The sequence below is a fragment of the Panthera tigris genome, chromosome E1, assembly GCF_018350195.1.
Source record: "Panthera tigris isolate Pti1 chromosome E1, P.tigris_Pti1_mat1.1, whole genome shotgun sequence".
Classification (NCBI taxonomy): Eukaryota; Metazoa; Chordata; class Mammalia; order Carnivora; family Felidae; genus Panthera; species Panthera tigris.
Window position 1 is genome coordinate 48,903,278 of NC_056673.1, and position 137,886 is coordinate 49,041,163.

General features: G+C 50.4%; 1 protein-coding gene and 2 long non-coding RNA genes across 4 annotated transcripts; 1 reads left to right on the forward strand and 2 right to left on the reverse strand.

Annotated features, from left to right (window-relative positions):
- Window positions 1-21,908: 21,908 nt before the first annotated feature.
- Window positions 21,909-91,173, reverse strand: RGS9 (regulator of G protein signaling 9). Its single transcript, XM_042966735.1, has 19 exons — window positions 91,114-91,173; window positions 80,223-80,319; window positions 75,019-75,069; window positions 73,480-73,586; window positions 73,211-73,262; window positions 72,891-72,949; window positions 71,206-71,282; window positions 64,959-65,040; window positions 57,696-57,758; window positions 49,005-49,034; window positions 48,210-48,271; window positions 46,138-46,251; window positions 43,703-43,818; window positions 39,851-39,938; window positions 37,435-37,573; window positions 34,835-34,920; window positions 32,187-32,304; window positions 23,501-23,958; window positions 21,909-22,167 (listed from the first exon to the last, which is right to left on the reverse strand). The coding sequence occupies exons 1-19, from the start codon at window positions 91,168-91,170 to the stop codon at window positions 22,017-22,019; spliced, it is 2,007 nt and encodes a 668-aa protein (XP_042822669.1). The 5' UTR covers window positions 91,171-91,173; the 3' UTR covers window positions 21,909-22,016.
- Window positions 91,174-108,470: 17,297 nt separating this feature from the next.
- Window positions 108,471-112,267, forward strand: LOC122233727. Its single transcript, XR_006211402.1, has 3 exons — window positions 108,471-108,556; window positions 110,726-110,838; window positions 111,750-112,267. It is a non-coding gene; the product is annotated as an uncharacterized LOC122233727 (long non-coding RNA).
- Window positions 112,268-116,986: 4,719 nt separating this feature from the next.
- On the reverse strand, window positions 116,987-118,657 carry LOC122233634. Of its 2 annotated transcripts, none has more exons than XR_006211284.1 (3): window positions 118,570-118,657; window positions 118,104-118,405; window positions 116,987-117,796 (listed from the first exon to the last, which is right to left on the reverse strand). It is a non-coding gene; the product is annotated as an uncharacterized LOC122233634 (long non-coding RNA). The 2 variants fall into 2 exon arrangements; XR_006211285.1 differs by having other exon boundaries at window positions 118,104-118,278; window positions 118,570-118,647.
- Between the last annotated feature and the right edge of the window lie 19,229 nt (window positions 118,658-137,886).

The following is a 137,886-nucleotide window of genomic DNA, read 5'->3' on the forward strand; positions in this document are numbered from 1 at the left end:
ACAGCTCGGAGCCTGGAGCCTGCTTTGGATTCTGTGTCTCCCTCTCTTTCTACCCCTCCCCCGCTCATACTCTCTCTGTCTCTGAAAAATGAATAAACTTAAAAAAAAATTTTTTTTTAAATAAATAAATAAAACTACCTACAACAGCCGCTCCTGGGTGGCTCAGTCGGTTAAGCGTCCAACTCTTGATCTCAGCTCAGGTCATGATCTCACAGTGCATGGGTTTGAGCTCCGCACCGGGCTCTGTGCTCCAACGGTGCAGAACCTGCTTGGGATTCTCTCTCTCCTTCTCTCTCTCTGCCCCTGCCCCCACTCACACTCGCATTCTCTCTCTCTCAAAATAAAAACTTTAAAAAATAGTAATAAAAAAAAAACCACCTACCACAGAGCTAGGAAGGATGGGGGGGGGGGCTGGTATGTTGGTGGAATGGGGTTCTCAGTCCCAGAAAACCCCAACTCCAAATGGTTGCATCTCCCCCCAATACCCGTGCACGGGATGCCCTCACCCAGCCGGCCAGTGGAGCCTCGGAAGCAAAGGAGGGCCGGCAAGCCATACGATGACCTACAGGCCAGTGCCAAGAGAAGGAGACGGGGTGGGGTGGGGGGGGGGTGGTTTGCTGCGCTTCACGCAAAGAGACTTGAGGAAGCTAGAAAACCACGGGGGAGGACTGAGAAGTAGCAAGAGGAGTAGGCGGGCTGCAGGTGAACACAAAGGTAGCCGAGACAAAGTTCAGAATGGAGCCAAGGTAGAAACTGAACAGTCGGCCCCAGTTCACGTACATCTGTTTAACAAGGACGCTCGTTGATAAGCCGACCACCTGATGCTTGCCTAGTAGAAGAAATAATAATAAAGCACCTGCTACTGCCTTTGGGTTGATAAGCCAATACCTTTCATCTTTCTCTTTCTCTCTCTCTCTCTCTCACTCCCGCTCTCACTCTTTTCTTGATGACTGAAGCACCCACTCTGTGAGGCCTTCTGCTCAATCCACACTGGTAATAGTGACAAGACTTTGATGTCCTCCTCATTCAACAGAATGTTGTTTAGTTCAAAGCAAAGAACAGAAGCAATTCTTTGCTTTTAAATTATTAGCTCCCTAAGTCTTCTGTAATGATATAGTTTGACTGAAGTGTGCAGTTTATTAACCACATAAAGACGACATTATCAGAGCAGAGAAAGGCCGCTGTGAGTTTTGCCTTTCAGCCCAACAGCAGGGGTTCTAGATACTTTGATCTCAATCAATGCTAAATGTCTTTGTGAGATAGAGAGAGGGCTGAAATTATCTTTGGCATGGCGGCAACATCAATTATTCAAGCCCTTTTTCTTATGAATTAAAGTGTTCTTCAACTTCCACCCCACTTGTGGGTTTGGGTTTTTGTTGTTTTTTTTTTTTTCTCTTATTGTTTTTCCAGCCAGGAAAGGCACTTGGAATAAATCTCCAAGCGTCCACTAACCATAGTCGAGCTGACCTTTGAAAAGCTACATCCACTCCTCCTCCTCCTCCTCCTCCTCCTCCTCCTCCTCCTTCCTGATTGCTGTCCCCACCCTCACTCCCAGCCCTGGTCTTCTCTGAGGTGACCCATAGGACGACTCCAAGAAAAGGGGACATTGTTTCTGTCTGGATTCGTGCCAGGATGGTCAGCAGAGGCCAATGAAGCAACCCCTTGACAGAAGCCCTGGTTTGAAATCTGCTGAAAAGGGGACGCCCACAGGCGGTGAGAAGTCCCCCCAAGCTGACGTCAGCTGCTTACCGTGTCCCCCAAGGCAGAGTTCGACTAGCAAAATCGCCCTTGTCGTCAAGACCCAGTTCTCCTCCATCCGCTCACCCTCCGGGGCTGGTGATTTTCAAACTGCAGCCTGAGACCCGCGAGAGGGTCATCAAATCCCTTCAGTGGATCACGTCCTGCAGAATAGAATGGAAAAGAAAATGTCAGAGTCATTCAACGTACAGAGTCAGTATTGTTTCCTGAAACTTGTGTTTCAGATATGAGTGTACTGGGTCACCATATATCATCACCACGTTTTTGCCTCCAAAGAGAACCTGAGACAAGGGTTTGGGACAAGTAGCTTACTTGGGGGTGGGGGAGGGTGATTCCAGAAAGTACTGTGAGTAGTGAGGTAAATGAGACAAGAACGGAGGAAAGCCAATGAAGCCTGAATTAATGAGACCACTGGAAACCTCCCGGGACCCTTTAAGAGACCCTATGGAAAGGCCTCGGAGTTATCCCCCTGGAGGTGTGGAAGCTGGAGGGTCCACAGACACCCATCCCTCATCAGTTAGGGTCTCGCCTGGGCATTAGCTCCCTAGCACTTCCAGAATGCCCCACACGGAGACCAAGTATGCCCTTGTGCCAGAGGACATCTTCTGGCAGAGCAACGGGGTGTGTGTCAGAACGTAGAGGACTTTTCTGCGACGACCTCAGAATAGACCGCGGGAATCTAGATGGAGCTTCAACAGCGTCTGCTCTGTCATGTAAAATGTGTTTCTTATCACGGAGGGCAGTCGCCGTGCTTGGTGCTGTGGGGAATCCTGCCCTTCCGGTGCTGCTGATCCAAATGGAAGACAAACCAAAGCAGAATCCCCAGCTAGAGAGCAACATGCAGCCAGCCACCGAGTCAGAAACTAGGACTTGTCCTTGTCCTTGTGTGGTGTTTAGCTTTGCGGGTCAACCCGAGTCGGCCACGGTCAGTTCGCCCCAGTGTTTCTGTGCAGATGTTTTTTAGATGAAATAACACTTAAACTGGTGGACCTTGACCGAACGTACAGACAGGTGGAGATGACTGGGCGGATGAGATGGAAAGGAGCGTGAAACCCTATGAGGCGTGGTTACATTTCAGAAGTCCCCCTGGGAGGAGATGCTGAAGTTACTCTCCCTTGTTCTGAAATCACATCCTTACTTGGCTTCTTCCCCTTCCCTGTCCGGCTCTTCCCGCTGCCTGACGGGTTTCTTCTAGAAGCAGGTCCATAATAAAATCACTTGTACATGAATCCGTCCGTATCTCAGGGTCCGCTTTTTAGGAAACCCACCTGCAACGTTGCTCTTGGTGCTTTAAGGCATTTCCTTCCATTCCTTTTCTATACATACAGTGCGTGTCATATGGCTCTGATACACTGCGCTTTCGTTTTTTAACCTTTTGAGAATTTTAATTTTTTTTTTGTCTTGGAGACAATTTTAGTTTATTTTATTTATTTTTTAATTTAAATCCAAGTTAGTTAATGTATAGTGTAATAATGGTTTCAGGAGTAGAATTTAGTGATTTGTCACTTACATATAACACCCAGTGTTCATCCCAACACATGTCCTCCTTAGTGCCCGTCACCCATTTCACCCATCCCCCCACCCAACACCCCGCCAGCAACCCTCAGTTTGTTCTCTGTATTTAAGAGCCTCTTACGGTTTGCCTCCCTCTCTCTTCTTATCTTATTTTTCCTTCCCTTCCCCTGTGTTCATCTGTTTTCTTTCTGAAGTTCCACATACGAGTGAAATCATATTTATCTTCCCCTGACTGACTTATTTCACTTAGCATCATACATTCTAGTTCCATCCATATTATCGCAAATGGCAAGATTTCATTCTTTTTGATCGCCAAGTAATACTCCATTGTATACATATACCACATCTTCTTTATCCATTCATCCGTTGATGGACATTTGGGCTCTTTCATTAATTTGGCTGTTGTTGCTAGGGCTGCTCTAACCATTGGGGTGCATGTGCCCCTTTGAATCAGCATTTTGTAGCCTTTAGATAAATACCTACTAGTGGGATTTCTGGGTCATAAGGTAGCTCTATTTTTCATTTTTTGAGAAAATTCCGTACTGTTTGTTTTTTCAAATGGCCACACCAGTTTGCATTCCCACCAGTAGCGCAAAAGGATACACTGTACTTTATGAAAGATTTGGCCCTGATCTTCCCAGAAGCCAGTGCTGAGAGAGCCATGATTGATCATATGACTCATGGCATCTATGAGATTTAAAAAAAAAAAAAAAAAATCATGACCAGGGAGAAGAAGAATTTTCTGGCATTAAGTATAGAGAACATTTTTTCCTGGGGATTGTAGGGAACCACATCCTCAACGGCTTCCTGCAATGACGATAGTAACAAGTTCCATAAGCTGATGGCAAAGAGCCCAAGTGGTGTGGTTGAGGGAGAGAGCTTTTGATGCTCTGACAAAATCCAAGGATTAAATTCAATGTGTAATGAGGGATTGCACAAGCAAAGGCCTACAGGGGCAAAGTGGGTAATATAAATAAGGCACCATGTGAGAAAAAAAAAATCACAGGGGGGCACATCTCCTATCTGAGGGAGCCGCTAGTCAGCTTGAATTAGGAGTGACCATGGGAGAACATTCTTCCAGATCATCAAGAGGACCTCGAATTTTCAAGAGGGCACGGAAATCAGAATTTCTATGTAAAATATTCCAATTTAAAAATATCGAAGGGGGCGCCTGGGTGGCTCAGTCGGTTAAGCATCTGACTTCGGCCCAGATCATGATCTCGTCCGTAAGTTCAAGCCCCGCATCAGGCTCTGTGCTGACAGCTTGGAGCCTGGAGCCTGATTCGGATTCTGTGATTCCCTTTCTCTCTGCCTCTGCCTTGCTCTCTCTCTCTCTCTCTCTCTCTCTCAAAAATTAACATAAAAAAAATAAAAATCTTGAAGATGAATTCTTATTTTTAAAACACTGTGCCAGATATGACTGTGGACCAAATTCAACCCATGACTAACAACTTGCAACCACTGTCTAAATGGGAAAATAATGCATGCTCTTCAAGTAAGCCACCAAAAATAGTCCCTGACACAATTTAGCTTTTAACTGCATTTTTCTATTGCTAAAAGTGTATTATACAGTCGGTTTTATATTCTGCTATTTCCCCTATCATAGTATAAGCATTTTCTTACATCATTAAATACCACTCATAAAAATAATTGTAATGGCTACATCACTGAAGTGTCATGACTCACTTCACCCTTCTCCCTGTTTGCTAACTTAGCATGCATGGGGTTCGGGGGAGTGCTTTAGTAAATACTGTATTTTAGATACTTGCCCCTGCAAACATGTATTTCACACTCTGGAGGTCAGCTGCCGTGTGTCTGATCTTGTCCAGAATTAGGTAAGCTAGACTGGACTCCAGACGTCGTTTGAGTTCTGGTCTTCTTTCCTGAACACAATCCAAAAGAGCCCGGGTCACCTGGGACACTCTCTTCTCAGACTGGGGGACAGAAGGTCTGAGAGAACTTGCTTCTTAAGACCTCATCTAGGAGCTGGCTCGTTGTCACTTTTTCCCACACTCCCCTGGGTCAAAGCAAGTCACATGGCTCACAGGGTGGGAAGCAGGTCCTGACTTCAGGGAAGTCACTGCCAGAACGGGGAAGGAAAGAAAAAGTCCACACAAATAATAAATCTGCCACGCCAGTAGACCAGAAAGTCACTGAATTTAGAATTATTGTCTTGTATCTAATCCTCTTACTAACTTCGTAACTGACTTAAATCGTTTTAGGCGATTCTTTTGAGTTTTCCGTATTTACAATCATATGACCTACAAATAGCATTTTTCTCCTCCTCTTCCAACTCCGGCCTCAACTCTCATTATTTCTAATATTATTATTACTTATTACTGCATTAGTAAGAAAGAGAATAAAATGATCAAGGTGGTATAAAATTACTGTCATGAGGAAAATAGCACCATATGGACGTAGGGACGGTGGAAAGGTCTAGTAAAACTTTTTGAGGAAATGTTATATAAGCAACACACATAACTTGAGGGAAATATACCAAAATGAACTTTGTATCTCTTGTTATTATGGTAGATTGTAACGGCATTTATTTACTTACTTATTTATTTATTTATTTATTTGCTTCCTTCCTTATTTACTTATTTACTTACTTATATGTCTATCTTCCTAAGGAGTCATTCCGTTTCTCAACGGAAGAGACAGTTTCCTGTGTATCTAATGTTCAATCAATGTTTCTGGCCTTGATATTGGAATGAATGAATTTATACCCTGGCTAATAAATTTCCCTGAAGACGTACATTCCTTCTGTCCTACTGTGCGCTGCTTCTGTGTAGACTGCTTCTTTGGGATCCCTTAGGGCCTTGCTTTGCCACACTCCTGACCTGAATCCAATTCCACCAAACACTGTTTTCTTACCCTTGACCCTCACTCTCTTGTATCCCAGTGCGCCCCTCCCCCCAAGTCCTGTTGACCTCCACCGCCGACGCGTCTCTCAGATCTTTCTGTGTCTCTCCGTCCTCATCGCCACGTCCCTAGTTCACCTCATCGTGTTCCCCTCCACACTGCTGCTGGAGAGAAATTTCAAACTTGTGAATGGTACCCTATCCTTCCTGATTTGAAATCTTTTGACGGCTCTCCACTGTGTCCACAGAAGAGTCTCATATTTAGAATGGTGCTCATCGCCTGGCTTACCCCTCTAGCTTTTTCCCTAGTCCTTCCACCTCTCACACCCATTCCCTGCGGTGTGAGAATCCTTGTAGCATCCTGAAAATACCAGAAGAACTAAGGATCAGAAGGCCTGATTGGGAGCTACCTAATTTGGTGGGAAAACAGATGAACATTACAGAAACTCCCTTTCTTAATTCCTTTCAAATCTGGTCCATGTGGGTAGAATGGAATAATAAAGTCTTCAGTGGTGCAACGATTTTGGAACCACTGAGATACGGATGGGACATAAATGATCACAAATACGTCCAAGGGAAGGAAAAATAATATTATTACTTGTATGCCCCTTATTGCCTGTGATGGGTGGAGGAGGAGGGGAATAATGAGCAAGAAAAAGTTGTTCAAGGATAAAGCATGTTTTCCTACATACAACACAGGAGTGATATTACAAGGGAATTTCTACTATGTCTTGGAAAAAAAGGAGAAGGGGTTGAAGGTCACCAAAAATGTGATTTACGAGGTCGAATAGGTGAAGTCAGGCGACAGGGAGAACGGACTGAAGGACACGTGTTTGGACGCACAAGCTAGTGGTGGGGCTGAGACACCTGCTTAGGGGAAATCTTGGGACATGGAGTAGACACGCCCCTCACAACAGTCCTGGGCGCCCTCGGCCAACACTCCGGTTCTCCAACCACACTGGGTCCTCAGCGCTGCGGGGCAACCCTGCCCGTTCCTCTTGCCGTCCTCACCTCCGCTCTCCTCCAGGTTCTGCTTTTCTGTCTTTTCTCTTCCTCGACTCCGTCCCTCAACACCAGGCCTTCGGTATGTTCGTTACGTCCACGGAGTCCGCAAAAGCCACCACTCCCTTCCCAACTCCTCTCCCCGGGAACCCATTCAGCATTTGCAAACATCATGAGTTTATCTCCCCTCCTGACTTCCCGGTCCCTTCCCTGCTCCACTCTCCAGCGCCCTGGGTTCCACATCTCAGCCTCTCTGACTTCACCCTGCCCTTTCCCCGACGTCATGCTCCAGTTCTGTTCACCTCCTGGGACTGTCCTTTCCTTTCCGACCCCATCGCTGTCCCCCAAGCGCAGTGCCTTTCCTGCTGCGGTCCCGGGGAGACCTCAAAAACTCCCTGCGGCCTCACTTCCCAGCCCATGCGATCCCTGCCCCCAGATTGACTGTTCCAAAGCGCAACTCCAGTCAGCCGCGGCCAGGCTCAAAAGCTTCCCATGGCTCCCCATTACCGATCAACTGAAGTCTCTCCTCCTGAGCTCAGCCCTGGGACCAACCTATGTTTACAACACTCTCTCCTATACCCCTTTAATAAACTGGACTCCTCCCTGTTCTCGAACACATCCCCTCACGCCCCTCTTGCCCCCGCTGCCCTCATTGGTCCCCTCCAGCTGGAATGCTTTTCTCTTCCTCTCCGTGTCGCGTAAGGTTCAACCTAAACTCATCTATGAAAACCCCGATGGTGCCAGTGGGGTAATTCGCCCCACTCCGAAACCCTGTGTTCTCTAAGCAATTGATCACATTCTACTGTGTACTATTTTGATGTACTATTTAGTGCCCTGACGACTTGGAGAGTTGAGGGTGGAGGCCACGTGAGCTGTCCTTGTATCGCCAAGCAACAACCACACAGTAAGTCCTCATAACCAGCGTTGAGTGAATCCTTAAAATACTCACGTCACCGAGACTCCCTGAGCCGGGCCACATCTGTTGATACGTCATTCTCTTCCTCAGCTCTGCTACGAAAACCACACGCAAACCATCGCATTTATGCTTTCCTCTCAAGTGAGGCAGGCGTGCGCCTCTCCTCAGTACAGACGCGTCCAACCGCCCTGTCTTCAGACGAGCGATTTCTTGCCCTGAGGGTTTCGAGCCAAACCCCCTCCCCCGCCCCCCCGCCCCCACACTGGGATCTCAGTCTCAGTCTCAGAGCTGAGTTGACTTCTGAGAGCCTCGGTCTCTGTCTTCCTGTCCCCAGCTTTCTGCTTCTGGGACAATCCCCAGGCCCAGGAGCGAAGCCAAAGCTTGACCTCAAGGCAGTGTCCCCTCAGAACCAGCATAAGAGCAAAAAAAAAAAAACACAAAAAAAAAACCCTCTGCCTTCCCTGAGATCAAAGCTCTGTGCCGGATCACCCGTGGCCTAATGCCACGCTGCTATGGCAACGTGAATTTTAAGCAGTCATCTGCGGAACCTGCCTCTTCTATTTCAACAACCCTGGAGCCAGGCTGTCCAGGATGGGACTCCCCACAATGAGGGTCCAGGGTGCGCCTGAGGGACCTGAGTCATTTGGGGGGATCAGGACAGTTCCGCCCGTGGCTGACATCCTGAGACCTGATACAGGGAGGGGAGGGAGAGGCCACACGTACGTCTCCAGAGATGGAGTGCGTTGCTGGTGAAGACATAGGGGGACCAGCATCCTCTAGGACCCAACCCCAACAAGGAAGCTGGAGACAGCTCCTCACTTCTGTCCCCTCCAGGAACCCAGGCTCCTCTCTGTCTCTTGCTTCCACACACAAAGATGACCGAAGTAGAAGGCAATCCTGAGGACGTCACCGTCTCTCGGGGAGATAAATCACGTATTGAAACAACACAAAGTGTATTGCAACTGAGTCATGATAAAGATTCTCTCACTTCCGTTAAGCTGCACACCAGACGCCGATGAGGGGGACACCAAACAAACACCCAAAGCCCCAGCAAGGCTGGGGAGCCCCAGAGGACAGGCAGGGAGGCACACGCCCCAGGTCTCTGTGGTTGTCCCCACTGTCCCGTCCTTCCAGGGTTAGGAGGGTGCAAAGGGACTGTGGCCCCATGTACTCAGCCTCCAGCCCCGCCTCTAGAAGAATGTGCTCGACTCCCGGTGGCCTCACTGCTGAGCAAACACCAGCACAGACAGTGTGACAAGTCAACATCAGTTCTGGCGGGGACGTAAGGAAATGATTGCCCTTGTACATTCATGTTGGTAGAAATCTAAATTAGTATAGTCTGCTAAAATGGCAATCTGGTTGGGGCGCCGGGGTGGCTCAGGCGGTTGAGCGTCCGACTGCAGCTCAGGTCATGATCTCGCGGTTGGTGAGTTCGAGCCCCCCATGGGGCTTTGGATCTTCTGTCCCCCCTCCCTCTCTACCCCTCCTCCACTCTCTCAAAAATAAAAATTAAAAAAAGAAACTAAAACTAAATAAAATGACAATCTGGCGTGGCGTATTGGCCTATGAAATAGGCACACTTTTTAGCCCAACGAGCTCCTCCTTTTCTTTTCTGTCCCGGGGAGGTACCTATAGACACGCACAGACAGGAATCCACCAGGCGTTCAACGCTGTTGTCATGAAAACTGGGAAACAACTTGATATTCGTTTACAGAACAATCAAGCCAGGTTCCAAGCATAATGTATTCATCTCCTAGAGCTCGTATAAAAGTGCCACAAACGGGGTGGCTTAAAAGAACAGAAATTTGTGCTCTCAGAGTTCTGGGGGCCAGAAGTCCAAGGTGTCGGCAGGGCCGAGCCCCCTCTGGAGGGTCTACGGGGGGCTCCTTCCCGGCCCCTCCCAGCTTCTGGGAGCCCCAGGAACCCTCTGCAATCCTGGACTTGTAGTCACGTCGTTCCAATCTCTGCCTCCGTGTTCACATGGTGTAGTGTGTCCCTATGCGTCACCTCCTCTTATTAGAAAGATTCCAGTCATTGGACTCAGGGCCCACCCTAATCCAGTATGACTAATATTTCAATAAAATTACCAGTAGGGATTTTTTTTGGGGGGGTGGGAGGGGGGAAGACACTAAAAACCTCAGGCCGGCAACTCCTATGAAGTCATTGGCTTTTCATCCTGTTTCAACAAAAATACTACAGACGTAAAAAAAAAAAAAAGTACCAAAAGGGCCACTGATTCACAATATTAGCCTTAATTTACAAAGTGATCTTTGTGGGCATTTGCTGATTAATCGGGAGATCTTTATCCTAACAGATGATCCAACATCTCCAATACCCCAAACCTCGAACTGAGTGTGGCATTGCCTTGGGCTCTGGACAAAGATGAGCCTGCGGTCATGACTCCCGCCTTTTAACGTTCCCATTGTTGGCATTTATTGCCTCCAGGAGTCCCGAGGCTTGGCCGAAAATCCCGGGAGTGCCATGTTACTACAATGCTTCAGAGTCTCCTTGCCTTGGAGCCAAAGGAGAGAGAGAACATTGAGGATGATGGCACAGGGAAGGACCAGAGCCAGGGCTCTCCAGGAAAGCAGAGAACTCCCTAACCTAGGCCGTTCCAGTGTCTAATCCACACACACAATAGAAGCTACCGATGTGGGTCGAGCCCTCAGGCCCCACTGGCCACATAGCTGGCGATTCTCTCGGGATGTGAAGCTATGTTTCCCTGCTGACTGACCTGTGCTCTGCTCTTTCCTCGCCCCTCGGGACTCCAGGAACTGGCCCCCAAAAGACATTTGACGTCAGCTTCAATGCCTCTTTCATTCTGGGCCTTCTCGCTTCATATGGGTAATATCTCACCACCTTCTGTTGCAAGTTATTGAAGGTGAGTGCGCAGAGATTATTTTTGTACGTTCCTGGCCTTCCCTACCACATGTCCCTCATGGGAACTAAAACTTTCCATACACTAGCCCAACACATACAACAGAGCCACATTCTGAGGCCAAGAAGACTTTCTAGAGGCTCTTTTTTGCTTCAGTACCACCTTGTGTGTAAAAATAGCAAACGGTCATCCAGCGCTGATCGGAGCGTTTTACACACATTAGCTCATAATCTTCGCACCCTTGTACGAGGCAAGGACTCTCCTGATTTCAGTTTTATGGAGGAGAGAACTGAGGTTTGGAGAGCTTTAATAAAATGCTTAAGGTTACTCAGCTAGGAAAGGGTGGAACCTGGGTGCGACTGAGACAGATGAGAGACGGCACCTTGTCTCTCACAGCAGCATCCTTCTAGCTGTCATGCCCTGCACCCCTGCCAATACAGTGTATTCGAATCCTTAGTTTAAAAGTATTCCTTCCGGGGCGCCTGGGTGGCTCACTCGGTTAAGCATCCAACTCTCGGTCTTGGCTCAGGTCATGATCTCGTGGTTTCGTGAGTTCAAGCCCCGCATGGGGCTCCGCACTGGCAGCATGGAGCCTGCCTGGGATTCTCTTTCTCTCTCTGCCCCTCCCCCACTCGCCCTGTCTCTGTCTCTCTCAAATAAATAAACTTTTTAAAAAATTTAATAAAGAAAAGTATGCTCTCCAACGAAACTATGAATTCTTGAGAGCAGGACCTATTTTTATTCATGACAGCATAGCAAGTATCTAGCAGGCACTCTGTGAAACTTGGATGAATGGAGGGATGGATGGATGGATGAGTCGATGGATGGATGAAAATGTTAGGAGAAGAAAAAAATTTTCTCTCTACCAACTTATGTTCAGTGACAGGGGGGTGCGAATTAACTGACAAAAGACAAACTCACAGATAATTAGCAGAGATTAATCCTCAGATTAACAGAGAAAAGACAAGGTATTCGCATTCATGAGCGCACACAAAGAAATGGCTCCTCGAACAGCAAGAGTTGAGGGTTCATATATCATCTTAGGAAGAGGGGTTAGGAATTCAAGGGAAAGCAAATGGTGGGAAGTAATGAGAAATGAGGAGGGAAAACAAGCAAAAGGAAAGGTTTTTTTTTTTTTTCAACGTTTTTTATTTATTTTTGGGACAGAGAGAGACAGAGCATGAACGGGGGAGGGGCAGAGAGAGAGGGAGACACAGAATCGGAAACAGGCTCCAGGCTCCGAGCCGTCAGCCCAGAGCCTGCCGCGGGGCTCGAACTCACGGACCTCGAGATCGTGACCCGGCCGAAGTCGGACGCTTAACCGACTGCACCACCCAGGCGCCCCAAAAGGAAAGTTTTCAAGAGGTTTTGTTTATGTGATTTCTCATCCAGGCACAAGAGGACCGATCTCCTCTCTAACCATAAACCTCCGAGAGGGGATTTACGGAGGGTGTATTTTTGAGAGGCTTTATTTAAGTCGGGGGGGAAAAAAAGCTTAGATAAGGCATCCCCCCCCCCACCACCGGTGGCTGCTGTTTGTTTAGATGTTTTCAGCTTAAATTAAGCTTTATATCACATCAGCAGCCTGAGTGGATCCCACCAGATGGAGGGATGGATGGATGGATGGAATGTTGAAGGCAGATGGTATAGACTCATTTGGGTGTTTGTGATGGAAAGGGATGGAACATTTCATGGCCGGGCCACAGCCAGAATCAGCCTCATAAGGCATTCACTGAGTACAAATCTCGCTGCCCCCAAATTATGTCCACAGCTTGTTTGGTGCCGACCATTCTAAGTTTGGAGATGCATTTCCTTGAACCAGACATCCCTATTAAAATGGAGCTACAATGAAGAGAGAAATAGAATAATTGGACAACTGGAAGAGTATTTATATATATATATATATATAGTATTTATATATATATATATATATATATATAGTATTTATATATATATATAGTACTTATATATATACACATATATACAGAAAACTTCATATATGAAATATATATGTATAATAGGAGAAGGAGAAAGAGAAAGAGAGACAGACATCTGTGTTGTGATAAAAATCAGGTCCTGGATGGACATCTAGTTCCAGCAACACGACAACGGAGCTAACACAGACTCCCCTCTGTTACAAGATGCGGAGATCATACTGAACGAAGGTGGAAGTTACCAAGACCCGGAAAGAGCAACAGAGACTTGGAGGGCCTGACCTGAGACCCCTCCATCAAGCTGGAAAAGCAGAAGGGCTGCGCAGGACAGAAAAAGGGGACTCAGAAAAAAAAAAAAAAAAAAAAGGAGGGACCTCTCTCCAAGGTATAACAAGCATATAATAGGAGCTGCCAAAAGCGAAACAGAGGGAATGGGAAGGAGGGAGAAACACTCGAACAGACAGTGGTTGAGGGTTTTGAGAGTGAAATCAAGACCTGAGTCCTCAGGACTGAGGAAGCACCACCAGACCAAGATATGCACAAGCACATCCGTGCCCAGACTTGCTGCCAGAAAGCTGCAAAACACTCAAGACAAAGACCAATCTTGGAAGCCAAGCAGAAAAGCACATCTATTAAATGACATCTCATCGGCAGCAAGAAAGGACCGCAGATGATGAAATGATATCTGAAGGGCAGAGGGAAGTTACTTTCAATCTGTCATTCTTTTTTTTTTTTTTTTTTTTTTTTTAAAGCAAGCTCTCCACCCAGCGTGGGGCTCAAACCCACAGCCTGGAGACAAGAAGTTGGGTGCTTTACCAACTGAGCCACCCAGGCACCCCAACCTATCCTTCTTTATTCAGGTAAACAATCATTTAACAGTAATGAGGAAGATAGCAATGGGGCACAACAGTAATGGGGGTAAAATAAAGACATTGTCAAGCAAAAAAACTATTTACTTCTCAAAGCCATCAGTGAAAGAATTACTAAAGGATGCGCTTCAGTACAAAGAAAACTGGACCTGGAAAGAAGTAGGATACTAGGGAGAGAGGTGAGCAGAGAACCGGGTAAAACATGGAGCTAAAGTTAAATAAGCATTGACTATAACACACAATACTGACAATAATGATGAAACTCATAATGAAGAACAAAGGTTGGCAAACTTTGACCCTTTTTTTTTTTAATGTTTTTATTCATTTTTGAGACAGAGACAGAGCATGAGCAGGGGAGGGGCAGAGAGAGAGGGAGACACAGAATCCGAAGCAGGCTCCAGGCTCACAGCTGTCAGCACAGAGCCCGACGCCGGGCTCGAACTCACGCACCGTGAGATCGTGACCTGAGCTGAAGTCGGACGCCCAACCGACTGAGCCACCCAGGCTCCCCGGCAAACTTTGACCCTTGAGCTAAATCCAATCAGGAGCCTGTTTTTACATGGCCCTCGTGGTAAGAACACTGTTGACATTTTTTTTTTTTATTGTGGTAAAATACATGTGATGTAAACATTACCCCTTCATTCTTAAATGTGCGGTTCAGTGGCAGGAAATACATGCACATTGTTAGGTACCTGTTACCACCATCCATCTCCACAACTTTCTCAGCATCCCGAACTGAAACTCTATTAAACAATGATTGTTTAATGATGGGGGGGAAGGGGGTGATTAAACAATAACTTCCCATCATCTCTTCCTCCAGCCTGACTACTCTACGGACCTCATAGAAGTGGAATCACATGATATTTTTTTCTTCTGTGTCTGGCTTATTTCACTCAGCATAATGTCTTCAAGGTCCATTCGGGTTGTAGCAGGTGTTGGAATGCCTTCTTTTGTGAGACGGAATAATATTTCATTGTGTGGATACGGCACAGTTTGTTTATCCATTTGTCTATTGAGGGACACTTGCTTCCACCTTTTGGTGACTGTGAATAATGCCGCTATGAACGTGAGCGGGCAAATATCTGTTGGAGTCCCTGCTTTCAGTTCTTTGGGGTGTGTACCCAGAAGTGGGATTCCGGATTATATGGTAAGGGAATTCTGGTTGTAACTTTTTGAGGAACCGCCATACTGTTTTCCATAGTGGCTGTACCATTTTACGTTCCCACCAGCGATGCCGTTTCTCCACAGCCTCGCCAACACCTGCTGTGTTTTGAGTTCTTTGAAAGGAGCCAACCTAACTGATGTGAAGTCTGAACATGCGTTTCCCTAAATATGAGTGACACTGAGCATCTTCTCGTCTATCTATTATCTGTGTATGTATCTTCTTTAGAGAAATGTCTATTTAAATCTTTCACCTATTTTTTTAATTGGGTTGTTGGTATTTTTGTGGTTGAGCTGTAGGAGTTCTTTATATATTATGGATACTAACCCCTCGTCGGGTATATGAAGATTTTACATTTTTATGTGTTTTTTTTTTTTTAAAGAAGACTATGTGCCAGAAATCAAGTGTAACCTGCAAAATCTAAAATATTGTTTTAGTGTTTATTTATTTTTGAGAGAGGGAGAAACAGAGTGTGTCAATGGGGGAGGGGGGTTATCCAGATCCCCAGGTCCCTTAGATGGAGAACTCCAGGACAGGACAGGCTGGGGCTTCCTGCGGGCTGAGGACAAGGAACACGGGATGCCAAGGCTGACTCAGAGATGGATGATGAAAAAGGATTTCCTCCAAAAGGCTCTGAGAAGGGACCCGCCGTAAACGTGCCGGGACCCGTCCGGAACATGGCCTTGGTTTCGTCGACCCAACCTCGCTGCACCCCAGCACCCTCCTCTAACACACTGTGCCCACCTCTCCCTGAATGTGTGGCTCAGGGATGTGGAGGCCTTCCTTATAAACATCCAGCTTCTCAAGGACATTCCTGGAGTACCTCCCGCACGTACCAAGGTCTCCAAGCTCACCGCAGAGACTGTTGCGCTGGGGTGGGCGGAGGGCGGTGACTGCAGGCTGTGCCAGCCCCACGTCCACAGCCTCCCGTGCACACACAGCCCAGGGTGTCACAGGCGGCCCCCCGTGCTTGTGTTGGCACAGGTGTGAACACACACACCTCTCTGTGCATGGCAGGATTCCTCGATTCCTCGGACATGGTTGGTGCCGAGGGACCCGCACCTGTACCCAAAGCCGGCTACCCCAAATACCCCCTCCTATTCACAGGGGCCTTTGAATACCCTTGTTCTACTGCCTGGGAAACAAATGACCTTGCCCACCTTCAGTCTCCTGTCATATGGCCACACACAGGTCCCTCCCATCAGCGGAGTAGAAAAGCCTGTTTTCTGATGCCATGTATTTGCCCTAAACATCACTGTCCTCCGGCCCCTCTGGCTGCCCCAGGCCTCCAGTCTCACCTGCTTAACAGAGCAGCTGACAGAGCCCTGGGGCTAGGAAGTGGACACTGAATGAGGCTCCGTTTTCGGCAGCCAGTCCTAGGGGGCAGAGCTCCACAGAGAGAAGGCCCTCGAAAGGAGAATTCTACCACCGGTCTGCAGGCAGGCGGGGGAGGCAGTTTCTTCCCCTGGGGCTTTTTCTGCAGAGTCTCAGCCTCACCCAAAGCCAGCAGGAACAGAGCACCAGCCCCTTCCCACCCCCACCCGGGCACAGCAGCCAGGAGAACCCTGTGGGGGAGGGGGGCCCACGGCCAAGAGCAGGGAGCAAGAGGCTTCTCTCGCACGGTCCCCACCCCCGCCGGTTCCAGGGGCTCTGGGACTGGGCACAGGAAGACAAAGGACGCGCAGCCCCTCCCGCCACCCCCAGCCCTACCCCGATCTGGACTTCTCTCCAAGTCCCTCTGACTTCTTCTCCAGTGCTGGTCTCTGAATTCCTAAGGGGAAAGCGCAGCCGCCTCTCTTTGGGGATCTGTGAGCCGTGGACTCCCTCTTCTGGCGAAGTTTGAGAACATGGTGCCCGGAGCAGAGGGCTGGGCCTCCCGGGGCTGAGGTGAGTGGAGATCCCATGCCCCCTCACCCTCCCCTGCTCACCTCTGCACCCAGCAACCCTGCAGTAGTCGGCCGGTACAGACTCCTTAAAGATATTTCTTCTTCTCTTTCCTAGCAAGAAAGCAAGGGGCAGCACATTGAAGCTCATCCTCTCAGGTTCAACGAATTTCAGCCCCGAGTGGGCCACCAAGCGTCCCCTCCCCAGAAGACAAAGGGACGGCCACCCTAGGAGTCCCAAAGACAAGGCTCTGCTCGTAGATTTTCAAGAGAAAGAAAATAAGCACACTCCTGACGTTTTGACAAATATGATGAAATGTTGAAGTATGATGGAATGTTCTCTCTGTCTCCCTTTCTGCGGTAGCCCCAAAGGCCAAAAATAAAACAGTAGGTGCCAACCGCTGACCAGCCAGTCCAAATGAAAGCTGGACACGTGGGCACGACTAGCAAAGGCGATGGTCCAGAAGTCATTCTTGCAAACCCACTTGCTGGGGAAGGGGGTGCTTTGCTCTCTCTTAAGCTGAGAAAGGGGTTTGATGAGTCACTCGGAGGGCTTGATTTGTGCAGCCAGTGAGAGGGGAAGAACCAGAGGAAAGCTGAGATCAGGTAAAGCCATGCCAACAGAGAGGCGAGAAAAAGGACAGGGCCGCCCCGTTGGGGCAAGGATGCCAGGATCTGAAGAGTCTACACCGAAGCGAGATGGGTGCACAGTCATTTGAATCTCGCCCCAGGCAACTGAGGACGTGACCACAGCTGAGATGTGGGCCGTGGGATGAGTTCCTCGTGCAGCCGGCTGGAGGACACTCAGGGTTCCTTCTGACCAAGGAGGCTGAGGCCAGAAGGGCCCAAGAATCTAGGAAAACCCCACCTGAGTGAGAGCCAATGGGGGAATCCCAGCATGCACCATGACCGGTGGTTTTTGTGTGAGTCAACTAAGAACTTCCTGGCTCTCCGGCCCACGCCTCCGGGAGCCACAGGCTACACGTTGGGTGGAGAAGAAGAAAAGCAAAGCAAGGAAGGCAAGAGAGAAGGAGTTGACCCCTTTCCCCAACCCGGCTCAGCTCAAACTGGAGGAGAGAAGTTTTGCCTTTGGATGAACTTCTGAGTTTTGCTCAGCACACAAGAGTCTGAATGGCGTGCGGACAGAGCTAAATTGAGATGGCCCTTGTCTCTGATCGTGCTGGGAGAATTTATTATCTGAAAGGGACCAGAGAAGTTATGGGACTCGCCAGAGCTTTCATCCAGGGCTGGAAAACAAAAATAACTCACAGTGGGGGTTTACAGGGAGAAGTGGATGGGGAGGGGGTGATGGATAAAGATGTTTCCTTCTTGCACCCTACAAAGTTCTGCACAGGCAGACATTTGTATGTGCATTTTACATACATATCTTCAAATAACCCTATGGCAGAGGTCCAATTATCAGCTGCCAGCTCACAGGTGAAGGAATCAAGGAGCCGTCCCATGCTGGACAGGGCTGGGGCAGGACTCACGTATCCCATAGTCCCGTGTCCACCAGTGACCCAGAGATCTGACTTCCCCCCACTTGCTTCTGAACAATAACAGAGGTCCCTGAGAGACTCAGCTTCACTCTTAATTCAATAAAACCTTGGATTGCAAGTAACTTGTTCTGTGAGTGTCCTGCAAGATGAGCAAACATTTCTAATAAGTTTTAACTCGATCAACGAGTGAGGTCTTGCAATACAAGTAGCCGAACGTCACGTGATCACAACTGAGCCAGTGGTTCTCTCTCTCTCTCTCTCTCTCACTCACTGAGGGATTGTGGGTGATCGTCTCCCATGCTTGGATGCTCGGTCTCAGGCCGTGGTGTTTGGCAGAAATCAGTCGTTTTTCAGGACGTTGGAAGGTGCCCACGACTGGCACTGGTGTATTTTTTGTCACTTCACAGCACCTATGGACAGTCCTCTGCTTTTCCGGACAAGAGTAAGCTGAGGAATTCTTTGGTTCATCCTAGGTCAGGCTGCCTGCAGATAAAGACCCTTTCCTCTGCTGCCTGATTGCCAGTTACCTTAAATACAGTATAGGACAGGGGCGCCTGGGTGGCTCAGTTGGTTGAGTGGCCGACTTCGGCTCAGGTCATGATCTCGCAGTCCGTGAGTTCGAGCCCCGCGTCGGGCTGTGTGCTGACAGCTCAGAGCCTGGAGCCTGTTTCAGATTCTGTGTCTCCCTCTTTCTCACCCTCCCCCGTTCATGCTCTGTCTCTCTCTGTCTCAAAAATAAATAAACGTTAAAAAAATTTTTTAAAAATACAGTATAGGACAAGAGTTTCTTAATACTGTAGTCTGGTCAACATCCGTGCCAGTGTATGCAATGGTCCCCGTTCAGAAGAAGATTCCATGGAGCCAATAGAGAGCAGTGATTCCATTAGTGACAGTGAAAGTCGTCCTGCACAATAACCCTCCTCTCTCTTGTCTCCCTCACACCAGCCACGAAGGTTTTCAAAGGCAAGTGCAAGTTAATTTGTTTATTTATATTTTGTATTTTCTTTATTATTTTGCATTATATGACAGTGCTGTAGTCATTTGCATATGAATATTTTGGGGCTGTGGAACGAATCATCTGAGTGTCCATTATTTCTCACGGGGAAATTCGCTTTGATATCCAAGTACTTTGGATGACAAGCATGTTTCCAGAACGAATTATCTCGCACACCGTGGTTTTACTCTACTGCACCTGGTGTTGGGCGCCTAGGAGGTTTGCATTCTCAATGAAGGAAAAGCCACCCAACCATAGAATAGAGCAGAGATGCATTTTACAGATATTGACCAAACGTTTGGCCAAATACAAACTGATCAGCCACTCCCAGCTCCTCTTGCCCCACCTCCCACATTCTCCCCTTTTCTACTATACTTTCCACTCCCTCCACCAAGACTGGGTAATAGTTTCGGTCCAGACAAGGTGGAGAATAATCATGCCAATCACTAGGGGATGGGTGAGGCAACAAGGTTAAAAATATTTACATTGGCCCCTGGATTTCCTCTCTTCCCCGGAATCCAGTCACCATGAAATGCCTCCTGCCTTTGGGCAATTACATGGCAGAGTCAAACTCCTTCATGTTTGAACCACTTCCTTCCTCCTGGGGTCTCTTTGTTACAGCACTTTAGCCGGGACCTCACCTAATCCCATCAGGGAATCCCGCAGCCTTGGATAGTTGATGCTGAAGGTCCATACGGTCTTGGTCGAGGACCCTGGGGGCTTCGGAGTGGAGCCCCATAACCCCAGTTTACAGTCTAGGCACAATGGTTGCTGGTACATTAAAGGTATGGGTTGTGCCTGTAATCTCGTTTTAGACCAGCTTCGCAAATAAAGACATCAAGTTCATTGACCCACTCGCCTTCCAAGACAGAGCCAGCCCGCGTTGTGTGCTCTCTAGGAGAAAAGTTTCCTCATCCCCACATGAGTAACTCTTGTGAGCCCAAAGGAGTGGATCCCACAGAATGTAAAATGACACGCTCTTTCAGAATTAAATCATCTGCGCTTCCTTGCGTGGTCAGCAAGTCCAGGTTTTGGCCGTGCCCCTAGCCACCGTTCATTTCTAGAAGCGTCAAGACAGATGACTCAGTAGCCCCCGGGGGGCTTATTTATGGACTGAATAAGGTAAATTGTCCCACGTTAAAAGAAAGTGAGGGGCTCTTCTCTACTAATCAGAATGTGATGAAGCTGAGAATTCGGGGGAGGGGGATAATGAATGGTCTGGCAACCCACTCGAAAAATCTTTTTCCCGTGAGAACTTGCCATGCAACTTCGAAGAAGCGTTTTTGACGATGTAGTCCTTAATATCGACCCACCCCCGAATCCAATTATAATCCCAGCAGAACACTCTCAGGCAACAGCTCAGGGCTTGGGGGCAGAAACCAATGACAAGAGGCCCGTGTCCAGCAGCCCAGGGAATCACCTGCACCCTCTCTTCGGAGATTTCCCAACAGTGGCACTTGTTGATTTGGACAAGAGAATCTTTCGTTGTGGAGGGGTAGAGGACTATCCCGTTTGCAGAATGTTTGGTGTCACTGCCTGCCCTCCACCCGCTTAGAGGCCAGCAGCATTCCCCGCACTAGTCCTGACACCCCAAAAATGTTTTGAGACGCTGCTCAGTGTCCCCCAGGGGCAAAGTTGTCCCGGGTTGAGAGCCACGGCTCTAGATGAATTCAAGGAGGCAAGGAGGCTCACCCACCACTGCATCCCCGGGGCCTAGCACAGTGCCTGGCACAAAGCAAGGGCTCAACACATACCAGTTGAGTAAATGACTATGAGAAGAGGTGGGGGTGCACCGAGGCCTAAGCCTCCAGAAGCGCCTACCGGGTTGCATGCCGCAGACATGAACGTGCGTGCTCAGAGCCCCTGCTGCAGGGAGTGGATGGACCGATGGCCAGCAGCGTGTCCGTGCTGGGGCCGGGCTTCCCCCTCAGGCGCTCCCAGCCAATGACCTTGCATGGTGGAGGTGAGAAGGCAGAACCGTTCTTGCCAGACCTAGTCACTCCGCGTCAAGGACACCCCAATGGCAAGGCCAAAACTCACTTGGAACTACACTGCCATATGAGACTCTCCAAACCTGCCCTTCCTTCCCCAGAGGCCAGCCAGGCACTTGGTCTGAAGGCCCCTACCTCCTTCTCCAGATCGCTCTCTTTATCCTTCCCAGGTGTTTCCCCCAATAAACCCCCTGCCCAGCTAATCCCATCTTGTTTCTACTTCTTGGTGGATGCGAACAACACACCTGCTCATTCTAGAAAGATGCCTTTCCCCGACACCCCCTTCGTGCACGATGCCGCGCTCTGGGGAGCTCCGTTGATAGAAGTAACATGCACAAACCAATGTAGCCAGGGAGGGAGTTCTTAAAAGCGACTCAGTGTCCCTTTGTCTCTAAAACCAAAGGAGAGATGAATTGAACCCATAAACTGATAAACAGTAGCTCATAGCTAATAAAACCAGACGCACACTAACATCCCAGGCCAAGAGACTCTCACAAGTTAACCTCTTATCGGTTTTAAGGCAGCAAGTAAAGTCCTCTGGTCCACATGCCTTTCTTCTGCCCAAGGAAGGGAAGGTCAGGAGGGAGGGTGGGAATCGGCCATTGGGACCCCAGCCAGTGCACGCTTCCCCACAATCCATCCCGTCTTCTCTCTCCAGGCCCCAAATGTGATCGAAATGCACTTGGGTTCGAGAGCCCGTGGCCCCATCTGGCAGGGTCTGCTGGGAGCGTCTTCTTGGTCCAGCGCCCCCGGCTCAGCTAGCTTTCCCCTCGGCCACGCTCTCCCAGGGACAGATGACCTCCTTCTCCTCGGCCCGGTCACCCGACTCTCCTGTCCCGGTGTCCTCCGAGTCCATCAGGCAGGTCCCACTCTGCGTAGGCACGTCCATTTTGATCTGGAAAAAGCTTCAGGCACAAAAGACAGGCAAGTGCATAGGGACAGAAGGGACACCAAATCCTCAGCTCACCCTGACGTCCCCGGAGGAGAGTGACACCCAGGTGTGCCTGCCAAAAGCTTCGTGTGCCTCAACCGGCTCTGCGGATCTCTTTCACTGGGGGTAGAAGGGGACTCCTGTTTCTCTGCTGGACTCAGGCTCATTCAAAAGATGCTTTATTTTCATGTTGGAGGGGCTCGAATTGTTATGGATGGAGCAACCAACAGGAGCGTGTTGGTTGGTGCAGGGATACCCCTGACTGTCTCCCCAAAACCCAATAGAGGCGGGGGGCTGATTCTCAGTTTTGCACCGTCTACAACTTTTCTTTCTGCCGTTGGTCCAGCAGTTGGCGTGCACCCCCTCGGAGCCTTTGTGCTGCCCCCGGTGACCTGCCTCCGGGCGCTTGGGGTTCTCAGAACTCAGGCTTACACCCAAAATGGAGCTGAGAGGGGCCACCTCTCGGGGGAGACTGGGCACGGTCATTTTCACAGAAACACCTGTAGAAGCAGGAATCCCCGCAGGCCCCTCTGAGAGCCTGCAGGTGTATGCGGGAGGGGGGAGGCGAGGCGAGGGCACTGAAGGCGGGAGGCTCCGGCCCCCACCACCTCTGGTTCCCACCGCTGCCACTGACCCTTCCTGCCCTTTAAAAGTGCAATGGATCTGGGGCGCCTGGGTGGCTCGGTCGGTTAAGCATCTGACTCGGTTTCGGCTCAAGTCACCGTCTCACGGTTCGTGGGTTCGAGCCCCGCGTGGGCTCCCAGCTGGCAGCGTGGAGCCTGCCTGGGACTCTCTCTGCCCCTCCCCTGCTTACTCCCTCTCCTCTCTCTCTGTTTCTCTCAAAGTATATAACTTTAAAAAAAAAAGTGCAACGGATTCATTAGACTGACGTTCTGGGGATGGGGCAGGCTGGGTGGAGCACAGAAGGGGGAAAAGGTGGAAAAGAAAGACTCCCGTTCCTTTTCTTTCTCAGGAGGCAGGCGAGGGCAACGCTGAGTTTCTGGAAACTATCCAGCGGCCAAACAGCCCTCTTGTCGTGTCTGCTAACCCAGAATCCTCATTACTCACCCCCCCACCCCCAGTTCTAGACCGTGCTCAAGCCCATGGCCTCGGTACCCAGCACAGACATACACGCACACATAGACACGTTTGCACACACACACACAGACATGCGTGCACGCGCACTCATGCAGAGACATATGCACACGCGCATGCTCACATGCAGGCAAATGTGCAAACACGTATGCTCGCACAGGGACAAATGTGCCCCTGCACTCACACACAGCACAATCCCTTCCGGTTCTTACTTTGCTACTCTCCTGGATTTCAGCCGTGACACCTGCTGGCCCACGTCCCCCAGGGGCTGCACCTTCCCGTGGGACACGGGCGGGCATTTGGGCGAGAGCCTGGCAAAGACCGGGGAAGCCGAACAGCCCCGTCTCAGAAACCTGCTGAAGGACAGAGCCACGCGGGCCTTGGGCCGGACCCAGGGGTGTTCAGCCGAGGCCTCACCCCCCGCAGTGTCGGAGGGCCCCGGGCAGGCCCCGGAGGCACCAGCTGCCCCCGTCTGCTCGGAGCTCTCCGAGGCCACCCTCATAGGCGTGGGGCAGATGGTGCTGCTGGGCCTCCGGATGAAGCGGCCCGGCGAGGGGAAAGGCATCCTGGGGGAGCGGCAGGAGGGGGAGAAGGGACCCGAAGGAGACGGGGGCACGCAGGTCCCTGTGTACACGGCCAGGTGGGGGCTGGGAGCGGTGTGCTGGCCCGGCTGCAGACAAGGAAAGAGAGAGTTCAGGGTGAGTCATGGGGGCTCAGGGACACAGCCCTCTGCTGACTTAGCCCCCTCCAGCGCCCGGAGCACGGCCTGGTGTGGCAGACCCACAGGGGAGCTGGGAAAGGGGCCCGGAGCCCCCTGTGATGACGGCCCAGCCACACACGGGCCTCCCGTCAAGGGGCCCGCCGGTCCCCGAGCCCTGGCCACGGTGCCTGGAGCTGGACATTTGCATCCAGGCTGACCTTTGCCGGGCCTGGGATGCTGGGGTGAGGCCAGGCTGGCTTTCCAACTGCCCCCCAGCAAACAATGCTTAGGACCCGCCAGATGCCATGCATCCTTTCTCTGTCCTTAGTTCCCAGCCCGAGGACACTTTTAACAGAGCAGTGGAGGTGACACAAGAAGCCCCAGCCCGGACCCTGCTCACTCCTCCAGGCTTGAGACCACCCCACCTCGTCCTGAGCCCCGACCCCGTGTCCAACTGGCCACGCCTTGGGGGTCGCCAAGCCCCCGCACTGGCCATGCCTCCCGCGGCAGAACAGGGTGGCCGGGAGGGGAGGCAGAGTGGGCGTCGTGGGCTCATCGCTGGAGAAGGGGAGCATCCCGACCTCCCTGGGCTCCCGTGGCCCCAGAGTCAAGGAGCGGGAGCGGGGAGGGGCAGGAGTGCTGGACCAGCAGGTTTTCAGCAAAGAAGCCCAGGAGAGCTTGGTCTGAGCTGACAAAGTTAAAGTTGGAATTTTCAGGGAGGCTCTCTGCTGTCACCCCTCTGTTGTCACCGCTCTTCCCTCCACAGATGGGCGTCCGAGGGCCCATCGGCCCCGTTCGTCATGCCCCGTCCTAAAGGCCTGCTGTGGCCTCTCACCGTGTCAAAGCCCAGTCCTGGCGGGGAAGGGGGACCCTCTGGGACAGCTGGGCCATCACTGTCTCCGAGAGAGAACTGGAAAGGACTTCAGTGAAGAACAAACCCTCTTTGAAACCGGCACAGCCACACGACGCCCAGCTTAGAGAAACCTGCCTGCCCCGGGGGCCTGGGCACTGCCCCGGGGCCGAGGGAGGGCAGCTCCGGGCGCTGAGCTGGAGGCTGCTGGCTTCTATGGGGTATGGCCTGGTTTCCAGGTCCCCTGAGTGTGCTGGTCCCAGCCAGAAGAGAAAGGGGCAGGCACATCCAAGGACAGCTTTTAGAGGAAAAGAAAGGCCAGGAGGCCACAGAAGTCTTTGCCGTGGGGGACAGCCTCCATTCTCCCCCACCAGCTCCCTGAAGTTCAAGTTCGATTCCATTCTGAAACAGCAGCTGAGAGCCACTGGTACTGTGCCTCTGCTCAGGCCTCCACAGGCCCACAAACCAGAGCCAAGGCCCGGACCTGGGGCCCCAGGGTTAACATACGAAATCAAAACTCCTGGCGTTAACACACAGCGAGAACTCAGGAAACGTGAGGGTCGAGGCTGAGCACGTTTTGTGGATCATCGCACTCACTTCCCAAAGCCGCTCAGTAAGGCCACCAGCTCTTACTATGCCCATTTTACAGACGAGGAAACTAATGCTTCGAAAACCGAGCCCCAAGGACAGGCCACCGGGGACAGGGCGGGCTTTGAAGCCGGGCCCGTGGACGGCCGAGTCTGCACGTGTAGCAGCTAGCTGGCCGTCTCAGGATGGCCTGCCCATCAGCGCACCCCGGGATCACCCAGGGTGATGTTGCAAGTGCGGATCCCAACCCCACCCAGACCCACTGAAGGAGAATCTCGGGGGGACGCAACCCAGGGAAAGCATCTTCTAACAAACACCCGAGGTCACGGTTTTGTTATGTCCAGTTTGAGGAGCCCCACGCCATGCTTCTAACACCGTCCTTCTATAGGGCAAGGGGTCTCCACTTAGGACACAGTCTGCTGACCAGAAGAGCAATAAAGGAGAAAGCTGGGCCCTCATTAAGGGTTTGGGAGACAACGGTTAGGTGAAAGGGTCTGGCCCTGTAACTTCTTAAGCATCTGCTATATGGTAGGTAATCTAGCATATTATCTAGTATCCAGAAAATTGAGGTCTAGACGGGCTCATTGCCATCCCAAGGCTCTCACAGCCAATAGGGACAGTGATATGTACAACACGAAGGTGGCCACTAACATTCCTGCCCCCGTCTTCCAGTGTGGGTATGAACCACAAATGGCACACGACAGCCACTCCGTACTCAGGTGACGTGATATGGCATAGGTGACCTCAACAAAGGATTATCTGGGTGAGCCTGACCTCATCACACGAACCCTTCAGATCTGAGTCACAGACCAGGGACAGACGTCAGACAAGGTTGGAAGCACGACAGGGATTCAACAAAGGGGAAATTCTCCAGGATTGGCTTTGAAGGTGGGACAGAGGGGACACAGGACGAGGGATAGGGCAGCTTCTAGGAGCTGGGTGCAGCCATCAGCTTAACGGCCAACAAAAACGCTGGGGCCTTGAGTCCTACAGTGACAAACTGAGTCTCCACAACAACCTCGAAGAGATTGGGAGCAGGTTCTTCGTAAGAGCCTCCAGATAGGAACACGACAGCCTGGTGTGACCTTGGGTGTGAGACCGTGAGCAGGGGGCCCGGCCCAGCCTCACCTGGCCATCGGTGCGCTAACAAACAGCTGTGTGTGCGCTGTTTCATTGCACAGCAGTAGATAACTAACACAGAATGAGAATCCCATCCGAGGAGCGTGAAACCCCAAAGCCCCCTGCTTTGTCTACTGATCCATAAGGCCATCCCGTTGCCTGTGGGGTTCAGATGGGACCTGGGGTCCTGGAGAGCGGGCTGAGACACCAAAACTAGGCAATAGGCTTTGGTGAGAGAATAAACTGACTGAGGACACCCTACCTCCGGTTCATTCTCTTGAATCCCACTTCCTCAGAATCTGATAAAGTCATTATAATCCCCACTTTACAGATTAGGAAACTGAGCCTCGTGGAGATGACAACTTGACCAAGATCGCACAGCTTATGACAGGACAGGCCACTCCCATTTACTGCCCTCCTTAATTCTGTGCCCTCCTCCCCACCCCCCTCTTCTCCCCCATCACTTTCTTTTCCAGGATGAATGACAAGACAGGTGAGGAGTGGCCACTGTCCTGCTCTACTCACCTGGCCTGAGAAGGTCCTTTCTTCTGGGAAAATAGCCATTGACCCCATCGGCCCCGGACACCCAAAGCAGGAAGGCCTTTTTTACCCCCTTCCCACCAGGACTCCGGCCCCTCCCACAGAGACCTGGCCCCTCCAGCCCACGCCACGCCCACCCCTGGTGTGACACAGCAAAGCAGCGGCATGCAAGGCACGTGGCAAAGAAATGTGACACACGGAGACACGGTGAAGCTCTGAGAGCTCTGTTTTATTAGGCAAGGGAGTGACATGGGGAAAGAGCGTGGAATGGAGTGGATACATTGACATGACGTCACAATCGTAGGCTTTTTAATGGCAGGCAAGGCAGATAAGTGCAAAGAGGTGCGATTCGTCTTCTGTCTAGAAACTGGCTGAGAATCTGAAGGAGTCCTTGTGGCCCCCTGAACTCCTGCTTCCTAAGCCACATTCAGGTTCAGCATGCAGTGTGCACAGCACCCTCTCCGGTCCCTCCTTGCTTTCCCCTCGCCCACTGCCTCCAAAAGCAAATAAGCAAAGTTGGCTCCGTGGAAACAAATCCACAAGGGTGGACACATCATTTCTCCTACCCGCCATCTCGTGTGTGGCACAGCCTTACCATCTTGAACGGACCCTTGCTTTAGCCACAAAATTTGGACTCATAGAGCGCATGACATCAATGGCCCACCCTCCTCCCTTCAAATATATCCTGATGGTCCCCAGAGAGCTGGGCGGCCCACACTGCAAGACTCTCAGAGAGCAGAGAAATAAGATGGTTTAAGTCAACAAAGCTAAAAATGCACCCGAGGGAATGCCCGGAATAGTAAAGAATAATGGATCACCGTACTGGATGAACACCGACAGGTGCAAGGAAGACCGTACGCGACTAAGGATGGTGGTGATGATGCAGATGACGACAGTGACGGTGTTGGTGATAAATGGTGGTGATGGCGACAGTGACGATGGTTGTGACCAAGGTAACAGCAGCTGGCATCTATTGAGCGTTTATTATATGCCAGGCATTACCTTACGTACTCTTCTTGTATTTTCTTGTCCCTAGCCCTCGTATTACCACAACCCTCACAAGAAGAGCAGTCCTTTCTCTAAAAGCCAAGCTTGAAGACGAAATTCTACCAAGGAAATCCTGGCGCTTTACAGCATGATTTATATTCTAGCATAAGAGATGCACCACCATAGGTGGAGAAACTCAAGCTGTTTAAAGCATGGCATTGAGGAATCAGGAGGGTGCCTAAGTACACAGAAAACAGAAACTATCACAATCATTTAAATATATCGATAATACTGTCCAAATAAATACTATTTTTGATGCTATCTGAGATCGAGACAGACCCTGCGGGGGCCACTGTTATGTTTGACACACAGAAACAAAGCCCCCAGGAACAGCTGTCACCTGCTGGGGCCCAGCGGCCGACACTCTTACAAAACCTCAAAACTGGACAGGGACCTGGGCTCCTTTACTACCAAACACGAGACTCTCCTGGTGGATTCCCCCCCAGGCCTCCAGGCCAGACAATCCTCTCCCATCTCTGTGCTCTTCTGGTGTGCCACACTCAGCCTCGATCCCGTTCCGTCTCACGTTGCAGCCATTTGCATCTAGGCATCGATGCCAGCCCCTGGAGGGCAGAGAACCTCTTGCCCGTTTCTGTACCTGTCCCAGCAGCCATCACCGGTTCTTACACAGAAAAGGTGTTTAGAAACGTGTGGAACGTGGCTGCTGCTATCCAGGAGCGAAGCCATTTATCTCCTACCCTCCTTCAGATGCATTTCTCCGGCTTCCTTATTTATGCATTTATCCGTTAAAGAGTGATAACTGGCCCTGTTTACATCCCTGTGCCTCTCATTAGATTGCGGGGTCTGACGTTGAGAAGGCTTCCATTAATACGTGTGGTGTATCTACTCTGTGCCTGATACGGAGCCCCTGGGAGCCTGCCGGAGGGTGGGAGACATCTCACTTGTGGGAGGTGGACGGCTGAGTCACAAACACGATACACTTTGTAGCCTGCGGAACTCCTGATGTGTTGGACGCCCTGCCATCCTCACCGCCATTGAGACGGGTATGTGGTCCCAGCTCACAGGGGGTAACCAGGAGGGACGGCGCATCTCTCTGGTTTTGTGCTTCTCAAACTTTCCCAGGAAAGTAGGACAAACAGCAGGAGAGCCGGGTAAACATCCTCTCCCAGGAGTCTGAGGGTAAAGCCTAAACCTGCCACAGCCAAGCATGAAACGTCTTTGATGTCTCAATTTTTATCTTAAAAAATTCATGTACGTTTTGCATTCTAATTCATACTATATTCATGATGCTTTTAATGCAAAAAAAATATCTAAAATTACCTAAGTGTCCTCCCATTCCAAATCTTCAAGCAAAACTGAGGCCCCAGGCGGGGTACCCTCCTGGAACTCACAGAGTCTGTTTCAAGAAGCGTGGCTCTGGCCCTAACCCCTCACTTCACAAATAAGGAAGCAGAGATCATAAGTGACTTGTTCAAGACCACATGGCTGGTGGCAGAACCAGAGACCAAGAGGCCTTCTCCAAATCCAGGGCTCTTTCCCTCCCTTCCTTCCTCCTTTCATTCATCCACTCAGGTAAGACACGTTTCTGCAGAACCCATCAGGTTTCAGAGTGATCCTGGGCAAACGCAGCCCCTGTCCTGTGTCATTCCATTTACCACGGCCATCACCTGAAATTCCTTCTTGGGATGCCCTCCCTGCATCGGAAAACTTCCAACATTCTCCAAAAGAGAGATGACCAAAAGCACACCTCAGCTTGTTCTTTCGGAGTTTAAACTAGTCTACGACTAGGGAAAATGGAGAGAGTAATGGAATCAATTCACTGACATGAAACCAAGAGCTGTAGACTCCTTACAATGGCCTAAAAGGTCCCCAGTGACCTGGCCTCGCCCACCTCTCTAACCTTGTGTTGCACCATATGCCCCACGCCCACCAGGCTCCATCCACCTGGCCTTACAGTTCACCCCGAGGCACTTTCCCCAATGGGCCTTCATGCATGCAGTCCCGTCGGCCTGGAAAGTTCTCCCTGCCTGCCCACATTCTTTGTGTGGCCGCTTTCGCTCCACCTCTGCTTCTCCGTGACCGCCTTGAAGAGGCCTCCTTAGTGCACACATCTCCCTTCTCCCCTCTCAGGGCACCATATCCGCATCCTTTGTAACACTCCTACAGGTTTTATCATATGTGTGGGCTGTTGGTCGCAGTGACGGCTCCAATTCGTCCCTCCCTGTCTCCACGTCTGTGGCGGTAAGACTTTAACATTTCTCTCGCTAAAGAGCTAGAATTTATTTCCTCATCCCTTGATTCTAGGCTGGCTTGGTAACTTGATTTGGCCAAGGAAATGAGGTGGAAAACCAGGTCTAAGCCTACACCTCAAGACTCTGACGTGTTTCCACTTACTCCCTTGCAACCCGCCATCACCACAGATCATGCCGCGGCCAGGCTGTTGGAGGACAAGAGGCACGAGAAGCAGAGAAGAATCGTTCCACTCGTCCCAGCTTAGGCCACCACAGGTCAAGGCCCCAGGCATGGGAGTGAGCTCCACCAAGATCAACAGAGCCACACAGACGACCCTATACCCAGGAGCAATAAACACTGATTATCGTGTGACGCTCTAATCTTGTTTGTCACGTGGCAACGGCTGCCGATACCATTGGCTTCGTTATTTTTGGTCAGTCCTAGACTATGAACTTCCTGAGACAGAGGCCAGGCCGTGGTATTCACCACTGCCTGGCACGTAGTAGGTACTCAGTAAACGTGTTGAAGGAGTCTGCGTAACGTCGGTCCCTTGCTCGCAGACTTGCTCTGTCGCCTTTGCGTTCCCACGCAGGTGTATGAGGTAAGGCTAGCTTCCAGAATTACCTTGTAGGCCTCCCAAGGTCAGAGTGGGAACTGTCCTCTCCCTGCTCCCTGACCACAGGGCTGGCCTAGCCTACGGCTACAGAGGAGAGAAGCACGAACATCGAGAAAATATCCAAAGGAGGGGCGCCTGGGTGGCTCATTCGGTTAAGCACCCAGTTCTTGATTTCGGCTCAGGTCACGATCTCACAGTCTTGAGACCAAGCCCTACATCAGGCTCTGAGCCAGATGTTGAGCCTACTTAGGATTCTCTCTCTCCCTCTCCCCTGTCCCGCCACAAAAAAATAAAAGAAAATATCCCAAAGAGTATTATCTTTGACCCTAACTCGTCTTGGAAATGTCCAGCCGTCTACCACCCCTCTTCCCACGAATGAAGTCATCATCACCTTTCCTTTATCCAAAACGATACGGCCTTCGTCATAAGGCCATTTCACCTTGACTGCCTGGGAGGCTTCCGACTGAGTCCTTCGTCTAATTAGTCTAATTAGCCCTTCATACTAATTCCCCCAGCGGGTGTCAGGCGGTGGGGAGACAACAGGGAAGGAGGGAGCTCACCAGCCCTCATCAACCGTGACTAAGAACAAGCTCAACAGGAATGTCTCAGCAGGACCCTTCCAGAAGGTGTAACAGAGAAGCCCAGGGGAAGTGCATCTAGGGGGGACCCTGCATCTAGTGCCTCAGAGGCATCTCAGACTGCTTTAGAAGCGGAGTCTGAATCGGAGAGGTAGGGTGAGGAGCTCCATTAAGCTATTTGAAACGAATGTACCTGAAAGAACTATGTCTTGGGGGACGAGGCGGTCTTCCCGTTCATTTTCCAAAGCAAACGGTGTTACACAAAACAGCCTGTTTTCTTTGGGCTTCCCACTCCAAGAACCCCCTCGGTAAGAGGGTAAGTGCCAAGTTCGTACTTACTAAGTAAGCGCTAAGTAAGTCACACAGCACCTGAGTCAAGTGACCTCCCCGCCCCCCACTGCTGCCCCTGCCCCCCCACGAACTGGAGCTCTAGTTGCGGTGACATTGTGAAGTCCACCCCGAAGGAGGTCAGGGGGCTATGGCACGCACCTGGCGACCCCGCTGCGCCCCCCCCCCCCCGCAACGGGGCATAGAATTCTCTAGACTCTGACTCTGCCTTTCTTTGCATGCCTCTCCTGCACGTACGCCCCCGCCCCCAAGGATTCTAGATCTATTTAGGAGGCAGCTCTCTTTTGAGTTGGCTCCTACGGTCCAGCTTGCTCATGACCTGGGTGATGTCCACCGTATTGGCTGCTTCTCGAGCCTTGGCTTCTTCTTCCAGCTGCCTCAGGATGACGGGGCTCGGGCTGGAACGCAGGTGGCGTCGCATAAATGGGAGACCGGAGCTGGAAGGAAGGACAAGGCCGTGGTTGGTGGAAAGCCACACAGCTCGCCCAGCTGTGCCACTGTGGCACCTGGTGGGAGACGGGGCTGCAGGACCCGAATCTGGGCTCATTCCCTCATTCTCCTCGTGAGCGCCAAGGGGGCGCCCTCAGAGGCGTGTTCGACCTGAGCTCTTTCTCCCCCTTTGGAGGATGGACCAGAGTGAGGACCAGCCGCCATCGGATTCTAGGCTAGGCGCATGGAACACTGCCTGTCGTGGTGACGACATACCTTCTACAATGTTTAGAAATCAATGTGTCAACTTCCCATGGGCTCTCTCTGAAAGAAGGGGGCAAGGAGAGTTTGATACTGGAAGACCAATGGTTCTTGCCTTGGGGGGAGGGGGGGTGGAGGGAGCATTTGTTTTCAAAAAGCCAAGGCTCTGGGAAGGAGGGAAAGAGCCCGGCTCTCCAAGGGGGCCAGGCTAGACCAGCAGAGAACGCGGGGGGAGGCCTGGAGAGGGTTGCTGGGCTGGTGGTACTTTGTGCATGCACCACGTGAGTCAGAACCTCTCCAGAAGTCAAACATGGGTTCTTGGGACCCAAGTCTGTCTCCCATGGCCTTGGGGACCAGGACAAAGCTCCAGGCGTCTGACAGATGCAGGCAGTGGCGAGCAGCTGAACCACCCCCATGCCTGGAAAACAAGCACTTCAGCAGCAATGGTAGACTTCAAACCTAGGACCTCCCCAAACCTCTGGACTACAAAAGCCCGGAGAACTCTGGCGTCCACGCGAGGGAAGAAGACGGCTCCCTTACCAGTGAGTCATGGTTGAACTTGGGTCGCCCACCAGCCCAGCCCAGGGGGAGTTTGGAGCTCGATTTAACGGATTCTAGAGAAATTAAGTTTCACACATTGGCTGACACTCACGAGCCCTGGGACGAACTCACACGCCCTGCAACCCGCACACACTGACAGGCCGGGCTTCCCTCATTACAAAAGCATCACCCGTGTGTCCTCACTCACAGGGCCATTACCAGACCACCATTCCCCACGGCAAGATAAGCACTGCACCGGGGGCCTCAGGGCCCCCTGGATGCTCCAGAAAAGATGCCAGTTGATTTCTCAGGTCTGCTGCCTACTTATAAAACATCTGGAGAGAGATACACAAGACTTCCTTTCCTTCCCCACTACTCTCTGGCAGAACTTCTGGAGCCATTACGCTCCTTTCTTGTGACTTAAAGGAGAAGCTTTCAAGCCCCCAGGGACACTGAACTCCCTTCCTTACCGGGCAAACCTAGAAGAATAGCACCACAAAGCCCTCTTTTCTCTCCTTTTTATAACAGGGCCATTATCCTCAAGAATGAAACTAAGTTGGGTTTTTTTTTTTTAAGCTCCTTTGATAAAGGCTCCCGTCCAACCACCCCTCTTTTGAATTGACTGGAGACGCTGGAAAAGAGCCCAGCATGGGCTGAGCCTGCAAACAGGGGAACATTTACTAACCATGGGGGGTGCGGGGGCGGGGGGGGGGCGGGGGGGGGAGAGGGATGAACAGACCACGTGCCGTCACTGAGAAAACCCCCACCAAAGTCCCACAACTTTGTTCATGCTGTCATTTGGTTACTCTTTTGAATCTTCAGTCCCTCCCTATAGAGTGTTCTTTTACCCCTCCAGAAAAAGGGTTCAAACTGCCCTTCAGAACACTGCATCCTTTGCCCAAGGGTTCTGCCAGTTGGGATGATCCACATCTCCAAGGAGGAAGTGAGCAGGAACCAGTTAATGGGGGACTTGCTGACAGGCAGTCCCTGGAGTCAACAAGAACACTTAGAACTCTTAGAACAACAAGAACACTTAGAATGTCACTGTCGTTTTTCCACATCAGTCCACCATTTTTCTTGAGGCATAGTCTGCTGTGCTCTCTAAGGTCTTAGGACATTCCTAGGATACAAGGATGTAGCTAATTTAATTCCCACAAATCAGTTTCAAGGTGAAGAAGTATAGCAACTTTTTAAAAAAATTTTAAATTTTAAATTTTTTAATGTTTATTTCTTTTTGAGAGGGAGACAGAACACGAGCAGGGGAGGGGCAGAGAGCAAGGGAGACACAGAATCCGAAGCAGGCTCCAGGCTCTGAGCCATCAGCACAGAGCCTGACTCGGGACTCGAACCCACAAACCGTGAGATCATGACCCAAGCCGAAATCGGACGCTTAACCGACTGAGCCACCCAGGTGCCCCAAGAAGGGTAGCAAATTAAAAAACCAATGAGATGCTTCCATTTGCCATAGGGTAATTATCGGTCTGATAATCACAACTTTTCCAAACCAGAGTAAGGGAAACAAAACTTAGGGGCAGTAATTACTAAGGAAATCTTGCCGGGGTTAATTCAGGGCATTATGAAGCCAATGAGGCAATCATACCCCTACGAAATCCTTCCCAGTTCCCAATATTTTCATCAAGCAAGCATCTCATTCATGACCATTTGGCTGAAAAAGACCCTCACTTCTCTGTAAACAAAACAGCAGGCAAACCAGCAATTACAGTCCATCCCACTTGCCTTCTCTTGGTGGTTTCCTGAGGTTCAATAGCTTTGGCCAGCATTTCCTTATAGATTGGAGATTTTAAATAGCGAGCATAAGAATCCTAGGGGGAGCAAGAGAAAAACAGTAATTACGAGAGGGGAGGTGTCAAATCAAACACATACACTTGCTGTTTTCAAGCCCTCCCTGGGCAGTCAGATGGCAAAGTTAAGAGAACCTGTACCCTTGCGGGAAAGGCATTCAGATGTGCGGCTAAAGGAACTGTGGTCAAGTACGGCCCCTGGGCCCACAGAGTCAATTTCACTTGGCAACTTGCTACGAATGCACATCTTCAGGCCCCCTCCCCAGTCCCACTAAGTCAGAAATGCCCAGGATGGGACAATTGGAGTCTTAAGAAGCGTCCCGTTGATTCTGCTACACTTTGGTTTAGAGAACTGTCTATAACCCCCCCCCCCACTAAAATCCACCTGGGGGGGCTTCAGCCAAGTAAGCATGAGAGGACACCTGTATCCCACCTCTCCCGCCCAGTATCTTCCTCCAAGGAAAATGAACAGCCATGAGCATGGAGTCCACCTTGATGCCCATGAGCATCCCTTTCTGCCCTGAACTTAGATATAAAAGCGAGAGAAAACAAAACAAAACAAAACAAGGGGGCACCTGGGAGGCTCCATCAGTTAAGCATCCGACTCGATTTCAGCTCAGGTCATGATCTCACAATTCATGAGTTTGAGACCCACATCGGGCTCTGCACTGACAATGTGGAGCCTGCTTGGGATTCTCTCTCCTCTCCCTCTCTCTCTCTCTCTTTCTCTGTCCCTCTCACACATGCTCTCTCTCAAAATAAATGAATAAACTTAAAAAAAAAAAAAAAAGAAAAACCAAGACTCAGATTCCTCTTAAGTGGGTATTTCCAGGTTCAGAGAACTCGCTTCACAAATGCTCGTTACGTGCAGGTTCAACTCAAAACTCTCGTTCTAACAAATACAGGACAAGGCCCACAGCAACGATGTAGGGACCTAGGGTTTTTTAAATTTATCAAAACAGTTCCATTCTAAAAACTAAGCAGTAGCGGTGAAAGTTACAAGAACCAGGACAGAGGTTGGGAGTGGGGACTATGGATTGGTGGGTCATGTTGACTTTATAGTCATAGGACACAGCCTCTAGTGACACACAATCTACTAAGCGTATACACTGTCCTTAAGTTACCCACGGCTCTGTTTTTTTCTGGCTACTATCTGGCTTTCCTGGGTATCTCTGTAAAAGGCTGTATAAAAAATCACATTAAAAAAATTTTTTTAAATTTTTATTTATTTTTGAGAGACAGAGACCAAGTGTGAGCAGGCGAGGGTCACAGAGAGAGGGAGACACGGAACCTGAAGCAGGCTCCAGGCTCTGAGCTGTCCGCACAGATCCCAACACGGGGCCCAAAGTCATGAACTGCGAGATCATGACCTGAGCCAAAGTCGGACACTCAACCAACGGAGCCACCCAGGCACCCCCCTTTTTTTCATTAAAAAAAGCACATTTTTAAGAATCAAAATGTGGGGTGCCTGGGTGGCTCAGTCGGTTAAGCATCTGACTCTTGATTTTGGCTCAGGTCATGATCCCAGGGTTGTGGGATCGAAACCCGACTTGGGCTCTGAGCTGACAGTGCAGAGCTTGCTTGGGATTCTCTCTCTCTCTCTCTCTCTCTCTCTCTCTCTGCCCTTCTCCCTCTCTCTCAAAATAAATAAATAAACATTTTTAAAAACATAACCCAGGGGCGCCTGGGTGGCTCAGTCAGTTGAGCAGCCGACTTCGGCTCAGGTCATGATCTCGCGGTCCGTGAGTTCGAGCCCCGCGTCGGGCTCTGGGCTGACAGCTCGGAGCCTGGAGCCTGTTTCCGATTCTGTGTCTCCCTGTCTCTGCCCCTCCCCCGTTCATGCTCTGTCTCTCCCTGTCTCAAAAATAAATAAAACGTTAAAAAAAAATTAAAAAAAAAAAAAAAAAAAAAAAAACATAACCCAGAAAGCTACCTGAATTCGCACAGGGTTTTACCAGAATCACACCACATTTGTCTCTTTTGGGTACTAACCTCCCCCTCCTCCAGTGAATGAGATATCTGCTTAGGGCCAGGGCCACCTTAACTGCCACCATTCTCGAGAAGAGACTAAGAGCTCAGCCTCCGGATGCAGGCAGACACAGTCGGACTCTCGACTCTACCTCCGGGAGACCCTGGACAAACTGCTGGACTCTGGAGAAGCAAGCCCTGTCCCCTGGGTTGTCCTTGGCACAAAGTTCCATGCTTTGCATCCTGACCGCACCTCCCAAGCCGCTCGGTAAAGAACAGCTGTTATGGCAACGCTTTCATCACCAGCGTCATGACTGCCTCTACGGCCACCACAGAGCGACAGCCCCTAAGGACGCACACAGCACCTGTAGGTGGTCCTTCCCAGCCACCAAGACTGGGGGCTCGGCAAGGTTCCAGACCAGCGGACAGGTGCAAGTTGACTACCCTGCATCTCAACACCAGCAAAGGAAGCCACCCGGCATCTCCCTTTGTTCCCGTATTTCCCTGGTGCCCGGGAAGGGAAGGGCTCCCTGGCCCCTACGTGCCATCAGCACCGGCCCCACCTACCTTCTTCATGAGCATGTAGATGTGGGTTTGCGCGGCATCCAGCACGTAGCGGTGAGGGTGCCTCAGCCCCTTGACCGTGATGTCCATGGTTTTGCCATCTATGTTTATCCACCGCCTCGCCCCGGGGGCCAAGAATAGCCTGGAGCAGGGAGGGAAATGTTAGCGAGTAGCTAACCCAAGTCCGTGAATGAAAGTTCACAGCCGCTTGGGAGGGAGGGACTGACATGACTCAGGTCACCGGGAATGAAAGCGGTCCTTTTTTTTTAGGAGACAGGAAAGAGCCCTGAACAGGTTGTCACGTGACGTTTCTTAGACGCAAGAAAACAGTCACGCCAGTCTTCAGAAGGGGAATATTTAACTTTAGCGTCCCCCGCCCCTAAGAGAGAAAACAAAATGTTGGTGGGCAACACCAGGCGTTAGAATAAAGAATCCAATTTCCAACGTAATGCCTTCTGCCTCATTCACCAGGATTTGGGGCCCACCCGGAACCTCCAAACAGGTGTCCCAGGGCCCCTGCTCTCCTTTGGCCCAGCCTAGATGTATTTAGAAAAAAAATTTTTTTTCAAGTAATCTCTATCCCCAACGTGAGGCTCAAACCCACTGCCCCCGAGATCAAGAGTCGTCTGCTCCACTGACGGAGCCAGCCAGGCGCTCTAGATGCATTTAGAAATGAATCTCAAATGCTGGGTCGGGAAGCAACCTATAGTCCCAGCACCCAGAGGGTGGATGACGAGGGCATCCTTGCTAATGGTCCCAGAGAGAACCCAAACCCAGCCACATGGCTCCCCACTGTTCCCCCTTCTGAGTTGTTTCAGGGTTAGAGATGCGTGAATGTTTTGCCACACTATGCAGCTGTACCTTAAAATTTGGAGATTTAGGGGCGCCTGGGTGGCTCAGTCGGTTAAGTGTCCAACTTCGGCTCAGGCCATGATCTCGCAGTTCATGAGTTCGAGCCCCACCTCGGGCTCTGTGCTGACAGCTTGAAGCCTGGAGCCTGCTTCAGATTCTGTGTCTCCCTCTCTCTGACCCTCCCCTACTCACACTCTGTCTCTCTCTCTCTCTCTCCAAAATAAATAAACATTAAAAAAAAATTTAATTTGGGGACTCAGACTAACATTACATACCCGGGGACCCTGGGGAGAAAGGAAGCTGCTATGAAGGTGAAGACAGCTAGTTTTCTTACAGTGGATTTTTGGAGTTAGGGTGTGTGTGTGTGTGTGTGTGTGTGTGTGTGTGTGGCAGTCAGGTGCCACTGTTCCCGGGAAGGATGTCACAGGACCTTCCTGGAACCACAATCCCTCCGTCACCCCTGTCTCTCTCGGTACACAGTCCTTGCGTGGGAGGAGATGGACACGTCGTTGAGAAAGTGTAGAAGCCTCCAAGAGTGAGGCCCGAGACCTCCAGCCCTTGCCTTCAGTGTTATTGGTGCCTTTCCCAAAGTTGCAGTGGTCCACTCTGAGTCCACTGGAGGGACACCGGAGGTTGAGATGGACGAGTGCACAGAGGGGAGGGGCCACCTGGCCTGCCGCCCCAAGCTCAGCGCCACAGTCCGCTGGCTGCCGGGGACTGGTCCCAGCCCAGCACGGCAGCAGGGCTTTGACAACCATGGCTACGCATGTGAGTACCACCCGAACGTGCTGGGCACTCAGAGCCCAAGACTGGTGTCCCCTACGTCCAGTGCTCGGGGGAGGGAGGGTGCAGATCTCAACCGCTCGGCACCCGGCAGCACCGGCTGTCTCTCTCTCTCTCTCTCTCTCTCTCTCTCTCTCTCTCTCTACCGGGCCATGAGAGGGAGGCCTGGCCCTCTGAGGCCCTCTGAACTGGAACCCCTGCTTCCTGGGTAACACAGAGGGTGGCTTAGGGGAAAGGCAGGGCTGGAGCAGAACAGACTCACTGCTAGAACGAGCAAGTGGGACCTACAGCCATTAGGTGCAAGATTAGAGATGTACGCACATTTGTACACCCAAGCGGGGTGCACGGTCCCAGAGGCTTGGGGGATCTCCCTCTCTTCGTGGTCCTGACTTCTGCAAGATGACTGGGGAGAGGAAGTTTTCCTACACCACCTGTTGTCTCTCTCCTCTCAAACACGCACGCGCACACACCCCTCTCGGGACATCTAAGGGGGGGGGGTTGGTCAAAGACAAAGCACTTTGCACTACAACTCGGGGCAGCCTGCTTTAACTCCTGAGCACATCCCCCTTGGTGCAGGGCGGTGACATCGTGCGCCTTCCCAGACTTTCTTCCGAGGGAGCCCCAAGCCTTAGCGAGGAGATAGCTATCCACAGCACGGCAGGTGCAGTGACTAAGGCCCACACCAGGAATGTGGTCCCTCCCATTCGATCTCAACCTCAAACGCAAGGGGGTGGCCAGCAGAGGCCTCCCGGGCAGCTCTCCCAACAATCTGGCTGGTCCTCACTTGTAAATCTCCTCCGCTTTCTCCTTGACCTTGGACTGATCTCCGTACTTCAGATCTTCACAGGCTTCCCAGAATCCCAGATTCTCCCCTGCACGAGGAGGAGGGGTCCACGCAGATGAAAGCCAAGCAGGAACCAAGGCGGGCGAAGAAAAGAAGAAAGAAAGGAGATGGGTCAGCTGAGGTGGATTCGGTCCCCAGCCCAGTGAACATCTTCCTTCCCTCTGCAGAACAAACCAGGGCACCCTGTGAGGCTAGACAAAGATAGGACTGTCCCAGGCTTGCCTGTCTGGAATTTAGCTGTAGCAAACATTGCTCGAGCAAGTCGGCATCTGATTAGGCTTGTGAACATCTACTGCTACACGACAGGCTTTCTCCATAAAGGTCCCCGTTTGCTTTGCTCATGTTCAGTGACTGCACGTGACTTCTGCCTCCTTGGCGTGTACAGCCCCGCCCCCCCCCCTTTGATAGCCCCTCCAGCCAAAGGTGCTTCCAGAGAGGCTACACAGGCAGCGAAGCTGACAGACTCACTCTCAGGGAAGGCCTGGCCAGCGGGGGACATAACAGAGGGTCGCCCGAGCCAGACGGACTCCAGAAGGAAAAGCCAGTCTCCTCCCGAGCCTTCCCTTCCTTTCAACTTAAAACTCTCTAATCCGTCTCCGCGGCACCCACAAGGAAGGTGAATACTCTGGCGCCATCGTCCCAGGTGGTCATTTTTGCCTGAGAAAATAAAGATGATCACACCAGGGGGACAGCAAGTGCCTGTGTGTGTGCACGCGCACGCACGTGCTTGTAAATCACAGCACACCGTGGTGTGGGGAAATAGACAAGAACTCCCCCTCGTCTCCTTTCATAGCATTTTCTGGAAAGCTCCCAGGTGCTTCGGAATGGAAAAAGCCGCACAATCCTAAGCTAGTTGACGTCTGTCCCATAACCCTATACAGGTCCCTCCTCTTCGGCATGAACTTCAGGGTGTTCTGAGGACTGAGATCACAGGCACGAATAAACAGGCCAGCGATGCTTTTAAGGGACAGCCGTCAGTTTCACATCAGGTGCAACGCAGACCACCTCACCCAGGGCACAAGATAGCTGATTGCTTTAGGTTAAATGAGCAGTTATTCACAACAGCCAAAGGTGCGAAACAAAAATGTCCACCAGCAGGTGAATGGATACCCAGAACGTGGTCTATACCTACAATGGGATATGATTCCTCCTTAAGCCTCTTTTGTTTAATGTTTATTGAGTTTTGAGAGAGAGCGTGTGAATGGGAGATGGACGGAGAGAGAGGGAAACAGAGGAGCTGAAGCGAGCTCTGTGCTGAAAGCCGCGAGCCCCACGTGGGGCTCAGACCCACCAACCTGAGATCATGACCTGAGCTGAAGTCAGATGCTCAACTGACTGAGCCACCCAGGTGCCTGATTCAGCCTTCACAAGGAATAAAATTCTAACATGGGCTACAACAGGGATGCACCTTGAAATAAGCCAGTTCAAATGGACAAAAAAACATATATGATTCTACTTATACGAGGTACCTAAAACAGTCACATTCACAGAGACAGAAAGTAAAATGGCGGTCGCTGGGAGCTGGGGGAAGGGAGACTGGGGAGTTAGTGTTTAACGGGGACAGAGTTTCCGTTGGGGAAGGTGAAAAAGTTCCGGAGTCTGATGGTGGAGACGGTTGAACGGCAGTGTTGGAGATACTGAACCAAACTGTACCTGTAAAGATGGTTAAAATGATACATTTCATGTCATGAATATGTTACTGCCATAAAACACTAAACGAGCACACGAAAATGTGTACATGAATGTGCAGAGCAGCATTACTCGCGACAGCCAAAAAGTCTTAACCACCCCAAGGGCCACCAAATGACGAGTGGATAGACAAAATGCGGTATATCCACACCGTGGAGTATTATTTGGTCATGAAAAGAACTGAACCACTGCCCAACGCCATAGCAGAGATGAACCCTGAAAACACTACGCTGCGTGAAAGACAAAAGGCCACACAGTGTATAATTCCATTTATAGGAAATGTCCAGAACAGGCAGACCGATGAAGATAGAAAATAAATGAGTGGTCACCTGGGACTGGGGGAGGGGGGGCGGGGGTGGAGGAGAAAGTAATGGGGGGCAGAGGAGGAGAGAGGAATAGGGCTCGACTTTTAATGAGTAAGGGGTTTGTTTTGGAGGTGGCGAAAACGTTCTATAATTCTATAGTGTTGATGGTTGTGCGACTTTGTGAATGTACTAAAAATCACTGCTTTGTATCCTTTGAAAGGATTATGGCATGTGAATTACACGGTCTGTGTATTTATGGTATGTGAAGTCTATCTCAATTTTTTTTTAATTTTAATTAGATAAGAAAACCGATGATTCATCTTCCCTGTTTATATCTGAAGCCTTGGGAATCTCATGAGGAATCACCGGAAGTTTGTGGTGGTGTTTTTTTTTAACATTTCTTTAGTTTGTGGGGTGGGGGGGTAGAGAGAGCCCTACGGGGGTCGAACCCACGAGCTGTGAGAGTGATGTCACGACCTGATCTGAAATCAGGAGGGATGCTTCACTGACTGAGCCACCCACGTACCCCATCAGAATTAACAGGGAAGTCTTTTCAACGGGGTCTCGCTGTCACTAAGTAATGGACGGGATCAGCCCGGGGGTGTGGTTTGTCGTTTTGCCACTAGATGGCAGCCTATCCTCTTATTCTCCGGTTGCTCCAGGGGCCCCAGCTAAAGGCACTTGCCTTTCCCATCATCTGTTCTGGGTTTTACCGTTACCACGGCAATTAGGCTTGATTAGAGAGGATTGTCAGGGATCCACATTATAATGTGATGCGCTGCATCAGGCGGTCAAAGAGGCTAATGGCCTGTCCCCTGGGATTAGTTCAGGAGCAACCCCCTGGACAAATGGGTCCTGGGAGCCAGCAGCTGAGAAGCGAGGTTCAAATGGGATGCTTTGCAGGGCTGGGGGGATTCAGTAAGCAGATGACGAATCCCATAAAAGCACACATCTCAGCCAAAGCTGGTGAAGCCAATTGAATGTTTGGCCTGATGAAACCGGTTTTAATCTGGCCTTTCGTTTTCCCAGGTGTTTCTCGGGGCAGTGTGTTTGAAAAAGTCACCAGTGCCTCCCTACTACCATGCGGGAACACCCAGAGTGTGTGTCTCTGAGACACCAGGAGTAGAAAACGGGGCCCCGCCCGTCCCACTAAAATCAGCACACTCCCAAGGCCCTGAAGGAAGGAGGGCAGGAGCTGAGACGGTTCTAGAGCTCAGCCATGTATTAGAATAATCACCTGGGGAGTTTTCAGACCTGCAGAGAACCCACCCCAAACCAAAAACAAAACAAAACAAAACAAAAGGAGCCTCTGGAGAAGGCATCCGGGCAGATGTGTTTTTAAAATCTCCCCAGTTGAACCGAAGGCACAGCCTGGGCAGAGAAGCACTGAGCTGAAGGAAAGCAGGCTTCGGGACAAAAAGAGAAAGCTTGTTTTTCCGCTTCCCTCCTGGCCAGGGCTTGGCGAGGGACTCTTGGACTCTGACGGTAGAATCAGGGTGAGGAAGTGAGAGAGCGGCCAGAGGGGACCGGGCCCTTGCACACGCGAGTAACGCTAAGGTGGACAGATTTCATTAGTAGATTCAACACCCCTCATCCCTACCCCCCACTATGGAGCCCCTTGGAAGGGATGGAAAGGACACGTCCAAGAAGAGCCTGTTGAAGAGCGCGCGGGCGCAGAGCTGTGAAAACACCTACCGAGAAAGCCCTCGAAACCTTTGCCAGACAGTCATAACAGGTGTGTTGCTGAAAGTAAAAAATTGTAAAACAAAGAATGTGTGAAAGAAATCAAAAGACCCACCACTGAATTCTTTCTTGAGAAAGTACTGGAAGCTCTGTCGGCCCTTGGGGTCTCGGATCAGTTCACTGAAGTTGAAAGCCCATCGCTCCACCCGCATCTTGGTTGGGATTTCCACCCTGCAAAGATGATGATCTGTAAACGCACCAGACACAATGCAAGACAGGGGCCGTGCCAGGGGGTGGCCCGGCTGGGGGAGAGGGGCTTTAGCCCCGCCTAAGTTCACGAGTCCCTCCACCCAGGGCTCAACCCGATCCTCCCCCCTCAATCCCTGCACGAACGTACAAGTGATCCCTCGCTAGGAAAATGCAGCCTCGGACAAGTCCCCTGGGGCTCTTATGGAGAGCGGGTGGCCCAGAGGCGAGAAGGACGCCCACATTCAACAGCCTTACAGTCCGGCAAAGGAACACGGATGCGCCCTCCAAGGCTTGTGGAGACTGGCCAGCAGAGGGCCGGTCAGGCTGCCACACCAGACCGGAGAGGAAGGATTTCCAGAGCAGCACTGGTGACGCGAGCTATGGTCACTGCCACCCCTCCCCACGCCCCTTCACCACCGGCATCTGGTGGGAGGGAGTCTGTGCTTCCTCCTTTACCTGCCCTCAGGCCCCGAGCCCCAGGTAGACCCTGTGGTCACCGATGAGCCCTCTCCCAAAGCATCCTCCAACATGCAAGTCCCACGCCCCCTCCGTGTCTGGAAGGGTCTCCCAGCTCCCAGGTGGGACATCTGAGCGCAGCTGGCTGAGGCCTAACATTCCAGAAAATCAGGAAAAGAGTCGGCTTTTCTTCCCATTCCTTATGAAATTCTCCAGAACCCAGCACAGCCCCTTGGAAACAAACGCTTCCAAGTCCACGACCCCAAGAGTTCGCATTTCTAACCAGCTCCCCGCTCGTGTTGCAGCTGCGGGTCTCGGGACCACACTGGGAGCCACACTGCTCTAGACCAGTATCACGAATCCCGGCTGTTCATGAAAACAAGTGGGAGCTTTTCAAAACCACGGGTGAGTATACGAGGGTAGCCCCGGCCAATTAAGAGGCTGCGGGGGGGGGGGGGGGGGGGGGTAAGGGCTGGACATTGGGCTTTGTTTACCTTTTGGTTGTCAAGCCTCCCAAGGTGATTTTAATACGGCTTTCTGATCTAGACCATTCAGAACAAGGCTTCCTGTTTTCAACAGGCACCATTGACCGGCGGAGGCCCCGGAAAACCACCCTACAAACTAGAGCCCCCAGAGTAGGAGGGAAGCCTTTCCGGAAGGTGGTTCTAGAGTCTTCGGGTCTGCGGTTGATATTGGTAAACAAGTCACCCCGAACTCCAGATGAGTGCCCCCCTTAACCCATCAGGCCCCCACAGCAGGGCCAGGAGGAGGAGGCGGAAGGATTTCCCAGCTATGTCTGCTTCCCTGGCTGGATCTGTGCTACCTGAATGTTCCTCATGCGTTAGGTGGCAATGGCCTCGGTGGTGACCTAAACTGTGGTACGCACCTGATGCTGTCTATCTTCCCCACCACCCCACCTGCCTCATCCACTCCTACAGCCCCTTCCTTCCTCCCCTCTTCCTCTACCTCTCCCTCTGACGTGACCGTTACACCTTCTCTTCTTCCTTCATTGGCCGATGCTCTCCTGCATTTCTGCCTTTGTCCCTCTGGCAAACAACAGGCTCACATAGGCCCAATCAGCAGCGACAACTGCTCAAAACTCACAAACAGAGCCACGGAGTGAGTGGTACGATTGCCAAGGCAGGTGCAGGGCCCCGCCCTCCAGGAACTTACTTGTTCTCTAATTAGACGTTGAAAAGGCAAAGCCATAGAGATGGTCGTTTTCTTTTCAAAAACAGTATCTTGTTAATATAGAGTTACCATTTGACCCAGCCATTCTACTCCTAGGTACATACCCAAGAGAAATGAAAACATACGTCCACACAAAACCCTGTACGTGCGTGTTCACAGCAGCATCACTCATAATAGCTGAAAGACCAAGATAACCCAATGTCCATCAACCGATGAATGGATAAAAAAGTGTGTATCTTTCCAGTGAATATCATCCCTGGATGGATGATATTCATCCATAAATAAGGATGTATTATACACTATACAATACAGATAAAACCTGAAAGCATTATGCTCAGTAGAAAATAAAGCTAATCATGCAAAAAGAGACCACATGTTATATGATTCCATTCACACGAAATGTCCAAAGCGGGCAACTGCGCAGAGACAGAAAATACTTTTGTAGTTGCCTAGGGCAGGAGGGGTAGGGGGGGAAGGGTTCTTATTTGGGTGATGAAAATGTTTTAAAATTAACTGTGGTGATGGTTGCACGACTCTAGGAATACAGTAGAAACCACCGAACTGCACGCTTTAATTGGGTGAATTGTATAGCATGTGAATTGTAACTCAAAAACCTATTAAAAAAAAAAAACCACCAATGTATCAAATACATACAATTTGGCATTCAAGTCCCAGAACTGGGTGTCATCTGTTATCCAAGGATTGCTAGGGAGGCAGCCTGACATGATGGCATCATTGGACAGAAATTGCTCGCTGTATTTGACGATCCTGAAAAGCAAACAGAAAAGGATTTCCTAGAAGTTCAACACCCAAGAGACAAAATCAATACTCAGGTTGATTGACCAGCCTGCCCTCCTTCCTCTTTATCGATTTAGTTACATACTTATTACTGTCTTCTTAGAAAAACGCTCTAATAGCCCTCGGGAACGGCAGGTATTCGACGGCATCTGGTCCCGGCTCTACTTGGGAGATGAAACACTGTCTCCCCATCCAATCCCTTTGCAGCCTCTCTCCTGTACCTATTTCATTAAAATAAAGCCTCTTTATCTTTTATCGTGCGTTTTCAAAATTCAAAGCCGACGCCGTGTGCCCGTGTTCGAACCAGCGTCTCGGCACCTGCTTGGAAGCATGAGGCAGCCATGGTCTCTCTGAGATTCTGCTGCCACGTCAGGTTCTACCCTTTGTTGGGATAATGCATTCATCCTCCAAAACCTGTGGGCTCACTGAGGTGTGAAGCCCAATTTTGCAAATGTGAGCGAGAACTAATTCCTTCTATGTGAGTTAGACCTTCTTAGCCAGCACATTTCCCGGTGTTCGGGCAGTCTGGAAAAGCCTGCTGTGCCTGTACCCCTTAGGCGGGGAATCGTATCCACGGTGTACATGAGACACCTGCCGTGAAGTCTGCCCACAGCCATGAGATTTTGATAGAACGGAATCCACGCCCTAGAGACACACCCGAGCATGAGGTGTAGAGTTCTGTGCGGAACTCGAGCCCCTTGCTTTCATTTCTCCCCAGACCCTCCTATTTCTCAGCAAGACCCCTACAGTGGAGCCACTCAAGGGAAGAAAAAAGAAAACCACGTCACAGGTCCAAACACAAATGACGTCATACAACGGTAACGAGGCACTAAAACAAATAAAAATTAGAAAGTGGGGGTAAAAGTATCCAGCAGCCTTCGAGTCTCCTTCAATGTTCTTTCTGCTTGGTTTCATTAGATCGGGTCTCCGGAACATCGGAGGAGATAGTTTTTACTTTGTCATGAAACAGGGGTGATCATTATAACCCAAGGTGAATGTCCACTGAGTATAGGGGTCCACTCCCATCTGTGACGGAGCTGCAGTCAGAAGTCATTGGAAAATATGGGTGAGGTCAGGGCACATTTTATCAGGCAGGTGGTATGTTTGCAAACTAGGGATTGGGGAAGGGGTAAAAAAGATATTTAAAGATTTTTCGAAGAGACTAACCCCTAACAGTACTGAAAGAAAGGCACTGGACAAAACACAACGCCTTCCATCTTGAATAGTACCGTTACTGAAATCTTACACGGCCAAAGTAAATGATTAGTCACACTGTGACTCCCCCCCCAGAAGTAAGCCAAGTCCATTTTCATGTGTGCAGGAAAATCTTAGAGTTAGTAAGGTGGGCCTATAATGAATTCCACATTTTAAAAGGACAAGTGCTTACATTTGGGGGGCACTAAACCCTTTTGTGTCTCCCAAATAATATCCTATGAGGGACTGGATCAAGGTGCCCTGAATGTTCAATAAATAAAATGTAAATTTCCAATTTATCATCATTGGATTTTAAATCAAAGATTAACAATGGACATTTGATAGTGCGTTGAATCAGTAAACATAACTCAAATATCTCTAATAAGTTCGAGTGAATAATGATAGGAACACAGGCCACTGAGGAGCCCCAAGGAACAGTTCACGAACTTTCAACTCTTCCCTCTTTCTCAATCCTCACTTTAGTGGATACCAAGAAAGACGAGACTTGTATAAAAACCCCCATCCCTGATCTTGCCTAACCCAAGATGAGACCTGGACACTTACACAGACTGAGGAACCAGGAACTTAATCCTCAAGGGACTGGTTTTGTCCCTCAGAGTTCCTTAGGCTCTTATGTCAACCCATGACTGCTCAAGTTTGCCTGAAAGTGGAAAGTTCTCCTCTTGCCCACCTCTTGTTCAAACCTCAGCAAGACCAACTAATTAGGGACATACCCTCCAAGGGACACCGAAGACTTCACCGTGGACCTCATTAAGGCCTGTTGGTAATACATGATCTGGAAAAGACACAGTGGTTAGAAGACGTCCAACTTCCCCATCCTTGAGCGTCACTAACACTGGCACTGCCATGTGGCCTCCAGAACCAGGAGCCATTTATCTGTCACAGCCCCCGATTCCATCCCCTCAAGCCACCCACCTTGGTACTAACAGGACACAGGCTCACAGTAGACAGGTGACCCCAAGCTCCAAACTAGGGGCCTCTGCAGCCCATCATGCATCAGTCCGAGAAAAGGCACCAATTGAAAATGCAAAAAGTTCTAAGGAACATTAAATCGAGACATGGGGACAGATGCTTGGCTTTTCCCTCAGGTGCTCCTGGCTGACAGAGCAGGTCTAACCTCAACAGCCAAAGCTTCCCAGGGCTCCGTCTTGTGCCCTGGTCATGAAATTTGCCAAAATAGGTAGTGTGCCTGTTCAGATTCTGAATGTCCCCGTAACTGTAGGAGCAGGGGCCGGGGTGGGGAGGCAGACACTGTGGCATTCACTCCCACGTCCCTCAGATCTGTGCCTTCTGAGGATGTCTCATATCCCAAGCGTCAGCACCAATCCATATAGATCTTACAAAAGAATCTTTGTCATTCTGTGTTGCCCATTAATTTGGAGACAACTGTTTGAACATTACACATGGTTTTTCATTTCATTACTGAGGGCAGAACATAAAGCCAAAGTACATACAATTTGTGAGAGGATTTAAAAACCAAACTTCCCTGGGACTGGGAAACTAATTACCTCTTTTCTGACAGCAGTGACTGTTTGTTTCTGTAAAACAAAGAGGCAAAAACCATTAAACAGCTGCCAGTAAGTCATTATAGTTCAAACGCCCATTTGAAAAATAAAAATCCTTGCCCAGGAGAAAATTGTTTCACCTCTCCTTACTTAAAAGATAGAATTTCCCCATCACTGACACCTCCACCCTATTCTATACAGCCACTGGAGAATTCATTCAACTAAGGCTTTGGTGAGGGAACAGGTATGATTTACTACCATAACTTTCTTTTTTAAGTTTATTTATTTTGAGGTGGGGGGTGGGGAGAGAGAGAGAGGGAGAGAGAGAGTCCCAAGCAGGCTCCACGCTATCGGCACAAAAGCCCAACATGGGGCTCGAACCCACAAACTCTGAGATCATGACCTGAGCTAAAGGCAAGAGCCAGACACCCACCCGACTGAGCCATGCAGGTGCCCGATATACTACTATAACTTTACACCGTTCTCCCAAAAGCCAAGATGAATTCAAGACTAAGTTCAGGGATTCGACCCAATCTACCATAGTGCCTACAGGGCCATCTTAAATAGAATGCAACGCAAAGACGGTGAAGCAAGTATGCGGCTTGAATGTTTCTTTCTTTTCTCACAGGAGACTGCTTTGAATGAACGGTGACCTCCATTCCTCAGGTATTCATAACAACTTGACTGAGACAAATTGGAAAAGAAACAAGCCACATGGCCAAACATAAAGTACGTAACAAAAAAACCTGAGACCAGCATCCAAGGAAGGTGAGTCCCAGAGCTGAGCTGTAACGTAGAAGATCATGTCGGGCCCCATCCTCTCATTGAAGCTGCCAAAGCACGCTCATGCCTGGGGTGAGCAGGGCATCCTCTCTCTGGATTTTTGAGATGGAGCAGAGAAAGCCTGGCTCCCAAAAGGGACTCCGTGTATAGAGTCTTAGAAGCTCCTGGAAACTGTTACCATTCAGATCTGTCTCCTACTGAAATGCTCTGAAATCTGACATGCTTCCTTAGTATCACTTTTCTGCTCGGTGCAACCCCTGGGAGCTGGGCACAGTTGATGATTCCAGTCTCAGTTTTTTGAGATTTGGTTGTGTCCAGGGGCTGCTTGGTACTGACACCCATACTTTAAATTGATCATCTTAATTTCTTGCTGCTGTCATCCAAGCAACTTAACACAACCAGATCTTCACTGGAAACAGAATCAGAAGTCCAAGGAGGACACTATTTCCACTAGCCAGTTAGCAAAATAAGTACTGGCCCACGAGCCCATTGACAGGGAATGAAGGAAGGTCTAATCTGGAATGTCACACCCTTGTCTCTCCTTTCTAATCCATGCTGGGTTCCATTCTGCTTCATTAGATTGCTTTTATGTAATGAGCTTTCCCAGGACATCCTTTTTCCTGGGTGGGGGAGTAGGGAGAGTTATCTCAGAAAATTAAAGGTAGGTCTCTCCGTTTTGGACTCACATGCACCCTGACTTCTTCCTTCATAGCACTTACCACAACTGTAATTAAATATTTATTTGTGTGATTCTACTTCACATATGTATCACCCGCCAGGCAGCATTAAGAGCAGGGTGACCATGTCTGCCTCTAACATAATTTCTGGTGCATGGTAGATGTTCACAAAAACATCAGACACGGATGCCTGGGTGGTTCAGTCTGTTGAACATCCAACTCTTGATCTTGGCTCAGGTCATGATCTCAGGGTTTGTGAGAATGAGCCCCGAGTTGGACTCTGCTGACGGCACAGGGCCTGCTTGGGATTCTCTCTCTCTCCCTCTCTCTCTCTGTCCCTCCCCTGAGTGAGTCTTTCTCTCTCTCCAAATAAATAAACTTTAAAAAAAACAATCAGAAAAATGATGGCTTCCATGTTCTTGGCGGCCCAGAAAAATGGAGATGTATTCTAAGCTTAAATTAGAATACAATATTTTTCCACCTAACATGTTTGAGACACTCCCCAAATGGTCCCTATTTTGGTAACCACACCTATTATCTGTTCCCATTATCTCCTAACAGGAGGCATTGTTTTAGAAGACTCTCATTTCAGGTAGAAAAGGACCCTGGGGTCAGAGTGGCTTGGCATCCAAACATGATACAGAATCTCTTGTTAGAAGTGTGCTAAAGTAGACTAAGAATAACAGCTACTGGTCTACCAACGCCCTGTGTTCAAAGCGGAAGCTGGATGTTTGCATAATAGCAACCAAGTAGCAATTCATGCAAGGCAATTTACATCTTCCTGATCCCTTACAACGTTTAAGGGAGGCAGGTTCCATCATTCTGAGTTTCAGCTGAGGAAACTGAGGCTATGAGATGCTATAGGGCAACTTTCTCAATATCTCCTGGTCGGTAATTGGTTGAGCCGGGATTCAAACCTAGATCTTCCCTTTGCAAAGCTGAGGAGTGATCTTGGAGAACCAGAAAATAGCCTACTCTCTTCACCAGTTCCTTCTTTGCCTTCAAGCGGCAGGTGCTACACAACAGAATGACTCTGGCCGGCCATTTAAGTTAAAACCAAACAAAAAGAGAGCTAAAGCCCCCATCACAAGATGAAACAGAAAGACAGGAAACACTCTTTAATCAACACTAATGACAGTAAAACCAACTCCCAGCTACAAGATAAATAAACTCTGGGGAGCTAACACACAGCATGGGGACTATAATTAACAATACTGTAGTCTATACTTCTACGATGCCAAAGAGAGTAGATCCTAAATGTTATCGCCACACACTCAAAAAAACCATACTTATGTGAAGGCACAGAGGTATTAAGTAACCTCATGGTGGTCACAGTTTTGCAATTCATACCTATTTCTAAGCATCGCATCGTACACCTTAAATTCATATACGTTATATGCCCATGAAAGCTCAAGGGGAGAAAACCACTAATGACGGTAAGGATCGCGATCATACGAGGCCTGTGTTCAACAGCCAGAGTCATAAACGCCCTCCTGCAAAGTGCCCCAGGCCCAAGGTCAAACTCCCTGCAAGCACGGGTCTCCTGAGCACACAGCAGCAAAAACTCAATGAGCCAGATTCTCAGTCCGCCTGACGTTCTCCGTTCTCCCGGCTCCCCAAGGAGCCGTCCCTGCAAGTTCATCCTTTTCACACACACTCTCAATCTGAGCCCATTTTCTCAGTCTTCGGTGTGTTAAAAATATTTCATATTTGAATTCACTTTATTTGGTTTTAATTACCCCATTAGGGCTCCTGCCTCGGTGGTTCAGTCTGCTGTTTGTTTTCTGCTTTCCAGGACTACCCTCTGGGAATAGCACAAAACCTGGGGCTTCTCCACCTCTACCTTGGGTTTCCCACATGGATTTTACTGGTTATTTCTAGCTTTAAAAATAGCTTTCCGGGGGCGCCTGGGTGGCAGTCGGTTAAGCATCTGACTTCAGCTCAGGTCACGATCTGGTGGTTCATGAGATCGAGCCCCCCGTCGGGCTTTGCACGGACCGTGCAGGGCATGCTTGGGATTCTCTCTCCCTTTCTCTCTCTGCCGCTGTCCCACACTCTCTCTCTCTTTCTCTCAAAATAAGTAACAGCTTCCTCTTGACGGATATAAGAGTACCTCTGTCCTGTTAAGGGTCTGTCTACATTGGGATGGTACAGGAGAGGGTTCTGAACTTTTCTAACAGACAGAGAGAGAGAGTTCGGGGAGAGGGGTAAGTCTTAGGAAATGGTATGGACTTTCAGATCAGGCCCAGGTCCAATTACAGGTTCTGTCACTCATTGGCCATATGACTTCGCATGAGTTATTTAGCACTTCAAAGCCTCTTTCCTCCCTTGTAAAAGGGGATTAAAAGGGGGGGGGAGGGGATTAAATGAGATAATACACACAGGTGACTGGCATATAGGAGAGGCTCAACATCCAGGGGCTCCTGACTGGGGTTCACACACTACTGCTGACAGCAGGCATGGTATGGGGTTACCCCAATCACAAGGTAAAGGACAGGGTGCCCGTCAATATCTGGGACATACTTATGCTAAAGAAGCTATCTGTTGTTTATCTGAAATTCAGATTCAGCTGAACACCCTGTATTTTTATTTGCTAAATCTCATAAACTGGTCAATATCATTATTACTTAGCCAAAGGCCATTTAAAAAAAACAAAACAAACATTAAAGGGGCACCGGGGTGGCTCAGTCGGTTAAGCGTCTGACTTCAGCTCAGGTCATGATCTCTCAGTCTGTGAGTTCGAGCCCTGCTCTGGGCTCAGTGCTGACAGCTCGGAGCCTGGAGCCTGCTTCAGATTCTGTGTGTCCCTCTCTCTCTGCCTCTCCCTCTCTCTCTCTCTCTCAAAAATAAATAAAACATTAAAAAATGTTTTTAACATTAAAATGAAGTTATTAAAAATACACACACACACACACACACACACACATTTCTAAGCCACTCAAAGAAACCCACTTCCTGTTCCTGGCAACATAAGACATAAACATTTTTTTCTCCCTGTAATTCATGCACAAACCCCCTGCTTTCTCAACAGTTGGCCCTCCTGGTGGGAAGTCACTTCTTTATTCCTCATCCGAGTGACACATTTGCCTACAGGAAGATACTCTGCCTCAGGAATCTTCAAATGTCATGCATTCTTGGAATTCTAACTTGTTATTTTTCTCCCATGGAGCTACCCAAATAGGGGCACATCTATGGCCTGTTTACACAGCTCTGTGGCTGGCTTGCTGGCCTCAAAACCCGGGTTTTGGCTGCAGACAATTATCAGGCCGTGCCCTGAAGAGACCCTGGGGCCGCTGCAGACGGGGAGGTGGAAAGGGAGGAGGAGGGGCCGGCAGGGACCCTGGGATCGGGCAGCCAGGCAGGAACACACGAAGAAACAGAGGCGAGGGTCTGGCAAGCCACAGGGTGAAACACAAGATGGGGACAACCGTGAGGAATCGGGGAACACAGGCATTAAGAGCAGGGAGAGGGTCAAAAGTCAGCAACCAGGAAGTCTGGGGACTGACGCAGTCAATGCAGAGCAGACGAGACTAGAGATGGGAGGCGGCTACCGGCCAAGGAGACAAGAATCCCAGGTTGCCACCTGCCCTGCCTCGGACTTCCTGACCAGGCGCAGATTACACGATTTGCAGGGTCGGGTGAAAAATGCACACGCGGGGCCCCTTGTCCAAAGAAAGCATGAAGAATTTTAAGGACGCCTGGCCCACCGGGAGCTGTCCGCCAACATCAGCCACCGGAGCGGTCCCCTTCCAGCCGGCGCCGGTCATGAGAAGAAAGTCGTTTGTCCCCAGTCGGTGGGAGCAAATGGGGGCTTTCTCTCACTGAGGGCTCCAGGCTGGGGGCTCTGAAGCGCAGAGTATTTAACCCTATGGAGCCACATTTCTGTCTTTCACCCCAGGGTCGAGAGGACCCATAGATTAGTCCACTCACAGCATGGCGGCAGCTACCATAATGACAGCTACTGTCTGTGCAGCGACCTCTACGTGATAGATACCATCCTAGACACTTCACGTAAGTGAGCTCACGTGATCCTCCGAGGAAGGGGCTCTTGTTACCCCCATTTTATAGGTAAGGAAACTGAGGCTTTGAGTGGCTCAAAAGCTTATCCGAGATCACATGTCCAGGGAGAGGCAGGGCTGGGATTCACCCTGATGTCAAAGCTCTCTTCAGCACGGCACACCGGTCCTCATCACGACAGGACCATCGTCACCCTGTCGGGGTCAGGGGAGGAAGGGCCAGCCCCGGGCACCCCACTGCTCACGGCCTGGCTACTGCCCGGCTGCCATGATGTCACCTCACTGAAATAAAGGGAAGATGGGGGCCGAGTGTGCCACAAGGTATGGGACCCGAGAGAAGACACGCTCTCTGGGTGCAGCCCTCGGCCCACAGCCAGTTCCCCCCAGGGCTGGGCAGCCACACCAATCAGAGGCCACCAGCCTAAGGAGGTGGGGCACCCAGAGCCCTAGACACCTGCCAACCTAACAGTTTTCTTTCTTGTGCCTGATGCTGTTCATTTCTTTTGGGTTATTTGCCTCCATTTAAGGAAAACAGGTATCTTTTCTAGAATCCACTAATTCTCAGAAATGGCCTCTCTCTCTTCAAACCAGCAACGAGAGCTCTTCTCTGAAATGAGACACCAATCTGAAAGCCCGAGGCCTCATGGAGACACTTCACGTTCTTGTGACCCTCTCCCCTCAGGGCAGATCAGCCCAGAAAAACAGGGGACGTTCAGTTAGACGGTGGGAAATGTCGCCAACAGATCCAACATGGCGCCAGCCTCCATTCCCCGCCACAGCCGGGCCTCACAACACGCCGAGGCTGGCTGAGCAGGAGAGGCCCCGCTCGCACGAGAATTACGGTTTTTTATTCTTCTGAATATTCCAGAGCAGCCAGAGTGCAGACAGGACAAAGAGAGCTGGTGGGAGAGAGAGAGAGAGAGAGAGAGAGAGAGAGAGACAAGATGAAGGGCAAACAAAGTGAAAGAGCCCCCGTGTCAGACATGCCCATGGTGAAGACAGCCCTCAGCCTCACACACCGTCTGGCTCTCTGACTCTGAGCTGAGAGTACTGCCAGCGTCTGGCTAGAAGTGGGTGGTGAATGCCGGAAGGCAGGCTCTCCTCCTGGCCCGACCGCCCGTGAGCCGAAAGATGCTTCCTCAGCGAGGAGGGGGTCTGGCCAGGCTCCTTGAAGTTACCCCCAAGGAGCACAGAGGACAGAGGACCTCGGCTCCTCTGCTGTCCTCCCAGAGCTGGAATTAAAGGCCTCCCACATCACAGACACACACACACACACACACGCATGCACAGGTGAGCCAATTCCCAACAGCCCAGGGTCAGAGAACAGTGATGCACTTTCCACCCATGCCCTCCCCTCCTCCACACCACAGAGGTTTCTAGAACTGCCACTTATCCATTTAAAAAAAAAAAAAAAAAAAGCACATCTTCCACCTCAGTTCAGTATTTTCCTTGATAATTCTGTTTCCATAGCAACCCAGCCTACTAGGCCTCAGCAATTATCTGTCGTCTGATGATGGGAATGTGGAAAAAGCTGTGAAGGCTGACAGTGCCATATATGTGTCAAAGGAAGGGTCACTTTAAGTTGTTGACCAAGGGACCTAGCAATGCTCAAGGGGACACCGCTCTCTGGGAACTCAATGCCCCCTCTCCATGTGGACCCCATCCCTAACCTCTGTCTCACGCACTGGTGGTCCCCACAGCCATCTTGAGTTCCAGGTCCCTTCTTCTACCTTTCTGGCACATTCCCCCCACCTCCCAACTCAAGACTTTAGGCACCACCAAGGTTTACAGGTGACACACGAGGCTAAAATGACCCCTTGCTGCCCAAGGACATTAGAAGGAGAGCAATGAAACTGTCTAAGACGAGCTTAAGTGGGTTTCAGGCTCCATGGATCTCAACCGGGCCCATCTTGTCCCTCAGGGCACCCTGGACAATGTCTGAAGACACATGTGATTATCAGGACTGGGAGTCTGGCAGGGAAATGCACGGAGTTACTGGCACCCAGGGATGCTACTCAACATCCTACAACACGTAGGCAATCCCTCAAGGAATTATCTGGCCCCAAAGATAGTGCCGTGCTTGATGCTCGCTCTTTCAACAGCTTATGCCCTGCATTTCTTTAAATAAAAAATGGTCAGGGTGCCTGGGTGGCTCAGTCGGTTGAGCGTCCGACTTCGGCTCAGGTCACGATCTCACAGTTTGTAGGTTCGAGCCCCGTGTTGGGCTCTGTGCTGACAGCTCAGCCTGGAGCCTGCTTCGAATTCCATTTCCCTCTCTCTCTGCCCCTCCCCTGCTCATGCTCCCTGTTTCTCTCTCTCTCTCTCTCTCTCTCTCTCTCTCTCTCATAAATAAATAAATAAATAAATAAATAAATAAATAAATAAATAAATAAATGAAATTTAAAGATAGATAGATAATTGTCATAGAAAAATGGCCATCCATCATAAATGGTGGCCTATCTGGGAAAAGGGTCCTTGCAAAACTAACAGCATTAAGAGAATCTTTGCAAAGGCCCCCACCCTACTGAGTTGCTGCAAAAGAAAGAGTGACATTCTAGGTCACATGGATTAAGGTTTAAATTCAAAGTTGATTCAAGGGTTTTGAGCCTGGGGCCTCTAGTCTCCAGGGGATCTGGGACCTGGCTGAAGTTGTGTGCAAAATGTCTGTCTGGGCATCTTTGGGCAGAATGGGTTCATAACTTTCATCAGATTTTCTTTAAATTTATTTTAATGTTTATTTTTGAGAGAGAGAGAGAGAGAGAGAGAGCCAGGGAGGGGCAGAGAGAAAGGGAGGCACAGAATCTGAAGCAGGCTCCAGGCTCTGAGCTGTCAGCACAGAGCCCGACGCAGGGCTCGAACCCACAAACTGTGAGATCATGACCTGAGCCGAAGTCAGACGCTTAACCGACTGAGCCACCCAGGCACCCCACTTTCATCAGATTTTCAAAGGAACTGCCTCGTAAAAGTCTGAAGACCAACCACCTAGATCCTATTCGCACTGACCTGCACTCTACATTCTCTCATCTCCCATCATGCAAGACCCATGGCCTCCCCCCTTCCCAACACTGGTATCACAAGATATCTCTTGGTAGCCTTAAAGGGGAGATATCATTGCCCCAACAGACAAAAATAGGCAATAGACATACGGACACCTTCCCAGCCTAAGAACCTGACCTTGGCCCTGCCCAAAGTATGCAGCAGAGACCTACCTGGTTTACCTGAACTTCATTCGGATTCGTCACTCGGTCCAGGCCATAGTCCAGCACATTGTTCATTCCCGGCTGAATGGAATAAAAACAACATAAGAACCACCACTGGAAAAGCCTCTACTTTATTATGATTCACTTTGGGTCTTCACCAAGCTGCCAGTTATGAGACTGAGCTAAGAAGGGCTTATGGCTTACCCCACAGGGTGCTACAAGCTATCGTAAGATGCTCTAGGTGAGCTGTTAAGCTTCATGGGTTTGTTCCACTACCACAGCATCTCCAGAACCCAACACAATAGGATGGATGGGTGGATAGGTGTATGTTTGGCAGGGGGGGGAGGGGGGGTGAATGGATGGATAGATTTATGGATGGATGGATGGATGGATGGTTGGATGGATGAAAGGCAATATGGATGGATGGATGGATGGATGGATGGATGGATGGATGGATGGATGAATGGATGGTTGGCTGGATGGATGAATGAAAGGCAATGTGGATGGATGGATGGATGGATGGATGGATGGATGGATGGATGGATAAACAGGCGGATGGAGAGAGGGAGGGAGGGAGGGAGGGATAAAACTCAAACTCAGTAAGAGTTCACTGGGATTTGTCCATAGGACTCTGACTCCTCTGGGAGTGCTCCTTCCCCACCCTACAGTGCAGTACTTTGAAGAGTCCAGGCTCCCGTCAGGCACATTTGGGTTCCAATCCTGGATCTGCCACTTCCTAGCTGTAAGGAAGATTTTGGAAACTATTTCTCCTCTCTACACTTGCTACCCCTCCCAAGAACTGGAGATGATCTCTCCTACCTGTCAAGTTCTTGTTGAGGATTTAGCAAGATGACATGTGAAGCTCTCACCAGACAGTAGCTATTACTGAGCAAGGGCTCGGACCCATTTTAGGATCATGTATGTAAAGGCCCGGCCCCAAACGGGCCTCAGTCTTTACCAGTTCCCTTCTCCATCAGGCAGCCAACTCTCCAGCCAATCTTGCTTGGTCTCTCCCAATTCCTTGGCCAACAAGTTGGGTCTTTCACTTCCTTCTCTGTTAGTTTGGTGCAGGCAACCATCAAATTCTCCATACGTGTGCTTAACCAGGCCTTCCACACTGATGCAGACGCCAGAGGCTGCCGAACTTTGTCCCCATCAGATTCAGCCCCAAGGGGATTCGCCACATTTTTAGCTCAGAGGCATGACTGCCCAATAAAATATATGGTGCTCAGTTAAGTGTGAATATCAGATAAACAACAAAGAATTCTGATTCGTTATTTACATAAAAACGCATTCCACGTGTTTTTAATGTAAATATACAATAAGCATAAAAATTTTGCGACATAAATCATTTGCTGTTTATCTGAAATTCCAATTGAACTGGGCATCTTCTATTTCGCTTGCTAATCTGCCAGCTTAGCTCAGCGGGCTACCACGGGGGCAGATACTGGGCACACAGACTAGGCAAGGAAGAGAAAAAAGAAAGAAGTAGAAAGTGGGTGGGGAGAGAGAGAGAGGGGAAGGGAGCAGCCATCGTTACTCTAATTGTCACACGTGGGCTTCCATCAACAAATATTTATCAGGCACTTCCCATGGCTGACATTGCGCTCAGCCCAGAGAGCCCCTGGCCAACGTGACACCTCGAGGCATCCCCAGATGGCATCTCAAGGCACTTCCAGTCTTGTGGGCGAGGCAGCCCCTTGGCAATTAGTCACACACCCCCACCCAGGGGACTGCCTTTCTCCCTCTGCTGGTTTGGAAGGCTCCCAGCCTCCACTCATTCATTCCTTTACTCGTCGGGTAGCACCAAGTGCTCATTCTCCACGGCGGTCACCACTGCTGATGCCGTTTCTGGCGCACAAGAGGGTGCTCGACGAAGATAACCCAGAGCTGACCGCCAGCTCACAGGAAACAGGGCGGAGACATCCCTGCAGTGGGCGGGCGGCCAGCAGATAAGGAGACGCGCAGATGTGCCCAGGGCCGCTGCCACACGCGGGAAGCCCGCAGAGACGGTCCCCCTGCGGTGAGTGCCAGCGGGTGACGCCCAAGAACACCTCTTGGGCGTCGGCCAAAGAGGCGATTTGCTAAATGCCTCACAATTCGGGTGAGGAAAGGACCCTTGTACCCCCAAAGACTGCTCCGCGAGGAGGCGACATCCCCAGAATCAGCGTTCCAGAGCAGAGCCAGGCTGGGAGCTGACAGACACTTCTTGGTGACACGCCACACGTCCCTCCTGTGCCTTGTCCTCCTCTCCCTCATCATCTCTCTTTCCCCTAACGTATCAGTTCAGACCCTTCCGGCGCATGGAACAGAAAACAAGTAACAAAATGCCACACGGTTCCATAAACAAAATAAAGCAGGGGGAAGACAGAGAGGAGGCTGCACCAGGGGACGAGTCCTGGCTGGAACATCACTTCTACGGAGAGGTGCTCCCGGGCCCTGATCTGCCTCGAGACCCCTGCCTCTTTCGCGCTGTGCTGGCGTGCTGTATGGTACACACCCATGGTGCAAAGCTGTCCTTCTTCGTCCCCCCGCCAGACCGCGAGCCCCGTGAGGGCGGTCCTGGCTTAGAATTCAAATACCCCCATTGCCTAGGGGGCACTTGGCCCAGAGAGGGCATTTCTGATCATCTGGATCAGAGTATGTGGAGTTTTCCATCGGTTTTTATGACATAACGCTCTACGTCAGACCATTTTCCCAGGTCAACAAATGGCCTTTGAAAATGCTATTTTAGTAATTTAATGATTTAATCGCAATGGTCCTTCATATGGATATAATCTTATATTTAAAGGTTTTTTGGTTTTGTTTTGTTTTTTTTTTTTGAGAGAGAGCAAGAGAAGGAGAGAGAGAGAGAGAGAGAGAGAGAGAGAATATCCTAAGCAGGCTCCAGGCTCAGTGGGGAGCCCAACACAGGGCTCGATCCCACAACTGTGAGCTCACGACCTGAGCCAAAATCAAAAGCTGGATGCTTAACCGACTGAACTGCTCAGGCGCCCCTTAAAGATTTAAATCTATTGAGGTGCCTGGGTGGCTCAGTCGGTCAAGCATCCGATTTGGGCTCAGGTCATGTTCTCGTAGTTCCTGAGTTCAAGCCCCACGTTGGTCTCTGTGCTGAAAGCTCGGAGCCTGGAGCCTGCTTGGGATTCTGTCTCCCTCTCTCTCTGCCCCTCCCCAACTCGTGCTCTGTCTCCATCTCTGTCTCTGTCTCTCAAAAGTAAATAAAACGTTAAAAATTTTTTAAAAGATTTAAAGCCATTTATTTACTTAAATTTATTTTGCCATCTCGCTGTTGTTGGACATTCAGCCCAACCTTGACAGGAAACGGAAGGCAGCCACTCTCTTCTCTGGTGACCGGGCAGAGTTCGCGGTTGACGTGAAGGCCATTTAGCTTGATACTCAGACAAGCGACCGCGTGGTTTAAAGCACACACCACCTGCATCCCTGGACCATATCCTTCATGTGTCCATGGTCCAGACGTCAGCGACCAGATCCTCGAGAGACCCAGAAGTCACAGCCGGTGCAGCAAAGACTCACGGAAAGCCCCCAGGTGACTTCTCTGAAGGAACCGTTCTCCCTCGTTCTCCCTCTGCTGCCTTACACAAGTAACTCTTGTTGGCATCCTGCCCGGATGCAGCAGGTTAAAAAGTGGGAGGGGAACATCACTTTTCCTTCATCATTCTCCCCTTCTAGACCCAGTCCCCAGCACATCCATGCTGAGTTACAGGTAGCGTTTGGGCTCAGGATGGGGGTTGGGCCGGATCCCTCAGCCACCACCTCCCATCCCACATCCCGAGGGTGGTCTTGGCCTCCGTCTGTGCTGATATCCCTGCTACAGCATCTGGCACCACATTCCCACCACCCCCTTAACCAATCACCCCGCGCTGTGCCCCCTCGGCACTTAAGCCTTACCTCTGGAGCAGTGCTGCTAGCCCGTTACCACGATTTGGATTTTGCACCCCCCGAGCTGGGAGAGGGGACCACGTGCGGGCGCACCTCCTAGAGCGGGAGCTCGTCAGACAGATGTGGATTCACATCCCAGTGCTGTGCAACCTACTGACCATCTCTGAGCCTTGATCGCCGGCCCCGTCGGGATAACAGCGATAGGGAGACTCCCTATTGGGCGGCATTGTCATCAGGTAAGTGGGATCATCCTCGTCAAGGGCTTAATATGGGCAGGGGCTTGAGGACTTTTTAGCAGTTGTTTTACGCCCAGAACCCACCTCAGCTGGCCCGGAGTCAGGGCTCACGAAGGTTTCACGGATCACTGAACACACAAGGGGACGGCTGGGTAACAGCAAGCCATGTCCCACGCTATGACAGTTGGTTCCAGACAGTCCACACACAGTTGGTTCTAGACTCCACGGAGCCAAAAGCTTTGTTTGCCTGGCTGGCTTTTCTCCCACTGAGGTGACAGTTTGTTTGGGTCTCCTGGAGACAGTCTGACAGTCCCTAAGCCCCTGGGCTTCGTGGGTCTGTCAGTCCAACTGCTCGATTTCTACCTAGGCTGAGACAGACTTCAAGCAGGACGCCCCTCAAACGGAACATTCCACCGGGAGGCGGGCCGTGTTTTAAGAAAGTCGGGGAGATGGGGGCGCCTGGGTGTGGCTCAGTTGGCTAAAGGTCCAACTTCGACTCAGGTCTCACGGCTTATGAGTTCGAGCCCTGCATCGGGCTCTGTGCTGATGGCTCAGAGCCTGGAGCCTGCTTCGGATTCTGCGTCTCCCTCTCTCTCTCTCTCTCTCTCTCTCTCTCTGCCCCTCGCCCCACTCACACTCTCTCTCTCTCTCTCTCAAAAATAAATAAGCGTTTTAAAAAGTTAAAAAAGGGGCGCCTGGGTGGCTCAGTCGGTTAAGGGGCCGACTTCGGCTCAGGTCGTGATCTCGCGGTCCGTGAGTTCGAGCCCCGCGTCGGGCTCTGTGCTGACAGCTCAGAGCCTAGAGCCTGTTTCAGATTCTGTGTCTCCCTCTCTCTGACCCTCCCCCGTTCATGCTCTGTCTCTCCCTGTCTCAAAAATAAATAAACGTTAAAAAAATTTTTTTTAAGTTAAAAAAAAAAAAGTTGGGGAGAGCAGGAGCCAGATGCTCCCCAGCCTCATCTTTGACTTCTGGTCCAGCTTTGGCTTGGGGGGCAGCACTGATGGAGACTGGATGCGAGAACAGTTTTGCGTCCACAGGGTTTTACGACTGCCCCGGGTACACCAGAACGTCATGGCGAACTTGGCTCCCTGGCGCTATCAAAGAGGGACTGGGTACCTTGGAACCCTGGCATCATGTTCGTTGGAGCAGCAGTGATTCATGCGATGCGTTAATGACCGGGGAGGTTACAAAAAGGCCTTCGGATGCGCTAAGACATCACGGGACACTGTCGTGGGCGGCATAAGAGCAGAGGGACCGGAGAGAGAGCTCCTCTGACACTCACTAGCTGTGCAACTTTGGCAACATCCCTGAGCCTCAGCATCCTTATCAGCAGAATGGGACTAATAATACCACCTTCTACACGGGGCTGCAAAGATGAGATGAGGGAACGGATGCAGAAGGATGCTCGCACAGTGCCCAGCACACACTTATGTGCTCAGTTGGGTCTGCTGTGATTGATGACGATGATGGCGGCGGCAACAGTCACAATGGTGCCGGTGGAGGCGGAGGAAGCGGGATCAGTGGTGGTGGGTTGGAGGCGGCACAGGTGATGGTAGAGGCAGTAATCACAGAGTCGCCTTGTCAAATTCAGCGACTTGTGCATCATACCGTGAGGAGCCACTCGGCCAGTTGCCTGGGGCGGGGGCTGAGAGCTTTCCCCAAGACATGGGGAGAACTCAGATCATCTGGTTTTCACTCTGTTCCCTACAGGCCTCGTGGTTGCGAGGACAGAGGGGAGGAGAGAGACCCGGGGCGGATCCTGTGCACAGCCCGTCGATGTCACGTCGCAAGAGATGCAGTCACCCAGCTATTTCCCCACCACGGAGTCTCTGCATGTACCACGGAAGCCATTCTCCACCGTGCAAGGAGCAGGGTCCCCTCCATCACGAGTGCCACGGGCACCAGAACATCTTGCCAGATGAGAGGCTTACCCGCCATTTGCCCTTATCCTCACCAAGGCTCCCCGGTTAGGAACAGATGACAGGAGGCAGGCTGAACAAAGATGTCACTCCTGAGCTACGAAGGGGAGGGGTGGGGAAGGCGTTTTTGGCTGTCTCTCCAGGACCCTGTCATCCCAGTCGGCACTCCTTCACCCAGGGGACCTGTGTCGGGCGTCAGCTAACTGGTTTGTCTAGGGGAAGGAAGCCTGAAACAAAGCAAAGCCCAACAAGCTTCTTGGGGATCAACCCAGGACCTTGACCTCAGCAGCGAGGCGTGCAAATCGATGCCCCCCCAGATGGCACACCGCATGCGATATCTGGTTCTGAATGTAGAAAGAAAATGGCCCAAATGGCCCAAATCTGACGAGCTCCAAGTTCAAAACCCCAGAAGCTTTGGCACCATGACCGACCCAGCTCACGTGCTGGTTCTGAGAATTCGGCCACCTGACGGGCAGGAAAAGTGGAGGAAGAAGAGGAATGACATTTGCGTTCGCTTTTCAGAATCCCTGTAGCGACCTGTGGGCAGCACCTGGGTCTGACACTGGAGTAAACTGAGGCAGCAGAGTTAACCCCAGTGGGTGACCGGGACAGCACGCTTCTCTGCCGGGAGGCGGGACTACCACTTCCCGGGTAACCAGCGGTAACAAGTGACGTCACTTATACGCAGCTTGTCTCTCTGGGCCACTTAAAGTCCCCGAGCTCTGAGCAGGGAGGCACAGCACACACTCCTTCCCTCTAGCCCCCTCCCGCCTCGGCTGCTGGGGAAGGATCTAGAAAAGCAAACGGAGAGGGAGCAAGAGACACAAGGCATGGCTTCCAGTTCCCTGCAGCATTTTACATGGAGCCTGGGTTCTAGTTTTTTCTTCCCGTGCTCCTTTTCCAAGGTATCATGGCGCACACACACACACACACACACACACACACACACACACACAATTCCACCTCTTATAAAAGGCAAGCTCATTCAGGTTCCTCCCACGGCTGCCTTCACTTAGACCCAACACCAACAGACCAACAGATGAGCCACAAGCTCATTCTTTCCAAGCCGTCTCTTTCCTCTTCCACCGAGAGGCACCTGGATGTTAACCCAACACTAAGCCACCACTCTTGCTGATTCAGTTCCAGCCCCAGAGGGAGATGAGCCAGCAAAAGGGACGGTGAGGACAGGGTGACAGATGGGTGGGACCAGGAAGGATAATACTCACAGGGCATCGGTGGACCAGCCAGTACGCCTTCTCCTGGCAATCCAACGCATACCTGTCCGCTTTATTCCTTTCCTTCCCAGTCCTGAAAAACCAAAAGCCGCATCAAGGCCAGTGAGACTTTGCTCTGTTTGCTCAGTGATGCAGCCCATCCCCAAAGCCCCAGACCACTCCCCCCGCCTCTCCAAGTCATCTGTGTTTGCCCATAATCGTAACAATGACAGCAAACACTAATATCACCCTCACGTGCTAGGTCCTCTCACGCGTGTGAACTCACGTAATCCCCCCCAGTGACCTTGTCTCACCTCGCAGCTCGACGGACTGAAGTAAAGACAGACTGAACGCCCCACAGAGGGTCACGGTGGCAGCAAGGGGCAGAGCACCGCGCTACCCGACAGCCCTGTGCTGCTACGCAGCCACGCCACCGTGACTCAGCCCCAGAATCGAATCCCCTCCACCTTCACCACCACAGCGAGTGCGGACGACATTCGGGGTTGATGACATTGGACCACCTGGCTTAACATTTCCCTGCTTCGATAAACACCGTGGTCAACACCCGGACAAGTGGCAGCAGGCAATGCCAGAGCTTGCTACCAGGGATGATGCTGGGCCTTGGGTGGGGGTGGGGGCGGGGGGGGGGGGGTCGTGTGTGTCTCCCTCCCGGTCATTCCCGCTCTGTCACTTCACAGAGTTCGTGCCAAGTCGGGGTTTTTTCCAAACCCAACTGATTATGGTGAAAGGCTATGTATCTTCCCTCTTATCTCTCTCTCCCCCTTCTCCCATTATGGATAGGAAATGATGCTGTGCTCTCCTCCTACGGAAGCCGGGCGACATTAATTACGGTGCCAGGGGCCCCATTTGCCACTATTTCCACGGCGACCTGCACCCACGTGGCTATGCTGTTTTTCCAGGCAACGTGGGATGACGTACATGCCCTCCAGAAGACAGAGACAGCAGATTTATCCACCAGTGAATGCATCGTCAATAACATCATCACATCTAGAGGGCCAGGTGGGTGGAGAGTGCCATTCCAGTAGGGTGTTTTGCCAACTTCCTCTGGAAATTAAATATAAACACCATCCCTTCTCCTTCCCCTTGCCGGCCTAACTGGATTTTCCACCAGGTTAACTACCCCGAGTCCTCAGGAGGATGGGCCACAGACGGCCCAAGGCACTGTGGAGTTTCCACAATGCTGGAGAGTCTTATGAATACAGCCGATCGCTAATTTACAGTAATGGTCCTTTCTGGCTTCTTCTCTGGCTCTTCTGTGACCAGCATCAGACTGGCTGCTGTCAGCGCAGAGCCCGCTTCGGATCCTCTGTCCCTCTCTCTGACCCTTCCCTGCTTGTGCTCTCTTGCTCTCTCTCTCAAAAATAAATATTAAAAAAAAAAAAAGAAGAAGAAGAAAGGGGCACATGAGTGACTCTGTCAGTTAAGCGTCTGACTCTTGATTTCAGCTCAGGTCATGATCTCATGGTTCACATGTTCAAAGCCTGCATCAGGCTCTGCATTGACAGCACGGAGCCTGATTGGGATTTCTCTTCCCTCTGTTGGCCCCTTCCCCGCTTGTGCTCTCTATCTCGAAGTAAATAAATAAATTTTAAGATATTAAAAGGAGAAAATAAAAAAAGAAATACAATTACATACTGCTTTATGAGCTCTAAGGAAAAGTTCAGGTGCTCTAATGCACAATCTCAGATGGCCCCTGTGGAGCTTGTTAATCTGTCTACAATTCCTTGGCATTCCTCCCATCGAGAGGAGGGTCTATGTCCTCCCCTCCTGGGGCCCAGATGGGTTTCTTGTGGCTGTTTCAACCCAATATAATATGTCAGAAATGGCAAACTGCGATGTTTGAGGTTGGGCCCTAAAAGGTGGGACAGCTGCCATCCTCCTCACTGGAATATCTGCCCTTGAAGCTTCCAACCACCTGCAAGCAATGTGACTGCCCTAATGCCACCATGTTGTGAGGGAGCCCAAGCAGTCCAGAGGCTACAAGACGAGGGCAGGAAATGCCCAGCCAGGTGCTGAGGGCCCCCAGCTCCAGCCCTCTCACCACAACCATGTGAGAGACTCAGATCCAGAACTGCCCAGCCAAGCCCTTCCCAAATTCCAGACCAACAGAAACCTTGAAAGATAATAAAGTGACTGTTGCTGTTTTGAACCACTTTTAGGATGATCTATGTGCAATAACAACGACTAATCAGAAAAGCCTCTTTGAGCATGTGACATTTGAACTGAGAGATCTCTCACTCTGAAGGGTGACAGGGCTCTATTTTTGTTTCAAAAATGGCAGCAGGGGCACCTGGGGGGCTCAGTCATCGAAGCGTCCGACTTCAGCTCAGGTCATGATCTCGCGGCTCGTGAGTTCGAGTCCCGCGTCAGGCTCTGTGTTGACAGCTCGGAGCCTGGAGCCTGCTTCGGATTCTGGGTCTCCCCCTCTCTCTGCCCCTCCCCCACTCACGCTCTGTGCATCTCTCTCTCTCTCTCTCAAAACTAAATAAATATATTTTAAAAATAGGGGCACATGGGAGCAAAGAGGCCAACTGGGGGGGATACTGCCATGGCCTGGGTGACAGCGAGGTTGGTTCAACCAACTCAGGGGAAGGGGGGGCACACAGAGGAGGAGGAGGGTGGCAGGAATTTTGCCAGAAGTGGCAACAGGACTGGACAACTACACAGGGGGCATGAGGGCTTGTGGGCAGGAGGTAAATGGGGTTCCCTGTACTGATGGGGGTAACACTAGAGGAAGAGGTTTGGGGTGCAAGGGAGCGAAACATTCAAATACGAACAAGTTATGTTTGAGATGCGACATCAACATGCAATGAGTCTGGGATTCGGAATAGAGGTTTGTGTTGAGAGGCTCAGTATAACCAAATGGCTACCTCATGAGCCACCGACACATACACACAGCCAACCTAACTTTGTGGTGAGACCCTGTGTTTGTATTAATCGGGGTTCTGCAGAGAAACAGAACCGGTAGGAGATTAGATAGATAGATAGATAGATAGATAGATAGGGGCAGAGTTTATTTGTTGAGTAACACACAACTGAGGAAGCTGGCAAGTCTAAATTCCACAAGACATGCCAGCAGGCTGGAGACCCAGGAAACGGCTGATGTTGCAACTTGAGTCCAAAGGCAATCTGAAGGCAGAACTACTTCTGCCTCGGAAAACCTCAGTCTTTGGGGCACGTGGGTGGCTCAGTCGGTTAAGCATTCAACTTCAGCTCCCGATCTCACGATCTCACGGTTTGTGGGTTCGAGCCCCGTGTCGGGCTCTACACTAACCGCTGGGAGCCTGGAGCCCGCTTCAGAGTCTATGTCTCTCTCTCTCTCTCTCTCTCTCTCTCTCTCTCTGCCCCTCCCCACCCACACTCTGTCTCTCACTCTCTCTCAAAAATAAAAATTAAAAACAAAGATTAAAGGGGCGCCTGGGTGGCTCAGTCGGTTGAGCATCTGACTTTGGCTCAGGTCATGATCTCGCCGTCTGAGTTCGAGCCCTGCGTCGGGTTCTGTGCCGACGGCTCAGAGCCTGGAGCCTAATTCAGATGCTGTGTCTCCCCCTCTCTCTGTCCCTCCTCTACTCACACTCTGTGTCTCTCTGTCTCTCAATAACAAATAAATGTTAAATTTTTTGTAAATATTGTAAAAAAAATAAAAATTAAAAATTAAAAAAAAAAGCCCTCAGCCTTTTTAGTTAAAGCCTTCAATTGATTAGATCAGGCCCACCCACACTACGGAGGTAATCTGCTTTACTCCAAGTCTACTGATGTGAATGTTAACCTCGTCTAAAAAATACCTTCACAGTGTCATCATAGACTGGTGGTGGCCCTGCTGTCTAGGTACCACGGCCTAGCCAAGTTAACACATAAAATTCGCCGCTGCACATCCTAGAGCTGAAATCGGAGGCAGCCTTTGAGTTAAGCAATGGAATTGGTAGGGAAAAGCCAGTATCTCAGAAGGACGGAGTCTTTCCGGAATCGCTCATCCCAAAGCAGCTAGAAACGATGGAGGAGGGGATGCCCTATGACACGGCAACGCAGAGCTCTGTCCAGGCTAAGGCCAAGTCTGAGTGGTAGGGCCTGGGGGAGCCACTGAGAATAGCCCTGAGTTGCACACACAGCTAGGGCGTCCTGGAAGGCATGTCAGGATCGCTGGGCTATCCTGCTCAGAGCAGAGAGGTGGAGGAGGATGAGGCGGTTCCAGCCCAGTGTGGAACCCAGCCGAAACTCAAAACTGGTGCATCGACTAGACCTAAGTAACACTAGCCCAGCCTTGACCATTACCTCAAGAGCGACTTTGCCAAGGACTTTTTAACCTCTCTAAGCCTCCATTTCCCCATTTGTGGATGTGAGGGGTGACAAGAGTTCCTGCTGTGAGCACTTGCTCTCACCATCATAAACGGAGGCAGTACACGAACTCACCAAATGAAACCTTATGAACAAACACAAGTGATGGGAGGTTAGAGCACTCCCCGCAGCTGTTCTGCCTCAGGCACACCCAGGCAGAAACATGTCAGCGGCGAAAGACCCGCTCCAGGTCTCTCAGTAATGCTCCTCTACCTGAATTTAAAGCCTCAGAGCAGACAGTCCCTCTCCGAAGCAATAAAGCCATCTGCCATTAGAACTTTTATGTCCCCCCCCTGCCGCCCCGCCCCTAACAGGCACTTCTGCATAACAGCGCTCACCCTCTTGTGATGGCTAATTTTGTGTCAACTTCATTGGGCCATGGGGTGCCCAGACAGTTGGTCAAATGTTATTCTGGATGTATCCCTGAGGATGTTTTCAGCTGAGGGTATTTTAAAGTTGAAGGCCTGAATGGAACAAAAAGACTGATCTCCCCCAAATGAGAGGGGATCCCTCCTGCCTGGTGGCCTTGAGCTGGGACATCAGTCTTTCCTTGCCTTCAGGCTCAACTGAAACGTCAGCGTCCGGGCCTCCAGCTGCTTAGCCTCCAGACGAACCTATCACACCAGGGCTTCTGGATCCCCAGCCTGCCAGCCGTAGGTCATGTCACTTCGCAGCCTCTGTAGTTGTATGGGCCAATTCCTTACCATAAACCTCTGATATACATACATACATATCCTAGTATTTCTGTTTCTGTAGAGAGCCCTAACCAATCCACCACTACTTAGATCCCAAGGCTCTTTGATGAGATTCCACTGTTCAGCCCAGCCACGCACCAGCAAGGGAAGACCTTCCAGAAACTGGACCTGCCTGGGCAAGTGAGGCTGACTGGACTCACCCATTTTGGTAATATCTGGTATTGGTCCCCAGGTATTCTTGACTCCCCCACATCACAGGCACACAGTAGGATTGTACATCCCCACCCAAAGGAGTTTAAAGCTGGGCACCACCATAGGAGCCGCTTTGTTGGGCTAATGAATTGTGAACACAAGTGACATGCATCGCTCGTGACCCATACAGGCTCTGCCTCCCTCTACTCCAGCAACAGGCGAAGCCCGGATGGTGCCGCTTCTTCAGCACGGGTCCCAGAGTGGGCACAAAGCATGTCAGGGCCCCAGCTAAGCCACAGTGGACATGAAGCGCAGGCAAGAAATCAACCCGTGGTTTTGTGCTCCTGAGGCTTGGGGGGCTGTTTGTTACGACAGCCTAACATCGTCCTGACGGATTCACTCTCTGCATCATTGACATCTGGCTCTCGTAGACAAGGCAGAGCCTTCACGGGGACTTCCGGCTCCAGTTCTGAAGTGGACGGCAGGCAAATGAGACCAGTCGTGGGTGGTTCTACTGTGCAAATCTGCTTTAGATCTTTTTATGGCTTCCCATGGCCCTTAGCGCTAAACCCTCTCCCGATCTGCTCCTGCTAACATGTCGGGTCTCACTTCTCTCGGTTCCAGGCTCTGTGCTCTCTGCTCCAGCTACACAAAACTGCATCAAGTGGGCATTCCCCCGATTCCAGACTCTGGTTCTCTCTGCTTTGAAGATCCTTCCTCTCACCTCGCCCTTCTCCATCCGCCAGCACCACCCTTCCCCCCGGCAACCTCCTAGGCAGCCTCAGGTTCAATGCTGTTTCTCCAGCTCTCCTGCAGACACCTGTGTGAGACCTCATCTCAGTGTAGCATCACAGCCTGTTTGCTCGTCCACCTGAACCCAGACTGTGCCTTCATATTCCCCATGCCGAGCCCAGCGTTTGACAGTAAAAGCCCAATAAAGGTTTGTTACGATCAAAGGAAACAAAGAAGGAAAGGAGGGAGGAAGGACCAACAGACAAACGTGATCTTTCACTCACTTGTACTGTTCTTTGGCCTGCATAATGACAAAGTCCCACTTGTAGTTAATTTTTTTGTTCAAGAAGTTGTAATTTTCCTAGAAATGGAGAACAAAAAGAACGCTAAGCCCCACAACATAGGCTGTGTGCAGAAGGAAGCAAGCTCTAAGTCAATGAGGGCATGCCCCTGGCTCTAGACGCAGCCAGAGGATCTCCCATCCCAGCTTTGCGAAGGCATTCACTCAGAAGGTAGCACTGAATTCTCAAAAAGCCTTCACAACAAAAGCCCTCACAAAAAGATCTAAAGCTTCTCAAAAAGCCACACCCTGGCTTGGATTTTTTTTTAATAAATGTATCCCAAATCTGATTAGGAAGAGGGGAATCGTGTGAGGGGAAATGTAGAAACTCAGTATTCAACAACAGAGCATCACAAATGCACAAAGACAAATCCTAACATTGGTATGATGTGGGCCCTTCGAAATACATATTTGTAAAGAATAAAAACACAGCAAGATTGTTGCTGTCTGCACAGGAATCTAGCCTTTTGAGGGATGCGTGTGTTCTTTGAGAAATCTGACTCATGCGGCCTAAAAGCAAAGCTACACTATTGTTTTCCCATCACAAACTCAAGTTCACATCTGTTTATCACATAATGTCCATTATCATGCATATTAATTGTCTCATTAATAGGACAGCGAACGGAAGGGAGTAGCTACTGTGTGTCCAGTAGCCACGGAGGCAAGGGCTTAAATTACAGCAGGAGAAACTGAAGCTTGACATGGGGAAGAATTTATTTCAGTAAGCTGCTTCCAAATAGATGGATGGATGAATAGTATATGGATGGATGGTGGGTGGATGGATGGATGGTGGATGATGGATGGATGGGTGATGGATGGATGGATGGATGGTGGATGGATGGATGATGGATGGATGGATGGATGGATAGATGAATGGATGGATGGATGGATGGAAGGATGGATGGATGGATGGTGGATGGATGGATGGTGGATGGATGATGGATGGATGGATGGATGGATGGATGGATGGATGGGTGGATGGATGGATGGTGGATGGATGGATGATGGATGGATGATGGATGGATGGATGGATGGATGGTGGATGGGTGGATGGGTGGGTGGATGGATGGATGGTGGATGGATGGATGATGGATGGATGATGGATGGATGGATGGTGGATGATGGATGGATGGGTGATGGATGGATGGATGGATGGATGGTGGATGGATGGATGATGGATGGATGGATGGATGGTGGATGGGTGGATGGGTGGGTGGATGGATGGATGGTGGATGGGTGGGTGGGTGGATGGGTGGATGGATGGATGGTGGATGAGTGGGTAGGTGGGTGGATGGATGGATGGATGGTGGATGGGTGGGTAGGTGGGTGGATGGGTAATGGATGGATAGACGGTGGGTGGGTGGATGGATAGGTGATAGATGATAGATGTATGGTGCATGGATGGACGGTGAATGGATGAATGGATAGATGGTGGATGGACGGATGGGTAGATTGTGGATGGATGAATGGATGATGGATGAATAAATAATGGGTGGGTGGATGGATGGATGGATGATGGATGGATGGATGATGAGGGTACACATGATGTAACCAAGGGGGAAGAGGAAAAAAAACAGCTCAAGACTTTATTCCAATTATAATAACTTATATTTGAAAGCATGTCTGTACCTTTTCATATTCTTCTAAAATCCCTTTCTTCTTTATATTTCGCTTGGCTAGATAGATGGCTGCAAAAGAAAGCAATGACATTTTCCATCATCACCATATTTTAAAACTGCATCTGCGCCATTATTGCACAAGGCTGCTGTGCTTGGCTTGGTAGGGAGAAGTTTCAGCAGATCCTTGCTCCCTTCCCTGGGAACACACCCAATACAGATGTGAACGGACATAAAGGTCATGATGACAGTAAGACAAACGTCACCAAGGTGCAGCAAGTAAATAAGCAGCATGTTGAGCACTACCAAAGGCATAGGGGGATGGAGTTTTACCATAGTCTGTATCTTCAGCCGGCCACTGCTGGGTGGGCCAGAAATACGGCGTCTATAAAAGAAACCAGGAAAGCACGTAAGCGTGGGCTTACAACCCACGCTGTTGACTGTCCCCCTGGGCCCCCAGCCCTGCGGCTTGAGATGAAACGACCTCAGCCCCCTCCCCCACCATTTCTAAAGTTCTGATCTGTGAGGATATGAAGCCATGCAATTACCTTCTCAGATAAGATTAATCCTATATTAACACCAAGGTCAAGGCCAAGACCCACCTGAAACCGGTAGAGGCTGTTGTCAGGCTTGAGTACGAGATTCCTGGGATCCTGCAGAGGGTAAATGTAGCCATATTTGACAATAAAGTTGCCCAAGTTCTGTGCCTCTGGGAAGAAACAGTTAAGACATGGAAGTTAACAGCGGACGCTGAAGGCAGAAGCTCATTGCCCATCCCCCACAGAGCACCCCAAACTCCAGGAGAGGCGCCTCATCCAAACAGCACTTCATCTGAGGAGAGAGGACAGTGGTTCCTGAACTTGGCTATGGGCAAATTTCAGCTGGGGAGCATGGTAAGAAGAAGACTTCCCCAGCTCGACCCCCAAGAATGACAACTCATAAGTCTGGGGGGAACCAGAGAACCCAAATGTTCATGGGTATCACAGGTGGTCCACTGAAGATGTTTGGAGAAGCTTCTTTGGGCCCTTTGGGTCTGGAGAAGTCCCCAGGAGCAGGGAGAGAATGTCTCTGACCACCAGAGAGTTCCTCCCTCAAAAAGGAAAGGAAAGAGGAGGACATGTTTACTGTCAACTTCTATCCCCAAGCTCCATTCTACCAGCAACCTAGGTACGGATCCCCCCTGTTCCTCCCCACCTCACTTTATTACCTAGCCCACCTCCAATGTGCTTGGAAACATAGCCTTGTTTCTGGATTTGCATCAATTAAAGGAAAACCTTCCTGGCTCTTTCTCAGAGTCACCAATGAAGCAGGTGTCTTGCCATCATCGAGAGAATTTTCTATCCCTGCCGTCCTCGGGCCCAAGGACCCAACCCACAACCTCTCCTGTATCTCAGCCGCCAACGCTTTGAGAGACTTTCTCCCCATCCCTCCTTCTTCATGTCTCACTCCCCGCCCCCCCCCCCATCGTAGACAAGTCTCATTTTCTATGCCGTGTGATACCAAGAGCCTTTTTTCCTAGTGGGAAGTCTGTGCCTCAGATTCCTTCTGTTCCAACCCATCCCTCAAAGTGCTGCAAACATCCTAGTTTACATATGATTATCACACATATGGCTCAAAACTCCCCCATGACCTCCTATTGGCTGCCTCCCAGACGAAACTTGGAATCTGCAAATAAGCCAGCTACACGCCTGTCCCTCCCCTGCCCTCCATACCCAGCTGAAGTCATTGCTCCCAATTTCCCCCTCGTCCCCCTCTCTGTCTCATTCAGTCCATTTCTACACCACTGCTCTTGCTGGTTTCCCCTCTGGGAAGACAGACCCTCGGAACTCCCCTCCACAGTCCGCTAGCGGCCCTTCTTTCGAGACCAGCTGTATGTGTGCATCACCCCTCCAAGACTTCTGTCTTGACTGATTCTTCCCCGGTTGCCTGTGATTTACGTGCTCCCAATATTTTGAATGAAACAACCATTTTTCTTCCCCAATTATCTGTCATGCCTTCACTTCTGATTCTGGTTGTTTTTCACACGAATGCCTTGTCTCTCCAATGTCAATTTCTCAGAGACGGAGGCTAAGCCTCCATTTAGTCTCTGGCCTCCAGAGATTCTTTGGTCCTTGTCGACGGAGTGCCTGAGGAGCTCTCACCCAGATTGGAGATCCAAAGCCGCTGGGCGATCCACTGGAGAATATCACTGCCTGCAAACCAGAGGTATTTGGCCATCATCAGAGTTTCCCAGCCCAGCCCCCGACCTCCACACCCTCCTCCACGCTGTTACCCCACGGGGTCTCCTCCAGGCTCAGCTGTGATCTCATCCCTCATTGGCTCAAAACTTTCAGGGCCTCCCCTCCACCACACCCCCGTCACTATGTTCAACCCAAAACCCCACAACCCATAATTCAGGGTCGTCCACGATCTGACTCCGGCCAGATTTCCAGCTTAACATCCCCCCACACCCTCAATCTTCACCTCTCTTGTGGTGCTTATTTCCTTACCTTACAATAATTTGTGCATGGACTAGTATTTATCAAGTAGGAAGTAAAGAGCCTAAGTCTGAGCCCTGAAAAAAACCAGACCCAAGGCATGCTGCCTGTGGGGCTCCAGATGGAGCCTGGTCACATGAAGGGACATCAGAGCCAGGGATGGGAGGAAAAGTGGGAATGAGCCAAGGGTAGGGGATGGTTCTCCCCGGCTCCCAAGTTCCCAGGCAGAACTCTGAAGAGTCCAAAAATTCAAAATTCAGACCTGGCCTCTCAGGTCATTGTGAAAGTACTCTGGTCGAAGCAGGAGGGTGGGACATATTCTAGTAATACTCTGTGAATTGATTTATAACTTCAGACAATGGAACGGGAACACCATTTGCAGTCAGGCCCTGGGCTCGGCAGGTCTTAGGGGCCAGCCTGGGAACAATAATGCAGAGTGAAGACTGGTGAGGGAAAAAAAAAGCAGGTGAGGCAGACAGGGATGAGATCAGGCAAGATCAGGAGAGAAGAAGCACCCCCTCCCGCCCATCTCCCAAGGATTCAGATTTATCTAAGGGCCAAAGCGAGCCAAGTTCCAAAAGCAATCCAGAACTGTTGCAGGACCCCAAGGAGCTGTGTGGTTCCTCCTCAACCTGGGCCCTGCACCCCCTTAGTGGAACAGACTCCTTGTACGAGGAAGGCAATAGTTCCCCTGAAGAAAGATGAGATGTCCTGGAAGGAACCACCCTTCACCAGACACCATCTGGCAAACAGCAATAACCACATTTTCCAGCAACTTCACAGGCCAACCTTGGACCCCTGCCTGCATGAGAACTGGCCCACAGCACACATCAAGAAGGAGGATCCGGGTCTGAGACCCCAATGCCCGTGTCCTTGTGGCTGGACTGTTGCCCGTGATAGATACTTCCCTCTTCAGAGCCAGTGAAGGGGCATTTCTTCTGGGGCCTTCCAGGGAAGGCCCTTATCACCCACTCACACACTCTCTGGGCTTAATTACCTGCCCGCAGCATGACTTAGGATGGACAACCTGTAATTCTTACCTTCCTATCCATGCCCTGGGGCACAAACATTCAGACATTATCTCTGTCCTTGCCCATATGCCCACCGTTCTCGCTTCCAGTGGGTTCTCGTCTATTGTTCTTAGTTTTATTCACCCCTGGTTGGCTGTTCTCAAGCAAAAGCCTTCATCTAAAATCCTCCTTAAAATCCTAGGACTGGATGTTTTAGACTTTCCACCCCAGGTTTCCTTGAATGCTACTCGGGAGGCATGTAGACCGAGAGAGAGAGAGAGAGAGAGAGACCCAAGCAGACAGCAGTTTGATTAGCGCTCTCCACCAAGGAGCCGAGGGTTTTCTCATCCACTTGACTGCTTCCCGAAATAGACCAAATGGGATTACAGAGCCACCGGCATCGGCACCACGTGGTCTATGCTAATAGCGTGGCAGCCTCCGCGTCAGCCACGGTCATCCCCAGAAGTCCTGGGTCACCTGCCATCTGAGGAGTTAGAGACTGATTACCCGGTTTGCTTTTATTAGTGCTGATGCAGGACCCAAGGCTTCTCCCTGAGACCCGTTCCAGCGGCAGCTGAAATTCACCCACACAGGAGGAACAAGAGAACACATGGCAGGGTCGGCCGCCTCGGCCAAATCCAGGAACCACGGGCGCCCCGTGTGCAAGGAAAAAGAGCAGCTTATGCGCACTGACAGTGGGTAAGGGTATGGACACTGGAGTCACACAGCTGGGATCAGATCCAAGCTCGGCCACGTGTGAGTGTAGTGACACGGGGACACGTTGCTGAGCCTCTCTGCTTCTCCATGGCCCCACCTGCAAAATGCGGATGGTCGTGTCTATCCCTAACTTTGTTGTGGGTGTTAAGTGACACAGTGTGGGGAATCGCCTGCTGTCACCACACATCAAGCATCCATGCTTGCTGACCACGTGCACAGTACTATCTCACCTAACACCCGCCATCATTCTCGTAGACAGGGATTGCAAATCCTGCTTTTTTTTTTTTAATGTTCATTTATTGATTTTTAAGAGAGAGAAAGAGAGAGAGTGCACAAGCGGGTGAGGGGCAGAGAGAGAGGGAGAGAGATGATCCAAAGCAGACTCTGCACCGTCAACGGAGAGCCCGACGCAGGGCTCAAACTCACGAGCTTTGAGATCATGACCTGAGCCGAAGTCAGATGCTTAAACCGACTGAGCCATCCAGGCGCCCCCCACTATTCCTGCTTTTAAAATAAGAACACTGAGGCAAGGGCTACACGGCTTGAAAAAGGCACCTGAAAGATTCAATCCCAGGTGCCCCTCGACGTCCAGTGTTCTCTGCACAGCGCTAGGCCAGCACCGGCTCACGCATTCAGCAAACTTCTGTTAAACCTCCCCCCCCTGCCTGACCAGCAGCTCTGCTAAGCACTGGGGTTACCCAGGTGAGAAAGATGCGATGTGAAGGCTTCCCAATCCAGTGGAGAATCCAGGCCACAATTAATGACAACCAGGAGCGGAGGGGGGCGGGGCAGGGATGCCTTCGGAAGAATGGTCCCGGTTCCCCCCCACCACCCCCACCCCCCCCACCCCCCCCCCCCCCCCCACCACCCCCACCCCCCCGTACATCTTAAAGGCTGGGAGGAAGCAGGACCACCCTGAGCAGGGAGTCTGCCCATTTATTCCTGCTCTTTGGGCGCCTGTGCTACACTGGTTCCTAGCCTCTCCCGGGGGTGGCTCGTCAGTTTCCTTTTCTTCTGTGAGCTACTCTGTTCCTTTCGGGTCAACTGCTCTTTTGCTCCAACCAGCCAGGTTGGTCTTCTGTGGCTTGCACTCACGGAAGCCTGCATGATACACTGATGGTGGGGGCACTCTTTCTTCCAAGCAGATAGAAAGGGAAACAGGACAGTGTCAGCCAGCTTATCTCTGCCAGGACCAGGGCACCTCGAGTGAAAAAGAGTGAGGTCGTGGCGGGGGGAGAGAGTGAGGGTTCACAAGGAGCAGAACAGAGTGGTGAGTCCCAGGCTTGTGCTTTGAGAAGCTGTCTGTTTCTGCAGACACTATGTCTCGGTAGGAAACACGCTCTTGACCGAAAAACCAAAATCGTACGACATATGCGACCCATTAATCAAAATTCATTCTTCTTTTGTGGTTCGGTCCCTTCTGCCAATGTCCTCAAATGATGCCCCTTTATCCCACATCCAGAGAAAGGAGACACTGGCGCCATCCCGTGGGGTGGTTAAGGAGGATGCCAGTATATTCAGATGACTAACGGATGCATGAAAAGATGCTGAACGTCACTCATCATCAGGGAAATACAAATCAAAACCACAATGAGATACCACCTCACACCAGAATGGCGAACATTAACAACTCAGGGGGCGCCTGGGTGGCTCAGTCGGTTAAGCATCCGACTTCAGCCCAGGTCATGATCTCACGGTTCGTGAGTTCGAGCCCCGCGTCGGGCTCTGTGCCGACAGCTCGGAGCCTGGAGCCTGCTTCGGATTCTGGGTCTCCCTCTCTCTCTCTGCCCCTCCCTAGCTCACGCTCACTCACTCTCTGTCTCTCTCTCTCTCTGTCAGAAATAAATAAACTTGAAAAAAAACTCAGGCAACAACAGATGTTGGCAAGGTTGCGGAGAGAAAGGATCTCTTTTGCACTGCTGGTGGGAATGCAAACTGGTGCAGCCACTCTGGAAAACAGTATGGAGGTTCCCCAAAAAATTAAAAATAGAACTACCCTACCCAGCAATAGCACTATTATATCCTTTATCTAAAGGGTACAAAGATGTTGATTCGAAGGGGCAAGTGCACCCCCAATGTTTATAGCAGTGATATCAACAATAGCCAGATTATGGAAGGAGCTCAAATGTCCATCGACCGATGAATGGATAAAGAAGATGTGGTATGTATACACACACACACACATACACACACACACACACACACACACACACACACACACACACACAATGGAATATTACTTGGCAATCAAGAAGAATGAATTCTTGCCATTTGCAACAATGTGGATGGAACTAGAGTGTATTATGCTAAGCGAAATAAGTCAGAGAAAGATAAATATCACATGATTTCACTCATGTGTGGAATTTAAGAAACAAAACAGACGAACATAGGGAAAGGGAAGGAAAAATAGGATAAAAAGAGAGAGGGAGGCCAACCATAAGAGACTCTTAACTACAGAGAACAAACTGAGGGGTGCGGGAGGGGAGGGGCTGGGAGGACGGGCTAAATGGCTGATGGGCATTAAGGAGGACACTTCTTGGGCTGAGCACTGGGTGTTATATGAGTCACTGAATTCCACTGCTGAAACCATTATTACACTGTATGCTAACTCACTTGGAGCCCAATTTTTAAAAATTAATTAATTAATAAAAAGAGAAAGATGTCAGCGTGAATCAGACCAGGGTGGAACAAAGACCAATTTATTTCTGCCAGATAGTATTTTTCTTCCTCATGCTACCTGATTTCATCAAAACAAGGCAAACAGAAAGCGGCAGTAAAAGCTTTTTAAATGACCTCCCGGGAGGGATGGCTTCACTAAGTGCCCCACTGGTTCTTTTTCTCCTTTCCTTTCCGACCCCTTCCTCAGAAGGAACCTGTGGTCCAGGAATCAGCAAACTTCCTCTAAAGGGCTGTACATATCTTCACTTCGGGGAGCCATAATTCAGTCTCTGCACAACTGTGTAACTGTCACTGTGGCGTAAAAACAGCCAAAGATAAAACACAAGTAGGGACGTGGTTGCGTCCCAATAAAACTTTATGTGTAAACACAGGCCACGGGCCGAACTGGGACCTTGAGCTCTGGGCCACCATTCCCTGCGTGTGGATGGTTCGAGGCCAAGACTGAGTCACAGGATACATTACCTGTCATGGCGTGAGGGACACTGGTGACCAGGACCTTCTGGTTCTGCATCCTGACCCCCGTCTCTGGGTTCTGCATGTCCTTCACCAACGCTTCAATCTGCAAAACAGAACCCAAAAGGCTGGCTGACCGGAACCGTTTTTCTCACAGACACAAGCACCCTCGCCGGGTTGGGGAGCCCAGAGAAATGCGTTCTGACTCGGAGACGCTGCGCAGGCCTAAGAGAGAAGGTGGCACTTAGCAGAAGGGGATTTTCATGGACAGAAAGTGAGAGGACAAGAGGAGCCGAGGCACAGGAGGACGACAGTGCCCGGGGTGAGAGAGGGACAGAAAACAAGGGCAGACGAAGCCAGAACGACAGGTGGGAGCCAGATCACAATGGGCCTCGAATGCCATTCCCGGAGCGTGCATTTTGCTCCAGCAGTGACTGCTGGAGAGGAGCGTCATCCAGCCCACGTTTGCGAAGTGTGGTCCACGGCGGACAGAAGAACACTGAAGCATGAAGAAGTTTGCCAGGGTGGACGCAAGTGGGGACATCCATTTGAAGCTACTGCAACGGTCCAGGCAAGAAATGGTGGGGCTCCCATGCTTGCCACTTCTGCCCCGTGGTCTCCTCTCAGGAGAGCAGCCAGGGTAAGTCTATCAGTTATTCTGGAAGATGTCCCTCCTCCGCTCAAAACCCTGCAAAGGCTATTCCACTCAGAGGCAATGGCAAAGTTCCCCTACTGCTCTAGTGGCCGGGACCCCTTCCCCCCTGACTTTTCTCCTACCGCTGCCCACCTGGCTGCCTCCCATCCAGCCACAATGGCCACCTTGCTGCTCTCTGGCCATGCCAAGAGTATACCAGCCTCCTGCCCCGGGGCCTTTGCTCTGGCTAGTCCCTGTGCTTACACCACTCTTCCCAAGAACCTACGTAGCTCACTCACTCACCACCTTCTTCAGCTAACATTCTCGGGAGGCCTGAGACCATCCTACTTAATGCTACGACTTTGAACTCCACCCCTGGCATTCCTGACCTCCTACTCGCTTTTTCTATAGCGCTCAGCTTCTAACCGAGGAAACTATCTACCTAGTGATTACACTGTTTATTGCATGATTCCCTTGATCCTAGAAAGTAAGTTCTTCAAGGGCAGGTCTTCTGTCTGTTATTGTCTGAGGCTGTATTATGACTGCGTGGCCTAGAGCCTGACACACAGGTGATACTCCATAAGCGACTGATGCATGAGTTAATAAATAAATGAAGACAGCAGCAGGAAAGATAATAGGAAGGCGTGGCTTTTAGAGCCCTAGTTAACTCGAATGAACCGTACTTGCAAGTGATTGACTTGTTCAGTGAGGGGGGCAAAGTCTGTAACTCCTGTGATCAGAGTTGCCAGTTACCCAAATAGAAAATGGAGAAAATGGAAAGGAAGGAGCACCTTCTGGAAGCAAACGCTTCTGCTTTCGAACGTTGACCGAGCTAGCCAGAGGGTCAGGCAGGGGATGGGAAATGAAGGCCTCAAGTTCGAAAGAGATAAAGGTCAGAGATAAGAATCAGTCGTGACTATCGAAGAGAGATTGAAACAAACAGAAACAGTGAACCGTCCGAGGAAGAATGAACCGCAGGAAGACAGACACAAGGACACCCGTGGTGGTCTTTAGAGTACTTTTTAAACTGTTATTAAAAAAAAAAAAAATAGTCTTCCACTTGGAAAAATTAAACAGAAGTAAAGTCAACTGAAGGATATTTTAAAACAAACCGGATGGGTTGGCACAGTTTAGAAAAGGCAACCCGGAGGGACGGGCTAACTGGGCAAGGGGCATTAAAGAGGACACCTGCTGGGATGAGCACTGGGTGTTATATGTAGATGAATCACTAAATTCTACTCCTGAAATCATTATTGCACTATGTGCTAACTTGGATGTAAATTTTAAAAAATTTTTAAATTAAAAAAGAATAAAGTGGAGCTATAGGAAAAAAAAAAAGACAACCCAGGTGTTTCTCTTGTCAATGTTTACGATGGGAATTGACGAAGCCCATGCAGAGGTTTCGAGCTCCATGTTCCCCCAGGAAACCGCTTACTCATGAAGAAACCATGTATCCCCAAGCCTGCCAGGTGCCTGCAAGGGTCCGTCAGTCGCTCAACAACCAGCCATGGTGGACTCAGGAAAACCAAAGATAAGGCGACGTGGCCCCTGAGCCCACGGAGCGCACCGTCTGGCACAAGGATATCATAGGACAACACGGGAAGTGTGATGGCAAAGGTGAGTTCCTGGGATCACGAGGACACAGTAGTGCCAGGAGGGATCAGCAGCGGGGACTTTCGGAGTGAGTCTTCAAAAGACGATAGGAACCAGGGATCAGAGAGGGTGGGGGAAATGGTGGGCCATGGCATTCCAGGCTCCGGGGGCAGCAGGAGCAGGAGCATGAAATACGAAGGAAGGAACAAAGGTAGGAACACAGACCTTTCCTGTCCTTCTGTGGCCAGAAGCCTTCCCCCCGCCCACAGCCCGCTGTATCCTCATGAAGGGCTGCATCTCAAACCCAACCTGTCTGCATCCCAACCGCCACCCAAACCGAAACAGGTCACTGGTCCACCCGCTTCCCCTCCATTTCACTAACTTGGTTATATCATCGTCCTCCCGCTTTTTAATAAAATAACACTCCCCCACTCTGTGCAGCCCTTCACAATTACCTTTTAGACTCTGCTCAGTGCTTGCAGTGAGTGCAAAGGGAAGCCCGCGATTCTGGCAGCTTCGTGGGGTTTCATTTCTCTACCAACTGCAGGATTTCACTTAACCTCTCTGAACGTCCCTCCTGGACCATAAATGGGGACACTGATAGTATGTGCCCGAGTAATTGACACAGTTTTGTAATCTCTTAGCATCTCATTAAGTAATCAGGCAAAAAATGCTTTACGAGGCCAGACAAATGTTATAGACTCGTAAAGATGTACAATAAGCATGAAGATATATACTTTGTCAGGAGACATGTGTGTTAGTGGTTATGGTTTGAATCAGTAACAGCAGCAGCTTTCATACTCGGCACGCAGGGCTGTGTTCAGATGCCCGGGAATAAAAACCCTGCTCTACTTACCGTGCAAATGCAGGTATTTATCAAGCATTACTAAGCGCCCAGCACTGTGGGGGGTACAACGAGGTAGAAAACATACTCCAAGTCCGCGGAGGATTGGGAAGACACGTGTATAAAAATAAAAGGGTAACTAAGATAAATGCTAGAGATCTGGGTGCAAATCCCTGCTCAATATACAAGCCAGGTCAATTGCTAAATTTCACTAAGACTCATTTTTCTATAACCTAGAGATGACAGTAATACAGAGACGACAAAAGTACCTATATCATCAGAGGGATGTTGCAAAGATTACATGAGATGAAGCGCTTAAAGCACTTGGTATCATGCTATGCACAGAGTGTTCAGTAGACAGCAGTTGCAGGCTGAATTAGGCACCAAAAAAATAGGCAAGGTGCTGACTGGAATAGGAAAAGAAATAGCCAGGAAAAGAAAAGGATAACTGAGAAGATCCCCCCATACACACACAAAAAAAAAAAAACATAGAGGGTGTATAGGAAGGGAGGGATGGCCTGAGAAGGCCCCAGGGTTCTCTACACAGGGAAGCGAAGAGATTGAACTTGGCCCCCTCTTGCACAGTTGGCGGGAATGCAAAATGGTACCGTTGCAGTGGAAAACAGTATGAAGGTTCCTCCAAAAATTAAAACTAGAATTCCCAGCAACCCCGCTTCCCGGTACACATTGAAAAGACTCGAAGCCAGGATCTCGAAGAGATATTAGCACTGCCGGGTTCGCTGCAGCATCGTTCCCAACGGCCAAGATGGGCCAACGGCCTAAACGTCCATCAGCAAGTGAACAAGGCAAAGGGTGCCACAGACATACAATGGGACATTAGTCAGCCTTTACAAAGAAGGACATCCCGCGGTATCCCACGATAAGGATGCGCCCGGAGAACACGTCGCTAGGCGGAGTAAGAGCCAGTCACAGAAAGACGGCATGATCCCACTTACGTGGGGTACCCAACAGGCAAGTTCATAGAATCAAAGAGTGGAATGGTGGTGCCAGGGGCTGGGGGAAGGGAAATGGGAGCTGGGTTGCCAACCAACAACTATCAACTGGGTTGCCAACCAACAACATGCAGCTCCTCTGCATGGAGCTGGGTTGCCAACCAACAACTTTCAGTCAAGCAAGGTGCATAAGCTCTGGAGATCTGCTCTGCCATATTGTGTCTATTAACAATAGACGGTTGTTAACTATGCTGCTTGTGCACTCAAATTTTAAGAGGGGAGTACTCCCGGTAAGTGTTCTTACCATAATAAAGTAAAACTTTTATTTTTTTAAGCTTATTTCTTTATCTAGTGGGGGGAGGGAAGGGGTAGAAAAAGATGGAGAGAGAGAGAGAATCCCAAGCAGGCTCCACGCTGTCAGCACAGAGCCCAACGCAGGGCTCGAACTCACCGCCCGTGAGATCATGACCTGAGCCGAGATCAAGGGTCGGATGCTTAGGCGACTGAGCCCCCCCAGGCGCTCCCACAATAAAATAAAAATTTTAAAGAGAGAGTGATAGACAGAGATTGCACCCAGCTGCATCGGAGGTGAAGGGTCACACAAGAGAGCAGGACTGAGTACGAGCTCCATCTGCCCAGACACTTTCTCGGCTCACGGAGTGTTCCAGAACAGAAACTATCCGTTTCCGCTCCAGTCAGAGCTGCCATTCTTGGCCTTCTGCAGCATCAGGCTCTTGGCCACTGCCTAGAGCCTGCAGTGAGGGAGCAAAGGGGTGAACCCAGCAGGGTGTTGGAGGGGCCGAGAGGAGGCCGCTTCTTCTGGACTTGGGGGACCCAGGAGCCGTGCGCTGCGGGGGTCACTCCTGCAGTTCTCAACCCACTGTGAGCCTCAGATTTATATGCTACTCCAAGAAATGCCTGATTTTCTGGTGTGAGGGCTCAGGCCTCCCCTCTCTCACATTAGCTGCCAGATGAAATCCCATATTTATTCACAAAAAGTCTTAGACGGGGCACCTGGGTGGCACAGTTGGTTAAGCGTCCCAACTCTTGATCTCAGCTCAGGTCATGATCTCACGGTTCCTGGGCTGGAGCCCATGTCTGCACCATCACGACACAGTCTCGTCGGGATTCTCTCTTTCTCTGCTCGTCTCTCACTCCTGCGTGTGCGCACTCTCTCTCTCGCAAAATAAATAAGCTTTTTTTTTAAGTTTATTTATTTGCCCTGAGGGGTGGTAAGGGCAGAGAGAGAGAGGAAGAGAGAGAATCCCCAGCAGGCTCCGTGCAGATCAACACGGGGCCCGATCCCACGAACCGTGAGCTCACGACCTCAGCCAAAACCAACTCTTAAGACCTCTTAAGACCTCACTCTTAACCAACTGAGCCATCCAGGTGCCCCTGAAAATAAGTAAACTTTAAAAAAAAAAAAAAAAAAAACTCTTGCACGAGACAACAATGTTTCATAAGAACAGGGAGTCGAGACATTGGAGAAGAAATAGAAATTGCCTTATGAGTTAGAAATCGGATAGAAAGTCAGCAGATTGGATTCCTTCTCTTCGCATTTAAAAAAAAAAAAGGCTAGTTATAAAGAGTTTGAAAATAATCTTCAGAGGAGGAATAATGAGAGTTATTTTAAAAACACAGTGAGGGGAGGCACATTTCTTTCAGGCAGGTATGTCACCCGTCACAGAAAAGAAGGGCTGGTGGGAGGAGGGCACAGCACGTGAACCTTGAGAACATTCTGAGGGAGTTCAGGCCGCTGAAACTCCACTCGATTTGCCTCAGACTTTTCCTCGTATAAATTCCTCCGAGGGGGCTCCCCAGTTCTCGAAGGAAACTCTTGAGAGACTCTGCTGTGGGCTGATTTGTGAACCCCGAAATTTGTATGTTGAAGCCTTAACTCCGAGTACCTCAGAAGGGGAGTGTATGTGGGGGACAGGGTCTTGAAGTGGTAAGTGAGGTAAAATGAGGTCGTTAGGGGGGCCCTAATCCAAGAGGGTTGTGTCCTTATGAGAAGAGGAAATTAGGGGCGCCTGGGTGGCTCAGTCGGTAAAGTGTCTGACTTCGGCTCAGGTCATGATCTCACAGTTCATGAGTTCAAGCCCCGCGTCGGGCTCTGTGCTGACAGCTCGGAGCCTGGAGCCTGCTTCAGATTCTGTGTCTCCCTCTCTCTCTGACCCTCCCCTGCTCATGCTCTGTCTCTGTCTCAAAAATAAATAAAACATTAAAAAAAATTTTTTTTTAAATATGTTTTAAAATTTAAACTTTAGGGGCGCCTGGGTGGCTCAGTCAGTAAAGTGTCTGACTTCGGCTCAGGTCACGATCTCGCGGTTCGTGAGTTCCAGCCCCGTATCAGGCTGTCTTAATGTTAGGGTAGGACCTGCTTCAGATGCTCTGTCTTCCTCTCTCTGCCCCCCTCCCCCTCCTCTCTCTCTCTCTCAAAAAAAAAAAAAAATTTTTTTTAAAAACCAAGAAGAGGAGGAGATTAGGACACAGACACGTCCGGAGGGAAGACCACGGGAGGACACGGGGAGAAGGCGGCCGTCTGCAAGCCAAGGAGAGAGGCCTCAGAGGAAAACCAACCGTGTCCGCTCCTGGTCTGGGATTTCTAGCCCCCAGAGCTGTGAGGAAATAAATCTCCGTTGCCACAGAGCCCATGGCACTTTGTCACGGCAGCCCGAGCAAACTAGCAGACGCTGGGCTCTAGCATCCACCCCGAGAGAAAAACCCCTTTGCGCATCGCGGAGGAGAGAGAATCCCAGTCGTTTCCAGGTTCTCCAGAGAGCGGGCGAGAAGCCCTTGCCTTTCAGCTCCAAACGGCTGCCAACTCTCACACCTCCCCCTGGTGTCCCGTGGGCGTCCCCCGGGGCTGAGGCACAGGCCAGCCCTCCCCACCTGCAAATGTCAAGGCCAACGCCCAGCCAGACTCCGCCAGATCCCGTTCCCGGGCACAGACAAAGGCAGCACAGCCAGGCCGCGCTGGCACCCCTCGCCCTGTGACCCCGTGTCGGGGGACAGTGTCGGGGGCGGGAGGTGAGGGCGTGGGCCCCACGTTTCTTCTCTCAGGAGCCGTCGTGCTGCACTGTGACTACCAGCGTGCCAGGGAACCCCGACATCACAGAGGAGCAGACACGACGGCTTTGACGCCCCGACATCCCACCCTCCACGCCCACGCCACTCCTCACATTAAGGAGCTGTCACTCACTGTGCAAGATCTCCGGGGCTGGAATTTTCCTTGAAGCCGGAGAAGGCTCCCAGGGGGATGATAATAATCAGTCCTTGTCTCTACAAAGACGGGCAAAATGAGCCAGAACCATGGGGTTGTTGTGCTAACAGACAAGAAGGGGCTCCTGCTAACATGCCTGGCCACACAGAGGCCTGCTGACCCCCGCCTTCTCACGCGGGGTCCCGCACACCCTCACGAGCGCCACACCCTCATCGGTACTCAAATCCTGCTCTGCCCACGCTGGTCAACAGCCCAGGAAGCGGGGCGCCTGGGTGGCTCAGTCGGTTGAGCGCCGACTTCGGCTCAGGTCACGATCTCGCGGTCCGTGAGTTCGAGCCCCAAGTCGGGCTCTGTGCTGACCGCTCAGAGCCTGGAGCCTGTTTCAGATTCTGTGTCTCCCTCTCTCTCTGCCCCTCCCCCCTTCATGCTCTGTCTCTCTCTGTCTCAAAAATAAATAAACATTAAAAAAAAAAAGAGTCAACACTTAACCAACTGAGCCACCTTAGCGCCCCAATATCAATATATTTTAAGTGCAACCGGGGTAGAGAAGCACTCAGACCCTCAAATCAGAATCGTCTTTCTAGACATAAACCGAGTGGCTTTAAAACAGCAAACAGCTTCTCGCTGAATGCAGAAGGCATCAAACTCCTCACGCCAAGTACAAAGCCCCCAGTTCTGGGCCCTCCTTACCTGCCAGCCTTCCCGTCCGTCGACCTCCCGCTGTCCCGACCCCTGATGACCCCCCCATACCAATGTGACACTTCACACATCCGTGTGTTGTACCTGCCTAAAAACTCACTCATCTTCCCATCCTCCTGGCAAAGAAAACTAACTTCTGGTACCTCAGCTCGGTTGCAACCCCCTTTATGAAACCTGTCCTGATTCCCCTCACCCCGGGCAGAACTGACCATTCCTCACATTGTGTGAGGTGCGTGTGTGTGTGTGTGTGTGTGTGTGTGTGCGCCTCTCTTTGTGTAGACAGATATAGAGATACATGTCCTCTAACAAAGTCTACCACGACCTTGAGAGCACTTCTCTTCTTATTTACGCATCCGGCTTTCTCTGGGAGACTCTAAGCTCCGGGAGGAAGGGGCCAAGTCTTAATCCCCCCAAGAGTCCCCAGCACCTGGCACAGTGTAGCACATAAGTGCAGGATTATGTGTGCGTGTGTGGAGTGAAAGAGTGATACGAGCAAAACATACCATGCTCCACCCACACCTCCTAATATTTCTGTGTCTTCACTCCCTTCACAAGCAAAAGCAAATGCCAGAAGCCACACCAGAAAGCATAGCGTCTAACAGGAGGCTTCCCCCGTGGCACCAGGAGAGTCAATCCCATGGTGTATCCCAAGGACAGCAGCACGGGTACTCGCTTGGGATGGCGATCTGGCGATCACAGAGGGGACGAGCCAACATTACAACAGGAGCCCATGGGTGTTGCAAACATGGGGAGCAGTGCACTGTGTGTCACACACACACACACACTTAGCATATGCCATTCCCTCTGCCTGGAACACCCTTCCTTCCCTTTCTCTCTTTCTAGAACTCCCATTTATCCTCTGGTTCTCAGCTCCACGTCCCCCATGCACTTAGGTCAGGCCTTCCCACAGCCTCCACTCCGCCCAAAGTTCATAGCATCATATCACATTTGGGAACAGATGATGGTCAGTCCCGTATTTTTCCTGGTTCCTCCACCCAGTGGCTGTATGACTGGGGCAAGACACCTCTCTGACCTTCAGTTTCCTTCTCTGCAAATGGTGATAACATCTGTCTTGTGGACCAGATGGGATAATGGGACACAGCATCCTTCATGAATATTCATTAACTATCTCACTGAATATTCACTGAGTGGTGAATGACACCACGCCCACGTCCACATTCTTTTGGTCTGGGTCTTTCTCCAGAAGGCTGGGCATCTAGCTCAGCTGGCTCGTTAGGGACCCCTGGCAGGGCTCTTGAAATTGGCTCTAAGGAGCTCTGTGACCTGACTGAGGACCTCAGGATACACAGACAGACAGGGTCCCTTCCACGAGGCAAAGGGAAAGATCGGTACTGGAGGTGTGGGCAGAGTCTGGGGGACAGAGAAGGAAGTCCCTCTGCTCAAGGGGGGGTGGGGAGAACCGGCCTTCACCGAGGAGGGCTGGGAAGTTGGCAGGTGAGAAGGGGAGAAAGGGCTTTCCCAGGAGAGGAGCCTGGTGTCTGAAAGGGCACAGCGTTCCCAGAAAGGTAGGGGGGGGTCATTGAGGCCGGAGCCCCACTGAGTACCGTGGCCGCTCTGTTTTGTTTCCCTGGAGGGCAGGTGCGGAAGGCGGCTGGGAGGTAAAGAGAGGTGGGTCAGAGCAGGATCCCGAGGGGCTGGGGCTGAGCAGATTGTACTTTACCCTGTGTGCATGGGAAGCCAACAGAGGGTTTTGGGCTGAGGGGATCAGTGTCGATTTAGGAAAGAAAATCAGTGTGCTTATGAAGCACAGGGTGGAGGTAGACAGACTGAGGGGGAGCAGGGGAGCTGGAAACCAAGACACCAGACGGAAGGCCAGGTAGAGAGAGGAAAATCTACCAGATAACAGTCATGATGGAAAAGAGTGTCCGAGATTCAGAAAACAGAACGTCTCCAGATCATTACTTTCTGGAAGAAGAAGACAGTCTCGGGAAAATCCTGGAAGATGATTTCTGGCTCTCAGAGATCAGACTTAGGAATTTACGCTTTGAGAAACTGGCGTCTGTCTGTTTCATGGATGGTCCTCGCACCTCTAATTCCTGGAATATACACACACGCTTCTTGAAGTAGGTGGACCACGTGTGACCGACTGCCCCCGGTGTGCCCGGGACCATCCAGGTTTTAGCGTTGAAAGTCCTGGTCCAATCAGGACAGTTGGTCCCTGCCTACACCAATCTGCTGAGCTCCAAGGGCTCAAGGCAGAGTTCTTATTGTCACAAAGCATTGAGCTAATTCTACTCAACAAGATAAGCCTAAGAGGGCGTACACGCACTGTGAAAAATGGCTGTACATGGGGATGAAGGGTGGGCAAGGGACCTGGGACCCAATCCTTTGCGGATCTCTTCTGACACTGGCTATCTCAAAAGCCCAGAGCAAAAGGAGCCAGTTCCACCCCAACACATCCCCCCACGAGGTACATGCCACATCCCAAGTGTCCTCAGGCGGGTCCCCTGTGCCTGGCCACTTGGTCTGAGAAAGCCTTTGCAGAGGAAGGGGGAAAGGTTCTGACTTCTACCGCCAGCACAGACAGACCCAAGATCCACAAATGCACGCACTCGGGTGAGGAACCTTAGGACAGTATCGGGATTCTGTCTCAAATCTGACACAGCCTCCGCTGGACTGCCTTCTGGCACCCTTCTCTCCAGAGTAACAGGTTGTTGTCTAGCCTCCAACCGACCGTCGCCCCTGGCTTCAGAGTCTCCGCTACAAACAGGTTACACGTAAACCTAATCATTATAGTCTTAAAACACACGCGTGCACACACACCCACACAGAGCAAATAAGTCATTTAATATCATCAAGCGGCACTAACGGACCGCAGGCGTGCCCTCCGCTCCCGGCCACACGCTCCGAGCCTCGCCAGCATCCCCGCGCTCACTTCCCAGAGTTGGGAGCCTGCGCACCTCCCGGGGCCCAGGGCACCGGACCGCGCTCACCTTCTGGAGAAATGCCATCCTCGGCCTGTACTGTTGGCCTTGGTGTCGGATCGTCATCCTGGCCCCCGGGTGGATTCGGAACCGGAACGCCGGCGGCCCGCAGGGGGTGGGTGGGGGAGCCCCCGGCGCAGGCGCCCGCGCGCCCCGCACCCGCCGCGGCGTCCGGGGGGAGGAGGGCGGCCCGGAGCGCGGGCCGGGGGCGGCTGCTGCCGGCGGCGCCCCTCTCCTCGGCCTCGGCTCCCGCCCCGGGAAAGCGGCTGGAATGCGCGCCGGCCAATCAGCGCGCCGCGCCGCGGGCTCATTAGCATGCGCTGCGCCGGCGCCCACCTGCCGCCAGGGGGCGGCGTCCGGCCCCCGCGGGACCCCGCGGAGCCTCAGGTGAGACCCGCGCGTCCGGGACCCGCCGCCGGGAGGATCTGTCGCAGAGAGTGCGCCTTTCCACCCGGGGCAGAAGTGAGGTATGTGCAGAAGTGAGAGCAAGCAGCCTCACTAATGAGCGCGGTGGAATAAACGGTCTTTCGCATCCCCGTTTTGCCGCTAGCCGGAGCAACGTTGGGCAAGTTTCTTAAACTCTAAGCCTCAATTTCCTTACCTGAAAAGGAAAAATGAGTGATGGGATAGTCATATCCAACAGACGGTTGTTGGATCCTTTAATGGGGAAATGTGTAACACGGTGCTTGGCCCTCAGCACTGTTTTAGCGGTATGTTTAGCAGTGTTTAGGAAAACAAATCATAAGTAGATTGGTAAGGTGGGGGGGGGGTAATAAAAGGAAGGGAGGGAGGGAGGGAGGAAGAAAGGAGAACAGAGAAAAACAGGAAAGCTGTGGTTGCTGCTGGGCCAGCTGCCTGATCCAAGCAAGTTATAATTTCCTTCTCTGGTCCTCAGTGTTTTCGTATCTAGAAAATTAAAAATGAGCCTCCTATGTAGTCAGCAAGAGTCTTCAAGTCTATAAAGCATCATTATTTTCATATTAGCTGGATGGCGACAGATTGTGGCAGATAAAGTGTTTGAGTTGTAAGGGGCACCTGGGTGGTGGCTCAGTCGGTTAAGCGTCTGACTTCGGCTCAGGTCATGATCTCACGGCTCGTGAGTCCGAGCCCCGCGTCCGGCTCTGTGCTGACAGCTCAGAGCCGGGAGCCTGCTTCAGATTCTGTGTCTCCCTGTCTCTCTTCTCCTCCCCTGCTCATGCTCTGTTTCTCTCTGTGTGTCTCAAAAATAAATACACATTAAAAAAAAATGTTTGAGTTGGAAGAGAACCATAAGGGGCTTGGTTCAGGCAGGCACATCAATGACTATCCCTTTAAAGCTCTGGTTCTTATCCATATCTTTGGTCATACCTATAAGATAAAAGCTATGGGCATTCTCTCAGGAAACATGTTCATGTGCACACACATGCACACACCTTCACAAAACACTGACTCCACTTTGCAAACAATTTCAAGGGGTTCATGGCTGGTCCACCGCTCCCTTTTGCTTTAGAGGATCCAGGAACCAACCGGTGTCCATCGACACAAAAAGACCAGAGATCCTACTAAGTAAACTAGGCCACTGGGAAGTATGTTCCTGGTGTGAACAAGGACCCAAGAAAAGTGCTGGAATATTCATATCCAAATATGACCTTTTTTAAAAGTTTGTGTATTTTGAGAGAGAGCGAGCAGGGGAGGGGCAGAGAGAGAGAGAGAACCCCAAGTCAGACGCTTCACCGACTACACCACCCAGGTGTCCCAAATACGACTTTTTTTTTAGTGGAGCATCTTTTGGGCCTGCACTTATATGGAACACACACTGGGATATACTGGAGCAGATGAGCTGTGAGGTTCCTTCCAGCTTGAACGTTCCTTAATTCTATAAACCCTAAGCAGAAAGGAGAAAAGTGGTTTTCCTACAATCGAGGATGAGAAAACATAAATTATTCAGGAGCAAAAACAGGAAAAATACAAGGGATTTTGCTCAGTGATAGGGCAGGAGAGACTACGGAATGCCTGCCACTCTCTTCTGCACCCTTTCTATCACACACTGCTCGCTGAGCAACCTTGCTCTCTGTGGGACGCGCCCTCAGCTCATCAGCCCAGGGATGCTGAGGATGTGACCTGCCAGTCAGCCCCTGCTCAGGCTGTGGCTGTGATACGGATCTGAAAAGCTCAGATGAGCTTATTAGATTATCACCTTCGCAAACGTCAACTTGAGGCCAACAGGGGTAAAGTCAGGGCCAGAGGAATCTGAGGCCAAGGGCAAGGTGAAGTTACAGGGAAACAGAAATGAAAGGTGCGCAGAGGCAGCTCGTGGGAAAAGAGAAGCAAAGAAACTGAATGCAGCAAATGCACAGGAGGGGCGTGAGGCCGACAGAGAAACCCCTGGGTTTCTTTCCAAGGGCACATGTATCTTCACAAATCCTCTCACATATGTTAAGTCTTTGTTTCTTTCTTTTTTTTTTTTCTTTTAAAGATTTTATTTTAGGGGCACCTGAGTGGCTCAGTCAGTGGAGTGTCCAAATCTTGATTTCAGCTCAGGTCACGATCCCAGAGTCATGGGATCAAGCAGATCCTGTCTCTCTCTCTCTCTCTCTCTCTCTCTCTCTCTCTCTCCCTCTGCCCCTTCCTCCTGTGCACACTCTCTCTCAAAAAATAAATAAATAAATAAAATAAGTTTAAAAAAAAAAAAGATTGTATTTTAAGTAATCTCTACACCCAAGGGAGGGCTCAAACTCACAACCCCAAGATTGAGAGTCACATACTCTACTAACTGAGCCAGCCGGGCACCTCAAATCTCTGTTTCTTTTGCAAACAAAGGGGCTCAACACATAATGTGGTGTCCAAAGTTTAATGACAGTGTCCTGAAAAATATAATTGATTTAATTCACCTATTCATTTAAACAACAAACTATTGCATGCCAGGCATTATGTTAGAGTCAGGAGTTCAAAGCGGAATGTAACCCAGTCCCTGTCTCAAGGGGATCAAAGGTTAATGGGGGAGAAGAATACTTGAACAAAAATGTGTTATAAACAGAATGTATATATAATGAAGATCCAGTCAGTGCAACACAGACTTTGTAGAACAACACCCTATCCAGCCAGAGTGGAAGAGAAATTCAGGGAGACTTTCTGGAGGAGGTGTCTTAAAGGAAAATGGGGAGTTAACCAGGTTTTTTTTTTAATTTTTTTTTACTTTTTTAAGTTTATTTCTTTATTTTGAGAGACAAAGAGAAAAAGCAGGGGAGGAGCAGAGAGAGAGAGGGAGAGAGAGAATCCCAAGCTGGCTCTGCATTGCCAGTGCAGAGCCCAACGTGGGGCCCAAACCCACAAACCGCGAGATCATGACCTGAGCCGAAATCAAGAGTCGGATGCTTAACGGACTGAGCCACCCAGGCGCCCCGAGTTAACCGGGTTGAAAAAGGGATCACTCTCAGGTACATCAGACAACAGGGGAAGATAGGTGCCGAGGCAAGGCTCAGCACAGTCTGAGGGCAGTGGCAAAGAATTTACCGGAAGCGAGATCACAGGAGACTGGGAAGAGGATGGTGGGCTGGAATGGGACAGTGATTGGCTTTGGTGGTAGTGGGGGCAGCTAGAGAGTTTGGCTCAGGGATTAAATGCAGAGGGGTATGAGGGAACTTGCTAGAGTGATAGAAATGTCTATATCTCGATAGGAAGGATGGTTACGCAGGTAAATGAACTTGTCAAAACTCATCCAACTGCACTCTTAAAATTGCAGCCTGACGTTGTCTGTAAACTATACCTCAAAATAAAAGGACTGACCCCCCAGAAGAAAATATTATCCTGCAACATGGCAGAGGGACATGTGACAAAAATGACACCCTCCATGATTCAGGCAGGTAAGCAGTTGTCATCACGGTCACTGCGGTCATTCAGTGTCCTCCTCTTCATTAACAAAAGGGTGTCCTTCAGACGCTAAATTGGGGTCATGTTGCCCTGGATACTATCCACCTGGGCCTGACCCTCGTCCCCTGTAGGATAAACCTCATCCAGGCGCAAGGATGTGGTCATCCATAGGGCAGTGCCCTTTAACACCCAGGTCTAGGGTCAAATGTCCCTGGTCGACTCCACAGTTTAGTTGAGTCCACTGTGCTAAGTGCTGAGGAGATAAAACTTTAGAAGGACACACTGGAAGGGAGACAGCATCTTAAACAGCTCATTCCCACATGATGGATGCCTTAAACCACTTCCAGGCAGAGAGACTTCCCGAAGGGACTTCTTAGAGGTGGGGCTGGGTTAAGGGAACCTCTAAGGGATGTCGAAGCGCCCAGAGAATGGCAACCATGGAAACCACTGCTATTATCCAGACATAAAGGGCTGGGGGACCAGGGCCCTGGTGGAGAGGTACCTGGCAGAGCTGTCCTCTTGGAGGGACAGAGCCATTGCTAGATAGGACACCAGGGGAACAAATAGTCTGACTCACTCTCCTCCTGGGCTCTCCCACTGCTCAGTTCTGACCAGAAGCCAGAGGGCAGTGGAGCCTGAATGATGCAGCCTGTTAGGGCCGGCCCCCTGGAGCACAGAGCCACACAGAGGAAGGTGAAGGAATCGGAGATGGGAAGGAACGCAGGGTAGGTAAGCCATGAAGAAGCTGCACGGTGGCTTAAATGTCTTCGACGGCGCAGAAGCCCAGAGGGCCCTTCTCAGAGTTGATCTGTGTCACCAGGCATTTTGAACAGCTCAGTAACAGCGCCTCCCATACCTGCACAGACATCTCCCTGACTCGGACAGAAATCACACTGAGCTTATCTGACTTCCTGGACTGCTGCCGTATTCCATGCCTTGTCTGCATTTCACAGAATTCTGTCTTGTTTGAATGTGTTACGAGTGCGTATTGCCTTTGCAATTCTACCAAGATCATATAGAGAGGGAACACCTTCGATGCGTGAATGTTTCTTCTTCCTAGCACCTGCTAGAGAGAGAGGCAATAGCTCATGAAAATCGTTTCTGGTAGGGAAACCAGAGGGCCTTGTTCCCCCCACCCCCCCACCCCCTGCTCCACAGTAAGCACAGCAGGGCGGCCGGGACAGAATCTCTCCATGCACCATTGGTCCGCTCTGGCTCAGTCAGTAATAAAGGGAAGTGTGGGTGAGGCACCCACTCCCTTTTCACTTACTGTCTCCTTCTCCACAAAGAAGCTATTCTAGACCTCAGGGAGCTGGCCACAACTGGTGGCCCTGGCTGTTTGATCAGGAAGAGCGGAAGAAAAAGAGGACTCGGAGTTTTTCCAGAAGGTTCCCCACCTCTTCCTCAACCAGGGATTGCTCAGAAATTACCTTGGCCCACTAGAGGCCATCAACTACATCACAAAGGACAGTCCTAGGACAACCCCATCCTTATCTTTTCTCCCCCCTAAATTAGACTCTTGGCATGCGTCCCAGAGGTCATACCCTCCACAAGCACCACCAGAGATAATCATAGGTAAACAGAACAAAATGAGGTCTTGCTCTGTCCCCACCCTCCTCCCACCCTCTGTGGGGTACAGTGCTGTCTGTTTACGGACTAGGTCACACCGGACCTGTTGAACGACATCGGCTGCTTTGTGGCGAAGGGTGTTATTATTTCACATCACAGACGATTTGGAACTCTGGAGTCTTTAAAAATGACATTATGAGAAAAGGCATTTTTCACAACTCGAAGTAGGCTTTGGTTTTAAGACAGCACTGGGGCTGGGGGGAGGGGTGTGAAGGCCTCAAGATGTGTGTCCGGGGCCTCGCTCACCTTCTCACAGGATGTGTGACTTTTTTAAAACAGCTTTATTGAGGTGTAATTGACATCCACCAAAAAACACCGCATTTAAGGTGTACAACTTGATAAGTTTTGCTGTATGTATACATAGGTCAAATGTGAGACTACACCCATGAACAAGATAGGGAACATATCCGTAACCCCCAGAAGTTTCCTTTGTGATCCCTCCCCCTGCCGTTCCTAGGCAACCACTGGTCCCTTGACTGTCACTATGGATTAGTTGGATCAAGTCACCTGATCTGAGTCACTAGTTTCTTATTCGTAATAAGAGTATCAGACTTGATGAACTCAAAAGTCCTCTCCTATTTTCACATCATATGACTTCAGTGTTCTAAGTGGAATAAAAAGCTAAAAAGCTCCACCTGCCTACAAGCAGGAGCGTGCAATCTAGTGTTTCCTGAAAAGCGAGGCCCCTCTGAACTTAAAACAGCCGCCCCCAAAATGGGGTTCCACGTGACAGACATCGAAAAGTGCTGGGTACTAACCATCTCCCTACATACCCCGAGCCTTCCTGCCGCAAGTGATCAAGATAGGTGGGGGGGGGGGGGGGGGGGGGGGGGGGGGGGGGGGACAGGTAAGAAAGACCCACCTTAGGAGAAGAGACCCCAGGAAAATGTACCACTCGGTGCACCCCAGTTGTACTAGTCTGTATGAGCCTCATTGAAGTCCCCTTCTTTTTTTTTTAAGTTTATTTCTTTATTTTGAGAGAGAGCGTGTGGGGGAGGGGCAGAGAGAGAGGGAGAGAGAGTCCCAAGCAGCCTCTGCCCAGCCCCATGTCACGAAATCAAGAGTCAGACGCTTAACCGACTGAGCCACCCAGGCGCCCCTGACGTCCCCTTTTTTTGTCAGACATGCCTATCCTGTGAGGATGCTAAAAACAAATGCACGCCAGCTTGGGGCCCTCTACTGACACGCCGACTCTGCCCCCCTGCTTGTGTGGGTGGCTCAGGCACCACAGCGGAGTCCCAGGCCCACCTTCCTGCTTCCAGAAGCCATTGCTGCCTTTTGTGAAGAGCCCAGAGGGCAGCAGAGAGCCAAGGTTTTTCTTCCTTTTTTTTTTTTTTTTTTTTTTTAAGGTTTATTTACTTTTGAGAGAGACAGAGTGGGGGTGTGGGGAGAGCAGAGAGAGAGGGAGACAAAATCCAAAGCAGGGTCCAGGTTCCAAGCTGTCAGGACAGAGCCCCACACGGGGCTCAAACTCACGAACCGTGAGATCATGACCTGAGCCGAAGTCCTATGCTCAACAGACTGAGCCACCCAGGCCCCCTGAGCAAAGGTCTTTCTTAATGCTTTACAAAACAAGGGATTTTCTGGAAGTCCCTGCCCCTTCTTCTTTTCCCTTGGTTTCCCCAGAAATGACCATGTCTGAAAGGGCATAAAAAGATGACCCATAAAGGAGATGCAAAGAAAATAAAAAACATTAACCGCTGCAAGAATATTTTTTAACATCTATAGCTTACACTTTTTTCAGAAGTTGCATTTGAAGACCTACTTCACCCCTGCTCATGTCTCTTTACTTCCATGTGTGGATCCAATAATGCTTTCTCTCTTTTTTCTTTCTTTCTTTCTTCCTTTCTTTCTTTTCCTTTCTTTCTTTTCCTTTCTTTCTTTCCCTTTCTTTCTTTCTTTCTTTCTTTCCTTCTTTCTTCCTCTCTTTCTTTCTTTCTTTCCCCCTAGTTAGAAAGCAAGAGAGAAGAGACAGAGAGATGTGTGGATACATCACCTGAACCTTGGAAAAGCCAATTCTGCTTCCCTTCTTCTGTTTATCTTTGGTAGCCAGTCCTTCTGGGTTCAGACCTCAGGCCACTTTACAGACACAAGATCTGGTGTTTTGTTTTTTTCATTTGTTTTAATGTTTATTTATTTTTTAGAGTCAGAGAGACAGAGCTTGAGCAGGAGAGGGGCGGAGAGATGGAGACAGAATCCGAAACAGGTTCCAGGCTCAGAGCTGTCAGCACAGAGCCCGACGCGGGGCTCAAACCCACGAACCGTGAGATCATGACCTGAGCTGAAGTCAATCGATGAACCAACTGAGCCACCCAGGCGCCCCGAGATTTGGTGTTTTGTAAAAAGTACAAATCTTCAGGAGACGAGGGAGTGGGGAGTGGCTGCTAGTAAGTATAGAGTTTCTTCTCGGGTAATGAAAATGTTCTGGAACTGGACAATGGTGATGGTTGTATGACCCTGTGAATATACTACCACCACTAAAACCACTGAGCACTGCACACGACAAGGGAGACCTGTAGGGTATGTGAATTACCCCTCAGTTTTCAAAAGTGCAAACTCAGAGAATTAATTTCCCCCAAAGGATTGCTTTCAGACAGACATTTAGAATGTCCCTCGCTTTATCAAACAGTTTCAGTGGCTCCCATTTTCCTCCCTCATAAAGTTCATTCTTTCGGGGTGGAGCCCAATCTGATTTTTCAGCCACGGTTTCATTGCTCGTCAACACGAGGCTCCTTTTCCAGCCAGGCCCGAGATTTGCTCTTTCTCCAGCCCATGGTGGATTTCTTCACCTTTATGTCTTTTCTTGCCGGTTGTTTTGCTGATAATCCCCTCGTGCATATATTTGGCAAATGAAATGCTCTCTGTTGGCCCCGGCTGCGGAACCCAGATCGAGTTGCACTATCTGAGGGCGCTATGGACTACCTTCCTCCCTCCCCCACTCCTTCCACTGAGTCTGTGTCCACGCTTTCCACTCACAACTTTGAGTTGTAGATAATTGGTATTCACATTGGAAATTCACAATGAATTTCACCAAGGATAAGGGCAGCCAGGGGCTTGTAAGTAGCAGTTTCTGGGTTGGGTTTACTTTGCTTTGGGCGAGAGGTAGATCTGATATGTGCCATTGCCAGTGTCAGTGGTATAAATTCTCCTACTAAGGTGACATCAGTGACCCCAGAGATACTAGCTGGGAGTTGGAAGTCCTTCTCTGTTAGATCCGTGGTGTAGCCGCAGAGATTGCTAAGGATTAGCAAAACCTGAACTGGGACATAGTTACCTAAAGAGCGATTAGTGAAACTGCTATAGAAGCTTAGAGGTGGATGGAAATTCAGATGGACACGCTAATGTTTCAGCAAGCCTTGACTTGAAACTGAACAAATTTTTCTCTTCCTCGTCCTTAAAGGATCCTGCACCCCTTCATTTGTTTTTTCCGTAGAATCCGTTCCTCCAAGAACTCGGTGTCAATACGGATGTTCCGCCGACCTCAGTGTATATACTTGGTAATGAAACTCGAATGGTGGTACCAAGGTTCCTTTGTCTGGCAAAGTAGTAACACTCTTGTTGCTCTTTATCCCCCAACTCAGTCTTCATGTTATATTTCAGCTCAGGTACCCAGAGGTCACTTTTCAACAACATTAGGACGGAGTGGGGAAACTTTCTAGCAACTAGAACGTTCCATAAACCAAAGAGGTTGTCTCCTGGACCAGAGAACCGGGGGTTCATAGTTTAAGTGGCCATGGTCTAAATGTTGAAGGTGAGATCTACGCTACACTCTGTGGTAAACTATATAAACCTGTCCATCTCTTCCAACTCTAAGAAATTTGGAGTCTCAATTGGGTATGGCTCCAAGGGCATAGGGCAGAGAAATGGATGCTGCTGTCAATCACCCAGTGTCCCCATGAGAGGTTAGGCAATCGCCCACTAGCAAGGTCTCCTGGCTGGCCTGATCCAACCCCTCCCTGCACCTAATATAGCCTTCCCCACTTAAGCTCCCTCTCTACTTTGCATTGTATGTGTGAATTTGCACGTGAATATGGGTTTTGCCAGGCCGCATCTGATATCCTGAGGGTGGATTTGATCTCTCAGAAGGCAACGGTCATTTTTCCTGCCGGATCCCAAGGGAAGAGCTGAGTTCTAAATCAGGAAAAGGAAGCAATAATTCACAAAGGCTGCCTTAGGTACCAGTCTATTGCTGGAACTCATCAGCCCACTATATGAGAAGAAGTCCCTGGCCAAGAAAAAAATGGAATCTGTAATCCTCAAGAATCAGGCCAATTGTTTCAAATGTTTATTTATTCATTTTTGAGAGAGAGCCAGAGAGCACAAGCGGCTCTCCACACTCAGCACGAGCCCGACGTGGCTTGATTCCATGACCCTGGGATCTGTGACCTGAGCCGAAATCAAGAGACTGAGCCACCCAGGTGCCCTCAGGTCATTTTTTGTAAGAAAACTTTTCTAGCTTCATGTGGTTTTCTCCACTTCTCTTTTGTTCATCATCTAGGATTAATTACATTTTCATTACCTGTTCCTACTTTCTCTGCTCTGTGGTAGAGGATATTCAGTTTTGTCCAACTAAGCCTTTATTGAGCACCATTTCTAGGGTGGGAACTGCTTTAAGAAGCGCCTGTGATATAAAGGTGAATAAGATACAGCCCTGCCCTTTGAGTATTTCCAGTGAGAAAGAAAGACCTAACATATAATTCTGGGATTATGCAGTAGATGATATTGCAGTATGCGGAAGGCAAAAAGAAAATTAAAAAAGGAACTGTGGTAAGAGCTTGCTCAGAGGCATAGAGGTAGAAAATGATCACGGTAGTACATAAGAAGCATGAGAATGTTTGCTCCATTCATTAGTCCCCACCACAACCCTGTAATGCAGACGTCTATTAACAACCCTATTCAACGAATGAGTAAACTGAGACTCAGCGAAGATAAGTCAGGGGCTGAAGTCCACGCACCTACTAAGTTGCAGAACCAGGGCTGGGAACCTGGCAGCCACATTCTCACTGGGGCAAGCAAAATCAACAGTTGTCCGCTGCAGAATCGCTTCCGGACTGCAGCTGTTCTCTTCCCTTGAGTTATGTGCTTGGGATAAATTTTCCGCGGATGGTATCTCATTGGTCAGAACCTAAAACGCGTTAAATGACTCTTGATAGAGAACGCCGAGCAGTTTTTCAACAGGATTGCGTATTTACATTGTTTGCCCAGAATGAACTAGTTTTGCCACACTCTTCTCTGTGTGAGATGCTGTTAGGTTTAAACCTAGACAATTCTGATTTTACTAGATTCTGTATTTTTAGTTGCATAGTTTTCCCTTTCTCTTTTTAGAGTGGAAAGTCCAAAGAAGAGAGTATATAAAAGTTGGTTAGCCTCTGAAGCAACGGATGAGCCAGTTGGGGCCCTGGGGGGAGGGGAAGGACAGGTGTGCCCATTCATCCCTGCAGCGTTGGGGACCAAAGGTCTGGGTCTGAAGAGACGAGCAACAGGTCCAGCCGCAGCCTGGGGTTCAAGTTCAAAAGGTGCTTCCAATGCACACCTTTAAAAATTCTTTTCTTTATGGTCACTTCAGTTGTGTTGTTGTAGTAAAGTTAGACTTCATGCCAATAAAAAAAAAAAAAAAAAAATGCGTGCAGACACTAATAAAAAACAGCTAGAGGGGGCGCCTGGCTGGCTCAGTCAGTAGAACGAGCGATTCTTGGTCTCGGGGTTGTGAGTTCAAGCCCCATATTGGACGGAGAGCTTACATACATACATCCTGCAAATAAAAATAAAGTGCTCTCTTTCAAAAAAAAAAAAAAAAAAGCATCTAGAAAACTTGAGACATTGCGGGGCGGCTCTTTGTGAGCCTATATCTCCATTTTTCTAAATCATGAGGAGGGCAACCCCCAGCTCTCTGCCAGCAGTGCTGCCAGAGGCACGCGTGTGGCGTGTCCCGAAGACACAGATCCCCTCTCCACCCCAGGGTCCCCGCGCGCCCTCTCCTCCCAACCACCCCGCCGCCAGGGTCCAGACCATAGAGGCGAGGATACTCCCAAACTCCTAGAGGGGAAACGCGACTCTCGGGAGGCGGACTTCCGCTCGGGGCCACTTCCGGTTCTGCCCTACCCGGCCGAGGGCGACTGGTTGGAGGGCGTGGGCTGGGGGCTGGGGGCTGGGGCCTGGGTCCGGGCCGGAGCCCTCGAGGGGCCTCCGGGGTGGGCGCCGGTCCCAGCCGGCGGGCCGGGGGCCGCGGGGCGCCCGCTCGGAGGGGCCCGCACGCTGCGGAGTCGGGGGGCGGGCAGGGAGGTTGCCTGGAGGGGCCACCCTGGAGCCGGGGCCCCTGTCCCCCGAAGTGATACCTCCGGCTTCACTCCTTGAATCCCCAGCGCTTTGGACTCGTTTCCTTTTTATAAATTCCGGAGGCCACTGGCGTGTAGAAAATAATGGCCGTACCCCCACTTAAGAATGCGTAGTTTAGGGTCCGTTCCCGTAGATCTGAGAGGATGGTCTACGTACCCATCTTAAAAACAGCCCAGGGGCATCTGGGTGGCCCAGTGGGTTACAGCCTCCGACTTGATTTCGGCTCAGGTCAAGATCTCACTGCGGGTTGGAGCTTCTCCTCAGGCTCTGCACTGGCAGCTTGGGGCCTGCTTGGGATTCATTCCCTCTCTCTCAAAATAAATATAAATACATATGTATTTTTTTAATGACATAAAAAACAGTCCAGTAACTAAAACAAAAATATATGCCATAGTATCTATTGTGGCCGGATATAGAAGAGAGGTGTCAGGTGAAACTATGAGGAACTGTGGCCGGGGAGGAATGGAGTAAAGGGGGGAGTGCGCAGAGGTAATTTAGAAGGAGGTCGGGAGGTACCAGGTGTAAGGAGTCCCAATGCCTTGCCTGTTGGAGAGGAGGGTGAAGGCTTAGAATAAAGAAAGTCCTCTTACCAAGGGTAAATGGGATGCTCGCCATTGCACACCAACTGCAGAATACTGGCCTGGCTTCTTTACTGTTCTTGCCACAGGCTCTGACTGCCTACACATTTCGACTGGATTGTTCAGTTGTTCGGGATTTTCAAGTGAGGACAACGTCTGCTGTCCCCTCTCCTACGGTGTGTGATTGTACAGGAGTAAGGGTTCTTTGGTGAACCGGGTTTACCTTCTCTGACACTGTTTTACAAGACTGTGTTAGGGAGTATTTCATACGAAGCTTTTACCATAATGTGTTTACCATAATGAACAAAAATAAGTTTTGGGTTTGAACTATGGTCTCTTAGCACAGCTAATAATAGAACACCAAAGTGTTCTGAGAAGCCCTGCAGTAATGGAACTTGTCTCACTCTGTTTAGCCTGGTGTTTCTCAAGCATTTTGACCACAGAAACGTTTGAGTAACACCCTATTAATATCTCTCCAGTGCGGTTTTTCCCAGAACACATTTTGGGAAATGCTGACAGAGAAGTCATTCACCTGGGCGCAGACACTGTCACATCTCAAAAGACATGTCAGAAGTACTTTTTGAAAAGCAACTGACTGGATTTCAGTAAGGATAGTTGTGTTCAGGAAAATGGTCCAAAGTTAACAAAGTACGACAAGCCATGTAACGTTTGGAAAAGGAAGTGAACCCTCCTTGCCTTTCCTACGTACGTCATGGACAGTAGATAATGTCTCAATATTATTGAGCAAATGCCCTCAATGTATAATTATAAAACAATGGAAAAAATTACTGGGGTGGGGGGGGAACATGAATTGTTCCAAGTGGAAATACTACAGTTAAGGGTTTCTTTTATTTTTGTTACTTTTTTTAATGTTTATTTATTTTTGAGAGACAGAGAGAGAGCGTGAGCAGGGATGGGGCAGAGAAAGGGAGACACAGAATCTGAAGCAGGTTCCAGGCTCTGAGCTGTCAGCACAGAGCCCGACACGGGGCTCAAACTCACAAACTGAGAGATCAGGACCTGAGCCAAAGCCACCGAGCCACCCAGGCACCCCTACAGTTAAGGGTTTCTTAATGACAAACCTAGGAAATTTGTTCACAGACTCCTAGAAAGATCTACTATGTTATTTTTTTAATGTTTATTTATTTTTGAGAGAGCGGGGAAGGGCAGAGAGGAAGGGAGACAGAGGATCCAAAGCAGCCTCTGCACTGACAACAGAGAGATGGATGCAGGCTTGAACTCACGAACCATGAGATCATGACCTGAGCCAAAGTCAGATGCTTAACCAATTGAACCCCCCCAGGTACCCCAACCAGCAGCTCTTAATGAGGTAGTTTCACATGTCTGACACAAAACTCTGTCCTGGAGAGCTTTGAAGTGACTTCCTAGTATGTTGCTAAATTTGCAGCTTCAAGCAAAACCTGCCTAAAGATGAGGTAAGAATACGTCGGAGTGCCCTTGTTCCGTTGCATAGAGCCAGAGACCTGGTTTCATTAGTTTGCCCAGAGGTGAGTAGGCTCCAGAGGACACACTAATGCTAACCAAACTCAAAAGGGATTGATGTATAAACTTAGAATGTGCATTAACTACTTCCTAGTGAAAAACTTAATTTTCAGCCATCTGGATAATTTTATTTGCCAACCAGGTGTTCCTTCATGAAGGAAGATCTGCGTGGGAGACCAGATTCTTACGCTACGGTAGGTCGTATTGAACACAGATAGCATGGAATTAACCAAGAGAATGATACCCAAGTTTAATGGCACCGGGTGTTTTCAATTCTACAGATAATACCTGTTGGATTGACTAAATGTTTTCATGAATAAAAGGCACTGTGTCCCACGGTGCTAGAGGCAAGACAAATCATTTTGCCGTTTTGAACATCACTTTCAGAGATGCTCTCCCCACCACATTCTTTCTCAAGCTACAATACAACACGGTGAACTTGGTTTAAGTTTTTCTGTTTCCAGCGTGTAACCAGCTGTGCCTCCCTGCAAGTGCACCCAGGTCACCAAATTTGGATTTGGGGGCTTTCTAGATGGTCTCTTTGTGCTTTCTGTTGATGACCGATTTCATTCTCTGTATTTGCTCTCTTTCTGAAATTTAAGTATCTATTGGCCCCGTTGTTGGTTTGAAACCTTGGGAGCTTCGCGGGTGAAATCTGAAATTGTTCTCCATACACAGAGGGTGAGTAGAGACCGAGGAAAAGGGTGAACACCCCCAGATTGGTAGGTAGGAGGTTTAATAAGCAAGGCTTGTCACGGGTAGCCGTAAGTCGTAAATCGCACGCACCCACCAGAATCTTAAGAGTTTACGTAGAAGCCTTGACAGGGTCAGTCATGGGTACTGTCCAGATGACCTCAACACACGTTGCTCTCTCCAGGCTAGTTCTTGAAAATGGATCCTAGCACGGGAACAGCAGGCAGAGTGTACACGCCAAGGATGGAAGAGGATGAGAAGCCTCCGATTCTCCAGTCCAGCCTGAGGGTCAACTGGTAATCAGTGTCCTCTTGATGACTTCCTCTACCACCCACTTAACCCATCCAGGAACCGAAACATGTATTAAATTGTTTTTCTTTTAAGTCTATTTATTTATTTTGAGGGGGAGGAGGGGTAGAGAGAGGGAGAGAGAGAATCCCAAGCAGGCTCCACGCTGACAGTGCAGAGCCCGATGCGGGGCTCAAACTCACAAACCATGAGATCACGATCTGAGCCAAAGTCAGATGCTTAACTGACTGAGCCACCCAGGCGTCCCTGAAACCTGTATGAATCTATTTAATGATCTCCTTTCCTCTTTGACACTGTACTTGATGTTAAGACTAACGACACGTAATTTTCTAATCGAAGAGGACCCGTCCGTCTGTTCCATAGGACACATAGTCAAAATTGCATTTGCCCACTGTTGAGATAGTATAGTTATCATTATTTAGATAGCTCTTAGATATTTTCTCCATGTCTAATTATAAATTCTGGTAGTGACTGACTTCACAAATATATATATATTTTTTACATTTATTTATTTTTGATAGAGACACACCACAAGTGGGGGAGGGGCAGAGAGAGAAGGAGACACAGAATCCGACACAGGATCCGGGCTCTGAACTGTCAGCACAGAGCCTGACATGGGGCTCGAACTCACAGACTGCGAGATCATGACCTGAGCCGAAGTCGGATGCCCAACCGACTGAGCACCCAGGCGCCCCACTTTACATATATTTTATACGTGCTCCCAACAACAGCTGTCATTTATCTACATTGGTACTAATTTATTGTACTTGAAGAGGGGCCCTGAAGAGGAATCTCCAAGAATTTGGAGAGCTAGCTCTTGGAGTCTGAGCTCAGCAGCACCCATCTGGGACGAAATAATAATGAAAGAACCCGAAACACAGCCAGGAAAATATCACCAGGAAAGAGATCTCGTGTCAGTGCTCTAGAAAATACTCATACCAGGGGATGCCAACCACCTGTGAGACTTTGAGCAGACTCCAAGAGCTGTGTCACGAAAGGCGGAGCCCAGACATTTATGCAAAAGGACAGATACCCGGGGTGCTCATACCACCACAGCTCCTGGTGATTCTGCCAGAGGATGCCAGACCCCTGTGGGGACGTCACCCACCAAGTGCAGGGAGCTGGAATTGTCGTGGAAGCTCTGGGGGAGATTCGGGATAGCGGGGAAGAGGCAGGAGGTGTGAGCACGCGGAGAGTTGGGGAAAGGGGACGCAGAGGGCTGGGACCACCAAGCTAGAGCAAGGTGAACAGTCCCAACAGGGGGAGGAAGAGAGGCTGAAAGGGTCTCTGCCAGGCTGGACTGAGAATGCTGGTCTCTCCGATCTGACTCCCTCAGAACTTGCCCTACAACTTACCGCCTTCAGAAATTAGTCAAGATCTGGCTTTGTCCAGGCTCCTGCCACACAGTTCCTAAACCCTTGGAGTTTTAGGAGTGATGAGAGTGTCTTTTGGATGCTGCGGAGATGGCTGGTGGCCGGAGGCCCTTAGGGCTGATACCCAGAAAGACCAAGGCTTGACCGTAGGGCTGGATGTTTCAGCCCTTTCCCCTGACCTCTAAGGAGGCGAGAGGGCCTGGAGTTAATGACTAACGTCCAGTGATCTCATCAGTCATGCCTACATAGCGAAACATCCACAGAACCCCTACACGATGGGTTCAGAAGGCTTCAAGGTTGGTGAGCACAGCCAGGTTCCGGGAAGGTGCCTTGCCCTGAGAAAGCCTGGAAGTTCCAAGTGTACCCACCCTCCTGTCCCGGGCCCCGGTGCATCTCTGCCATTTGGCTGTTCCTAAATCGGATCCATTAAAGTCAACCGGTAACAGTAAGCAACGTGCTTGTGTGAGTCCTGTGAGTTGGTCTTGTGAATTATCAGAGCCGGGGCCAGGGGGTGCTACGGATTTATAGCCAGTCACCGGGAGTACTGGGGATCTGGGATTTTGTCTGGCATCTAAAGTGGGGACGGTCTTGTGGGGAGCTTTAAACGGGTGGAGTCCGACGCTAACTCCAGGTAGTGTCGGAACTGATTGGAATTGTTGGACACCCACTTGGTGTCAGAAACCTGGGGAAATGATTGGTGTCAGGAAACAAAACAAAACAAAACCCTCATTCATGAATGTAGATGCAGAATCTTAAATAAAATATCAGCCAGTAAAATCGGGCATCCACCTAGGGTTTATCCAGGAATGCGAGGGTGACTCAATATTTCAATATTCTAAAAAGTCCATCAAGGTAATTCATCACAGTAGAAAAAAATTCATAACGTTGCAGACGTACCTCGTTTTATTGTGCTTCAGTTTACTGCAGGGCACAGATACTATGTTTTTTACAAACTGAAGGTTTTTGGCAATCCTGGGTCGAGCAAGCCTATCGGCACCATTTTTCCAACAGCATTTGCTCACTTCATGTCTTTGCGGCACATTGTGTAACAATTCTCACAGTATTTCAGGCTTTATTTTTCTATTTGTTGCAGTGATCCGCGATCATGATTACCACTCGTCACAAGCTCAGATGACAGCATGTTGTGGCAAGAAAATCTTTTTTAAAGTATTTTTAATTAAGGTATGTACATTGTATTTTCAGACATAATGTTATTGCACATTTAATAGACCACAGTAGAGAGTAAACATAACTTTTACACGCACTAGGAAACCAAAAATTCATTTGACCTGCTTTATTGCAATGTGTGCTTTATCTCAGTGGTCGGGAACCAAGCCTACAATATCTCCCAGATATGCGTGCCTTTGTTTTTAATGTTTATTTGTTGGGGCACCTGGGTAGCTCAGTCAGTTAAGCATCTGACTCTTGGTTTCATGTCAGGTTATGATCTTCCAGTTCGTGAGTTCGAACCCTGCGTCGGACTCTGCACTGACAGCTCGGAGCCTGCTTGGGGTTCTCTCTCTCCCTTTCTCTCTCTGCCCCTCCTCCACACTCTCTCTCCCTCTAAATAAATACACTTAAAAAGAGAGAGAGAAATTTTATTTATTTATTTATTTCGAGAGAGAGAGAGAGAGAGAGAGCGCACAAGCCGAGGAGAAGCAGAGGTAGGGAGAGAATCCCAAGCAGGATCTTCACTGTCAGCACAGAGCCCAACGTGGGGCTCGATCTCACAAAGTGTGAGGTCATGACGTGAGTCAAAACCAAGAGTCGGACGCTCAATTGACTGAACCACCCAGGAGCCCCAGCATGTCTCATGATAGATACATAAAATGATGACATCAGAGAAGGTGATTTGAAAAAGTGACACTGAGGGTCGCCTGGGTTTTTCAGCCAGTTAAGCATCTGACTCTTGATTTCGGCTCAGGTCATCATCTCACAGTTCGTGAGATATAGCAGAGCCTGCTTAGGATTCTCTCTCTCTCTCTCTCTCTCTCTCTCTCTCTCTCTCTCTCCCTCCCTCCTCTGCTCTCTCTGTCATGCTCTTTCAAAATAAATAAACATTTTAAAAAGTTTTTTAAGGGGCGCCTGGGTGGCTCAGTCGGTTAAGCATCCGACTTCAGCTCAGGTCACGATCTTGCGGTCCATGAGTTCGAGCCCTGCATCGGGCTCTGGGCTGATGGCTCAGAGCCTGGAGCCTGCTTCCGATTCTGTGTCTCCCTCTCTCTCTGACCCTCCCCGTTCATGCTCTGTCTCTCTCTGTCTCAAAAATAAATAAACGTTAAAAAAAAAATTTTTTTTTTTAAGTTTTTTAAGTGAGCTCTTTCCTTCCTCCCTTCCTCTGAGGTCTGTCCCTTCAGTTTGAATGAATTAGTTGAAAACCGTAGTCTCTTGTAGTCCTGGCCTGAGCCATAGGCTATACTACCTGTTGTGTCGCTAGGGCCCCTGATCCTGTGATCACAGGATCCTCTGGCTTTACATTCTGGTCCCCATCTCTGGTTCAGTGTGTCTTTTGCTGATTCCTCAATCTGCAAGACAGAACAGAAGGAAGCTGGCAAGCAGATACTATTGGATGATTAATTATTGTAGCAGGTACTCCAGTAGGTACCAGAGGGACAACCAAGGTCCTGGAGGAGTAAGTCACTCATCAAAGGTCCCTCTGCTGATAAATGGCCGGGCAGGGCTGAGATGTGAACCCAGTTAGTCTGGTTCCACAATTCACACTCTTTTCTTTTTTTTTTAATGTTCATTTTTGAGAGACAGAGAGAGACAGAATGCAAGCAGGGGAGGGGCAGAGAGAGAGGGGAGTCACAGAATCCGAAGCAGCCTCCAGGCTCTGAGCTGACAGTGCAGAGCCCGACGCGGGGCTTGAACTCATGAACCGTGAGACCACGACCTGAGCCAAAGTCAGACGCTCACTGACCGAGCCACCCAGGTGCCCCCAGAATTCACATTCTTAATCCTTCTGTGTCCCTAACTCTACATGTACATAAACCAACCAGAACACTAAGCACTGTCAGATAGACATCAAAGTACAAAGGAAAGTGATTAATTCTGACTGGGCATGAGTTGGTTCTGGAAGGCTTTTAAGGAAAGAGGTAACATTTAAGCTAGGACTTAAAAGATGCAGGTTTTGGCAGAAAATGAGAGTGTATTAGTCAAGACAGACTGGACTATGCCTTGGAATCGAAAGTTTAACCCAACCAAGATTTCTTTCTCTTAACCAAATGTTAATTCAAGTGAACCAAATATCTAGGGCATTCCCTCAGGGTCGCGGCTCAGAGATCCAGGCTGCTCCCACCCCCAACTCATGGTCGTGCATTCCAAACACCTGCTTTCCTGATCCCGATGCAGGGAAAGAGACAAAAATGTGGAGAACACACACTTGCCTATCAACGCTTTCAGCCCGGAAGCCACGCACATCATCACTTCATTGGTTCTAACTAAGAAAGCACACGGACTGTCTGGTAAGAATCTATTGCCTCGCCAAGGAGACGAGAACAGGGGCATTCCAGACTGAGGAGGGAACATGTACAAATGCACGAGAGGATAAAAGTGCACGGTATGCGTAGGGAAGAGTAAATGAATTCAGGACCCAAAAGACCACGAATGTCATTTCATAAGTGGAAGTCTGCTGGGGCCGCCATTACAAAATGCCAGAGATTGGGTGGCTTAAACAACAGATACTTATTTTCTCACAGTTCTAGAGGCTGGAAAGTCCAAGATCAGGGTGCCAGCAGGTGGGTTTCTTCTCAAGCCTCTGTCCTTGGCTTGCAGACGGTGGTCCTTCTGCATAGTGTCCCCTGATGTCTCTCTCTCTCTCTCTCTCTCTCTCTCTCTGTGTCTTGATCTCTTCTTGCCGGAACAGCAGTCAAATTGGATTACACCCTACCCTAATAGCCTCATTTCAACTTCATCATCTCTTTAAAGGTTTAAGTCTCTGAACTAAATGTTTATGATGCCCCCCTGACCATTCATATGTTGAAACTATAATCCCCAGTATGACTGTATTCAGAGAGGGGACCTTTCAGGAAGTAATTAAGGGTAAATGAGATCATAAGGATGGGGCCTTGATCAAATAGGATTAGTGCTTAAGAGATCTGGAGTGGGTGCCTAGGTGGCTCAGTGCATCCGACTCTTGATCTTGGCTCAGGTTATGATCTCACAGTTTGTGAGTTCGAGTCCCGGGTCGGGATCTGTGCTGCCAGCTCAGCCTGGGGCCTGCTTTGGATTCTGTGTTTCCCTCTCTCTCTGCCCCTCCCCTGCCTTCACTCTGCCTCTCTCTCAAAAGTAATAAACATTTAAAAATATTTTTTTAATTAAAAAAAAAAAGAGACCTGGGAGTCAGCTCTCCCGCTCTCTCTCTGGGCCTGCACAGAGGGGTCTCCTGAGGACACAGCCAGGAGGTGGCTGCGAAAGAGCCAAGGAGAGATGTGTCAGAATGAAACCCACTTTGCCAGCACCTTGGTCTCCAGCCTCAAGAACTGTGAGACAATAAATCTCTGCTGTTTAAACCACCCAGTCTGTGGGATTTTATTTCAGTAGCCTGAGCAGACAAAGATAACCTGTGAATACGGTCACATTCTGACATTGTGGTTAGGACTTCCACATGTGAATCTGGGCCAGGGGGACTCAATTCAGCCCACAACAGACAAGTGGAAGCTCTCACAGAGGAACATCAACGTTTGCCTTGTTTTACATACAGTAACGAAACAGGGGCGGGTGCGGGGCGTGCAGAGGTGGGGGCCCGGCGAGCAGGTGCAGGCCGAGGTCAGGACGGAAGCAGTGAGGACACGACAGAATGGAGACTGGAAGATCTCCAGGTGTGGACCTTGCCCTTGGAGACTGGGTCCGACTCGGTGAGGGAAAGAGAACAGGATTCCAGGGTTTCCAGCCTCCCTGCCAAGCAGATGGGGGTATCAGCGTCCCAAATGGGATCCCCCAAAGCAGCAGTCCGTTTGGGCAAAGACAGACCTCGTTTTGTGCAGTGTTGCTGGAACATACACACAGAAGCGTCCAGGAGACAACTGGAAATGCAGCCTCAAGCCTGGGAGGGGGGGAGGGCGGGGTGGGGGGGACGTGAGGACGTTTCCCAGGGGGAGGGCGAGGCAAGGCAGAGGGACCGAGGGAGCAAATAACAGGGTTTGTGCGGATACCTGCAGTGAGACCAAAGGTCTCTCCTTGCCGTTAACACAGCCCTCCTCACCCTCCCCATACACCCTGGGCCCCGCCAGCTGGCTCTCCACTGCCATCCACTGCTCCCTCTTTATTCGATCGCTTCAATCCCGCAGTAGCTGCTTTCCTGCGATTCATCCCAACTCTGCGCCACACTGCATGAGCCCTCAGTTCGCAAAGTCCTGTACGGGCCTGTCCCTGGTCTTCCCTGCCTGGTCTCAATGTCAGCTGCGTGACCCTGGGCCAGGCATTTAACCTCTCTGAACCGCAGTATTTTCCACCAAGGAAAAAAATGTAATACCTGTCCCCACCTATTTAAAAAGGGTAGTCATGAAAAGACTGAATATGAAACAGATACTCTCTAAGGCAATAAAGAAACCGTAGCAGCTGGGGTGGGGGTGACAGTGATGGAAGATATGGTCACAATATGCCCTTTAGGGACCAGTCAATGAAACTTAGCTAGACGACCTAATCCAGAGAGACATTTAATTGATTGCTTCTTTATGGATCTGACTCTACGATTGCTACAAATAAACAACATAACTTTGTCCTCCGGGAGCTGGATGGCAGCATGCAGACAGAGATCAACACAAAGCACAGGATAAAGCGCGCCTGTCCCCACGTGGGTCAGACCCAAGCTGCACAGGATGTCAAGGGGAGCAGACATAGTCAGGATGATCCGGGAATGCTTCCTGGAGGAAGTGGACTTTGAAGGGAACCTGTGATGTGGCCAGGTAGAGAGGGAAGAGGTGCACACCGACCTGACTGCATTGGAGGAAAAGAATCGTGCAGGGGAGCCCTGAATTGGAAGCCAGCCTGCTCCTGACGCTGGGAGGCCCCACCTTCCTGGAGACGAAAAGAGTGTGGGACCGTGTCCTAAGTCAATGCGGTGGGGCTGGGATTCCTAGTTCATTCTGTCGCTAAACCAGTACTTGAAGTCAAATCACCATCCCGCGCAACGTCAGGGATCAGGTGCACGGCCAGTCGAAACCGTTCCAGACACAGTGCCCGCCACTCAGCCAGCCTGCGAGGACGGCTGGGGCCCAGGCGGCACGCAGGGCTCCTTGTGCAAGACTGACTGCACGCTTCATCTGCACGGACACTTCCTTGGCTCACAGATTGCTCTGGAACAGTGGCAGCACTCGGTCACTGGATCAGCCAGGCACCCGCAGCAGCAGGGGAGCGAAGGGGCGAGCCCAGCAGGGTGTTGGAAGGGCTGGAGGGGGCCGCTTCTCCTGGACACCGGGACCGAGGGGCCATGGGCTGCGGGGGTCGCTCCTTGAAGACGCAGCCAGAGGTCCCTTCCGCCCCAACACACACACACACACACACACACACACACACACACACCCTGTTAAACTAGCATTCGTTGCTAATGACACAGCTGAAGACTTCCTCTTTTCACTCATAACTTTTCAGACTATAACTTACTGAAAACACTGTATTTCACTGGATGAACAACCCTCATCTTAGTGGTGCTAAGCACTGGATGGAGGGGTTTCATCCACTTGACCGATTACAAATTTAAACTTCTCTGATAAAGGGGCACCTGGGCGGCTTAGTCCCTTAAGCATCCAACTCTTGATTTCAGTTCAGGTCATGATCTCACGGTTGAAGAGTTGGAGCCCTTAATTGGGCTCTGTGCTGACAGTGTGGAGCCTGCTTGGGATTCTCTCTCTCTCTCTCTCTCTCTCTCTCTCTCTCTCTCTCCCCCCTCCCCCCTCTCTCAAAATAAATAAGCAAACATTAAAATAAGTTATAAACCTCTCTGATAAAAATATAAGCAGGCTCCTTTATTTCCCTTTGTGTTTAAAAAAAAAATCTATCTATGAAGAATTTGAAACTCACCTTCAAAAGGGATCAAGAAGAACGATTTTTAAAAACCCAAGAAAAAGAGGCAGATTTCTTGCCAGCAGGGAGGTCCCACTTCGTACAATGGGAGGTTCTGCTGGGGAGAGGGGAACATGTGTGTGCCATGTATATTTTTAGGGAGTTGCTGTGGTCTGAATATCTGTGTCTCCCCAAAATTTATAAGTTGAAACTGTTAAAAACATTTTTTAGTGATTATTTTTGAGAGAGAGAGAGAGCATGAAGGGGAGAGGGGCAGAGAAAGAGGGAGGCACGGAATCCGAAGCAGGCTCCAGGCTCCGAGCTGTCAGCACAGAGCCCTATGCGGGGCTCAAACCCACACACCATGAGATCATGGCCCAAGCCTTAGTCGGACGCTTTACTGCCTGAGCCCCTCAGGTGCCCCTGTAAGTTGAAACTGTTAAAATAAAAACCACATCAAGACCAGCCTTGAAAATTCCCCAAGCGGGAAAAAAAACCAAAAAACAAAAAAAAAAAAACCCCAGTTTAGTCATACAATAAAGCCTGATTTAGCTTATTTTGCAAGGCTAGCTTGACCTGGGTCATTTCTTGCTTCTGCCTCTGGAAATTATAAGCAACATGTGACCTGTTTCCCCAGGATAATGTGAGGTAGGCACTGCCCATTTCCTTGTCACTTAAGAAACTTCTAGTATTATAACCCATCACTGTAAAGAATAAGCAGTCACTGCCTCCACGCTGTCTAAGCTGCTTTATAACAATGCACGCCTGAGCCTCCCTCTCATGCTTCGGTTTGAGGGCTCCCAGTTTGCAAACTGTCTTTTTGGTGCAGGCGCAATAAACTTGTACTAAGTACTACCTCGGTGATTCATTAGTTTTACTCCTGAAAGTCTCCGTCAATGAGATTCCCACCCTGACAACAGAGACCCCAGAGAGCTTCCCCGCCCCTTCCGCCCTGCGAGGACACGGCATGAAGTCTGTGGCTGGGAAGAGGGCTCTCACCAGCCCCGGCCATGCTGGCATCTCAGACTCCCAGCCTCCAGAACCATCAGCAATCAATTTCTGTTGTTTGTAAGCCAGCCACTCTGCGGTATTTTGTGATACCAGCCTGGACGGGCTAAGACTTCCCATTAGGGTACAGAATAATTTTCCTCTGACCTTTTCCCATGTAAGTTCGCTGAAGGGGTTCCCTGAAAAAGAATGAAGTGCAAAACGTAGGACTGACTCCTAAGGTCTCAGAGAGGGGAGCCTGGCCGTCTCCCTGTCTTAAATGAACACTGCACACCAACAAGAGACAGTCCATCTTGATTCTTAAAACCCTCTAGAAGGGGTGTTGCTGGGGCATCTCTGGGCCCCCCTCATCTTCGTGTTCTGTGTGCAGCCCTCCGGAGGTATCTTCTTTCATTAGACACATTGAAGACCCCCTATCCCTTCCCCACACTGTCACCCCCAACACACACACACACACACACACACACACACACACACACACACAGTTGATCAGACCACAGTTTCCTGGCTCTCTAGAATCCTGACTTCTCTCCACAACTAATTCCAAGGCCACAAACAACAAAGAGATCATCCTGGGCCTATCTGACCCCACAACAGGCCTAGCATTTTACCCCTCTCAGAGTCCAGCTGACTGAAGTATGACATCAAGCATTTCAAAGAATCCAGACCATCCCTACAAGGCATCAAAAAGCAATAGGCTCATCCTTCCATCCACCCATGCTTCTGGCTTCTTCTCACATGAAGTGGCTGTCACTGTCCTTAAGATTTGTGGGAGCAGAGTGTTCCTGTCCGCCAGAGAGGGCTCCCTGGGGAACACACGCATCATATCCTTTGTTGTGCAAAGGTGGAATAGGATCCCAAGCCACTGCACTCTCTTCCCTAGTAGGGAGACTCTTGTCCCAGCTACACGGCTGCCAGTCACAGTCCAAATGCCCACGTCCCACATGCCTTGTTAGCTGTGTCCGGCCTCAGAAAGTCCTCGTTTTTGTTACATTCTTAATAACTACCGAGAACTTCTCTCAAGTATTCCAGAACCTCCCTTCAGAAATAGGACTGACTATTGGCCCTCACCACCTGGCTCTGGTCAGCAAGGGACACGCAATAGATCTACAGCTAAATGCAAGTTCTCCTACTCCGCCAACACCCCAGCTGCCTCAACAACACCTTCCCATCCTTCAAGATCCAGCCCACCCACCACGCAGTCTTCCAAAGTCCTTTCCTGATATTCCACCCGTGTGACCTTGAGCAAGGATAAAGCAAATGCTGGGACTTACGCACTTCCTCTACCCTGCAGGTGTCTGTCGTGGCACCTGATTGGCGTATGTGGCTTCTAGACTAAAAGCTGCTTGCAGATAGGGACCATGCCTTGACTGTCTGCTATCCCAGCATCTGACGATGTCTGAAACACAACAGATGCTCAGCACGTGTTTGTGACATGGATGAATGCATAAATGACACACGCAATTCTATTTGTTTAGGTTTATTTACTTATTTTGAGAGAGAGAGTGTGCGCGCGCGAGCACGCACACACGCGCGTGAGCGAGCTGAGAAGGGGCAGAGAGAGAATCCCAAGCAGGCTCCGCACGGTCAGCACAGAGCCCGACACGGGGTTCCATGTCACGAACCGTGCGATCATGACCTGAGCCGGCATCAAGAGTCAAGACTCGGACACTTCGCGGACTGAGCCACCCAGGCGCCCCTGACATAAGCAATTCCGAATCCGCCCGAGCCTTCTGAAGATTCCTACTCCTTGCAGTGCTCAACCAGGCCCAACGATCTCCCTAAGTCTTAAAGAAAAACATTTGAGAGGCCCGAAGGAACGTTTTGTCCGCCTCACCCCCTAGCTGGTCAGAGTTGCCCGGACACAGAGATAGGCCGGAACGGGAGCAGCGCCCTGTGTGTGGGCCACGGAAGGCGGCCCAGCCACGCTCTCAAGTCCGCTGTGTGTCATCAGCCAACTCCCCCCGGGGCAAACCTCTTGGATAGTAGACTTTCCACCGCTTCTTGCCACATCTTAAGCAAGCCCGGACCCCTCCCTGGTGGGGTGCCAGCCACCAGGCCTGGCAACAGAAATCAGAGGTGGCAGCGGTGTGGCCGGTGGGCCTGTCTACCCAAGAGTGGCACTGGGCCTGAGCTGGAGGCCAAGCCGCCCCAGGAGAAAGAAGGGACCTTCTGACCCGTCCCTTTCTCCCAGTCCTTGATAAGCCTGTCACTTCCTAGGTGACAGCGGCAGTGAACACAGGAGGACTCGAGTGTGAAGTCTCTCAGCTCAGGGAGAAGACGACATCCCAAACTTCCTCTCGTTCGCATCGGAATGGTCTTTTGAACTTGATTTTGAGCTTGAATCTGACCGCATCACTCACCTGCTCCAAATTCCTCAGTGGCTTCTTTTGGGGGGAAATCAGACCACCTCTGAAAGGCACAGGAGATCTTTATGACCCGTCCTTGCCTGCCTGTCCCCCCGTACTCACCAGACTGGCGCACGCCTCTGCCCCGGCACACGCCGCCCCCACCACAGCAGAAGCCCCTTCAATCTCAGCCTCAAGGCTCTGCCCTCGGGGTTCCTGCCCCTACTCCTCACACAGATTTGGGAGCTAGGACCCACTGCGGGCTGTGCTTTATGCTTCTACTGTTGTAGCGAGACCAGCTTCACTGTGTCACTGTGTCGCTGAATCACCCCAGTTCTTCAGTCTTGGTCCTTACCCGCCCCTGTCCTTACCTGCAAAATGGGGACAATAATGGAACCTGTCTCCCAGCGTCGGTAAGAGGGCTGAGCCCGGCTGGGGAAGCTGTCCTAGGTGGCTGGGGAAGTGAGCCAGGGAAAGGAAGGACATCAAGACAGGGGGTATTCGCCGGCAGGTTACCCCGTGGATCACCAGAGCTGCTGGGAACCGCTGGGAGAAAAGGTGTAGAAAGAACACTCTGAGCACAGTTTTTCCTGGGCGGGTAGGAAGCTCCTCACCCTCCAACATTCTGCCCAAGCAGGGCTGATGCTTCAGGCTCAGGGGGCGGCTGGGACACCTAAACAGATAATGTCATTACAATACATCCCAGTCATTTAAGACCGCAGGCGTGCCCTCCGCTCCCGGCCACACGCTCCGAGCCTCGCCAGCATCCCCGCGCTCACTTCCCAGAGTTGGGAGCCTGCGCACCTCCCGGGGCCCAGGGCACCGGACCGCGCTCACCTTCTGGAGAAATGCCATCCTCGGCCTGTACTGTTGGCCTTGGTGTCGGATCGTCATCCTGGCCCCCGGGTGGATTCGGAACCGGAACGCCGGCGGCCCGCAGGGGGTGGGTGGGGGAGCCCCCGGCGCAGGCGCCCGCGCGCCCCGCACCCGCCGCGGCGTCCGGGGGGAGGAGGGCGGCCCGGAGCGCGGGCCGGGGGCGGCTGCTGCCGGCGGCGCCCCTCTCCTCGGCCTCGGCTCCCGCCCCGGGAAAGCGGCTGGAATGCGCGCCGGCCAATCAGCGCGCCGCGCCGCGGGCTCATTAGCATGCGCTGCGCCGGCGCCCACCTGCCGCCAGGGGGCGGCGTCCGGCCCCCGCGGGACCCCGAGGAGCCTCAGGTGAGACCCGCGCGTCCGGGACCCGCCGCCGGGAGGATCTGTCGCAGAGGGTGCGCCTTGGACCGCATCACTGAAACCTGGGGGGGAAGTGATGACAGTATACCCGTGGGTCTTGGATCCCTGGCTAGCCTGCCACTGACCCGCTGTATGGCCCTTAGCGAGGTGCTTCAACTGCCTGAGCGTCAGTTTCCTCATCTAACGGGAGAAAAGCGACTGGGTGGTGAGAACTGACACCTGTCTGTCAAGTGCTGTGGGGACGGAATGAATAGCGAAGTTCACTGGCAGCGGAATATGGTTGGCGGTGAAGTGTGATGCCCACCTGCCAGGTGGGCTGGCTGTGAACGCTGGATTTCCCCGAGCTTTAGAATCTCAAGCAAGTTATGGAAACTTTCTGGACTTCATTTTCCCCTTCTGATCAGCAAGGACAGTGCACCCTCCTCCTCGTTTTTTTTTGGGGGTGGGATGGGTGGGGGGGTGGCGAGCAGTTTGGTTTTAAGTTTACCGAACTAATGCATGTAAAGGCGCTTAGAACAGTGACTGACACATGGTGAATATCAGGTAAAACCATAGTTTGTCTCGTGTCTCTTGAAACACTTTCTTAAAAATTATCATGCCTAGTGTCTCCCTTATATATATAGTCAGGGATATATATATATCATCTCAGAATAATGGGAGAACTCTTGTAGTAGTAAATGGAAGTAAAAAGTATATATAGACTCTGGAACCAGATTACTTGGGGTCAAATCTCAACTCTGATATTTACTAACTAGCTGTGTGTCTTTGGGCAAGTTACTTGACCCCTCTGTGTTTCGGTTTCTGTAAAATGGGGATGGTGCGATGACTGCCTCCCTCACAGGATTGTTAAGGGGAGATAACAAAGTAAACAAATGAATCGATGTCAGGTGTTACTACTATTAACGTTATGTCATTAGAGATAGTGTAATAGAAAACACAAAACTTGAAATGAAAATAGGCTCGAGTTTGACAGTTACTCCCTTCCTCTTGCTCTCAATTTCTTCATCTATGAAGGGAGGGGTCTAGAACTAACCAAACTCTGACAGGATGACACCTTCCAGGTCTAAGACTCAGGATTCTTAGGACCAAGGACATGCCCCTGTTTCATTTCTAGAGCTAGGCAGCCGGAGCGTGGCAGATGAATCTGGTGTCGGAAGCCGGGAGGTGGGCACTAGCCAGAAGGCGCTCGGCAAACACCTCTTCAGATAATCTGCTTCTCATCCTGGTGGAAAAACCAAGTTCCTCCCAAGCTACTCACATATCTGAGCTCTGACTTAGAGCGCTGGAAAACAAATGCTTTCAGAGACCAAATTCTGAAGTCTGGTTGACTCACAGGGACATGACTTGGCAAAAAGCCATGAGCTACGGCTCCCAGGCCCAGCGAGGCCACTGCACTGGTGGGACTGCACCGGCGAACGGCAGGGAAAGCACTCATTTCATCCAGGTTTTCGAGTTTATTGGAATGGGTTAAGCGAAGTGATTTCAGAATCATTTTAAATATGTGTATGTCTGTGATGGTTTCTCCTGTCGATTTGGGCTCCTTTTTTTCTTGATCGGTTTATATCATGATTTGTCTATTATAGTGAGACTGTGTGTGTGTGTGTGTGTGTGTGTGTGTGTGTGTGTGTGTTTACTTGACAACCGGGTTTTATTGAAAAGTTAGAACTTTAAGGTCATCTAGTTTATGGATATGTATGTTGTTTAGGTTAGTTAACAGACATGAGCAGGCTCAGTAAACTAGAAAAAACCATTACGTATATAGAATGACCACCTGTGTCACTTGGCATCTCTTGTCCTGAAATAGTTCCTCTTGAGGCCTCAAAGTGACCACGTTTGGATGATAAAATACATGGTCACCCTAACCACATGGTAATGTACTCCTCTAACAATAATCTCATCAAGCCACCTCATTTCCTAGCTGTGGGAGACATCATGGGGCATCAGAAAGAGAATATGACCAGAGCTCAGGACCTGTATTCTGATCACAAATCTATTCCTGACTCGTTGGGGGACTTCCGGCAAGGCACAGCATCTCTCCAAGCCTCAATTCCTACTCAGAGTCCGTTCAGCGCCTCCCAAAGTTTGCTCTACAAGGTGCTTCTTAGATGTCAACGCACACGCCAGTCCTCTGGGGATCTTGTTTAAGTGTAGATTCTTATTCAGTAGGTTCCTGTGAAGTTGAAGTTCTGCATTTCTAACAGGCTTCCAGTTCATGCCCCCCATCTGGTAGCAAGGGTCTAAAAAGACGTGTTCCACAGACTGGAAATCAACATGACTTTTTTGAAAATAGCAAGGAAGGGATTATAGTGACACACATTCAGAAATCCATCTGCCCGATATATTTTTTTTTAATTTTTTTTTTTAACGTTTATTTATTTTTGAGACAGAGAGAGATAGAGCATGAACAGAGGAGGGGCAGAGAGAGAGGGAGACACAGAATCGGAAGCAGGCTCCAGGCTCTGAGCCATCAGCCCAGAGCCCGACGCGGGGCTCGAACTCACGGACTCACAGACCATGAGATCGTGACCTGGGCCGAAGTCGGACGCTTAACCGACTGAGCCACCCAGGCGCCCCTGCCCGATATATTTTTAAAGGATTGTTTACTGCAGTGCCTTTAACGTACTTCCAAAGAGAATGAACTTAGCAACTCGGAGGAAAAGATTTTTCTTTTTTTTGTAAAGACAAAAGTCTTTATTTCATAAACTGATGCAACAGAGCTAAGAGGGCGACCCGTGTTTCCATGCTTGTGCTCAATCCCTCTCCCAGATGAGTAGATGAAATCTTGGATTGCTTGTCGTACTTAATCCTCACTGCAGGGAAAATGGTTTCACCCACAGCTCCTTCCACACACACCCCCCCCCATCCCTGGCTGGTATTTTGGACCTTGTTATCTGACCCATGGGTCACTGACCAGCGACCCTGGAGTACCTGACCTAGGCCACGAGTCCATAGACTGCCCAACCACCTGTAACATGGCCAGATATAAGATGATTACCTGGGAAACCAGATTTTCATTCTTGGAAATGGCCATGGGAGCCAGCTAGTAGACATGGCCAAATCTGAAGAGAAGCCCCAAGGTAGAATCAGGCCCATGGCAAACAGAAAGCTACAGGTGAGCTGAAGTTATGAAGGAGACAAACTTGGGGCGGGTAGTGGGAGCCTGGGATAGAGATGAGAACAGAGAAGCAGCACAGAGCAGGTGCAGAGATGCCCCAAGAGCTCTTAGAACCAGAAGCAGAGGTCACTGGTGGCTACTCTTGCGTCACAGAGAGCAAATTATATCAGCCCTTAGTTTTCAGCGGAGGTAACGGCTACAGATCAGGAGAGCGGTAGACATGGTGTCGTTGTGTTTCAGCCCGACATTTGTGGACCAGAGGGGAAAAAGCGGACTTTGCTTCCTGTCTTCCAGGAAGCCCAAAGCAAATGTGCAGCCAATTGGTGGCAATGGTAGGACTTTATTGCCATCATATCTTCATTCTGGCCAACCTCACCCTATACGCACCCTGGGCTCGGCCCCGTATTCAATCTGTTTTCTTTGTCCTGATTTTTAATTTATAATTTACCCATTTTATAATATGCATCTTCTACATGCTGCATCGACCAAATTGTGGAAAGAGGCAGGGTATAAATAAACAAACAGATTGAAGAGGGCGAACTCAAGTGGATTCATGTCTGAATGACCATGTCCCCAAATCCCCCTTAATCCTTAGTGTAGGCATAGAGGTTATGTTGTCTAGTGGCATGGCATAGGAGTCACACAGCAGTGCATCCCCTTAAAACTCAGAATGATTGGGGGCATCTGGGTGGCCCAGTCGGCAGAGTGTGCGATTCTTGATCTCCGGGTCCTGAGTTCGAGCCCCATATTGGGTGTAGAGATTACTTAAAAATAAAAGCTTTAGGGGCCCCTGGGTGGCTCAGTGGGTTAAGCATCCATCTTCAGCTCAGGTCATGATCTCACGGTTCGTGAGTCCGAGCCCCGTGTCGGACTCTGTGCAGACAACGCGGAGCCTGGAGCCTGCTTCAGATTCTGTGTCTCCCTCTCTCTCTCTCTCTCTCCCCTTCCCCTGCTTGTGCTCTGCCCCCACCCCACCCCCGACTCAAAAATAAATAAACACTAAAAATTTTTTTAAAAGTCAGAATGATTGGATCGATGACAGCGTTGATGACACAGTGTTTACATTTTCACACAAAGATACAAAAGAATGACTAATACATTAGAAAATAGCGTCTGCATCCAAAAGTTCTCACCAGTCTGAGCTTAATCCAGGATGCTTTCGAGAAGTGATCAAATGCCCGTGCTGAATCAGCATCTCTGGGCTAAACATCAGTGTCAGGACATCTAACTCCTGTCCTCAGTCATAAGAACTAGCCACGTGAATTTCTTTTTGAAAAAATTACAATTTGATCCCCAAATTGGTATCGAGACATTGTCCTTTCTATGCCCTCTACCATGCACCAGAGGAGAAATTTCTTTTAAAGTTTAGTACCCAAAAAATGTAGTCTTCCCCCCCACCCCAAGCTCCCCCAAACAAAAAATCCACAACGTTTCCTTTTCCCTGATCAAAAGAGAGGTCCTGGCCAGCAGAAGCCTCTCAATCTGGCATTACCCTCCCTTGGGACAACAGGAATTAACATTTAATTTTTAATTCCCCCCACCCCCACCCCTCTGTTTTCTTGTTTGAGTTCATATGCTTATTGGTTTTATTGTCTGGACTTTTTTCTTTTGGTAAGCCACAACAACTCCGTTTTGGAAATGACTTGGGATATAAATAAAATATATGAATGGTGAGTAGGAGGTGGCTTGATGAACTGCACAAAGGAGGGGAGAAAGGAAAAAATGAGCAATCTGAACAGTGTTCAAGATAATGAAGTGATAGTTTGAAATGTATTTTTTAACGTTTATTCATGTTTTGAGAGACACAGAGAGACAGTGTGAGCAGGGGAGGGGCAGAGAGAGGAAGACACAGAATCCGAAGCAGGCTCCAGGTTCCGAGCTGTCAGCACAGAGCCTGATGCGGGGCTCGAACCCACGAACTGCGAGATCGTGACCTGAACTAAAGTTGGACGGTCAACCGACTGAGCCCCCCGGGCACCCCTGAAGGGATATTTTGAACCGATGTTTTATTTTAGTCCACAATCCCTGCTAGAGGGAGAACAGCATGGTGAAATATCTTTGATCATACTCTCCTTACAAGACAATTGATCGGAGTACTTCTGGGCATCTGAATTGATCAGCTCAGCTTGAATGTAGAAGGATGTCTCATTCTGCAAGCCTGGATCTCCTCTCTCCTCCCTGCACCTCCATCATTTCCAGGTGATGTGGGTGAGGAGGTGAGGTGGGGAGGGGCGGAGGGGGGGAGGGGCGTGGGTGGGTGCCAGGACTTAAGGGATCTCAGAATAACCTGACCTAAGTAAGCCCTCCTAGTCATCCCCAGTACGCCTTCCTATAATCAGAACTCTCTGGCCCATCCTTTCCATATTTTTTTAAATGTTTTATTTATTTTTGAGAGAGAGAGACAGAGTGCGAGCGGGGGAAGGGCAGAGAGAGAGACACACACACAGAATACAAAGCAGGCTCCAGGCTCCGATCTGACAGCACAGAGCCCGACGCGGAGCTCGAACTCATGAACCGTGAGGTCATGACCTGAGCCAAAGTCGATGCTCAACCGACTGAGCCACCCAGGCGCCCCCATCCTTTCCACCTTAAAGAGCAGAGTTCTTGCAATGGGTCCAGGGAGAAAATGTCCCAGAAACACTTGCTAGAAAATGTCAAAGGCAGGGGCGCCTGGGTGGCTCAGTGGGCAAAGTGTCCGACTTCAGCTCAGGTCACGATGTTGTGGTTTGCGAGTTCGAGCCCCACATGGGGCTCCATGCTGACAGCTCAGAGACTAGAGCCTGCTCGGGGATTCTCTCTCTCTCTGCCCCTCCCCCACTTGAGCGCATGTGCATGTGTGCTCTCTCTCTCTCTCCATAAATAAATAGACGTGAAACAATAAAAACTTTTAAAAAATGTACTTCTATTATTTCACCTGCTACCGGCTAAATCCAAGCTACCAGCATCTTCTGCTTGGGCAACTACAATAGTGCCTGATTGGCCCCATTCATTCCTGCCCCACACCTGCTTCCAGCTTCCAATTCTCTCCTCTCAGGGTGACCAGAGTGATTTTTTTCCCCCAAACTCTATATTTGGTCATTTCCCCCTTCTGCTTTGAGGGGATCCGTTGTGCACCGAAGTTCTTAGGAAGAAGCCTAAGTCATGAGTCCTATGTGACCCCAGGACCCATCCCATGTGCCTCTCTGTCTCTTCACCTCTGTGCCCCTGCCACACCGGCCCCCTTTCCATTTCTGGAAAACCCAAGCCTCTCTCTGCTCCAGGGCGGTCACATGTGGTCAAGACTCTTCTTTAGTTACCTTTTACCTGACTAGCTCCTCATTCTCTAGGTTCCAGCCAATAAATCACTTCCTCAGGCAAAAACCATCCCGACTCCTCCCTCCCCCAGCTGGTGTAGGTCTTTCCCTTATGCCTTTTCTGGGTCCAAGTTCCTTAACTATATATATATATATTTTTTTTACCTGTTAAAAGAAAAGTTTGGATTTATACCCCCACGTTCATAGCGGCTTTGTTCACAATAATCCAAAGGTAGAAACAACCCAAGTGTCCATCGATGGATGAATAGATAGATAAAAATCGGTAAATGCATACAACGGAGTATTATTCAGCCTTCAAAGGGAAGAAAATTCTGACACATGCTACGAGATGGTTGATAATTATGTGATCCTCTCTGCGTTGTCTGTCTGGCTTCCTAACTGGACTGTCAGCCCCATGAGGGCAGGGGCTTTTGCTTCCTTTTTTTTTTTTTTCTTTTTTCTTTTTTTAATGTTTATTTATTTTGAGAGAGAGAGAGCGAGTGGGGGAGGAGGAGGGGGGAGAGGCTCTGAAGCGGGCTCTGTGCTGACAGCACAGAGCCCAATGCAGGGCTCGAACCCACTAACCACGCGATCAGGACCTGAGCCGAAGTGGGACACTTAACCGACTGAGCCACCCAGGCGCCCCAAGCCAGGCAGTTATTTTAAGTGTTTTAAAGACAGCTCATTTCACCTTCCTGACAACGCCCTGAGGGAGGTACTGGGATATAGTCCCCGGGGTCGAGGTGAGAATCTGGGGCTGGGGGGAGAGGCATTAGAACTAGGAAGTCAGCGGTGGGATTCGAACCCAACAGTCCAGCCCCAAAGTCCCAAAGTCAATACATAACCGTCACACTGCATTGCAAATCCCCCTGTGGGCGCGATATGAATGTCTGTGGGTGAAGACACGAGAGACAGGGAGTAGCTAGATGGTAGGAAAGCTTGTTCTCCCAACCCTGAGGTTTTCTTCCTCCATCGTGGTCCCCTGGCTGTGGCCCTCCCAACCTGGCTCCGCCCCTTTGCACACAGGGGCGGAGGACGCGGAATCACTTCTGCATTACCCACACTAAGTAGCATCCCCCCCCCCGCACCCCAGTCCCCGTGACCTGGTGGGAGACCTTGCCCGTTCTTGGCCAGCAGGTCCCTTTGACCCTCCGACATACTCAGGTCTCTCTCGGAACCTGGACTCTATCGGAAACCAGAGTGCTCTTTCCCAGTTCAATCTACCCCTGAGAGGTCGAAGGTGCCCTCATTCCACACGTTGGGGCCCAGGCCTGCTGCACGACCTCCATCTTGTTCCCGGGCCTCTGGGCTTTGCCAGGCCTCCCTGGGGTGCCACAGACATGGCCAAGGGGAGTACCCCACCTCTACTGGGTGCCTCCGAGGCGCTGGGCCCCTGTACCCTTCTTTCACTGAATACCCACGACACCCCTATGGGAGAGCTACGATCGGGATCCCCATTTTACAGATGGGGAAACGGAGTCAAAGAAGCTTTGCATCGCTAGCTGAGATCACGTAGCCTTGAAGGGTAATTAGCAGAGCTGGGATTTCCCCCCACCCCCCCCACCCCCCCCAGGCAGGCTGGTTCTGGAGTGCCCTGGGCTGCTTCGGCCCAAATGCACACCAGCTGATGGCCCTAAGAGACCCTGGCCACCAACATCTCCCTTCCCCCCACCCCCCCCCCAAGGGATGGGTGTCCTTAAGTGTTCCTGTGACAGGCAGACTCAGTCTTCCGGACCCTCAGCCCCTCCTTCTGCTTCTAGCAGACAGCATCTTTCCTGAGGAACAGACAGGGGGGGAAGCCCGAGCCAGTGTGTCCTCTCGCGAGGGGCTTTCCGAAGTTCCGCCCAGCTGCTTTCTGCCTCTGACTTTCCCAGGGCAGCCTCCCTCTGGAAGGGTGTCTGGAAGGGCACAGGAAGATGACTGATGCTGAATTCGCAGAGGAAATGAAGACACGAGCACCTGTGAGGATTTTGACATGCACAGGTTTTCCCTTCTGTATGTGGACAGGGAGTTTCAAACTCATTTCTGCGTCGTACTTCTCTCCGCGCCCACACCCAGTGGGTCCAACGGAAGCGGCTCTGCCTCCCTTCCCCTCCCTCGCCGCCCTCCCCCTCTCTCCCTCCTTGGCCTCTTTCTCCATCCCCAGTAACACCAGCCGGCCCCGCCCACCGTGGAAACACTACCTCTGCCCTTTCGTCTCCCCTCTGTCTCTCTTTGGCGGGCAGGCAGCCCTTCTGGATTCAAAGCCAAGGCTGCTCTGCAGATATCAAACATTTAAAAAAAAACTTTTTTTTTTTTTACATTTATTTATTTTGACAGACAGAGAGAGCATGAGCAGGAGAGGGGCAGAGAGAGAAGGAGACACAGAATCCGAAGCAGGCTCCAGGCTCTGAGCTGTCGGCACAGAGCCCGACGTGGGGCTCGAACTCACGGACCGCGGGATCATGACCTGAGCCGACGTCGGACGCTCAACCGACTGAGCCACCCAGGCGCCCCCTGCCAAACATTTTTTTTTCCTCAAAAACCTTCTGTGACTCCCAGTTGGCTCCCAGAGAAGGGCGGCAGCCCTCGCTGGCATTCCGAGGCTGCAGGGGACCCAATTTTCCAGCCGCTGCTGCTACCTACTCCCTGACATGCCCTAAGACCCTGTTCTGGGGTCAGTTCGGGTGACCTGCTTCTTCCCAGGTGCAAGCTGAACCTGCTTTGGGCCCTGGCCTCTCCCTCTGCCCGAACCTCCCCCTCCCACATCCTTTGCTGCAGCCCCAACCCCCCCCCCCCATTGCCCTTCTCCCTGCACCCCTGTCAGAGCCCCGTTTCCTTCCTCTTCTTCGGCCCTCGTTCCGTGCCTGCTTGTGACACTCACTGCTCCCGGGGACTCCACGTCCCCTCTGGACTCCAAGCATTCCCGGCAGGGTGGGGGGAGGAGGGAATGTAGCCAGGGGCTCCAACAATCCCCTCACACCCCTCACTCTGCCCCTGCATTGCACCCCCTCCATGACCCACCTCCCTCTCCATCTCTGCTGCACCCCAGAAGCTCCCTCTTTCTTTTTTTTTTTAATTTTTTTTTTTAACATTTATTTATTTTTGAGACCGAGAGAGACAGAGCATGAACAGGGGAGGGTCAGAGAGAGAGGGAGACACAGAATCCGAAACAGACCCCAGGCTCTGAGCTGTCAGCACAGAGCCCTACTCGGGGCTCGAACTCACAGACCATGAGATCATGATCTGAGCCGAAGTCAGACGCTTAACCGACCAAGCCACCCAGGCGCCCCCAGAAGCCCCCTCTTAAACAGACTCCCCTCTGTTCCTCTCCCTGCAGAAATCTGCCTGCCAGAGGAATCAGCAGCCCCGGGGGAACCACCTCCCTAGCTTCCCCCCACCCCACCCCTCCCACCTCCCTAGCTTCCCCCCACCCCACCCCTCCCACGATGTTCCTATGTGAAAGCAGGAGCCCAGCAGCTGCCCGCCTCCTCCCCTCCTCCCCTTTAGAGTGTTCTGATCACACATCCCGCTTGTATCAGCCTTCTTCACTACATGTTAGGACCTCAGAAGCAGGGAAACTGTCATGGTAATCTTTTTTTTTTTTTAATGTTTTTATTTATTTTTGAGAGAGACAGAGCATGAGTAGGGGAGGGGCAGAGAGAGAGGGAGACACAGAATCCGAAGCAAGCTCTGGGCTCCGAGCTGTCAGCACAGAGCCCGACGTGGGGCTTGAACCCACGGACTGTGAGATCATGACCTGAGCCCAAGTCGGACGCCCAGCCGACTGAGCCACCCAGGCGCCCCAAAATGAATTTTTCAAAAGCAACTATGGAGTTGTCCTGTCAATGTGGGAGCAAAGAGACCCCGAGGAAGCGACCCGGTGGGGGTTTGCCGGCCGCCCACGCTCTCAGGCTCCCTCTTGCACTGGTCATGGTGACCGTCGGGAACAAGGGCACCGCCGTTGGGCCGATTTCACAGCCTCTCTTCTCCCAGGCCCTCCCAGCCCGGACACCCCAGACCGAGAGGCAGGAACTGGGGTGGCTGATGTTCGTGTGGAAACTGTGTCTTCCAGTGCAGTAGACTGATGAAGGCACTTTTAATGTCCCCAAGGCCCACGGCAGGAGCCAAGCGCCCTGGGATGGGCGGGAGACAAGCCCGGGGGAGCGAGGAACGTGGGTGGCCACAGGTCAAGTGCCCGCGTGAGTCCGTGTGCAAAAACGCGCTTCTCCGTGTAGTGACATCGTCTCGTGCGCTCGGGGTGCTGCTCTGGAAAAGCTTTGCCGTATTTACATGTGATAAGCGCCTCGATCCGCTGGCTGAAGGACGAGGGCTGAGCTAAGGGGGACCCGCACACTTTGCGGGCATTTATCGAGCACGTGTTATACGCACAGTGTGGCGGGGGAGTCAAAGGCAAAAGACACAGTCGCTAGGGTCTGTTCGTGTGGCGCAGCCGAGGCCCATGCCGAGCGGTGGAAAAGGCATAGGAACGAATGATGAGGGACACGGGCTCCAGAGTCAGGATGGCCCACGGGCTCAGCCTCGGCACTGCCACATCCACACTTCTGTCTGTCTCAGTTTCCTTAAATGGGGAACAGGAATGACACCAATCAAAGTGCCTACCCACCCCCCCCCACCCCCAGAGCCAATGCGGGGGCCCGGACGGAAGGTGTGTGAAGCCCTTGGCACGGTTCCTGGCGCTTTATCAGTGTTCACTGATATTACTATTATTGGCTGTACAATTAAATGAGCTATCCTATATAAAGTGCTCAGTAAGCAGTGCCTAGTACTTCTCAAGCTTTACTCAGTGACGTTAAGCGTTACTGTCAGTATCATTTTTGCTTTGGGCTTCCGCGTTAGTTATCTATTGCCACGTAACAAATGACCCCCAGATCTCACAGCCCGATGCGACTCCGCACGCTTATTTTGCATCGTTTCTACGGATCCGGAATTGGGCAGCCACTTAGGGCCACGTGGTTCTCGCTCGGAGCCTCTCGGGAGCCTGGAGACAAGGTGGCTCGCTCCTTGGTGCTGGCTCTTGGCAGGAGGCCTCCGTTCTTCCCCACGCGGACCCCCGCGCTGGGCTGCCTAAGTGTCTTCACGACGCGGTGGCTGGCTTCTCCTCTGGTGAGTGACCCAGGAGAGCGAGGCAAGAGCAGGGCCCAAGAGACAACGGTGTGTTCCATCGTGAAACTCTGCGCCACAATAACGTATGGGCCACGCAGGCCTGTTCGTTTGGGAAAGGGGCTACCCAGGCGTGTGAATACCAGCAGAGACCCAGCGGGGGCCATGCTGGAGGCTGGGGACCACAAGTCCCGAGTCGTGTGGCAGAGACATGAGTTCCGTAGGGGTTCAGATGAGAGGGAGGAAAACGAAGTGGTTGGGAATGTTTGGAGTTTTTTTTTTTCCAGCTGGATCTCGACCGTTTCTTTTTTCTCCTATTCCTTATTTCTGTTAGCACTTGGGAAGACAGGAGAGTAGGACTTTTACAGCTGGAAGGGCAAGAGGGAGGCAGGAAGTAGGGACAAAAGTTTAGAAGGGGTGAGCAGGACCTCTCTGAGGGATATGGTATGGGAAAGACTGACAATCGGGGGTGGAAAAAAAAAAAAAAAAGTCTAGAAACAGAGTGGCAGCTGGGCCCGCTAAGAAGAGCCCCAAAGCCAAGTAAATACGCTTAAACTCGCTGCGGTAGGAAGTAAACGTTTCGGGCATAAGGCTTTGGCTAAGCACACTTTCAAAATGCCTGCAGGCTTGTTTGATGTGGGGCATTTGAGGCTGGGTGACAGGCTTTTGAAGGTGAAAAATATTCTCCTCTAAGGGACATTCACCTCCATGCGAGCGTGCACTGGTGAGGTCAAGGCAATACCAGGAAATGGACTTTAATAGCTTCCTGATATCAGAGTAGGAAGCTTCAAGTTGATAAGAAAGTTGGAATCAAGCATCCCAGTTGGACGAGTCTCGCCAAAGGAAGCGTTGGAGTGGGAGATAGTCTGTGTTTACACAGCGCGCCAGCAACGGCTGCAGTATATACAAACTGTGCATCCTCAGGCCTGCTGAAGACAGACCCGCCTGACCTAGAAAAACCCACATCTGTTGCCCAGCCGGCACCGGGAGGAAATGTCTGCCCAGACCCACCCTGTCGGGAGGCTCGGAGCTGCCTGGACACATTGGGGGCTGGAGCTATATGACATACCGTTGCCTCCTCGCCGGACAGTGCCGTGCTGGGACAGAGACACGGCAGTCGCTTAAGTATCCCCTTCAGGTCCTAGATGGAACTATCTGTTCGGCCCTTCCGGTGATTCCTATCAGCAACAGGCAGGACCCCATGACCACCCGAAGGCGTGACTTTAGCCCGCTTCTCAAGACCACACTAAAACCTAATTTTTGTAGATCAGCGTGGGGTCCCCAAGTGCTCCCAGTATGAGGCTGAGGGGTTGGCGGGCTCAGGGACACATACACCGTGAGCCGAGAAGCAGGAGTCAGGCATTTCTGGAATCAGGTCAGCACCGGCTCTTGACCCTGCCCTGACAAGTGCACTTTACTGCTCAGAGCTTCGGTTTCCCCATCTGGGAAATGGGGGGAAGGCTCACAGATAAGGAGCCCCTGGATAGCGTGTGGCATCTAGCAAGAGTTGGTAGACAATCAACACCACCGTAGTGTCACTAGCAGTCCCCCACCCTTCCACGTATCCCAGTCCTCATCTGGATGTCATTGCGTAGCCCAGAAGGCACTCCTTTTCGTCCCCCCTTCTCTTCTTTCAAACTAAGCTTCCAGCGAGGCCCCACACTGAGCTCCCTGGCTGGCTGAGACGGTCTTGGGCCATGCTACCTTCGCTTAGCGCAGTAATGGCTGGTTGACCAGTTGGCTCTGCCCACTGGAAGCGCCTCATAAATTCATTCGCCCTGTAGTCCCCCACACGTATCACAGTGCCTGGTCTAAGCAGGCACTCCCCACATATCCAGACAACGCAGAGTCGGGTGTGTTTCATCGTCCCCAGGCCACACCCCATTGTGTGCCAGCAGCCCAAGGAGGCTGGCGGTTGACCTGGACCATCGGCGTGTGGAGACAGGAGATTACAGTGACTTGGGCTACTTGGAGGATGAGGAGGGACCTAGGAGAGGGGACAAGCAGCTTCCTTTCCAGCAGCCCCCCGCCCCCCACTTAGATCTAACAAAACCTGAACTCGGGGTAGAAGTAATGCTTTTCCCATAGAAGATATTAGGGGTACAAAAAAGTAGCTAGGGAATAGAAGGTGAGAACTTTCCTCTGACTTCTGAGAAGTCTTTAACTCTGCTCCAGCCTATACCCACCACCCCAAGGAGTTCCCTAGAAGTAAGGAGTGTCTTTCACGATCTCAGGAACTCTGGGCAAAGTCCGGGGTTACCAGGTGATTCAGAGGGTGGAGTGGGTGTTGTAAACTATACATTTGCTTCTTTTAAAAAAAAAAAAAATCCATAAAATACACAGTCTCCTGGGCCTGGGTTCAGCCGTTTGTCTTAGGGGAATCGCTTTCTGATAAGCACCAACATCCTGGTCCCTTAAGCCTTTCCACATCAAGCCGGTCCCCCAAGCATGCAGCCTCCCAGCCTCCCAGCCTCCCGCCATCCTGCCCCTTCCCTCACCCTCCTTCGCTTTCTAAGTCCTGAGTCAGGCTTTGAAAAGTCTCTGGACCGTTCTCTTTGCTCTCACGCTAGCCAGATGCTATCACTGCACACCCGAACTATCGCAGGCACCTCCAAGCTGCTCTTGCTGGCTGCTGTCTCTCCCCTCTCTGTCCCCTCATGGGCACCAGATGGCTCGCCCTCGAGCAGTACACAGGTCACCTGCCCCCTGCTTGAAAATACTCCAGTGGTTCCTCTTTAGCCACAGAATAAAATCATCACATCGTAACCCAGGATCGAAACCCCTCCCAGCCGGATTCTGCCATGCCTTTTCAACCTCCACGGGTCGGTCCTAATCAAACCGGCCCCCATGTTGTCCTGGGCACACACCAGGTGTATACTGAGCCTAAAGGGCACTTGAAATGTGGCTAATGACTGCAAGGAACTTCATTTTTTATTTCATTCTAATTAATTTAAGCCTAAAGACGGAGCTGTCTCTCTCTCTGGTTACTGGAAAATATCGAAGTGTGCTTGAAACACCTTGGTTTTGTGCCTCTACCTTTCCAACTTTAAATTTTATGAAATCTGGGGGCGCCTGGGTGGCTCAGTCGGTTGAGCGTCTGACTTCAGCTCAGGTCACGATCTTGCGGTCCGTGGGTTCGAGCCCCGCGTCAGGCTCTGGGCTGATGGCTCGGAGCCTGGAGCCTGCTTCCGATTGTGTCTCCCTCTCTCTCTGCCCCTCCCCCATTCATGCTCTGTCTCTCTCTGTCTCAAAAATAAATAAACGTTAAAAAAAAAAATTAAAAAAAAAATAAATAAATTTTATGAAATCTAAATACAGACCAGGTACCTTTGAGGACAAGTCAGCATCTCAGCTGAGGTTGTCACGAATATAAAAGGCACACTGAGTTTTTAAGACTTTGTATGAAAGAAAGAAAAAAAGAAAGAAAGAAAGAGAGAAAGAAAGAAAAGAAGAATGTAAGGTATCTCTTTAATAATCCTTATATCAATTACACATTGAAATGGTATTTAGGGTATACTGGGCTTAATAAACTATATGGTTAAAATCAGTTTTACTTTTTTTCCCCATTTTTCTAATGTGGTTACTAGAAAATTTAAAATTACATTATGTGCCTTGCATTATATTTCTAGGAGACAACCATGCTCTAGACTCTAGCTCCCTGAAGCAATGATCAATATACTTCATTTAAAAGTTAGGGGGCGCCTGGGTGGCTCAGTTGGTTAAGCATCTGACTTGGCTCAGGTCATGGTCTCGAGGTTCATGAGATCGAGCCCCGCGTCGGGCTCTGTGCTGACAGCTCAGAGCCTGGAGCCTGTTTCAGATTCTGTGTCTCTCTCTCTTTCTCTGCCCCTCCCCTGCTCATGCTCTGTCTCTCTGTCTCTCTCTCTCTCTCTCTCTCTCTCTCTCTCTCTCTGTGAAAAATAAATAAACATTAAAAAAAAATTTAAAAAAAAGTTAGCATAAGCAACTTTGCATGAAAAAAAATCTTTATATTTGCTTTTTAAAAAAATTTTTTTAACGTTTATATGAGAGACAGAGAGAGACAGAGCATGAGCATGGGCGGGGCAGAGAGAGGGGAAGACACAGAATCCGAAGCAGGCTCCGGGCTCCGAGCTGTCAGCACAGAGCCTGGCGAGGGGCTTGAACTCACAAACCGCGAGATCTTGACCTGAGCTGAAGTTGGATGCTTAACCCACTGAGCCGCCCAGGCACCCCAATATTTACTTTTTAAAAAAACTTTATATATTTATTTTGAGGGAGAGGGAGAGCCAGCTGGGGAGGGACAGAGAGAGAGAGAGAGAGAGGGAGAGAGAGAATCCCAAGCAGTCTCCGGACTGTCAGCACAGAGCCCAACGTGGGGCTCAATCTCACAAACCACGAGATAGATCATGGCCTGAGCCAAAACCGAGAGTCTGACGCTTAACTGACTGAGCCACTCAGGTGCCCCCCCCAAATCTTTGTATTTTTATAACAAAATCATTTTAATAGCTTTTAACCCCCAGTGCCTAGAGCAAATGCTACTATGATCAAACAGCTCTTTGGAGGGAGACGCTTTGCTATGTGCTTTACGTATGTCATGACAATTCATCCCCCCAGCAACCCAGGGAGGTGTGGGCATAATTGACTCCATTTCTCAGATAAGGAAAATGGGGCTCAAAAAGTTTAGGTGGCTTATACCAGGATACTGATGAGAGATACAAGACAGAGAGCAGAGTTGGGATTTGAACCCACATCTGCCCAATTCTCGCTGATGTTCTTTGTGAGCCCAGCTCATACCTGATGGACACGGGCACCTACTCGTTGTTTGCTGTGGAGAAGGACGACCCGAGTTCTAGTTTTCGTGGCCCACGCAAACTCCACTGTCCCGTTTGCCCCACCGTGAGCATGTTCCTTGATTGACTGATGTCCGTCATGTGACGGTGTGCCCTAATGACCCCACCCCACGCAAGCCCTTTCAGCTACTTCGAGTCGCTCAGTAACCCACATGGTGACCTTATCCAACCATTCCAAGTTAGCACAGTGTATAGCAAGTTCTGCCAAGTGGGGCTGAGCCAAAAGTGTTCTCTCTACTCCCTGCCTAGATCCCCCCCAATCCTGGAGGGCTGCAAATCCAGCTGGCCACGCTCAGAAATGCAGGAAAGCAACCCGGAAGTAGGCAGGTGGCTGTCTCCTCATTTAAATGAATTACATACATTTAGCGAGCCGTTGCGACATGACACGCTAGATGCCGAAAGATGCAAAGTAAGTTAGCTGTGTCCCTTGCCTCAAAGGGCCCACATTCTGGAGTGGCAGGTGAGGGGAGACAATTACAGCCAACGTGACCTGTGTTGTGATGGGCGATGTGAGGATCCGTAGGACCGCGGGGGCCAGGTACTGTCTCCCGCCAATCTGGGGTGGGAGACACAGGAAGGAAGGGCTGGGAAAAGTAAGAAAGAAGGGAGAGGGCAGATGGAGGGCGGGCAGGGTAGGAGGGGAAGCCTAAAGAAAAGGAGGTGGGGGGAAGAAGGATGGGAGACAGGGAAGACAGTCTGGAAACCAAAACGAGAACTTCGGGTGTTTGTCACCACTGCGGGCCAAGCTAGAGAAATGGCTGGTATGAAATTTACCAGGACAGTAATTTGTCAAGAGAAACACCTCCCTAAGAAAATGCTATTATCCCATGAGAGGATTACCCTGGAGGGGGGGGGGGCGGTTGGACAGAAGGCTTTTCAGAAACACCTCCTAGCTGGCTATTGAGAAAGTGCCCACCATTATTCTTTGCTCCCTTATGTATGGAGGTTAAATAAGAATAGGGCCACGGAGGAGCAAATTTGGGGGGGACCCAAGACATAAATGGAGGTCTACAGTTCGTTCAGATTTTCCATCGGAGCCCATTGTGTCTTCCCCTGTGAGTCTATTGGGTCAAGTATGTTGGTCCCAGGGGAAGTTAAATTGCCCCCAACCCCAGTTCCTTAATTGTGACACATTAGTGGAGACACTGTGTGGTGCTTAGGGAGAAAACCGCCCAAGGCAATCTTTCTAAATCTGAGCACCTATCCACCCCCTACCCGCCAGGCCCTCTGAAATGCGCGGAGTTCCTAAATTACAGGGGATGAGGTTGCCTTAAGGGCATCAGGCCCTGCCTGGGGCAGTGCTGCAAGTTCCCTTCCTTCCTGGGGGTAACTGTGCTTTCCCTGAGGCCCTTAGCAGGAGTCCCAGGGGAAGGAACAAACTGAGGATTGATCTGAAGCGCACTCGTTATGTATCTTCTATTCTACAAAGCACTCATTGACTTCTTGCCCAAGGTGGCCTTGGAAAGGACAGTGATGAGCCAGAAATTTAGCAGGCTTCTACCAGAGGGGCACAAAAGTCCCCAACCAAGGACTGGCTCATAAAGGACTTCAGTGCGGTATGTCAGCCATTTTCTCCATTGGGATACGCTTTCAAGAGCCCGGGAAGATGAACGTTTCTGAGGTTTAGTTTAGGCCCCATGTCTGTAAAATGGGGGCAATTTAGATACGATCTCATTATATCCTCCCAGATAGTACCACCCTGAGCTCGAGACAAGAGAAGTCCCCACCTCCACCTGTGCTTAGAGGGTCCTGCTTTGGCTCTCTCCTGGTGCTGTCCCTATTTGTAGGGCAAGACAAAGGGACCTGCCCAGAGCCTGTGCCTCTCCCAGACAAAAAGCCAGGGAACTAGAATCCCTAAGTACCTTATCCAAGCAGACCAAGCCTGTTTCCCTGAGAGTGGGTCTGTCCTAAGGGGCGACTACACCACTGGTGTGCCCACCTTGAGGCCCAAGGGCTGTCCAAGAGGTGTCTACTGATGGGGGTGTGACCAGAGCATGGGCTTGTGATCAGAGGTATCCACATTCACGATCATGGGGCTTCCCTCATCATCCATGACCCTCATGACATAGACACCAGTTCATCGATTGGTCAAGTAAATACTTTGACAGCAGGGAAACATGGCGACATTGACTAAAAGCCTGCTCTGTCATTTTATATAACTCTCCCCCCTTATATAACACTAAGATGATTATACCCACTTTGCAGATTGGAAAACAAAGCCCATGCTCTTAGTTCACTGTGCCAACATCTCCACTTGAAACTCTGCTCTCTGAGCGGATCCCTTATACTCTCATTATTGATGGAAAGTAATAAACTCGTCCCCTCTTGAGAGTTCAAATTTGGGTGACAACCCCTAATATACATGCATTTTCTCATTGTTGTGTTAAATTCATTTGATGAGAAAGGGATCCGTTGGGGGGACACATCAGCCGCTATGAATGAACCTGAGCAGAGGAGATACCTTTACACTCAGAAGGAAGAGCTCGGGAAATATCAGGAGCCTGTTCTGACCAGGACAATATTGCTAAACTTTCAAAGCGATGTTAAAGAAGTTTGGTTGCTGCTTCCTCCGAGAGTCTAA

Excerpts from the sequence above, each read along its gene's own strand:
- RGS9 (XM_042966735.1), bottom strand. The coding sequence starts at position 91,170 with ATGACGATCCGACACCAAGGCCAACAGTACAGGCCGAGGATGGCATTT. Across the intron at positions 73,587-75,018 it reads GCTTTGGATCTCCAATCTGG|AGGCACAGAACTTGGGCAAC; the intron begins GTGAGAGCTCCT and ends GTTTCTTCCCAG. Across the intron at positions 32,305-34,834 it reads CAGGAAACCACCAAGAGAAG|CTCCGGTCTCCCATTTATGC; the intron begins GCAAGTGGGATG and ends CCTTCCTTCCAG.